Raw genomic sequence first — 143,629 nt, forward strand, 5'->3', positions numbered from 1 at the left:
TATTTGCATGAAGAAGTGGAATAGAGTGGGATTTGAGGTAAGGAGATCAATTAAAGTATTTTTACAATAGCCTAAGAGAGAGATGGACCAAAAAGGATGGCAAAGTAAGAGGAATTGTTTACTTCTCTCCTGTGAATACTCCAATGAAGACTTAAGAGGAGTGCAAGATTGAGTAGTAATTGGAAAATATAAGGAGAAACCACAATAGTTCTTTTTTCAAACACAGGTTTGTGAATTCAACCCACAAGCAAGTGACCAGGACATTAACTGTGGAACAAGAATGGAACTTGAGTTCTTTTGCTCTGATTTTGGAGCTATGACCAAAAAAAATCATATATTTTAAGAATTCATAAAAGAAAAATTTCCATATCTCTTAGAACCAGAAGGCAAAGTAAAAATAAAATTTTCAAGACATCTCTCCAACTGTTATATTTTCTTCTTTCTTCTTTAAGCCTCCAAATTTCACAAGCTTTATACCAGTGACCTTCTGCCCACACTCAAGACCATATTAAAGAGTATTTAAGAGGCCTTACTCTCCTGAAATACTATATTAAGAAAACTTCAATATGCTTCAATTTACTCTCTTTTCCTCCATAACTTTCTCATTAATTGCTTTACTGCCCAAAGGACATTGTCCTAGAAGACTCAAGTACCCTTCCCCTACCTTCCTTCATTCAATCCAGTTTATCACCATTTCCCCACATTCAGATTCTAAAACCAAGAACAATGACCAAATCAACTTTGCCTTTGTTTCTGAATAGGATATAGCAGTTTATTCCCCTATTTTCCTACTCTCTATCGTTATTATTTTTCAGACCAAAGTGCTTTCCTGTTCACCACTTATTTTCAGTTTTACCTTCTTTATTATAATATAAAATCCTTCAGAACTGTAATGTCCAGACTAGCTTTCTGGAGGGCCTCAGGATCAGTCAGAATCAGGATCAAAGTCCTTGATCTTTAGGAGGGGAAGTGAAGGAGGCCGGCCATGTGGCTCATCAAAGATGGAGCCTGGACTCTCGAGTCTGGAGCCTGAAGTCTTTCTTGCTACTACAGCAGAGAGACTCTGACTCTCTCCCTCAGCACTCCAATCTTTCCCTATGATTATCTTACTACAACATATTCAGCAAGCCAATCATGAGGAGAACCATCACATCATCATATCATCTAAGTATATGTTTATAGAATCATTATCTCACTTGAGTAGATAGTCTTAAGTATACTCTGCTGTTCTGGATTCAAGTATATCTTTTCAGAGTTCCAGCCCTCTACACAGAATAATGGCAATCTTTGTATTCATATTTGTATTCCCCAGCTTAAGACAGTATTTAATACATAACAAGAACATAAATGCTTTTTCATTCATTACTTCACTTATTCATTTATTTCTTTAAACATTGTGTATATATAATTAAGCTTCCACCAAACTTGTTTTTGGTTTGTTTTGCATATATTGCTGGTATACAGAAGGAAAAGAAATTCTGGATTGTTGGCAAGAAGGCTGAGCACAAAACTATGTATCTGCTTAAGGAATTTATTAAGTCAATTGCAGAGTTTCTTCAAGGACAGACAGGCATAAAAGACATGCCATATGGAAATGAAATACTTGGAAATAGCAGACATGCATGGAAGTCAGCTGCATAATATCTCTAGATTGATTTGAAATACTAAAGGCTACTAGAATAGACCTCCACTGTGTGAGATGTTATCTCATGGTTTTAGTTGTCTCTTTTCACTCTTAGCCCCCCCCAAAAAAAATTACTTTTATATAATTTTGGTCTATTTCACTATTTTACTTGTGTTTTTTCTTTTGATTTGGGTTTTTTTGGGCAGGCAATTGGGGTTAAGTGACTTGACCAGGGTCACACAGCTAAAAAGTGTTGTGTCAGAAGCCAGATTTGACTTTAAGTTCTCCTACTAGCTACCCCTACTATTTTACTTGTAAAAATAAGTGGGAATTATAGTCTCCTTTGGAGGGAGGTAGACCGATTTCCACATTCATATACATACATCCACATCCACACATATTTGTGCATGTATATACTAAGCCTGATAAGTCCTAATATCCTTCCTCACAAAAAGTGTAGATGGGAAGTTGTGAGGGGGAAAAAAGGCCTAGCCAAAGGTGGAAGGCATCTCAGTATATATCAGATTGAAGCATTCCAAACAAAATCAAAAGGGAAAATCCACTGTTGTATCATAACCCAAAACCCTGAATTTTATGTGCTCTTGCTCTTACCTGTTGCTCTCAATTTAGTATCAACAACAAGTGGTTGTTGATTTAATGGAGGTTTTATTTAAGAATGTATCATTTCTCTGTTACTGTGGCACAAAACAATAGAATGTTCTAAAGGAAATATTCTGGAAATATGATGTAATATGAGGACCATCTCTAATAGAACTTATACCAACATTGTTATCTGAAGAACAAGGATTGTGTGTTGCTTTCAATGTTATCCTGGAAGAGACACAGACATCATTCTGTAGCAACAGGCATGATTTAACCATCTCTACGACTGAATCCATGGTATACTATAGCAATTTTAATTATCCTGCTATTTTACTGTATTGTTCTTGGTTAGAAAGGTCCTGGTAAAATCTTATGAAGGCATAAATCTAAATAGACCAAATAGTAATTTAATATTGCAGAAAAGAACATCCCTGAACTAGAGGACCAGTGGATAAGTGGGAAAACAAGAAATGACAAGTCATCTGTGAGTCATCCTAGTTCTGAGCTAATGAAAAGGGAATAGAAGAAAATCAATAAGAATGAGATTGTCTTCCTTCACAATTAGTAATGCTTATGCACTATTCTATGGATATGTTCAAAGCAAAGTAAAAACAACTCATTTCTTCACTTCCTTCTTTTACAAATGTTTGCAAAGGTAATAGTTTAGGTTTGAAATTTTGCTTTATAACAATATAACATTCATCAAAGACAATCAAGTTATACAACCTAGTGATATGTTAGACTTAGGGTCAGCTAGATAGCCTAGTGGTATGTGTTAGACATAGGGTAAAGAAAATTTAGGTACGAGTCCCAGACTTTTTAGCTAAATGATCCTAGCCTAGTTATTTTGCTTCAGTGTCAGCTTCTTCATATGGCAAATAGGAACAACAACAATAATAATAAAAGCTATAATGCCTATCATACAGGGTTGTTATGAGACTCAAGTTCAGTGCTATATGTCAGGCATTTTGCAAACTTTAAAGTGTTACCTAAATGTCATATTCTGCTTAATTAAAAAAAATTGCCCTGACTATCAAAGTGTTTCTGGCAGAGATTCATGGAGCTGGGAGATAGGAATAAATTCCAAATAACATACTCAGAAAAAATAAGTCCATCTGCTTATCGGAAAATTGTCATCCAAATGATTTAGCTATAAATATTTTATATATAACTGATTCTATAACTTGTTAACACCAAAGGAAGTCAAAGGAAATTTTGGCTTGGGGTAACAACCCCTCTGGCCTACAGTTCTAATCTAACCCTAGAGGAAAATACCAAGAGGTGATTTTGCTTATTCAAAGAACTGTAGAAATTTTAAAAATAAATAACATCACCTTGAAAGTAGTTAGCAGTGAAGATCTGAAAGCCATGAATTGTAGTGGTAATATATAAAGGGATAGCTAGCTGATCTCAGAGTCATGAAGACCTGAATTCTGGTCCTACCTTTTATACACACTGACTGTATGATCCTAAGAAAATCACTTAACTCCTCTGTCTTACATTCTGACTGCATTGGTAGAAGTTCCTCAACAAGGCTTTCCTTATATGAATGAAATCACAGGTCTAGTTCCTATCCCAATTCCACCTCCATAATATTCACGTTTGTATGTATCAATGTCTCTGTCATTTTCCTCCCTATGTTTGCCCTATCTCTTCTCTCTTAACAAGACCTTAACAGGATAGATGGATGTTTCTATATGAGAGTAAGAGTTATAGAATAGAATTTTCAGTTCTCTCTTCTTATTTAGATTTTAAAAGTTAATAAGTAGAATCACATGTTTATCTATTAAGACCAATAAATTACTTTTATATTTATAAAGTGTTTTTTATTCTGTTCATTAGACACTCAATAAAATCTTAATCTATTCCCCCTCTTAGACATTCATTATATATCTGGGATGTAACTAAGAGCCAAATTTTGCTACTCTGAAAGAGTGTCTTTTGTTCTATATCACTGATGATTTAGCTAACATTTTAATGAATATTTATATACTTCACTGTAACTTATCTCATTGAGGAGAGTACTTCTTTATGAAGATTTCAACCTATCCACAACTTCTCTGACATTGATTCACGTTCACCCATAAATCTTCCAAAGAGGGGATTTAAGACTTTCTCTATGCTTCTGTACATTCTAGTGCAGGGATCCTCAAACTATGGGCCAAGGGCCAGATGCAGCAGCTGAAGACGTTCATAGCCCCCAGGGCTATGAAGTTTGTTTTTTTTTTTTAATTTAAAGGCCCACAAAACAAAGTTTTTGTTTTTACTATAATCCAGTCCTCCAACAGTCTGATGGACAGTGAACTGGCCCCCTATTTAAAGTTTGAGGACCCCTGTTCTAATGGATAGTCAACAAGCTATCATATGTGAATTTCCTCTCCCTACGTTTTTTGTCATACATTTCTTCAATTGTTGCCATTTTTTTGTACATGTTATTCTGGGAAATATAACTCAGCCTACTTGAACCTATCACAGATTGCTCCTCTGAGTCATTCCAAACTTTAATTTCTTCTGAGACTATGGTGTTCCAAAATTCATAACCATGTATCATCACTAGAAAAATATTTTGGCTTAAATATAGGTTATTGGATTAGGGAACAGCTTGAAATTATTGAAAGCACAGAGCTATATTCCATGTGGATTCTCTAATTCAATTCTGGGTGCAACTCACTGCCCTTGTATAGTATCTATAGTGAATATTTGAATTGAGGGATAAATTAACATATTAGTCATCCAACAATCTATATTATAGTCTGGACAACAGATATTTTTCATGTATTTGATTTTCTAAATAGATTGCTAGGACAATCTATTATAAGAAATAAGAAAAATGAACTACATCACAGAAGCTAAAATTCTACAAGAAAAGTTGGTCTAGGAAAGATTTCAAGTTCACATGAATGAAATTCTGAAGACATAAAGAAAAATTATTCTGATGGATCAAGGGAAGATGTTACTAGAACAAAACTAAAGTAGATGAAAGGAAATTCAGACTTAGAAATTTTAAAAGATGGAAGCAACTTCAAAAGAAAATGAAATCAAAAGTAGGCAACAGAATAAATACAAAAATGTGACATGATATTTTAGTTATTAATATTATCAAACCCATAGCATTAAAGATGAGATTAGTATAGAAGACCAAAACAAAACAAAAGGATGGCAAAGGAGAGTTATTATAATAGCTGTACTAGGGAAAAGTGGAGGAAAATATGGTTCAGGTTCAAAAAATAAAAGTAGAGGATAAGATCATTGCTCAGAGTGGATAAAATAGAGATAAAATGGAGCTGCTTCAATTCTATTTCTCTTCTGTTTTCTTTGCCAAGGAAATGATCTATGAACTTGAAAGGACTCTTAAAATGAGTAACTGATCTTAATGGATTCAGACACAGATACAGATTAATATCTCAGGGTGCCAAAGTAACTGGCAAATGTGATTTGTGAGCTATTATAAACACCTTTGAAAGATTGGACACCTAGAAAAAAACCAGAGAATGGAATCAAAAAACTACAGCCCAATGAACTTGTCTGATTCCTAAGAAATCCCTAGGATATATTATTAAGTGGTTTGTGAATATTTAGAAAAGGAAGCAACAACTAAAAGGACTAATAAAAGCCTTTATCAAAAATAAAGCACTTAATACAGTATCTGGCACATAGTAAGGACTATATTAAGGTTAGCTATTATTATTATATCACACTAACCTTATTTTCTTTTTTGAGAGGATTACTATGCTGATGGGGAGAATATTGTATATGTAGTTTACCTCCATTATAATCTAATATTTAACAAAGTTTCTGATGACATGCTTTGTGGACAAACTGAAGAAAGGTGAGATAGTCAATAGTATAGTTGAGTGGACTAATAATTAAATAAAACTTCAGAACCAAAGAACTATCATTAAGTATTTTATGTAAATTCTGAAAGGTATCTCTAGCATTTTGCCCCATTTATTTTTTTTGGCTTTCTTATTAATATTTTTTCAATCACAGGCTAAAGGTATAGATGATTTATTTATCAGATTTTCAAATGGCACAAAACTAGAAAGAGTATATTAAGACATTAGGCAACTGTCAGAAGCCCCAAAGATCTTAATAAGCATGCTGATTCAGAAAAGATAAAATTTAATAAAGATAAATTTAAACTCTTATATTTGGTTTTGGAAAAAAAAAAATCAGCTTCACAAGCACAAAATGAAGTGTGGCTAATCACAAAAAAAAAAAAAAAAAAAGCCTGAAGATATTAGTGGAATACAAGTTCAAAATGAAACAATGTACTATGGAAACAAGGGGAGAAAAAGATAATGGAAATATGAGTGTGAAGGTCTGAAACTCTGAGTAGATGCACTGAAATCAGACAACTGAGCACTTAAGGCTAATTACTTATTGGACAATACTCTATTAGCATATGCTTGGAAAATGGCCCTTCCCACTATTCTGTGCTGGCTCCATTTGGAGTATAAAGAGAATTATAGAAGGGATTAGGGGATGGAGTAAGACAAGTCAGGATCACTTTTGCAGTGGATGAGGAGAAGGGAGTTGTGGAGAGCTTGTGTCCATTCCTTTCACTTTTACCCCTAAAGACCAAGAATAAAGACCAAGGACTTTTGTTTATCCTGACTCCGGCTGATTCTAAGGCATCCAGGGAGTTAACTCAATCTTCACATATGAGTAATAGTCAGAATAATGTTCAGGATGATAGGTAATAGTACTATCATACTCTGACCTGATCACATCATATTTTTAATATTATGTACAATTATTGGCATCACATTTTAAGGGCCTGAATAAACTATAGATTGTCAAGAGATTATGCCCATAGGTTGGAAGAATTGAGGATATTAAGCCTAAAGAAGAAAAAATTGGAATAAAAAGTAAAATAATTATCTTCAAGTATATAGGGCTACCACATGGAAGAACATTCAACTAATTCTCCTTGGTCCCAAAAGGAAAAGAGTATAAATTGATAAATTGAAGCGATATAAGAGTATATATAAATAAATAAATATATATATATATACTTGATATAAGTAAATATTTTCTAATATATATACATATGTACATATATATATATATTTGATATAAGCAAATATTTTCTAAAAATTAGAGTTAATAAAAAGTAAAATAGTGAGTTGTCCATGACTAGAAGTATTCAGGCAGAGCTTATAATATCAGGTATGCTTTTAGATGGGACCCTCTGGTACAAGTTAGACAAGTGGCCTATTCAATTAAGCCTAAGAGATACAGCTGGCTTTTTGTTTTTAGGATAGCAGAAAGCTATGCCAACATTCCAATGCTTAGTCATCTGAGCCAAGTTAGTCCCAAAATCAGTTTCAGTACTTTTCAAGGAAAAACTATCCTCTACCATAATCTAATTGCAAATATTGTTTCTGATACATCATGAAAATATATTTATAACATTATAGAATTCATTAAAATCTCACCTCACTGAAGATGATGATCATCAGAAGCACCACCACCCTTTCAGTCTTTTCCTTCTCTTTTTTCTTTTCATGTGATCCTCTTCTAACCTTTTTTGTTTTTCCTATTCCCATGATATATAATAGGCATGAAAATGCCTATTATTCTTTCTATTTTTATTTACTTCTTCTTCCTCTCTTTATATATAATCTTTCTTTTCAAAACTTGAATCAAAATACTTGAACTTGCAAGTAATATGCATGTTTTATATACCCAAATAGAAACAGAGGAAAACAGACAAAAGAAAATGGTAGCTTTCTGTTGACATCCTTTGATTTCACCAGTTAATGCATTTAACTTAGTTAATTTGGTTCCCTAGAAATGTGAATCAAAAGAATGTTAAGTGAAACATTTAGTTTTAGGACATGGGACTTTAATGGGATTGATTCAAGGGATTATCACAAGATTCTTTTCAAAAGAGGTGTCTGGCATCTGCTTTGGTTTAAATATCATGTAGTTAATGAACATTCTTCTGTCCATCTTTCTGTTGCAATGGAAATTTCATGTTTTGCATCAGTTCTACTGATCATAGAAACATGTTTTTTGTAAGAATTTGGGCATTTCTTGTAGTTGTTAACATATTTTTAACCTTATGTTGATTAGAAGTAAAAAAGAGTTTTCTTATAATCAGTACTTAACTTTTTGTGTTATTATATTTATGTATCCATGTACTAGTAACATGTAAACTAATGTCTGTAATCTACTTTCAGGAACAGAATAGTTGCAAACCTCGATTCTTGCAGCTTTTACTCAAGGTAAGGCTTTTACCTTGCTTGCTTGACATTTAAGTTCAAAAAATATTTTCCTAGAAAACCATACTATATATAAAGATAAAGTACATTTTATAACTATATGTGACATTAGTAAAAGAATGTGATAATTTTGATGTGACAAATTTTTACATTTAATAATTCAGACAGAGATGAAATTCAAGATATGTCATCAATGCCTGATTACCCTTGAGTAGGTTAGTGTCTTTCAGGGAAAGCCTATTACATTATTATTTGTTAACCCACAATGGATGTTCTTCCCTATGATTGAATAAGTAATAACTTCATGTATTACTACCCTGGGCAGTCAGGGAGGAAAATTTGGTAAACTATTATATTGCTGCTTCCATATTCCCTTACACATTCCAATGCTTAGTCATCTGAGCCAAGTTAGTCCCAAAATCAGTTCAGTACTTTTCAAGGAAAAACTATCCTCTACCGTAATCTAATTGCAAATATTGTTTCTGACACATCATGAAAATATATTTATAACATTATAGAATTTATTAAAATCTCACCTCTCTGAAGATGATGATCATCAGAAGCACCACCACCCTTTCAGTCTTTTCCCTCTCTTTTTTCTTACATTTCTTACAATTTCCCATCAATTCAATTAATAAACAAGCATGTATTAAGTTTCTCCTATATTCCAGGCACTGTATTGAATTGGGGCTACAAAAAAGACACAAATTTTAAAAATTAAAAATATATTCCCTACTCTCAAAGTACTCACAGTCTCAAAATGGAGATAACATGTAAACAACTATGTATAAACAAGATGCATATAGCCTTAAATGGAAATAATCAAAAGAATATCAGGAAATGTTCCTTGTAAAAGGACAGTCAACAAATATTAAGTGCTCTCTGTGTGTCAGAAATCAAACAAAAGGTTGTCCCTTTTTCCAAGGAACTCCAGTCTAATTGGGAGACAACATACAAACATCTAAGTATAAATAAGATATAGACAGAATAAATTAAAGATAATTCAAAGAGGGAGGGTATTAGAATTAAGTGGAATAAACAATGGTTTCTTATAGAGAGTAGTGTTTAAATGAAAGCTGAAGAAAGCCAGGGAAGCCAGGAGACAAAGATAAGAATGAAGAGAGTTTTAGGGTTGGGAGAGAGTCAGTGAAAATTCTTTAAGTCAGAAGATGGAGTGCCTTATGTGAAGAAAAGCAAGGCAATGGATCTCAGAGTACATAAGGATGGAATCCAGGAAGGAAAATGAGCTAGACTGGGGAGAAATTTGAAGCAGCAAAACCAACCAGAGGGCAATTACAGTAGTCTACTTAAGAGGTAATGAGAATTTATACAAGAATGACAGCACAGTCAAAAAGTTATCAAACTGTGCATACCCTTTGATCCAGTGTTTCTACCTGGCTTATATCTCAAAAATATATTAAAGGAAGGAAAGGGATCCACATGTGCAAAAATGTTTCTGGCAGCACTTTTTTTAGTGACAAGAAACTGAAAACTACATGGATGGCCATCAATTGGAGAATGGCTGAATAAATTATGGTATATGAATGTTAAAAATTTATTGTTCTATAAGAAATGATCAGCAAAATGATTTCAGAGAGGCCTGGAGAGACTTACATTAACTATGATACTAAGTGAAATGAGCAGAACCAGGAGATCATTGTACATGTCAACAAGAAGGTTATATGATGATCAATTCTGATGGAAGTGGCTCTTTCCAACAATGAGATGATTGATGCCAGTTCCAATGATCTTGTGATGAAGAGAGCCATCTACACCCAGAGAGAGGACTGTGGGAACTGAATGTGGATCACATTCTCACTTATTTTGTTATTGTTTGCTTGCATTTCATTTTCTTACTTTTTTTTTCTGAGGCAATTGGGATTAAGTGACTTGCCCAGGGTCACACAGGAGGTGTTAAGTGTCTGACGTCAGATTTGAATTCAGGTCCTCTTGACTTCAGGGCTGGTGCTCTACCCATTGCACCACCTAGTTGCCTCTCTTACTCATTATCTTTCCTTTTTGATCTGATTTTTTGTGTGTGCAGCAAGAGAATTGTATAAATATGATTACACATATTGGATTTAATATATAATTTAACATGTATAACATATATTAGATTGATTGCTATCTAGGAAAGGAAGTAGGGGGAAGGAGGGGAAAATCTGAAACACAAAGCTATGCAGGGGTCAATATTGAAAAATTATCCATGCATATGTTTTGAAAATAAAAAACTTTTTTAAAAAATGAAATGAAGAATGACAGCACAGGCAGAGGGGAAAAAATGTCTGTTACAGACATAACTATAGAAGTCACAAATAGTATCTGTAGTGCCTGGAGCACAAATCACAAATGATGCTTACAAATAACCTTTTTAAAAACAAATTCACTTGGAAATAGCAGGAGCCGGGCCTCAGATATTATGACAGCCTCAGATATTATGACAAAGCCCTTTGGAGAGACCTGAGAATATTTCACTTTAAGAAAGAAACAGAGTTGAAACCCTGAGTCATTTGGGCACCCTGGGACACTATTTCTGGGGGGGAAAACAGAGTAGAGCGCTAGTCTGAGAAAGAACATGTATGGTAAGTTATTATTTAACAAATTATTATTGCTGATTATATGCACAGATTAATTATTTCTACTGGTTGAAAAATGTAAGAGATGTCAACATCACATGATTTCCCATATTTCAGTGCCCTAGTCAATCTGTTATGGATTCTAATTTCTATGGCATGTGTTGTCTAACTCACATAGACACAGGCTTTACTTTAGGAATTTATTTGTTTGTTTGTATTTTTGCTGAGGCAATTAGGGTTAAGTGACTTGCCCAGGATCACACAGCTAGGAAGTGTTAAGTGTCTGAAACCAGATTTCAACTTAAATCCTCCTGACTTCAGGGACTTCAGGGCACCTCTATCCACTGCCCTACCTAGCTGCCCCTACTTTAGGAATTTTTCAGAATTTAACACCTCTGATCTAATTTGCTCTTCTCCCGTCTGCTAATCTTGGTCATGGTGGCCAAAACCATTCATTTTACATAAGCTTCATTTCCTGCCACTTATAACTCAGCATTGATTAAATTCTGATTTTTCTTTTTTCTATTGTGATGTAATAAAAAGTATTGTGTTAGAGATACTGCTAATCAAATCTTTGGGAAGGAGATCTGTAGAATATCCCACATATCTGGTTTGTTCATACGTTTTATTTTTTAACCATTTTATTACTGGGTTAAATAAAGGGTAAATTAAATGCCCATTTCCTATTTGGAGAAGACAGAAATCCTATATAAACACAACTGGCCTTTGGTAGGATAGGCTAGAAAACTGGATAAATCTAATAAGATAAAGTATAATAGAGATAGATAAATGTAGAATCTTACATTTAAGTTCAAAGAATCAATCTCACAAGTACAAGTTGAAAAAAGGCTTAGCTAGATAGCAGTTTTTCTGAACAAAAAAAAAAGATATGGAAGATTTAAACTTGGTACAAGTTAACAGTGTGATATGACAGCCAAGAAAGAAAGAAGATACTGTCTTACCCTGCATTGAGAAAGATACAGGACTAAGAAAGTGATAATCCTGATGAGATCACATCTGAAGAACTGTGTTCTGACCACCACATTTTAAGAATGACATTGATAAAATGCCCAGAGGAAAGCAACCAGAACAGTGCTAAGCCTTGAGAAAACAGAATATGAGAATGGAATAAAAAGTTAGGAATGACAAACCTGGAAACAAAAAGACTTAGAGGGGACATGAAAGTTATCTTCATATATTTTATAGGCTTCTTCACCTGGAACAAGAATTCAACTTATTTTACTAGATTCCAAAAGGCCTAGGAATTTTCAGTGAAAATTTTAGGAACAAATTTAAATTTTAGAGAAGAGAAGACTTTATTTTTCTTTCTTTTTGTCTTTCTTTTCTTCTTTTTTTTTTAGACAAGGTTTATCTTACCCACTTACCTACTCACATGCCCATTCCCACTTCTTAGCTTTAACTGCCACTATTTTTCTGTCTTAAGATGGTTTGCCTAAGTAAATATTTCTAAAAGTTAGAGCTGTCCCAAACCAGATATGGTCATCTTGAGACATAATAAATTTCTCCTAAATGGAGGTTTCTTAAAGCAAATGTCATGTGAATACTTATCTGTTATGCTGCAAAGAAGACTTTTCCTGGTTTTGATATTAAGTTGGACTCAAGGCCATCCAAAAGTCCTTTTAGTTCTTAGATTCTTTAGTTCAGAGGATGGCTTTATACATTATAAAGTTGTATTATTGATTCTGTTATGGTAAAAGTTAGACAACTGAGGAGGTCAGTAAAAAGGTTTATCAGATAAGTTGTTTCTTGGCTATTTTAATCATCTAAACCAAAAACTCTTTTTTTTCCTACACAAGCATGTTAGAGTACATAATTCCACTTACAAACAATACTACATAGTTAACTCTTCTTTATGATAACAAAGGACCCCAAGCCACTGATGCTTGCACACAATCGAGGCTTATTTTTTTTTCTGTTCTGCTGTGCTAAGTACAGTATATTTGAATGTGAGAAGTGATCCAGCCAAAGTGGGAAAAAGTCAGGCAAGCCAGTGACCTTGATGGAGAGAAGGGCAGAATTGAATCACATTTTAAAAGTCCGAATGAAGGTGAATAAATTATAGTTAGATTACAAAGTAAAATTTTAAATTAAATCTCATATTTTATGGCAGTAAGTTGTAAAGCCATGTGGAAAAATCCTAAATCATGGAGTAATTAAATTTATACTTGCTTGAGAATATATATATTTTATGTGAAAACTGATAAGTGGAGAGTATTAAATACACTAAGTATAATCAACTATTGAAAAATTTTGGAAATTATTTTTCAGAAAGTCCAGAAAGGAGATTGTCAGCCTGAGACGATTTCCAAAAAAAAGACCACAAGGTAGGTCCAATTTATAGCCTTAGCAGTAGCTGTGATTTTGCTGCAGATGTGATAAAAATTTCTTTCATTGTGTTATTCGTCTTTGTCTTATATATTTTGTTTTTGTTAGTGTTATTCAGTCATTTTAAGTCATGTCCTACTCTTCATGACTCCAACTGAGATTTTCTTAGCAGAAATACTGGAATAGTTTGCAATTTCCTTCTCCAGCTCATTTTACAAGTGAGGAAATGAGGCAAATAGGACTAAGTGACTTGCCAGGATCACAAACTTAGTAAGTATCTGAGACCACATTTGAATTCAGGAAGATGAGTCTTTCTGACTTTAGGCCCAGCATTCTACCCACTGTTCCACCTAGCTGCCCTGTATTTGCCCCGTTATTGCTCCATTTCAGGAATGTGATTACAATAGACAAAATGTGTGGTCTCTACATTTGAGGAAATTTTCCCAAATACACACTCAAGATTTATGGTAGGACCCAATCTACTAGTCTCTGGTGGCCACTAATTTGAGAAGATTGAATTACCTAATTTTCCAAAGTGAAACTGATCTTTGCCTTTGGCAAAACATGTTTTAAAATGTTAGAATGATTTTTCCATTTATATTTACATCTTTCTCCTTTATAGTTTGAAAAGTCTCATTAAGTTAGAAGGAAAAACATAGAAAACCCATAGAGCTGAGCAGGCAAATTTCCCAAATGACAGTGGTTTGCTTTTGGTTCTTTTCTCTGTTCAGTCTTTTCCTTTTCATTCAGAGTCTGAAACTACTATGCTTGCCAACTGGTAACAGAATCTACTTTATTCAGCGCTTCTACTGCTCACACCCAGAACAAAATTCTATGAATCTGTAATAGAGCCCAACTGTATCTTTACATTGATGGAAATTGGTACAAAATGTCAGAGCTACTTGTGGTGCATACCAACTGGGTTTTATTACTACAAACAGAACAGAATGTCCCTTCACTGAGAAAGTATGTGCTTTCTGTGGCAGGCATCTTATTTCATGAGTTCCTAGCTTCCTGATATTTAATGAAATGACACAATGTCACACCAAAGTCAGAGTTAAGGTACAACTGAAAAATATTTTCTGTGAAATAGGGTAGTTGATAACAGTTAACCCTTTAGCACTAGATGACTTTGCCATTGTGCATAAGAAGCAATTTGGTGTGGATGTACTCATTTCTTTCACTCTTATGTCTATGCCATTCCTTGTGGATAAGGTGACATTATATATATTTTTGTAGGCTAAGTAATAAGCCTATATTTCTTACAATTTATGAAATTATGAAAGACAGATTTATAGTAGTACATGGATATCCAGTCAACTTCTACCAAATGATACTCATTAGTTATGTGACCATGGACCAATCATTTAACCTCTTAGTGTTTCAGGCTCTTACATCAACATAATGAATAACTTCAGTACCTGTGGCATCTAAGTAGCTAATGAATAGAGGATAAGACCTGAAATGAGAAAAACCTCAATTCAAAGCCAGGCTCAGACATTTTCTATCTATGTGACTCTCAACAAATAATTTAATCTCTGTCTGCCTCAGTTTTTTCAGTTGTAAAACAGTGAAAATAATACCCCTTAACTCTTAGGGTTGTTGTAAGGATTAAATGAGATAAATGCCACTTGCATTAATAGGTACTTAATGCCTATTAATAGCACTTAGTAGGTAATTAATGCCTATTTCCTTCCTTCATTTTATAGATTTCACTTATCTGGGGAAAAATAATATAGTTTTGTTCATATGATATTTAGAAGGGGCCTAAGAGATAATCTAGGGATTATTTAATCTATTTCATATCATGTGGACAAGAAAAATGCAATATGTTTCTATACATATATAAGAATATACATATTTCTATACACATATATGAAGAATGAATGAAAATCATTTATCATGTTTTCTACATATTAAACATTATACAAAAAACTGGGGATACAAATTTAAAAGCAAAATTGGTCCCTGCCTTTGAGAGAGAGAGAGAGAGGAGAGAAATTAATAGGAAAGACAATATGTAGAGAGTAGCTATGATCAAAGAGTGTAATTTTAGTGTAGACATTTAAAGATTTGAGAAATGAATACTAAGGAGGGAATAGATAGGCACACCTTTTTAGAAATAGTACAAGAGTTGACTTAGTATACTCAATGAAATTGACCCATGGCACTGTGAGGAGAAATACAAAGAGTGTCACAAACCTGAACTAGACACCCCAAGTACTAGATATAGTCAGTGATTATAAGTTCAAGAAGTTCAGGAACCAAAATGTGTCTATAGACACACATTATGCATAGATATATTACTTATGATTATAGATATTGTATGTTTGGATATATAAACTCTATTATAGTAGATACTATACATAATCTAATATGTCTGTCTACATAGTTAACAACCTAGACTCCTAACCAGCTGTCATATTACATGGTCCAGAAACTATAGTCCTGGAGACTTAACTTTTTTTTTTCTTACATAAGAACTCCTATCCTGAAATCCCTAGTTGATTCTGTAATCTAACCATGATTTACTTTGCTCTCTGGATTACTTCTCATTTCCTGCCATCACACTAGACGTACCAAATTAGCACTCTTATAATTCTTAAAAAGGATATATAAATCTATACCCTTATAACTCTACTTACCATTTCTACAAATTATATATACATATATAAATACACATACTGTATATACATATATGTAATATGTGTCCATAGATGTGTTTTATGTATACATATGTATGTACGTGTATATATGTGTACATGCAAATTAACATAAGGTATCTAGGGAGCAAAAAATTATACATATAATACACATGCATATATGTGTATATATACATATATATACTTGTATATTGCATTTTTTTCTAAGTATAAACATATAAAAGTAGGCCCATTGGCTGTGAACAAAATTCTGTTAATTTTTCACATTAAATGAAATCAACAAAAAAGAAAAAGAAGACAAGATATAATTTATTTTATTACATAGTAGCCTTTTACCTATCTATTAATGTTGGGAGTTTTTATGATACAAATTGTATTCTTCTCCATTGTTGCCAACACTTCTACATTCTTATCTTGGTTCAATTTCTGCTGTCTTCCAAGACAACTTATTTATTCCTGACCTTAAGCCTAGCATTTAAGGTGCAAAGAATACATCTTGAACATAAGAAATAAAATCACCCAGGAGAAGAGTCTGTTGTTGGCATGAACTTATTTTGAAATCTATCATGGTCCTATTATCACATCATCCAATTCCAATCATGAATCGTAATGTTACAAAAACAGTATTACTCAAATTCCATTATTGAAATGTCATAATATTCCAAATTCCTATTTAATGAAGATTTATAAATCCTAGCTAGTAGCCAGCTTTCTTTAAATTTAATTTGCATCAGAATCTATATATTAATAACAAATAATTTGTCTAGTACCTTGACCTTTGTTGTAAAGATTATTGAACCTGTAGCTAATGTCGTGACATTTCTCTGACTATATGCACTTGATAACAGACTAAGATCCTGGACCTTAAGCCATTAATTTCCTGTTTCATGTATTACTCAAGTATTGTGGTTTTGCTAGTCTCTTTCCTAACATAGAAGCACAAGCCTCAAGAAAAGAATGGAGCCAATTGTACATTCCATTAAATAAAAGACATTCTGTTCTGAGTTCCCTCTTCCCTTATTTGTGGACCTGACTTCTGGTCTCTGGTAAATATTTATTAATATTAGCAGCTCTTCTTACAAGTCAAACAGTATTGGGAGACAGGCTTATTTATTAGGATAGCTCATCTTCTTTGAATTGATGACAGTGTTAAGTAGGGCAAACCAAAATGACAAAATTCCACAATATTCATCATATTTGTAATATCTTCTAATAGTTTCTGGACACAGTGTCAGGGCTTTCAAAAAGTTCATGATGATTGTAAAGGTCTCCCACTGATATGTCAAGAAAGGAAATAGCTTCTTCACTCAGACTTTCACATTCAGTTATAAAGATGCTTTATGAAATTGTGAACCACAGTTTAAGAATCCAGAATCTAATTCATTCTTTGTCTTCTAGAAGGAATTAATCTTTAAAAAAAAAAAAAACTCCATTGATAGAAAAATGTATACATGATCATTTCAAGCATTTCTGTATAGTCATTCCTAGTAATGGAGATCAATAGAGTTAGGAATTCTACCTTCTAATCCATTTAAACTAAGAGAGACTGAAATTTCACATAATTGCCTATTTTAGAATACAACTATCTTTAGTAACAAAAAAGTCTTTTCTGGATTTCCTAAACAAGGGGTTCCCTCAATATGTTGGGTTTTTCCTGTATTGAACTTTGGGCAATACATAAACATTGTTTCCAATCTATCTTTCCAGAATGTAATTCTCACCATTTATGTTGTACATTCTAGCCTAAATAATCTACTTACTATTCTCCATACAAAATATTCTATCTAGCATCTCCATGCCTTTTTATAGACTGTATATTGCTTGTGTTGCCAGCAAATCACCGAATCTGTCTGGACTTCGGTTTCCTTATTGTTAAAATGAAAAGATTAGACCAGATGACTTAAAATGTACCTTTTGCATCTAGATTTAAGATCCTCTAATCTGAGCAGAGAAATGACCTGATCCATACTTACGCTAAAGAAACATTACTCTGATAACTGTAAGAAAGGAGAATATTATTGTTATTATTATCAAAGAGTACCAGAATATAAAGTAAACGAGAAGACCTATTTAAAGGCTATTATGTTAGTGAAAGTGGATAAAAATGTTGAAGTGAATTATTAACCAAACGAGAGAGAGAAGTAATTATAAAGGAAAAAATACATAAATTTGATTAAAATGGGACATTGAAAAGTTTTTGCATAAACAAAATTAATAAATCCATAATAAAGACAATGGTAAACAGGATTAAAATTTTATATCATATATCTGATAAGAGTATGATATCTAAAATATCTAAATAATTGATAGAAATATAGAAGGCCAGAAGCCACTATCACCACCACCCAGTAGAAACACAATTGCTATCTTTACATACTTAAGGGACTGTCATTTGAAAAAGAGTACACTTCCTCTATGCTGCTCTAGAAAACAGAAGTATTAACAGTGAGTGGAAGTCACAGGAAGGTAGATTTCAGTTCCTTGTAAAGAATAATTATCTAACTATAAGAGCAAACAATGAAACCATCTACTTTTCAAAGAAATAGCTTTCCCCCACTACTAGAAGAATCTTTTTAGGAATGCCATAGGGATTCTTATCTTGGGAGATTGAATTAAATGACTCCTAAAGTTATTTCTCCTTTAAAAGAATGAAAATTTAATTCAATTTAATTAAGGCATATGCATGTACTAAGTGCAAAACACTGTGCAAGGCACACACACACACACACACACACACACACACACACACACAGTTCCAAAATGCTTTACTGTGACCCTGGAGCAGCAGGAAAAGTCTTGTTAACTGAGATGTTATTTTTCCAGCTCCTATCCTCTGCAGCTGTTCTTTTCTAAGGAAGGGGGGAAAAAAATCCCTCTCTCCCCACTCCCCAAACACAGACCATCTTGTTATTTACACCAACAACAAACAATTCCTTGTTTGTTCCACTCTGAAAGAACATAGTAAAATGTCTCCACATTTCCCAGGAGGGGCATTTCTGTGCATGTTTTCCAAGGCTGAAAGTTGCTTCCCAGAATCCTCTGCAAATATCTTCAATATGTGAATGTGGTCTTTTGCAAAAACTTAGATTTCTGGCTCTGATACAACCAACAGAAATACTCTTCTCTAAGAAAGCACCAAGGTAGGTTTTCAAAGGGTGCCATCTTCTGGTCTGATTTTTAAAAACCAACTCAGGGTGCTGGATTTGTTTCTTTTAGTGAATGTAGCTTTTCCTCTGATCTAAAACAACCATTAAAAAACAACAACAACAAATTCCTGTTACTCCCTTAAAGCCATTCAGGTGGCTTTATATATTTCAGTCTATCTCAGACTTCTACTTTAGCAGGTGCAGTCTTGAATTGCATCCTAGTTACAAAACTCTGTAAAAGTTCAATGTCTATTTACTCAAAGTCCTTCTTTTATCATAGCACTGACATGATAAAAGCTGGACTGATTACTTTCCCCTTCAAGAAATGCTTTATTGTCCCCCTTGTTAGACATGCATAAGCCAAATGGTTTTTAGCCTGTGAACATACTCAGTTACCTTACTCCTAAGATGTTCAACTTTCTCTAACCTAAAATTCTTTTTAATATTTCTATAATGTATGGTAGTATTGAACGAATTATAATTACAAATAAAGATATCCCTCTTCAAAGAAAAGGTTTTTAACCTAAAGTCCAAGGAACTCCCCAGCAAACACACACACATACACACACACATACACACAAAATCTAGAAATAGATTCCAGGAAGTCTGTAAACCTAGATGGGGAAAATTATTTGCATCTTTATTTTCACTAACTTTTGGTTTTCTTTGTAATCTTATTTTATGCATTTAAAATAATCTTCTGAGAAGGGGTATATAGATTTTGCAGGCTAAAAAAAACAATACAAAATATTTTTCAAGGTGTTAGTTATGCTAAAAGATTCCATTCCTGTAATTTCCTCCTTTCTTGCCTTTCCCCCTCATTAAGAAGACAATTAATATAGGTTATATATGAGCACTCAAGATAAATGAAAGAAACAAACAAACAAAGATGGAAAGAAGAAAAGAAAGGAGAAAGAAAAAAAGAGGATAGGAAGGGAAAGGGAAGAGAAAGGAAGGGAAAGGGAAGGGAAAGGAAAACGGAGAGGAGAGGAGAGGAGAAGAGAGGAGAGGAGAGGAGAGGAGAGGAGAGGAGAGGAGAGGAGAGAAAAGGAGAGGAGAGGAGAGGAGAAGAGAGGAGAGGAGAGGAGAGGAGAGGAGAGGAGAGGGGAGGAGAGGGGAGGAGAGGGGAGGAGAGGGGAGGGGAGAGGGAAGGAAGGAAAAAGGAAGGAAGAAAGAAAGAAAGAGAGAATAGAAAGATGAAAAGAGAGAGAAATAGAAAGATGGAAAGAGAGAGAATAGAAAGATGGAAAGAGAGACATAGAAAGATAGAAAGAAGGAGGAAAAAATGGAAAGAAAGAGAGAGAGAAAGATGGAAAGATGGAAAGATGGAAAGAAGAAAAGATGGAAAGATGGAAAGAAGAAAAGATGGAACAAAAGAAGAGAGATGGAAAGAAAGAAAGAGAGATAGAAAGATGGAAAGAGAGATATAGAAACATGGAAAGAGAAAGATAGAAAGATGGAAAGAGAGAGATAGAAAGATGGAAAGAAGGAGGAAAAGATGGAAAGAAAGAGAGATAGAAAGATGGAAAGAGAGAGATAGAAAGATGGAAAGAAGGAAGAAAGAAAGAGGAACACAGGGAGGAAGGAGAGAAAGAGATGGAAAGATGATGGGAAAAATGGAAAGAAGGAAGAAAAGATGGAAAGAATGAAGAAAAGATAGAAAGAAAAAGAAAGAAAGAGAGGGAGGGAGAGAGGGAAGGAAGGAAAGAAAAAAGGAAGGAAGGGAGAAAAGGAGGGAGGGAGGAAAGGGAAGGGAAAGGAAGAGGGAGGAAAGGGTAGAGGGAGAGATGGAAGGAAGGGAGGGAGGGAGGGAGAGAGGGAGAAGAGAAAAATAAAAAGATGGAAAGGTCATGGAAAAATGGAAAGAAGAAAAGAAAGAAAAGAAAGAAAGAAAGAAAGAAAGAAAATAGAAAGTAAGAATGCTCTAAAGTGTTTTACTTCTATTGTCTCTACCAAACTTCCTTTCCTTCTTTTAGCCCACCTACCTTCTCTTATCCTTTACCCCCTTCTGCTTCCCTGTAGAGGAAGCTAGATTTCTATACCCATTTGAATGTGTATGAACCAACTTCAATGAGAATAAAGTTCAAGTGCTCTCTTCTCCACATCCTCTACCTTCCTCTCCATTATAAAAACTCTTTATTGTGTTGCACTTTTACATGGGATAATTTACCCCATTCTATCTCTCCTTTCCCCTTTTTTCTATTGCATTCCTTTCTCACCCCCTTCATTTTCATTTTTCGATATCATCCCATCATATTCAATTCATAGCCCTGGCCCTCTATGTATACTCCTTCCAAGTGCACTAATAATAATGAAATTCTTAGGAGTTAACACTTAGCCTCTTTCCACATATAAATTTAAATAGTTTAATTTAGTTGAATCATTTTTCTATTTACCTTTTTCTTCATCTCTTGAGTTTTGTATTTGAAAGTCAAATTTCCTATTCAGCTCCAGTCTTTTCTTTTTTAAAAAAAATTTTCCCCAAGTAAATATTAAACAATTTTTACATCTGCCCCATCTCCTTCCCATTGAGAAAGCACATGGGAAGTTATGCAAAACATTTCCATAAAAATCATGTTATAAAAAATAAAAAAGATTCTCCCCACCTTCCCAACAAAAGCCTTGAGAAAAAAATAATGCTTTAATTTTTATTTAGACACAATCAGTTCCTTCTAGGGATATGGATAGGATTTTTTCATCATAAGCTCTTCAGAGTTGTCTTGGATCATTGTATTGCTAAGAATAGCAAAGTAATTCACAGCTGGTCATGTCACAACATTGTTGTTACTTTGCACCCAATACATTTCATTTTGCTTGAATTCAAGGAATACTTTAAAACATCCTGCTCACCATTTCTTAAAGAATAATAACATTCCATCATAAGAACATATCACAATTTATTCAGCTATTCCCTAAATTGCTGAGCATCCCTTCAATTTTCAATTCTTTGCCCTGAGAAAAGAATTGTTATAAATATTTTTGTACCTATAGGTCCTTTCCCCTTTTTCCCGTAAAATTCCTTTGGGATTCATGCCTACTAGTGGTACTGTTAGATCACAGGATATGCATGATTTTATAGCCCTTTGGGCATATTTCATATCTTTTGATCATTTATCATTTGGGGAATGGCTCTTATTTTTCATAAATTTGACTCAGCTCCCCATATACTTGAGAAATGTGATACTCATCAGAGAAATCTGCTTCAAAATTCTTTTAGCAATTATTATTGTTACCAATATTTCCTGTCCATTTATTCTATTCTTTCTTTCTGCCTTTCCATCTTGCATCCTGCCTTTCCTCAAAAGTGTTTTATTTTTGATAACCCCTCCCCAAAAAGTTCTCTTTTTTATCAATCACTTTCCCCTTTCTCTTATTCTCTTTCCCTCTTACTTTTCTGCAGGGCAAGATAAATTTCTATTCCCATATTTAATGTGTATATTATTTCCTCTTTGAGCCAATTCTGATGAGAGTAAGGTTCATTCAATTCCTCTTCCCCTCCACTATTAAAGCTTTTTCCGCCTGTTTTATGGCAAGTAATTTCTATCATTCCTTTCCCTGTCTCTCAGTATATTCCACTCTCACCCCTTAACTTTATTCTTTTAGCTATTATCCCTTCATATTTAAAGGGATGTACCCTCTGTCTATATATACTCCTCCTAACTGCCACAATAATCAGAAATTCTTATGAGTAGCAAGAACCATTCTCCCATATAGAAATTAAAACAAATAAACTTTATTAAGTCCTTTATAATTTCCCTTTCTTGATTACCTCCTTAAGCTTCTCCTGAATCCTATATTTGAAAATAAAATTTCTATTCAGCTTTGATATTTTCATATTTAAATCACAAAACCTTTAAAATTCTCTATTTCATTGAAAATCCACCTTATCTTCTGTAGGATTATACTCCATTTTGCTGGATAGGTCATTCTTGATTGTAATCCTAGTTCCATTGCTATTTCAAATTTCATATTCCAAGCTCTCTGGTCCTTTAAGGTAGAAACTGCTAAATCTTGTGTTATTTTGACTATGACTACTTGAATTTTGATCTTCCTTATCATCATAGTAATTTTCTGTGGTTAGAAAATGTTTCTGTTGTTTGCTCATTTTCCCACCTATTACTTGGCTTTTAATTCTTTGTTAAAGAAGGATTCTTTTAATTCAAGCCATTCTCCAATTGATAAATGGTCAAGGGATATGAACAAACAATTTTCAGATGAATAAAATGAAACTATTTGTAGTCATATGAAAAGGTGCTCTAAATCACTATTGATCAGAGAAATGCAAATTAAGACAACTCTTAGATACCATTACATACCTCTAAGTTTGGTTAAAATGACAGGAAAAGATAAAAACAAATGTTGAAGGGAATGTGGGAAAATGGGATGGAACATTGTTGGTGGAACTGTGAACAGATCCAACCATTCTGGAGAGCAATCTAGAACTATGCTCAAAAAGCTTTCAAATTATGCATATCTTTTGACACAGCAGTGTTTCTACTGGGCCTATAACCTAAAGAGATCTTAAAAAAAGAGAAAGGGACACACCTGTGCAAAAATGTTTGTGACAGTCCTTTTTTGTACTGGCAAGAAACTGGAAAAGGAATGGATGCCTCTCAATTAGAGAGTGGCTGAATAAATTGTGGTATATGAATGTTATGGAATATTATTGTTCTGTAAGAAATGATCAACGGGATGATTTCAGAGAGGGCTGGAGAGACTTACATGAACTGATGCTAAGTGAAATGAGCAGAACCAGGAATATACACGGCAACAACAAGATCATCCAACATCTGTTAGATGTGACTCTCTTCACCAATGATATGATTCAAACCAATTCCAATTGTTCAGTGATGAAGAGAGCTATCTATACTCAAAGAGAGGACCTTGAGAGCTGAGCATGTACAACAACATAACATTCTCACTCTTTCTATTGTTTGCTTGCATTTTGTTTTCTTTCCCAGTTCTTTCCTTCTTGATCCATTTTTTCTTGTGCAGCAAAATAACTGTATAAATATGTATACATTTATTGGATTTAACATGTATTTTAATATATTTAACATGTATTGGACTACCTGCCATCTAGGGGATGGGATTGGGGAAAGAAGGGGATAATTTGGAACAGAAGGCTTTGCAAGGGTCTGAATGTTGAAAAATTACCCATGCATATGTTTTGTAAATAAAAAGGTTTAAAAAAATATATTGGCTTCTTTTCCAGGTTGAAGGGTGTAATGTTTTAAGTTTCAGGCTTTTTGTAGCTGTTTTCAGAGATATTTCTAGTTACTTGTAAGTTTTCAATCCTTCCAAGGTGTTATGATCCAAGGACAATTATGTTTAAAAGATTACAAATATTTTTGTTTGCCCTGGAACTGTGAGAAGGGCTGCTGCTCGACTGTGGCTGTAAGTTCTAGTGTCCTAAAGCAACAGAGTACTTCCTCAGTGTCAGTAAAGAGACTTCCTTTCTTTTGTGGGTTAAGATTTCCAGAAGCTGCTGCCACTGCCACTGCTACCACCACTGTTGCCACTGCCTATTCATTTACTCCCAAGGCCCGCTCCTCGGTTGTTGGTTTCCCAAGACCTTCTCACCCTGATGAGACAAACCTTTCCTGACAACCTTCAAAACCTTTATCTTTAGTATTTCTGGAATGAGAAGTCTGGAGACTGCCAGTGCTGCCATAGATTTAGATGCCCCAAGGCCCATTCCTGGTTTGCTGGATCTGTTACTGTGCTGGCATGGCTTGTACTGGGGCTATTCTGCTATCCCACCCTGGTGTAGCTGACCTTTCCTACTGATCTTGTAAGTTGTCTTTGGTTGGAAATGGTTCAACTCCATCTTTTTTGTGAGTTCTAATGCTCTAAGATTTGTTTAGAGTTATTATTTAGAGGAATTTGGACAGGTTTTGGAGACAGTTCAGGGTATCCCTCAGCCATATTGGCTCTGCCTTCCCAACTCTAGTCTTTTCATCAAGAAATGCTTGAAAGCCCTCTATTTCATTAATTTTCCATTTTCCCCCGAAGAATTATACTCAATTTTTCTAAATAGGCTATTCTTAATTGTAATTCTGGCTCTTTTGTTCCCCCATAATATCAAAGTCCAAGTCATCTGATCCTTTAAAATGAAAGCTGGTAAATTTTGTGTGATCCTAACTTGTATGATATTTAAATTATTTCTTTCTGGCTGCTTGAAATATTTTCTCCTTGACCTTGGAGCTCCTTGATTGTAATATTTTGGGAGTTTTCAATTAGGTTTTCTTTCAGTGAATTCTTTCACTTTTTATTTTACCTTCTGGTTCTAGGATATATATATTCTTGGATAATTTCTCAAAAGATTGTTTTAAACAGTCTATCTCTCTTTTCTAGATCATTTGTTTTTTTCCAATGAGATCCACTTTTTTCCACTTTGTTTTATTGTTTCCTGATATCCTATGCAGTCATTGGTTTTCACTTACTCAATTCTAATTTTTAAGATATGACTTTCTTGAATGAGTTTTTATAACTCCTTTTCCACTTGGCCAATTGTACTTTTTAAGGAATTATTTAGTATCTCATTCCAGAAATACTAAAGATTAAGGAATTATTTTCTTCAGCATTTTTGTGCTCACTTACCAAGCTGGTGCATTTTCCTTCATAATTGTCTTGTACCATTCTCATTTATTTTCCAATTTTTTTCCACTCCCCATCTTATTTGACTTTTAATAGCCCTTTTGAACTCTTCTAGAAATTCTTTTTGGACTTAACATTAATTAACATTTTTTCTTTAAGGTTTTGGATCTACATCCAGTTTTGACTTTGTTTATTTATTTATTTTTTCTCTATCCCAGAATCTGAGTCCAACGTTAACATAAAGTTCAAAGTCAGGAAATAGGCTAGAAAAAATGAGCAAACAACATAAAGGGAACATGACCAAAAAAAATTACTAAAGTTACAGGGAAGATCAAAATACAAACTGAGAAAATAACAAAGTAAAAATCTACAACTGTAGACAAAATTGTTGTCTGTGGAGATTAGGGTCAAGTGGAAAGGAACTAAAGCCAGTTTGTAATTAAGTATACTCAGAAGGCAGAGAAAAATTTTCTTTTGTTCCCTCCCTGCAGATGTACTTGATCTTTGCAGTTTGTAGAAAAGCAGAGATAGCTTATTGCAATAGTCCAGAATTGAAACATTTGTTGGGACAGGTGAATAGAAAAACACCAAAGAAATCTAAGATTCTTTAGTAATAACTGACATTCTCATAGCCCTTTAATATTTATTAAGAATCTTGTCTGAGTCTTTCAACAACCCTTTTCTCCAATCTTCCCTGGGCATACACAAGACAGTAATTTTACTCCTTCCTGACCAATTCTAATGTATTCTACACAGTGGCTGTTCCAAACTCTCTCTTTTTCAGTGACCTATATCCTACTTCCACATACCTTCTCAGCAGAGGATCATGCCAATAATCTACAAAGAAGAAACAAAACACAACAATCCCCCTCCCCCAATAAACAACCTCCCTAAGGTTATCCATTTGATTTCCCTTTCCCTATTAGTTCCATCCTTAAATTATTTAAGCATCATATTTCATTCACTCCTTTTTTGTCTTAATCTCAGAGAATAATAGTTTTCCTTAATAATACCCAGTATTCCACTTGTGCCACAGGCACCATCTCATCACTTCTGTGGCAGTTTTCCCTTTTTATTATTCCCTCACTCTATAATTTTTACTTTTATCTACTGGTTCTTGTCTTGGTTCCTACAAACAAATTTTTCCTATCTGGAATAACTTCCCATGACTCAATTATTCCTTGAAGCTCTTGTCTTATAACTTCCTTCCTCTTTATTATTTAACTTCTGTCTTTATTTATTGCTTAAACTTTCTCATCTCTTGACCCCTTTGTAAAATGGCTTTTGTGCCCACCATTGAAAGTGCTCTAAAGTCATCTTTGCTTTTTTTGCTTCTAAAGCCAAGTCTTTTCTCATTTCTTCTTTGTTGTGATGTTTCTGTAGCATATGATAAAGTTGATCATCTTTTTCTTCTGAATACTTTCTCTTCCTTGGATTTCTATGACATTGCTCCATTATGATATGGTTTGTTAATTTATCATTCATATTCCATTTCCTATGTACAGATGTAACATAAGTTCTCTCCAGGGCCCTCTATTATTGTCTCTCTTCGTTGACTTTGAGCTCTCACAAGTTCCCATTGGTTCAGCTATCTTCTTTATGTACAAGATGACCAATCTATATAAACATTTCTCATCACTCCTATGAACTTCAGTCCTATTATTCTAACACTCTTTTGGACATCTTAATTAGAATATTTCATAGGCCTATTAAACTCAGCAAATCCAAAATAGAACTTATTATCTCTTCTCAACCACTTGATCTTCATTCTAATATTCCTTTTTTTTTTTTTTTTGGAAAAGTTTATTTACTTTCAAAACCAAGGAAAGATTTTTAATCCTTTATTCTCAGTGACCTCTTGTATCTGATCAACTGCAAATTCTTGTCTGTTTGCTTCTTCAGTGTCTCTTACATACATTCCCTTCTCTTTACTCACAACATAACCACAAAAATCCAGGGACCATTCATCTTGTATCTAGACTAATAAAAGTCTCCAAATTTACATCCATTCTTTAAACAGCTATCCAATTTATATTCATAAAGCACAGGTATAATTTTGTCAGAAATTTTCTCAAGGAACTTTATTGACACTTTGTTGCTTTAGTAATAATAAATAGACTATGGAATTTAAAATTCTTTATAATATAACTCCAGTTAGGAGTCACATTTAGCTGAAAATGACTTACTAGAGTAATTATACACTAATAACCTATTTACACTTTAATCTGCAGTTAAATCTATTTGCTTATTGTTCCATATGGAGGGTGATGAAGGCTTTTAAAAATAGCTTAAAAAAAGAAAAAAAATGAAGAAATTAGAGTAGGCAACAAACGAACAAAAATTTTTTTGCAGATATATGATGGTATTTTCAGACAATCAACTAAAAAACTACTAGAAGCAATTGACAACTCTAGTAAAGTTGCAGAATATAAAATAAATGCACATACATTATCAACATTTCTGTGTTACCATCAAAGCTTAGCTGAAAGAGATAGGGAAATCCATTAAAAATAATTGTATACAATATAAAATATCTGTGAGTCTATCTGCCAAGACAAAATCAGGAGATGTGTAAATACAATTACAAAACACTTATACAATGAAGTTAGATTTACAATTGGAAAAATATCAATTGTTCATGGATATGTTGAGCTAATATAATTAAAATGACAATTCTACCTAAATTGGTCTACTAGTTCAGTGCCATACTTATCAAAGTACCAAAAAAAAATTACTTCATAGGGTTAGAAAAAATCATAACAAAATTTATCTAGATGAATAAAGGATCAAGAATATTAAGGAAATTAATGAAAAAAATGCAAAGGGAAGTGGCCTAGCTATACCAGACCTAACACTATTATAAAGTAGTAGTCATAAAAATCATTTGGTACTGAATAACAAGGAGAATAGTGGATCAGTGGAATAGGTTAGGTGCACAAGACACAATAGTCAAATACTATAGGAATCTAGTGTTTGATAAATTTAAGGACTCCAACTTCTGAAATGAAAACTCACTATTTGACAAAAACTTCAAGGAAAACAGGAAAATAGTATGGCAAAAGTAGGCATTGATAAACATCTCACACTCTATATAAAGATAAGGTCCAAATAAGTTCATAATTTAGACATAAAAGATGATAATATAAGCAAATTAGGAAAGCAATGGATTGTCTACCTGTCAGATCTGAGGAAAAGGGAGGAATTTATAATCAAAGAAAGGCTAGAGAACATTATGAAATGCAAAATGGATAATCTTGATTACATTAAATTAAAAAGGGTTTTCACAAACAAAATCAATACAGCCAAAATTAGAAGGGAAGTAGAAAGCTGGGGAAAACCTTATAGCCAATGTTTATGATAAAGAACTCATTTCTAAAATAGAGAACTGAGTAAAATTCATAAGAAAAGAAATAATTTTTCAATTGATAGTCAAAAGACAATTTTTAGACAATTAATGTCATTTGGTAGTCAAATGAAAAACTTCTATAAATCACTATTGACTAGAGAAATGTAAATTAAGACAACTCTATGGTACCACTTCACATCTCTCAGATTGGCTAAGATGATAGGAAAAAAAATGGTGATAAATGTTGGAGGGGATGTAGGAAAACTGAGACACTAATGCATTGTTGGTGAAGTTGTGAACTGATCCAACCATTCTGGACAGCAATTTGGAACTTTGTCCAAAGGGCTATCAACTGTGCATACTCTTGATCCATCAGTATTTCTATTGGTCTATATCTCAAAGAGGGAAAAGGACCCACATATGCAAAATTCTTGGCAGTGGCAAGGAAGTGGAAATTCATTGTATGGGAATCAGTTTGGGAATGGCTGAACAAGTTATGATACATGGATATAATGGAATATTACTCCTTAAGAAATGATGAGCAGGCTGATTTCAGAAAAGCCTGGAAAGATTTGCAGAAACTGATGCTGAGTGAAATGAGAAGAACCAGGAGAACATTGTACAAAGTAACAGCAAGATTATGTGATAATCAACTGTGATAGAATCATAGCAATATGACTGAAGACAATTCTAGTAGACTTGGATTGGAAAATGCCATCTACATCCAGAGAGAGAACAATGGAAACTGAATGTGAATCAAAATATAGCATTCTCACCTTTTTTTGTCTGTTTAGTTGTTTGCTTTTTTTTCTTTCTCATGATTTTTCCTTTTTGGTCTGATTTTTCTTGTACAACATGACAAATGTGAAAATATATTCAAAAAATTGTACATAATTAACTTATATCAGATTGCTTGATATCTTGGGAATGGGGAGTACAGTGAGGAGGGAGAAAATTTTAGAACACAAATTCTTTAAAAAATGAATGTTGATGTAAAGGATTGCTTGCCATCTGGGGGAGGGGGTGGAGGGAGGGAGGGGAAAAATTGGAACAGAAGTGAATGCAAGGGATAATGTTGTAAAAAAATTACCCTGGCATGAGTTCTATCAATAAAAAGTTATTTTTAAAAAAAATGAATCTTGACAACTATCTTTACATGTATTTGGGAAAGTAAAATATTATGGAGGAAAAAAAATAGCTAAAAAATGGCACCAAGTAATTAGGTTTTGATATTAACATATATGTATTATAAAGACAGGAATATAACCTAGGTGAATGGAAACCACTGAAGGCCTTCATTTTCCATCTAACTACCTTTGCATAGGCTGGCCCTATACATGGAAAGTTCTTTATCTTTACTCTAACTCCTACCAAGTTCAGCTCAAGAGTCACATTATTCAGGGGATCTCTTACAATTCCTCCAGTATCTCTGTTGTGTGTTTTTTGTGTGTCCCATATTTACTTATGTGTGACTCTTATTATTTTTCCTTGTTAAAGTGAAAGTTTCTTGAGGCTAGGTGCTATGCACCTTTTTATTCATTCATTTATTTATTTATTTACTCATTTATTTACTTATTTGTTCTATTCACCTGTGACAACAAATGTTTCAATTCTGGACTATTGCAATAAGCTATCTCTGCTTTTCTACAAACTGCAAAGATCAAGTACATCTGCAGGGAGGGAACAAAGAAAAATTTTCCCTACCTTCTAAGTATACTTAATTACAAACTGGCTTTAGTTTCTTTCCACTTGACCCTAATCTCCCATAGACAACAATTTTGTCTACAGTTGTAGATTTTTTTCTTGAAGCATAATGAAACTGTAAATCTGGAAACGTACTCCTATCTTTAGGAGAGTCTTATTTAAGTATGTGACTATACACTGAAAGTTATCACTGTTACCTGAACTCAGAATCTTTAGTACCATTTGAAAATTGGAAGCCTTCTTTTATATGAGTGTTTGAATTCATCTTTGCTACCTTGTACCTCAGTCATAATGAGGATATGATTACCAGCACTGTCTTTATTTTCATTCTAGAATGAAATTCCAGTCCAGGTTCTTCCCAAATCCTTTTTGATTCTATTATGGAAAAATGCAAATGAGTAAAGAGAAAAAAATGTATGCAAGAGACACTAAGAAGGCAAAATAGACAAAAATTGTCGACACCAGCAGAAAGGAATCCAATAGTCATTTCTATGGCATGTCAATTCTATGACATGTCAAACAGTAAACCTTACTGTTACAAAGAGAGATAAAAGCTTGTTGGTTGAATGAATAAATGGCCAGAAACCAAAACTTGAGGCTAAAATCTGAATTTATACAACTCAGTCATGAGTGCATATAGCTTAAAAATCAAAGAAATCAGAAGAAAAGGAAAAGAGCCAAGAAATAATAAAAAAGAAAAAACTCTGTATCACATCTTGGATTTTATATTTAAAAAAATCAGCAGCAATGTTATAACATAGTAAATCAACTCTTTGTGACCCCATTTGGGGTTTTTTTGGCAACGATTTTGGAATAGTTTACCATTTTCTTCTCCAGCTCAATTTTCAGATAAGGAAATGAGGCAGGTAAGATTAAATGACTTGTCCAGAGTCACACAGGTAGTAGGTGTGTAAGGTCAGAATTGAACTCATGAAAATAAGTTTTCCTGACTTCAAGACCAGCATTCTATCCACTGTGCCACTAGTGCTCTGGTAAGTTTTCTTTTTTCTTCTTTTTACTTGAAAATAGTTTTGGGAGGTTATTTTATTTTATTTTTGATTATGAACTTGATAAGCATCAGAAAAATGAACATTTTTATAATACAAAAATGAACAGAAAGGGGAAATTGTGTATTACATTGAGATTGACATTGTGCCTATTATATACAGCTTTTAAAAATAAACATTGATTATTTACACAATAGTTCTAATAATATTGTCTCCTGATGTTTTGTTTTCTACTGTTCATTTTTAAATGGTTCATTGCTAATTTATCCCTTCTTTATTTTTTGATATTATTAGAACTATACTCCAGCTATCACAATAATTCTCCTCACCTAAAATAATGAAAGCTCTCCCTTACAAGAAATAATAAAAATAAATCACACACTGTACCTTTCTGAAACCACCTAACTTAAAATGCATTCAATTTTTCCTGTAAGTTTTATTGTGATTTTTTTTTCTCTTGTAGTGGCTGTTCTTGAGTTTATAAAATATGGTAAAATGCTTGATTTTTTTCTGATGTTGTATACATATTCTGTTCCATTTTGATCAACTTTTCTATTTTTAAACCAGTACCATATAGTTTCAGTGATTTTTTTCATCTAATTTGAGATCTTGTGTTTTTAAATCCTTTTCTTCCTCCTTTTTTCTTTTCTTTTTTTCCTTAAGATTATTCACCTTTTATTACTCCAGATGAGTTTGGTTAATATTGTTTAGTTGTATCAAATAACCCTTTGATAGTCTGATTGGTATGTCATTGAGCCTATCAAATAACATAAATAGTATTGTAGTTTTATGATATTCCAGTCCTAAGCAATTGATATATCTATTTACAACTATATTTTTTTCAACAAAAAATATTCTATAGCTATAGTTTTATAATTCCACTGTGGATCATGTCAGATATTCCTAGATATTCCAGATATTTTATATTTACTTTGGAAGAAAATTTTCCTACTTCTTTTCTACCTGCTACTGTATTGTTTTGGTAAGATACAAAGAAACTGATAGCTTATGTATGTTTATTATATATGTATCCTTATATTTTACTAAAGTTATTTAGTTTTTTTAATTTATTCTCCGAATTTTAATTTGATTCCTAGACAGGCATTAAATAATACATCACATTTATTTTCAAAATATGATCATTTTATTTCCTCTTGACTTATGATTATTTCTTCAATTTCTTTCTCATCATATTGCTACAATTCAGCATTTCTGGAATTATATCAAATATAGTAATGACAATGGGCATCTTTACTTTCCTCTTGATATCATTTGAAAACCAATGGTATGCTAGAAAATGTTAAAAACCAGTTCTCTGAAACAACAAACAAACAAGTATATGACATGCCTTAGTGAAGTTTAATCTTCACTTTTAATTTTTTCCCTCATCACTTTCTTAACTATAGGCAATCAAGAATAGCCTCTGCCTATTCCCAAGATAGAAATGCTTATTTTGAAAGTCTAACAATCAGCTCTTTACTTGTTCACATATAGACAAAATAGTTTGTGAAAATTTCCTCAAAGAAAATGATTAATATGAGATAACATGTCAAAAGCTTTGTTCATTTCTTCTTCATTTCTTATGAATTCTCTTCCTTGGAAATATCCCAAAAGTTTTGGAATATTGCCATGTCATAATTTTCTTTGATTAAATTATAATTGTTTACATGTTTTGTTCTTAGATATATCAATTATTTAGCATTAAATTATTCTACATTTACATTTTGAATTCTTCCTTTTTTTGCATGCACCAATTATCATTTTTATTGCTATAACTAGAAAAGGATGAATTTTGTTTTTTTGTTCTTCTGAATTTGTTTAAGGTTTTTAGACCTAGTACATGGTGGATTTTTATAGTGGTACCATCATGTTGTAGATGACAGATAGATAACATTGATATATACACAAGTTTATTCCTTTTATTCTCAATGAGTAGTCACAAGAAAGCTTTTGTATCTAATTCTTCTAAAAATTCCTTTCAGGTAATTAATTTCTTTTTTCTTTATCTTTTTGTTAAAATTGTCTAATTCTGAAAGGGGCACAAAGAGATCCACAAGTATTGAAGTTTTGCTGTCTTCTTTCTTTTTTGTAATTCAATTAACTTTTTTTTAAAGTACTTAGATGCTACAACATTCAGTGAATATTTTATATATATATTATATATACATATACATATTTATATAGAGAAAGCACTGTTACTTCATTGTATCAGCTCTTTTGAATATGATGTAATTTCCCAGTTTATCCCTTTTATCTATATCTATTTTAATAGATTGAGATTATGATTGCCTTGTCTGAGATTATGATTGCCACCCTCTGCTACTTTAAAGTTGCATGAGACACAGAAAATTCTTCCCTGGCCTCTCATAAATCTATGTATTTCAAATATTTTTCCTATAAACAATATAATTTTGAATTGTTTTCTAATCCATTCTGCTACTCTCTATTTTATGAGTGAGTTAAGGCTATTTATGTTTACAATTGTGATTGTCAATTTCATACTTTTCATCACAATATGAATCTATAACTAAAATAAATGATCCGTTCCTATACCTCTGCCCCTCCTCTCTTTACTCAGGCCTCAGTCTTTGACTATTCTTTATCTTTTAATCCCTCTTTTATAATCCATTCTCCAAATATTTGCTCATCTTGTTTCTATTCTTTCCATGACTCTGATCTTAAAAATCACCTCTTCCTTCTCCCTATATATGTCTATTTCCCTGAATGGATTGTAAGGTATGTTCAAGAAAGGCTATCATTAATTAGGCAAGGACCCACACTTAACACCACATACCAAGATAAGATCAAAATGGGTCCATGACCTAGGCATAAAGAACGAGATTATAAATAAATTAGAGGAACATAGGATAGTTTATCTCTCAGACTTGTGGAGGAGAAAGAAATTTGTGACCAAAGATGAACTAGAGACCATTACCAATCACAAAATAGAAAATTTTGATTATATCAAATTAAAAAGCCTTTGTACAAACAGAATGAATGCAAACAAGATTAGTAGGGAAGTAACAAACTGGGAAAACATCTTTACAATTAAAGGTTCTGATAAAGGCCTCATTTCCAAAATATATAGAGAACTGACTCAAATTTATAAAAAATCAAGCCATTCTTCAATTGATAAATGGTCAAAGGATATGAACAGACAATTTTCAGATGAAGAAATTGAAACTATTACCACTCACATGAAAGAGTGTTCCAAATCACTATTGATCAGAGAAACGCAAATTAAGACAACTCTGAGATATCACTACACACCTGTCAGATTGGCTAAGATGACAGGAAAAAATAATGATGAATGTTGGAGGGGATGCGGGAAAACGGGGACACTGATGCATTGTTGGTGGAGTTGTGAACGAATCCAGCCATTCTGGAGAGCGATCTGGAATTATGCCCAAAAAGTTATCAAACTGTGCATACCCTTTGATCCAGCAGTGTTTCTATTGGGCTTATACCCCAAAGAGATACTAAAAAAGGGAAGGGGACCTGTTTGTGCCAAAATGTTTGTGACAGCCCTGTTTGTAGTGGCTAGAAACTGGAAAATGAATGGATGCCCATCAATTGGAGAATGGCTGGGTAAATTGTGGTATATGAATGTTATGGAATATTATTGCTCTGTAAGGAATGACCAGCAGGATGAATACAGAGAGGCTTGGAGAGACCTACATGGACTGATGCTAAGTGAGATGAGCAGAACCAGGAGATCATTATACACTTCGACAACGATATTGTATGAGGATGTATTCTGATGGAAGTGGATTTCTCTGACAAAGAGACTTAACTGAGTTTCATTGGAGAAATGATGGACAGAAACAGCTACACCCAAAGAAGGAATACTGGGAAATGAATGTGAACTATTTGCATTTTTGATTTTCTTCCCGAGTTATTTTTACCTTCTGAATCCAATTCTCCCTGTGCAACAAGAGAACTGTTCGGTTCTGCAAATATGTATTGTATCTAGGATATACTGCAACATATTTAACATATATAGGACTGCTTGCCATCCTGGGGGGGGGGGGGAGGAGGGAGGGAGGGGAAAAAACGAAACATAAGTGATTGCAAGGGATAATGTCGTGTAAAAATTATCCTGGCATGGATTCTGTCAATACAAAGTTATTATTAAATAAAATAAAATTTAAAAAAAAAAAAAAGAAAAAAAAAAAAGAAAGGCTATCATTTTTGTTGTGAGGGCTGCCAAGCCTTTTTCAAGGCTGCTTTCCATCTTCAGGATTTACCTGATTCACCCAATTCTCATTGTGACTCCAAGAGGCTGCAGGATGCATAGCTGGCACAGTAAGGCATAGTAAGCTATTTTGGCAAAGGAACTAACAGGTTAAGGGTAACTGAAAGATCTCAGACCCTTTGATGAGTCAAAGGAGTATCTATCCCAAGTATGTGAAGACTTCCTCCAGCAGGACAGACAGATGGGAACAATTCTTCCAATAGCCATAGAGGCTGTTAAAAGTCTACTAAAGCAGGCATTGTCAAGCATTTAAATTTTAGAGTTTGGTTAGATATTGAAGATACCAAGGTCATCCACTGCATCTTTTTTTTTTTTCTGGGGCAACTGAGATTAAATGACTTGTCAGGATCACACAGCTAGGAAATGTTCAGTGTCTGGGACCAGACCTCACTCCAGAGCCAGTGCTCTATCCACTGTGCCATCTAGCTGTTCTCATCCATTGAATCCTAAGCCATCATGAGTAATCACGACTTTGTCTTATCAGTGGACTTTGAGGACTCTGGAAGAGAAAATGATGACAATGATTTTAAGCAACTTTGCCTCACTTAAATCCAATTTATGCATGAATCAAAAGACAACACCCATACCATTTTGCCATTTTTATTTATCTCAAAGTTTTGTGACAACATTCAAGTGATGAAACATCATGTAGAGATAAACTGGGAGCTATAGTCAAAACCCTGCACATAGGCAACCCAGACTATAAAGTCATATTTTCACTGGAAACAACTGTGAGATATAGTAGCCCCATGGGTGTCACAGCAGCCTTTTTAAAGGACCACACTGTTTACCTCCTGGTATGAGAAAGGGAACTGAGAAGGTGCCTTAAACATTGTCTACTTCACTCAACTCTGGTCTGCTTACTGCAGCAGGAAGACATCTCACTCTGTGGTCAAAAGGCACAGACAAAAAAAATCTTAAAAAAAAAAAAAACTTTTTGCAATGATAATTTGACTCAGTATATGGAATGTGCACAAATTTATGGACAACAATAAACATGAAAGACAAAGAGCTCTTGTTGCAAGGGAACTCAGAAAGTATCATTTCCAAATAGCATCCCTGAGTGAAACAAGGCTGGCAAATAAAATCCACCTTATTGAAGTTTCTGGAGTGGTCACAATAAAAAGACAAAGGTTTTGCTATCAAAATTAATCTAGTTAACAAGCTTCTATGGCTACTAAAAACAGTAAATGATAGGCTCGTGACAATATGATTGCCCACTCTCAGGAAAGCATCATGCCCCCATTATCATTGCATGTGCTCCCACTATGATAAACCCTGATGAAGTCAAATAAAAATTTTATAAAGACTTGGAGTCTTTATAACCCTTATCACAAATGTACCTAAAGAAGACAAGCTTGTAATTCTGGGTGATTTTGATGCAAAAATAGTCAGACTACCAGATATGACAGGGAGTCCTTGGAAGAAATGTAGTTGGAAACAGCAAGACTAATGGTCATTTTTTTACTAAAAACTTGTGCATCTCATGGCTTTCTTATCTTAATGTTCATGAATATATCATGTCAGGAAAAATTGGCATTTAATAAACTACATCACAGAAAAGAGAAGAGACAAGAAGTGAGAATAACAAAGGCAATGTGTGGCACAGAGTGCTGGACTGATAAACTTATCCTCTCAAAGCTTAACATTCTTGTTCAGTAAAAGCAGTTGCTTCAAGATAAGATGACTAAGATACAACTTAATTCCAATAGACTAGAGTACTTCTTTGAGCAGGAACAATTTGTTGCTAACTTGAAGGGAAAGCTGAGCCAACACACAATTTACAACAGTGGAATAGAAAAGGAATGGACAGCTTTCTGAGATTTGGTGTGTAGCATTGCATTTTTGCTCATCTGGGTCAGAATACTCACAAACATCAAGACCAGTTTGACAATGATGATAGGGAAATTTAGAACCTGCTAAATAAAAAACCAGGAATTCCATAGTATTTACCAGCAGGATAGCTCACCTGTCTCTAAGAAGGCAACATTTAGCTCAATCAAAAATAAAGTGTAAGTGAAGCTTAGAGAGTTACAGAATTATTGACTCAGTAAGAAGGCAAATGAAATTCAGTATTATGATGATAGTAACAATCCAAAGCATTTTTATGATGCCCAGAAGGCTATTTATGGATCAAAGACCTATAGTTCATCCAAATATTCAGTGCTGATGGAGCAACATTCAGTAGGGAAAAGGAGAACATTTCCATAGTGTTCTGAACAGATCTTTATCAATCAATGTTAAAGCCACTGACCATATACTTCAGACTGAAGTAAATTCCTCTCTAGCTCAAATTCCAGCTGAAGAAGAAGATTCGATTACCATTAGGCTACTTCTGTGTGGCAAAGTGCCTGGTGCTGAGATTTACAAGGCAGGGAGTCTATTGCTCATAAAAAAGCTGCCTGAAATTTTCTGGGTTACATTGCAAAAGAAGATTATCCTCCAAGAGTTCAAGGATACCTACATTGTCCATCCCTATAAAGGTAAAGGAAATTAATTGTTCTGTGACAAGATTTTTGTCAGAGTTATCCTTAATAGAATGATCCTTCACCTGGAAGATGGTCATGTACCTGAGAGCTTGTGTGGCTTCAAAAAGGCTGAAGAATGATCTATATGGTGTTTTCTGCTCAAAAATTCCAGAAGAAATGCCAGGAGCAGAACATAGGTCTGTACACAATATTGTTGATCTGAGCAAGGCCTTTAATACTGTCATTTGTGAGGGTTTGTGGAAAATTGTGTAAAAATTGGCTGCCTAGAGAATCCATTAGTATTGCCAATCAATTTCATGATAACATGCTTTTCTGGATTCTGAATACTAGATAATACTCTGGTACTTTCCCTCTCACTAATTGAGTAGTGCAAAGTTCTGTACTTGCTCCCATGTTCTCTAGCATGATTTTTTAATATCAGACTTCTTCAACAAGGACAAGAACAGCATTAAGGTCTGCTATCATACTGATGGTAAATTATTTAATTTGAAAAGTCTACAAGGCAAAACTAAAATTGAGGGAGATTTGGTGCATGATTTTTTTTTGTTCACAGATGATTATACACTCAATGCAGCCTCTAAAGATGAAGTACAACAAAGTATGAATCTTGTGCTAATTTGTACCTAACAATTAACAAGAAAACGCAGTTTCTCCACCAACCAACATCACATCATTTATAAGCAAAATGGAGAAATGTTGAACATCGTGGATAGATTCATTTAAATAATCAGGATATTTATCAGGGATGTACACATAAATGGTGATGTTGTTGCATGTTTTACCAGAGTTAGCTCAGTGTTTGGGAGGCTCTGAAAGATGTTGTTTGCTTCTGTTTTGTTTTCTTGAATTATCACTCCATATTTGCACTTCATTTTAAATCCCTATCTAGGTTTCTCTTAACTCCTCTATATTTTAAAGTATCAGGAATACTTAAAAATTCTCTATTCTAATAATGGTTCATTTTTTCCTATACATGATTATACTCAGTTTTATAGGAATAACTTTATCTTCATTGTATCTTTTGCCTTTTGGAATATTGCATCCCAAGATTTTCTTCCCTTTTTAAAACTTGAAGCATAATTTTATATGGATCCAACTGTGAATCTTTTGTGCTTGAAGTCTTTCTGGATGTGCTTGCAGTATCTTTTAATTTGGAAATTCTGACTTTTAATGACAATATTCCTGCATGTGTTCAAACTTGTAGTTTATTTCAGGAGGTGATCAGTGCATTCTTTATATTTAGACATTACATCCTAGTTTTAACAGCTCTAAAAACTTTTGCTTTGTGTTATTATGACTAGATTATAGACAGACAGACAGACAGATAAACAGAAAGACAGAGAGAGAGAGACAGAGACAGAGAGAGAGAGATACAGAGACAGAGAGAGACAGAGACAGAGAGACAAAGACAGAGAGAGAGAGAGAGAGAGAGAGAGAGAGAGAGAGAGAGAGAGAGAGAGAAGACAGAGACAGAGACAGAGACAGAGAAAGACACAGAGACACAGAGAGAGAGACGTAGAGTAGGTTTTGGGATTGATCATGATTTTCAGGAAGTTCGACAATTCTTGAATTATCTCTCCAAAACCTATTTCCCTAGGTGACTTCTTTTGAACTGTTTTGTTTTTAATAACAAATATCTAACACTTTCCTCTTTAAAAAAAACCTTTTGACTTTGTAGTATTTTGGCACATTAAATACTGATTGTATTTTTCACAGATTATATCTCTTCTTAAAGGTTTTTTTAACTTTCTTTTCTAAAATATTTCTTTTCCTTCTATTTTTTTTCCTCCAAAGTTCTTTAACTCCTATTTTTTTTTTCATCTCTTGCTTCACAACTTCAACCCATTTTTGTGTTTCTTGCCACTTATTCATTCTTTCTCTTAGGATCTGTTTATAATTTATGGAATTATAATTAGGTCTCAATATGAATAATAAATCCTCTCAAGTGGTTACATTTTTCAGATTCATACTGCATATTTCCATTGGACTAGAAACAGTGACCATATTTTACATAATTAAAATTTCAAACTGTGAATTTGAATACATGCAGACAATTCAAGGGATTCATTATTTGTATTAATTAGGACCTATCTGAGTGTATCTTTTTTTAACCCATAATACATCTTTTTTTTATATTCCACATTCTTTTATGCTTCCACATATTTTCTATTATGTAGTCTCTCTTTTAGCTTCTACAAGCTGTAAGTCCATTTATCAGGGCTTGTGCTCACTTCCCTGATATGTTCTTCTCTCAGCTTCAATCAACTTTTAACCTTCTTATTCAGTTTCTGGACTTGATGGATTTACTTTTGTCTCTTTTCAGTTTCCATTATCTTTGTTCTATCTATTGTCCTTTTCAAGATATGCCCTAAGATATGCATAGAAAAATTGGGATCCTCAGATATCTTTCACATGTCCATCTTGACCAAAAATGTGGAGATGAATTGTATTGTCAACAGAATATACACACACACATACACATACACACACACACACACACGCGCGCGCGCGTGTGCTAACGTTATGTGACAAAGGTAAGCAGTACTGACTCTTAATTATCTTAGTTGCACCTCCAAAATTGGTGAGTTTGGGTTATGTAATATAGAGAGAGACATTGAATGAGAGGTCTCTTGGGCCTAAGCCCATTGATATTTTCTCTGGTCTGGGTGGAGGTCAGGGAACAGAAAAGATTATATAGCCCCTTTGTGAAATCTCTGAATTAAGTGAAATATAGGTCAAAAAAATATAAGAGAAAGTGTATAGTATGTTTAATTGCTTCTCCAATCCCTTCCCTAAGGTTTATAACAGTTTCACTGCATTAGCCCAAGGCAATACACAGTTTGGGTTTCCACTCAACTTTGTGGAATTCTTCTACACTGTTCAGAGTTGATTTATTTGTTTTTTAACTTCTTCCTTTCTAACTCAAGAGGAAACATGTCATGGAAGCAAAGTACTAGAAACACAGTCAGGAAATGTGGGTTCTAAATTTTGTCTAGATACTAACTGTATAACTCTTGGCAGTTAAATAAATCTTTCAATCTATTCCCTCATCCATAAAAAGGGGATGATAATGGCTGTAATACTTATCTCTTATGATATTTTGGTGAGGATCAAACTAGGTAATGCATGTAAAGTATTATTATATTAGTATCAGTTATTATTATTATTAGCCCTCAACAGAGTGAAGAAAACTGTCTGGAAGATAAGCTACACCTAAGTCATCTGAAACGCTTGGAGCAACTCTTTACAGCTCCAAATAGGGAAGGCACAGAAGAAGTTGAGTGGAATCCTGATTGCACTTTACTCTCCAAAAAGGAGACATCCTATCCCTCAGGAAGTTTGACTCTCCAGGATTTCAAGAATGCTCTGACTGAGCTGCTGGGTTCAGAATACTGGAATGGACAAACAGAGCTACTTTTCAACAAGGTATCCTTTTTCAGACTTTAAAGCTATCACTATTGACTGACAACTAGGAATTGAGCATTTCTTCAGAACAGGGGAAGGGGAAAAATATTTCTGCATTTTGCAATTTTCTGGATGGAGAAATAGAGTAGTAGCTCCTAGAAATTGTATATAGTGGTCCAGCTTACCCTAAGAATATCATCTGCTCTACATACAAATTTCCATTTTCTTCTTCCACTTCTTTTACCTTCTTCTCTCCCACCACTGTTCCTCCCATTTATCTATCTAGAAACTGGATTTGGGCCTCTACCTAAGTAGCCAAAGGTTCTAACTCCAATGACTGTCAACTGAGTTGTCAATAAAATTTCTGTCAAAAAGGAGTTTGTGGATAACAGAGAATGCAATGGTCTACCTTCCTAACTCCTGCCCTTAATGGGTTTAACAAGCCTCAAATGGAAATAAAATATCCTTCTCTATGGGCCCATGGGTCTTAAGAACTCCCAAGATTATATTTGACCTCTGGGGGGAGGGACATTTTATAATATCATCCATTTATATAAGTGAGGGCAAAATGACTATAGATGTTTTTTTCATAGACGTGTGTTTTTTTTGTTTTGTTTTTGAAGATTCACACAGCCCGTGACAATATTGTCGACTGGAGTGAGTTCTGTACACATTTGCTACTACAATACAGTAATAGAGATCATTCAGAAAGATCCAAGGACATTTTCTTTCAGGGCAAGCCCTTAATCCGACAATGTTCACAGAACCGGGTGAGCATGAACCTACATTAACAAGTCAAAAGTTAGATTAGCTCCCCAAGGCCTACCAGCAAAAGCCAGGTCAGGTACGATTAAAAATGGGAAAGAATTAAGCCTACTGCCAATATTCCAGAAAGAACGGAGTAAAAAAGAGTTTCCATCCCTTCTGGTTTCCTCCAGGTTGTTTGGAAGTGGTTTTAGTTAACTAGAACATTTGTGAAATAGGCTATTATAGTTAAATAAAATCTTCCTTAACCAGCCTTTGTAGGATATAGGGCTTTGGAATGTCTACACAGGACAAGTAATTGGTAACGTCTCAATATAATTTGGAAGACATCTTACAAAAAGGCAGTTTTAAATGAAAATATTAGATAAGCAGACTAAACCTAGAAGAAAAACTTTTTCTTAAAAATTAGGCTACCAGAAAGAACCCTAGACTAAGAGCTGAAAGGCCTGGTTGGCATATGTCTTAGCGTGATGTGTTATTTTAAACAAGTCATTTAACTTCTGTAGGCCTAAGTTTTTTCATCTATTAAAGGATTAGATAAGATAGATAACCTTTGAAATAATAATAGCTAACATTTATATAATACCTACTGTATACCAACTCTTATTAAACTTTATCTTATATGATCCTCACAACAATCTTATGAGGTGAGTGCTAGTATTATCCATATATAAAAAAACTTAAGCAAAATAGATTAAGTAATTTGGCTGGAGTCACACAGCTAATAAAGGTTGTGAGGATAGATTTTACCTTGTCATGTATACAGCTAAATAACAAAAAGATTCAGAAATCCTTGGGAAGACAAAATAAAACAAAATATTAAAGCAATTGAAAAGCCTTCAATGTAATCAATGACAAAATCGCATGGTATATATCTTGGGAGAATAATCCTAGACTGATACTGTCTTAAATATCTTTTCCTTTAAATAGAGGGTCTTACTGAGGTCCATGAACTTTCAAAAAATGTTTCAATATTTGCATTTAAATATACTTGGTTTTCCTTTTTTCTTTAATTTTTTTTCTTTAATTCTATGTGACATTCACTTTAAAAAATTATTCTCATAAAAGATCTAGGTTTTACCTTTTTCTAGGGCAAATAATTGGCTATATCAATGCTAAGATAATGTGCTAAAGAGATCTGTGACAAAAAAAAAGGTTAGAACTCTTGCTTACATATTAGAAAGATAGAGAGCCTCAGAAATTATTGAAAAATTTGAAGTTCAATAGGTTAAGAATGTGTTATAGTGGGAACTTGCTATCTCTAGAATTACAGGACCCAAGTTCACATCTCACTTCTGGTACTTAACAATCTTCATGACTTTATGTAAGTTATGTAAGGGCTTCTCCCCAGCTCTATCTTTCCTATAAAATGAGATTAGATTGGCTTTTAAGGGCACTAATGAAACTAGAACCACAATCCCATAATACTACTTTCCATAACCTTTAGTCTCCCAATAAGAGACTATAAGAGACAATAAGAGAAATAAGTTTCCCAATAAGAAACATTTTTACACTTCTTTGTAGGATTCCAACTAAACATTAGGTTAAACTAGAGAACTAGATTTGAAATGAGCCATTTGAGGAGTCAAAAAGACTATATAATAAAAATATCAGAATAAATAATAATAAATTGAATATGGATAAACTGAAGATAATCTCAGAAGAAAGGCATTAACATTAAGAACAATCTAGCCATATGAGCCATATTGCAAAGACATAAACATCAAAAGAATCTGGTACTGGCTAATAGAATGGGGGATTGGGTTGAATAGATTGGGTACACAAAACAAGAAAATGATCATAGCAATCTAGTGTTTGACACATGCAAAGATCCCAGCTCTTGGGACAAAAAATCAACTTTTGACTAAAACTACTGGGAAAACAAGAAAGCAGTACAGAAGAATTTAGGTATAGAGCAACATCTCACACTTTATACAAGATAAGGTCAAAATGGTATTTGTTTTCATTAAAAGCATGATACCAAAAGTAAATTAGGAAAGTTTGGAATAGTTTACCTGTCAGATCTGTGGATAAGAAAAGAATTTATGAACAAATAAAAGATAGGAATTATTGTGAGATATAAAATGGATAATTTTCATTACATTATATTGAAAAAATTTGCACAATGTAGCAAACTCAAGAAGTAAAGCAGAAAATGGAGGGAAATCTTTTATAGCAATTTTCTCTGATCAAGGCCTTGTTTCTCAAATAGATAGAGAACTGAGTCAAATTTATATGAATGTGAATCATTTTTCACATTAATGGTGAAAGGATATAAACATGCAGTTTTTAGATAAAACAATCCGAATTACAATCATTTGAAAAAATGTTTTAAATCACTGTTGATTATAGAAATGTGTAGAGTACGAGCTAGTTCTCTGGAGGGCTTCAGGGTCAGCCAGAGTCGAAACAAATTAAAGTCCTTGGTCTTTAGCGGGAGAAGTGAAGGAGGTAGGCAAACTGCCACACGGCTTGTCAAAGATGCCTCCTTGATTCTGCATTCCTGAGTCACCAGCTTCTCTCCTATTCATCCTGCCACCAAGGGCCCTCTCTCCTTCCACCTTCCAATCCTTGTCTCTGATTATCTCAACACCAAACATTCAGCAAGCAACAACAGTGAGAAGAGCCATTTATCCAAATATATGCTAATAGAGTCATTGCCCGTCACATCGAATAGGTAATTAGCTTTAAGTGCTCTGGTGTCTGATTCAAGCACACCTTTTTGAAGTTTCAGCCCTCCACAGAAATGTACATTGGAACAGCTGTGAAGTATCACTTCATACCTACCAGATTAGCTAATATGGCATAAAAGAAAAATGACAATAATTGGAGGGGATGTGGGAAAACTGGGACACTAAAGCACTTTTGATACAATTGTTAACTAATCCAATGATTCTGTACAGCAATTTGGAACTGGACTCAAAGGGCAATAAAATTGTGCAGACCCTTTAAATAAATAATTGCCAGAAATACATTATATTTTCTTTTTCTCTTGCTAATGTCAAGTCTAGAACATGGGTCTTTGTAGTCATAATCCAAACATCACAACTTCCTTAGTGACAACTCTGGAAATGGCCTCTGGAGAATTATCCTTAAGAACCATTTTTGTATCTTTCAGAAAAATAACAATCATGGCATACTAGTCATAAAACAGACTTTAAGGATGTAGTTCAGCCTCACCTTCATTGGTAGCATCACATTTCAATTCAGTATTGTGTAACTTAAATGGTACATGGAATTTCTTGCATGGAAACTCTGCTAACTTCAATTAGCCACACATCTGCAATTCATCATCTTAGAGAATTGCCTGAGAGGTTAAGTTACTGTAAGTGAATGACTTTTCCATGATTTCATAGCCTGGATATGTCATGAGCAAGACTTGAACCAGATCTTTAAAACTCCAATATCAGTTCTCTATCCTTTTTGAGAGGAGTGGGAGAAGACATTCAAGATTAAATGACTTGTCCAGGATCACACAGCTTCTGTGTCTGAGGTCAGATTAAAATTCAGTTTCTCTGAACTTCAGGAGTGATGTTTTATCCTTTGAGCTACCTATCTGTCCACCTCTACCTTTTCACCGCATTGTCTCTCTTAATACATCACTTTTAAAAAAATGACCAAAAAGATATGGCCTATTTTCACCTTTTTGTTTGTTTGTTTTGCTTTTTCTCTCTCATGGTTTTTTTTTCCCTTTTGTTCTGATTTTTTTTTACACAACATGACAAATATGAAAATATATTTAAAAGAATTGCACATTTTTAACCTATATCAAATGCTTGCTGTGTTGGGGACAGGAGAAGTAAAAGAGAAAGAAAGAAAAAATTTGGAAAACAAAGTCTTACAAAAATGAATATTGGAAATTATCTTTCAGTGTACTTGAAAAAATAAAATCCTATTGAGAAAAAATAAATTTAAAAAAGTTTTTAAAATAGAATAATAATAATAGAAAATAGAAATAGAAAAATAAAAGATATGGTCTAAAATGACTAGGTATGGTTTTAAACTATATCTGGTAATTGGCATAGTGAACTGACATTAAGGAAACTTTCTACTATTGTAAATAGGAACGTGGTCAGCAATTTAAAGTTTTCACAAATTCCCTAGGGTTCTGAAAGTTTAAGTAATGACCAACATAAAAAAGCCAGTAAATGTCAATGGTGGTTATTTGAACCCAGGTTTTCCTGACTCAAGACCAATTCTTTGCCTCTGATTCTTCTCAAATATTGCATAATACTAACTAAATAATATTCTGTTGATTTGACTTCTTCAACTAAATATTTGCAAGATAATAGATTCCAAAGTAACCTTAAAAGTTGTCAACACTCTCAACATATGTAAAGACTGACCTGTAGATTGTTTCCAAAATAAACACATGATCCCGTCTTAACATGATCCTCTTTTCTTTCCTTTTTTCTCAGCAAGAGCCAACCACTCGGATCTTAACCATCTTTTCTTCTAATTCCCACTCATTTGTCACAGTCAGCAAAGGAGGAATTCTCAGTTTCTGGGACAATAACTTACAGCTTCAGAAGACATATGAGGTGATGATCCCAATGGGAGAGCTGCAGGGGTGCAAAATCATGTGTAGGATATACATTCCAAAAGAGGATATCTGATGCCTCTTGTAGTAATGAAAATAAAAATTTGAAAGCATTAGGTTTCAGTGGCCAACAGTCCATCCACAGGAAAGAACAGGTTTGATGATTGTTCTTTCCCAGGCATTTTGATTACTTGGGAAAGCAATTCATTTGTTACAAAACATAATACTAACATATTTTATAGTGTTGAGGGGAAAAGGAAGGGAATGAGCATTTATTGAGTACCTATTTTGTACTAAGTACTATATTTAGTAATTTTGATTCTCACAACAATCTTGTGAAATAGGTACTATAATTATCCCCATTTTACAGTTATAAAACTTAACTGAGGTAAACAGAAATTAAATGACTTGCCCAGAGTAATATAGCTAGTGAATGTTTGAGGTTGGTTTTGAACTCAAGACTTCCTAATTCCAGGCTCACTGCTCTATCTCCTGCAGCTGTACCGCCTGGTTGACTAAAAACATAAAATAGAATAGTTTTAAGTATTGTTGGAAGATTAAGACTACATAAGTTTTTTCTCTATTTAGTTTATATGTTTTAAAGGTCATGATTTGACTTCTGATGTAGCTAAACTTACATAATGTTGAAGCAAATTACATTAAAATTCTGTGTATCTAATATATAAAGAATTGTTCCTTTCCAAAGACACATAGCACAGGACCTACTTTCTAAATTTACTCTTTTCACTCCCATTCTATGATCTTCCTTCTGGTGAAGGAAAAGGGAATTTTATTCCAAGAGGCATTTTTCCATTTAATTTGAGGAAATGCCTTCCAATAATTAGGGTTAGCCAGAAGTGAGATGAGCCTCTTCAAGAGGTATTTGGATCCACTTTATCAGAGGTCTTCAAAGTGAAGCTGAATGACTTCTCAGAGATGTTTATGAAGGGCAGGAGGGGTTTCTTCTCAAGAAACAGATTTGTCCTAAAAACCCCATGAGTTGAATCCCAGCACTAACATTCTTTGGTTCTGAATAAATTGCATTAGAGGATAGACTCTGGTCCTGGAATTGCTTCTGAGGAGCTCAGGGTGGCACCAGAGCCCCACTTTTGAGACCTCTATCTCCCAGCTTTGTTTTCTAACAGATGTCAGCAGATGCTGTTGAGGCTTCAACAGTAAAGAAGAAGATTAAAATTTGGACAACAGATGCTGTCTACATGCCTAACATTCATAAAATTGCTGTTGCTACAACCGGCAGAAAAATATACTTTTTTGAAGTGTCTCTGGGCCCCATCTTTGAAGATTTCCATCTATTTGGTAGGATTAACAACCCTGAACAGTCTACATTTACAATTTGCATTTACATAACTATTATGTTTATTTAATGCTTTATAGTTCATAGTACAATAACTTTATGAGGTAAATATCATAAATATATGTAGAATTATAAGGTATTTAAAGTGAGAAATAAGTCATTGGATTCAATTTCATTTTTTATGAAGAAAAGAATGAGGTCTAGAGAGTAAGTGATAGAAATGAGTCAACTTAAAACTTCTGATTATGAATCTTTATTAATCCCATTTAAGAGATAAAAAACTGAAGTTCAAGGATATAGTTACATGACAATATAGTCACATGGCTAGAAGGTGAAAGAGCTAAAACACAAAGCCAAGTCCCTTAACAAATAATCATTTGCCACACAATCCGAAGAATGAGTTTACTATAAACAAATTGAAAAGAACATCATTGTCATTGAAGAGGTCTGATGAATTTTGGGGTTTTACTTATATCTAATTATCTTTCCACTTTGAATTTTTTTAGCTATGTGACCCTAGGCAAGTCATTTAATTTCTGTCAATTTCAGTTTCCTTATCTGTAAAATGGGGGTAATTATAACAATACCTCCCAGAGTTGCTATGAGATTAAATTAATATAATAATTGTAAAATGCTTTGCAAACTTTAAAGCACTATATAAATAGTATGTATTTTATATTCAGACAGCTAAGTGATATAGTAGATAGAACCCTCGGCCTGGAGTCAGGAAGAGCTGAGTGAAAATTCAACCTCAGTTATTTCTTAGCTATGTGACCCTAGACACATCACTTAACCATGAAGTCTCAATTTCAATCTCAAGTCTCAATGAAATTGTCTCAATTTCCTCAGCTGTGAAATGAGCTGGAAAAGGAAATTAGAAACTTCTCCAGTGTCTTTACCAAGAAAACACCAAATGGAAGCATAAAGAATCAATCAAAAATAAAAAACAACAAATTATTTCTTTGTTTTCTTTAAGCATTGATAGAATTTTCATTTAAGTCAGCCTTCTCCATTTTTACAAATATACAACCATATCTTGGGTTAGTAGAGTCAATCACAATAATAAGATTTAAGGAAGCCAGTTAAATAATCATATGTGTATTTATTAACATTGTTAACCAATGTTAATAATATTTAATAGTATTCAAGAATAAACATGGACAACCTGATAACAAGCTTGTCTTAATAAAACCAGTCCTTTGATTACTGTTGCCAAGCTTATATATTTCTAGTTTGTTAGCACATGGCAGGGCATATATTCCAATGTAATAATGAAGAAAAACACCATGATGACATATTGGGAAAGTACTTTACTAATAAATCATCTACTTTATAGATGGGAAAATGTGATCTAGGCTTTATATTATGAGAAAAGATTTAGACTACAAGTTGAGAAATTAATTAGTCTTGTCTCTGATGCTAATGTTCTCTATAGCTTTGGATAAGTCACTTGTTTGAATTTCAGTCTCCCCAACTATAAAATGAGGGATTAAGTATGATGACCATTCTTTGAACTTTCTTATTCATTTACCCAGTATTGGACCCAAAGACCTTTTGTCCATCATCGTTAACTTCAAGCCTATACTACTCTTTCCCTGCATGGACAGTGTTATCTATGCAAAGAGGTCATTTTTTTTTTAACTTTTAACCTTTATTTAGCTATCTATCTACATGTAGATACACACACACACACACACACACACACACACACACACACACATGATTATATAGGTATAGAATTATAAATATACATGTGATATAATGTATATGTATATTTGAGTGTGTGTATATGTATATATACACATAACTTTTTTCTCTGTTTCTACAGCCCTGAACTACATTCCAACATCAATGTTCTACTGGTACAACACAGAAGTAAGTATAAAAAATATCTGCTATATAAATTGGATTAGGATGTAATTATGTTGCATCATCTTTTGTAGTAGTATCTATATATGTTTCAGTATGAAAATATTTACTACAAAATTTGTCTGAAGCTTTCAAGGTTATCTTCTGGCTATATATATATGTTATATATATATACTATTCAGGACTAAAAAGATTTCAACTGTGAGTGATAGGTTTTTTTGAATCTGTAATATTCAACATAATATGTAATATTCAATATAATATAATAATTCAATAATTCAATATAATAAGATCTACAATAATAATAAGATCTACAAATTTCTTTTAACATTGTAACCCTAAGAAGACTATGTAATAGTAAAATAACTAGACTCTTCAGAATAGAAACTAAAATAACTGGAAGCTGAGTGGATGTCCATCAGTTGGAGAATGGCTGAATAAGTTATGGTATATGAATGTTATGGAATATTATTGTTCTATAAGAAACTATCAGCAGGATGATTTCAGAGAAGACTGGAGACACTTACATGAATTGATGCTGAGTGAAATGAGCAGAATCAGGAGATCATTATACATGGCAACAAGAAGATTATATGATGATCAATTCTGAAGGACATGGCTCTTCTCAACAATGAGATGATTCAAGCCAGTTCCAATGATCTTGTGATAAAGAGAGCCATCTACACCCAGAGAGATGGGTGTACTGAGTGTGGACGACAGCATAGCATTTTCACTCTTTTTGTTTTTGTTTGCTTGCATTTTATTTTCTTTCTCATTTTTTCCTTTTTGATTTGATTTTTCTTGTGCAGCAAGATAATTGTATAAATATGTATACATATATTGGATTTAACATATATATTTTTACCATGTTTAACATATATTGAATTACTTGCCATCTGAGGAGAGGGTGGGGGAAAGTAGGGGAATTGGAACATAAAGTTTTGCAAGAGTTAATGTTCAAAAATTATCCATACATGTGTTTTGAAAATAAAAAGCTTTAATAAAAAAATTTTTGAATATAACTAGGACAATAGTGAAAGTCCCTGCCAATGATCAAATGGTGAATGAACAAATCAAGGAGAAATCTCTGGTCCTGAGATTCCCAAATGATGAGGTATTGACTTTCTGAGAAGCTTGGCCATAGTAAGAACAAACTTAGAGGAAACCAATTATTCCCTGGTGCAAACAACTGAGGAATGCTTTTAATACAAAAAATGAATTTTATTCCTTGAACTTCTGGATTTTCTTTGGGAGTTGCATACATGAGAATGGTAAAACCAAACTCTCAGTTTATATTCCTGGGTAGATCTCCTTATGCACCAAGAAAGTCTTGGGTTTTTGGGTCTGAGCCTAGAACAGGTATTATACCTAGAGGGCAATTGTTTTTAAATTCATTTAATTTACTTCTTTTATCAATGAAAATGCATGAATCTTCAGACCATCTGGACCTTCTACAAAAGCCTGCTGTAGTGGGAAATATGGTATGAGGTGACCCTAGGGTCCCAAAAGCTATGTCAGTGGCACATAAAGTCTGTCAGGTTTTACCATGCTATAAAGCTTTTTTTTTTTTTTTAATTTTTTATTTAATAATTACTTTATATTGACACTCGTTTCTGTTCCGATTTTTTTTCCCCTCCCTCCCTCCACCCCCTCCCCTAGATGGCAAGCAGTCCTTTATATGTTGGATATGTTGCAGTATATCCTAGATACAATATATGTTTGCAGAACCGAACAGTTCTCTGTTGCATAGGGAGAATTGGATTCAGAAGGTATAAATAACCCTGGAAGAAAAACAAAAATGCAGATAGTTCACATTCGTTTCCCAGTGTTCTTTCTTTGGGTGTAGCTGCTTTTGTCCGTCATTTATCAATTGAAACTCAGGTCTCTTTGTCAAAGAAATCCACTTCCATCAAAATATGTCCTCATACAATATCGTTGTCGAAGTGTATAATGATCTCCTGGTTCTGCTCATTTCACTTAGCATCAGTTCATGTAAGTCTCGCCAGTCCTCTCTGTATTCATCCTGCTGGTCATTTCTTACAGAACAATAATATTCCATAACATTCGTATACCACAATTTACCCAGCCATTCTCCAATTGATGGGCATCCATTCATTTTCCAGTTTCTGGCCACTACAAACAGGGCTGCTACAAACATTTTGGCACATACAGGTCCGTTTCCCTTCTTTAGTATTTCTTTGGGATATAAGCCCAATAGAAACACTGCTGGATCAAAGGGTATGCACAATTTGATAATTTTTTGGGCATAATTCCAGATTGCTCTCCAGAATGGTTGGATTCGTTCACAACTCCACCAACAATGCATTAGTGTCCCAGTTTTCCCACATCCCCTCCAACATTCATCATTATTTTTTCCTGTCATCTTAGCCAATCTGACAGGTGTATAGTGGTATCTCAGAGTTGTCTTAATTTGCATTTCTCTGATCAATAATGATTTGGAACACTCTTTCATATGAGTGGTAATAGTTTCAATTTCATCCTCTGAAAATTGTCTGTTCATATCCTTTGACCATTTATCAATTGGAGAATGGCTTGATTTCTTATAAATTTGAGTCAGTTCTCTATATATTTTGGAAATGAGGCCTTTATCAGGACCTTTAACTGTGAAAATGTTTTCCCAGTTTGTTGCTTCCCTTCTAATCTTGTTTGCATTAGTTTTATTTGTACAAAGGCTTTTTAATTTGATGTAATCGAAATTTTCTATTTTGTGATCAGTAATGGTCTCTAGTTCATCTTTGGTCACAAATTTCTTTCTCCTCCACAAGTCTGAGAGATAAACTATTCTATGTTCCTCTAATTTATTTATAATCTCGTTGTTTATGCCTAGGTCATAGACCCATTTTGATCTTATCTTGGTATATGGTGTTAAGTGTGGGTCCATGCCTAATTTCTGCCATACTAATTTCCAATTATCCCAGCAGTTTTTATCAAATAATGAATTCTTTTCCCAGAAGTTAGGGGCTTTGGGTTTGTCAAACACTAGATTGCTATAATTGACTATTCTGTCTTGTGAGCCTAGCCTTTTCCACTGATCCACTAATCTATTTCTTAGCCAATACCAAATGGTTTTGGTGACTGCTGCTTTATAATATAATTTTAGATCAGGTACAGCTAGGCCACCTTCATTTGATTTTTTTTTTCATTAATTCCCTTGAGATTCTCGACTTTTTATTGTTCCATATGAATTTTGTTGTTATTTTTTCTAGATCAATAAAATATTTTCTTGGAAGTCTGATTGGTATAGCACTAAATAAATAGATTAGTTTAGGGAGTATTGTCATCTTTATTATGTTCGCTCGGCCGATCCAAGAGCACTTAATATTTTTCCAATTATTTAAGTCTGACTTTATTTGTGTGGAGACTTTTTTATAATTTTGCTCATATAATTCCTGACTTTCCTTTGGTAGATAGATTCCCAAATATTTTATGGTATCAACAGTTATTCTGAATGGAATTTCTCTTTGTATCTCTTGCTGTTGGGTTTTGTTGGTGATGTATAAAAATGCTGAGGATTTATGGGGATTTATTTTGTATCCAGCTACTTTGCTAAAATTATGAATTATTTCCAATAGCTTTTTGGTAGAATCTCTGGGGTTCTCTAGGTATACCATCATATCATCTGCAAAGAGTGATAGTTTGGTTTCCTCATTGCCTACTCTAATTCCTTTAATATCTTTCTCGACTCTTATTGCCGAGGCTAGTGTTTCTAATACGATATTAAATAATAATGGTGATAGTGGGCAACCTTGCTTCACTCCAGATCTTACTGGGAAAGGTTCCAGTTTTTCCCCATTGCATATGATGCTTACTGATGGTTTGAAATATATGCTCCTGACTATTTTAAGGAAAAGTCCATTTATTCCTATGCTCTCAAGTGTTTTTATTAGGAATGGATGTTGGATTTTATCAAATGCTTTTTCTGCATCTATTGAGATGATCATGTGGTTTTTGTTTGTTTGGTTATTGATATAGTCAATTATGCTAATAGTTTTCCTAATATTGAACTAGCCCTGCATTCCTGGTATAAATCCTACTTGGTCATAGTGTATTATCCTGGTGACGATTTTCTGTAATCTTTTTGCTAATATTTTATTTAAGATTTTAGCATCAATATTCATTAGGGAGATTGGTCTATAATTTTCTTTCTCTGTTTTCAGCCTACCTGGTTTAGGTATCAGTACCATGTCTGTGTCATAAAAGGAGTTTGGTAGGACTCCTTCAATCCCTATTTTTTCAAATAGTTTATATAACATTGGAGTTAATTGTTCTTTAAATGTTTGGTAGAATTCACATGTAAATCCATCTGGTCCTGGGGATTTTTTCTTAGGGAGTTGATTGATAGTTTGTTCTATTTCTTTTTCTGAGATGGGACTGTTTAGGATATTTACTTCTTCCTCTGTTAGTTTGGGCAAGCTGTATTTTTGGAGGTATTTTTCTATTTCATTTAAGTTGTCGAATTTATTGGCATAAAGTTGGGCAAAGTAACTCCTAATTATTGCTCTAATTTCCTCTTCGTTAGTGGTGAGTTCTCCCTTTTCATTTTTAAGACTAACAATTTGATTTTCCTCTTTCCTTTTTTAAATCAGATTTACTAAGGGTTTGTCTATTTTGTTGGTTTTTTCATAGAACCAACTCTTAGTTTTATTAATCAATTCAATAGTTTTTTTACTTTCAATTTTATTGATCTCACCTTTTATTTTTAGAATTTCAAGTTTAGTGTTTAACTGGGGGTTTTTAATTTGTTCCTTTTCTAGCATTTTTAATTGCAAACCCAATTCATTGACCTTCTCTTTCTCTATTTTATACAAATAGGCCTCTAGAGATATGAAATTTCCCCTTATTACCGCTTTGGCTGCATCCCATACATTTTGGTATGATGTCTCATTATTATCGTTTTCTTGGGTGAAGTTATTAATTATGTCTATGATTTGCTGTTTCACCCAATCATTCTTTAGTATGAGATTATTTAGTTTCCAATTATTTTTTGGTCTACTTCCCCCTGCTTTTTTGTTGAATGTAATTTTCATTGCATCGTGGTCTGAAAAGGATGCATTTACTATTTCTGCCTTACTACATTTGAGTTTGAGGTTTTTATGTCCTAATATATGGTCAATTTTTGTATAGGTTCCATGAACTGCTGAAAAGAAAGTGTATTCCTTTCTGTCTCCATTACATTTTCTCCAGAGATCTATCATATCTAACTTTTCTAGTATTCTATTTACCTCTTTGACTTCTTTCTTATTTATTTTGTGGTTTGATTTATCTAATTCTGAGAGTGCAAGGTTAAGATCTCCCACTATTATAGTTTTACTGTCTATTTCTTCTTGCAGCTCTCTTAGTTTCTCTTTTAAGAATTTAGATGCTACCCCACTTGGTGCATATATGTTTAATATAGATAGTGCTTCATTATCCATGCTACCCTTTAGCAAGATATAGTGCCCTTCCTTATCTCTTTTAATTAGATCAATTTTTGCTTTAGCTTGATCTGAGATCAGGATGGCTACCCCTGCTTTTTTGACTTCACCTGAAGCATAGTAGATTTTGCTCCAACCTTTTACCTTTAACCTGCATGTATCTCCCCGCTTCAGGTGTGTTTCCTGTAAACAACATATTGTAGGATTCTGGCTTTTAATCCATTCTGCTAACCGCTTCCTCTTTATGGGGGAGTTTACCCCGTTCACATTTATGGTTAGAATGACCAATTCTGTATTACTTGCCATCTTGTTAACCCGGTTTATGCTTTTCTCCCTTCTTTCCCCTTTCCCCCCCTTCCCAGTATTAAGCTTGTGAGCACCACTTGCTTCTCACAGCCCTCCCTTTTTAGTATCCCTCCCCCCGCCTTAGAGTTCCTCCCCCTATCTTACCCCTTTCCCTCCCAGTTCCCGTATTCCCTTCCGCTTAGCTTATTCCTTCCCTTTTCACTTTTCCCTTCTCACTTTTCAATGAGATGGGAGAAGTTTCACCATAGATTGAATATGTCTTAAGATTTTTCACTTAAAGCCAATTCTGAAGGCAGTAAGATACCCACTATATTCATCCCCCTCCATTCTTTCTCTCAGATATAATAGGTTTCCTATGCCTCTTCATGAGATGTACTACCCCCACTTTACCCTTTTTCTGGTACAATGTCCTTTCCACATCAATTTCTAGAACAAGGTATACATGTATTCTTTATACATCTATATAGTCAAAATATAGTTCCCAAGATTAATCTTTACCTTTTTAGATTTCTCTTGAGTTCTATATTTGTAGATCAAACTTTTTGTTAAGTTCTGGCTTTTTCATCAGAAATAGATGAAATTCGCTTACTTCGTTGAATGTCCATCTTCTTCCCTGGAAAAAGATGCTCATTCTCGCTGGGTAAGTTATTTTTGGTTGCATACCAAGTTCCTTAGCCTTTCGGAATATCATATTCCAGGCCCTTCGATCTTTTAATGTGGATGCTGCCAGATCCTGGGTGATCCTTATTGTGGCTCCTTGATACTTGAATTGGGTTTTTCTAGCCGCTTGCAATATTTTTTCCTTCATCTGAGGGTTCTGGCATTTGGCCACTATATTCCTTGGTGTTTTGATTTTAGGATCCCTTTCAGTGGGTGATCGATGAATCCTTTCAATGTTTATTTTTTCCTCTGTTCCTATGACTTCTGGGCAGTTCTCTTTGATAATTTCCTGGAAAATAGTGTCCAGGCTCTTTTTTTCATCATGTTTTTCTGGGAGTCCAATGATTCTCAGATTGTCTCTCCTGGATCTGTTTTCCAGGTCTGTTGTCTTCCCCAGAAGGTATTTCACATTTTTCTCCATTGTTTGATTTTTTTGGATTTGCTTGACTGATTCTTCTTGTCTCCTCGAGTCATTCAATTCCACTTGTTCAATTCTGATTTTCAGTGAAGTATTCTCTTCACTCACTTTTTTAAAATCTTTTTCTAATTGTCCAATTGAGTTCTTTTGTTCTGTGGAATTTTTTTCCATTTCGCCAATTTTGTTTTTTAGAGAGCTGTTTTCTGTTTCCAGTTCACTAATCCTATTTTTCAAGGATTTTACTTCTTTATCCACTCTCTCTTTAACTGACTTCTCCAGGCTCTTTTGCCAAGCCTCCCATTTTTCTTCTAGCTCCCTTGTGAGAGCCTTTTTAATCACTTCTATGAGGTTCATCTGTGCTGAGGAACAGATGATCTCCTCCTTTGGGGATTCACCTGGGGACTGCCTGTTTTTAGTCTCCTCAGGATTTAGAGTCTGCTCTCTATATGTATAGAAGCTGTCAAGGGTTAAAGTCCTCTTCAGCTTCTTGCTCATTCTGTCTAATAATCAGAGACTGGCTAGCAAAGAAAAACAGAAAAAACTGGAGTCTTTCTTTGGGGGGGGGCTGGGTGTGTTATCGCGCTTCCTCTACAGACTGCAGGGGGCAGCAGTGAGGCACTAGCAGGACTGTGTGCGCCTGCGCTCTGAGATCCCAAAGCGTGCTGAGTCACTGTGGGGGGGGAAGGGGGGGGCGGCCAGGTCCTGAGAGACTCCAGCTGTTTGGGGTTGTATTCTTCAGCCCCGGTGTTTTTAGCTTCTCTGCTGGGCTGCTGACTTGCTGCCGGAGCAAAGTATCCAAACCTGTAGCGAAGCTCTCCCCGCAGAGACAGCTGCGATCACTCCCCACCCCCTCTCCAGTCTGCTCCCGTGCTCTCACTGCCGCTGCCCGCTGCCTGCGCCCGATCTAAAACCGTCCCAGCCCTCCAGTAGAGACAGACCTTTCTTGGCGGATCTCAAGGATGGCTTCTCTTGGTAACTATTTGTGGGTTTTTTCAGTCAAGCATTGATTCAGAGGCTTGTAATGAAGTGGATAGTGAGAGAAAGCGTGGAGCTTATGCAGCTGTGAGCCTCCTCTCCGCCATCTTAACCGGAAGACGCTATAAAGCTTTAAGAATAACCCCAAGAATAGACTGGCTCTGTTAGCTATGCTGGACTAGTAGAATAGTGACATGGAGATTTTTTTCTGGCCATAGCACTCTAAAACAAAAAAATGCAAAGTGAGCATCAGTTCTGTGTGCCTCCCCCCACGTCTGCTATGATAATGGAAGAGTGAGGTTGGGGACAGGACAGAGACTTTTAAACTTTGTGGACTGAAGTACTCTTAAAATATAGAGAATAAGAATAAATCAAATAATAATAAAAAAGTAATGGGAATAAAATGAGGCCTCTTCCATATTCCTTATATGCTGTCTACTGCTGGAGTTATCCCAAAGAGGCTACATCTCTTTTTTTCTCCCCCTCTCTCTTTTTTTTTTTACTTGACCTATGATTTTTTCAGCATAAGGAACTCCCAGAAAATAACTCAATCAATGAAGTTAGGCACCTTTTTGGAAACTTGTAGTTTTAGAAAATTGCCTGGGGACATTGAAAGATTTAAGAGGTTGGCCCAAGGCAAGTCAGTCAGGGCAGATCAGAGTAGAGACTTCAAACTCATGTCTTTCAGACTCTGGGGTCAACTCTCCACCTCACCATGCTACTACTTAACCCCAATATTCTTAGTAAATTACAGAAAACAATTATTTTATCCCCTTGCCAAATATTAAACCTCCTAAAAATACTAGTTGGAAAAAGATTTTTCCTAAAACAATTTCCATCTGTCTTTCACTGATATCAAATAAAAGATGAGAACAAGAATAATAATTTTTTCGTTGTAGTAAGTTTTTTTAATCTTTATTTTTAATACACATTGCTTTATGAATGATGTTAGGAGAGAAAAATCAAATCAAAATGGAAAAACCATGGGAGAGAGAAAAAAACAGATTAAAAAGAAGTGAACATAGCATGTCTTGATTTACATTCAGTCTCCTTAGATCTTTTTTTGGATGCAGATGGCATTTTTTGTTCAAAGTCTATTGCGGGGGCAGCTAGGTGGCGCAGTGGATAGAGCACCAGCCCTGAAGTCAGGAGGACCTGAGTTCAAATCTGGTCTCAGACACAGTCTAGCTGTGTGACCCTGGGCAAGTCACTTAACCCCAATTGCCTCAGCAAAAAAAAAAAAAAAAAAACGTCTATTGGGATAGCTTTAGATTACACAACTGCTGAGAAGAGCCAAGTCTTTCATAGTTGATCAACACACATTCTTGCTATTACTGAGTATGATGTTTTGCTGGTTCTGCTTGTTGCAATCAGCATTAGTTCATGTAAATCTTTCCAGGCCTTTCTATAATCATCTTCATTACTTCAATTCATTACTCCAATTACTTCAATACTGTTCATTATTTTTTAAAGAGCAATAATATTCCATTATATTTATGTATCATAGCTTGTTCAGCAATTCCCCAATTGATGGGCATCCACTCCATTTCCAATTCTTTGCTACCACAAAAAGAGATGCTACAAACATATTTGTATATGTGGGTCCTTTTCTCTTCTTTATGATTTCCTTGAGATACAGATCTAGGAATGGCACTGGTGGAACAAAGAGCACGCACAGTTTTATAGCCCTTGGGGCATAATTCCAGATTGCTTTCCAAATTGTTCTCCAAAATGGTTGAATCACTTCACAATTCCGCCAACAATGCATTAGTGTCCCAAATTTTTCCATATCCTCTTCAACATTTATCATTATCTTTTCCTGTCATCTCAGCCAATCTGAGAGATATGAGGTGGTACCTCAGAGCTGTTTTAATTTGCATTTCTCTAATTAGTAGTGATTTAGAGCATTTTTTCATATAACTATAAATGGTTTTAATTTCATCATCTGAAAATTGTCTGTTCATATTCTTTGACCATTTAGCAATTGAGGCATGACTTGTATTATTATAAATTTGATGCATTTTTAATATAATTTAGAAATGAGACCTTTATCAGAAATAATGACTGTAAAGATTTTTTCCCCAGCTTTGTATTTCCCTTTTAATCTTGTTTCTGTTGGTTTTGTTTGTGCAAAACCTTAATATAATCACAGTTGTCCATTTTGCCTTTCATAATGTTCTCTAGTTCTTTTTTGGTCATAAATTCTTTCCTTCTCCAAAGATCTGATAGGTAAATAATCCCTTGTTCTCCTATTCTGCTTCTGGTATCATCCTTTATGCCCAAATCATTTTGACCTTATTTTGTTATGGGATATGAGATTAGGTTTATGCCAATTTTCTGACACATTATTTTCTAGTTTTCCCAGCAATTTTTGTCAAATTAAAAAATATTAATAATATCATTACTAATCATATTACTTTGTACTTAAATGGTAGTTTGAAATTCACAATGATCTTAAGCATACATTTTCTAATTTAATCCTCACAACAATGCTTTGAGGTGAATGATATTATTATCCCTACTTTCTAGATAAGTCAACTGAGACTGAGGAGTTATTTATTGGGTCACACAGACAATAAGCCTCTGATGAAGGATTTGATTCTATTCCAACTACAGCATTTTATTCACTACACCATACTACCTCTGAAGTAACTTGCCCAGAGTCACATATGTAGAAAGTGGTAACACCATTATTTGAACCCAGGTCCTTTTATTTCAAATTTAGAACAATTTCTGCTTCTTATTGTCACTTTCAGTAAATTATTTAATTTCTCAGGCCCTCAGTTTCCTCATTTACAAGATAAGAAGATTGAACTAGATGGCCTATGACATCCCTTCTAGCTCCATATTATAAAAATGGACTTAACAAAAGACACACAGCTGATAAGACTCATGAGCAGAATTTGAATCCAGGTATAACACTCCTATCATGCTTCTGGGATGCATGTCCTCTTCTGCCTACCCAGATGAATGCTGCCTTTTCTTATCTGGTCTTTCTAAATACTCAGAAAACCCTCCAGCCATCAGATTGACTTTGTTTCCAAATACAATTTGAGGTTCAAATACCATGATAAGTTTAGGATTCTCTTTAGGGATATTTTAAAGAAGAAGATAAGCTATCTGTCAGGAAATTTATATGCAATCCTACCTCAGACTCAGAGAGATGGATTGTAATTCCTCCAAATCCCCTCGAACCTCACAATCCTGTGGTTTCTAACACTTGTTGGTCTCTTTTCTCTTCTGCCAGTCTGACGAGAGCTGTTCTGTATTACTATGGGGTGATGATCATGGAGGAGTGAGTATTCTCAAGTTCCTCCATCCCAGCAAAAGCTTATATGAAAAGTCCTTATTTGATCAATCTGGGTTCTCTGGAATCTATTTGCAGGTAGGGTATTATACTTGCATGTGTCATTATAGAAATAATGATCAACCTCAAATAAAATATTCAAGGTCAGTGCACAGGTTGAAGGAAAAGAGGAAAGGAAACACAATCAGCACTTGGATAGACTTTGAAAAGAGATATTGAAGAAGATAAAAGTCTTTAATTTGAGTGATACTGTAGTCACTAAAGTTAAATCCTATTATAAACATAGCAATGAGAAATTTCCCAATATAAAACTTTATAGAAAATAGCACTATGACCCTGAAATTCAGAGGAAAATAGTTAGTTTATGATTTTTCAAATGTACATTTGAAAGCAAGTCACAAAATTGACTGAGTGTACAATCCACCCATAGAGACTATACTCATTTAATACTCTGCTGAAAATCTGGTTTAAGACAACAGTATGAATTTCTTCTTGACATCTTAATACAACAAAGCTTGCACGGAGGTCTTATTAGGAGTGAGTGAATAATCATATGGGGAAACAACCCAAATTCATCATGATCATCACAGTACTCTACACACACCAAGTACTTAATATTTGTCATATTAAATTGTTGCACTTACAGAAGCAAACTCAATTCATCTTTCCATAGTACCCTGAAGTTTATAAATTGTTTCCCTCAGAGGTACCATGTAAGGTAATTCAAGTGATTGGTGTAAACAGTTCCCAATGTGGAGAAACTCTTCATCAATGCAAGTCAGCAATTTGAATGTAATGTAGAATCTTAAAGATCTTTGCCTGAGGCACTAAAATGTTAAATGATTTGCACATGGTCTCACAGTTTAAAAATCTCTGACTTCCAAGCCAATAAGTGTCTATCTAATATATCACACTGTCTCTCAATATAAGCATTATAATCTTCATTTATAGAGGAGAAAAAGGAGGCTCAAAAGAAATTACTTGCCTAGCCACACAAATAGTCAGTGCTAACTGTGTCTGTCACTGAGACTCTCCTTTCCATGAAGGTTCAATGTCCCATTTAAAATAAAGCTTTTTTCAAAGCAATAATTCATGATGAGTAGCACAAAGATTATCCCTGTTATCACTTATCTGGTGATTAGATAAGTGAAGTGACTTATCTTTGATCATAACATATAGCTTCAGATCCAGGATCCTGAGTAAATTCAGAACTTAACACACTACAACCACACTGTCACTCCAAATTATAAATTAAAAAAATTAATCCAAATGAATTTTGTATTTTAGTTTTAGGAAAATGATTGTGATATATTTTGTGTTAATGTGACACTGCTTGTCACCACAGTTTGGAATAAACCTGTATATATTCCTGTTGTATCATATATCATTCTAGTCTTGAAAATAATCATTTATTTAATCAAGTCAAGCCAAGTCATGCCAAAAAGTATTTATTAAGTATTTACTATGTACCAGTTACTGTGTTAAACTCAGTGATACAAAGAGAGGCAAGAATAGATCTTTCATTCAAAGGGCTTACAATCCAAAAGAAGAAACAGCATGAAAAAACAGCTCTGTACAAACAAGATGTATAAAAAGAAATCGGAGGTAGTTTACAGAGGAAAGGTACTAGCATGAAGGGGGATTGGACCAGAGCAATAACTTATGTTCATATTTTCAGAAAGGACAGTGACAGGATTATTTGCTATCTTCCTGAAGTGGATATATATTATTTGGGAAATCAGAGAAACTGTTTTTTTAAAACTAGAGTAATAAAGCAACATGATTTAAAGTAGGAACTTAAAAAAAATTATAGTGTGTGCATTGAAGTTAATTTAAATATAAAGTTCTTTTAATATATATATATATATATAAATTAAGTGTGTACACATATATTTTATTTGCAAGATTTGAGTATCCATAATATAGAATACATTAATTTCTAAGTGCGACTCTGAAAGAAACCTTAATGCATTTTTAGCTTTTGGATGCCACATTAGGAGAGCTAGATTTATGCTCTGTATCTATTGCTATTTCCCACCAGGATATTGGAAATCACTGTCAATTTATAAGTTATAATTATATCCATCGCATACACCAAGATTCAATTTTCCAAATCCAATATGTCCCAGAAGACCTTTGCATTACATGCGCAGGGAACTCTCAAGCCTCATTGGTAATCATGGATATGGACCAAAAGAGAAAAGCATACACATGGAAGATTAAGAGGGTGAGAGCTTTTTGTCTTCCTTCCCAAGGCAACCTCAAAGTGCCTACCTTAGACTCTGTGGTTCCGGTTTTTTCTCATCTTTGCAAACTAATTTCTCTGTTGCTTACTCTCCAGGGAATAAAATGCTTTGATTTTTCCAAGTCTCTGAATCTCTTGATAAGTGGTGGAGTTGACTGTTGTGTCCGGGTGTGGAATCGATTTGTCCCAAGCCTCCCAACAGCCATACTCCGGGGACATTCCTTGCCCATCCTGGGTCTGGCCATCCAAGAAAAAAATGGACAGATATTCAGCTACTCTAAGGATACAGTGAGTTGGCTTTGCATTGGTTGTCTCTACTCCCAAACCTACATAATGATCAGGAATGAATGGGATTAAAGGAGAGTAAAAAAAGATTCAGCCAGGTACTTATTCTTAGCAAAGATAACTCTATCTCAGTTCACCAAAGACCTGGAGGCTTAAAGTTATCTAAAATAATAGATTAGAGAATTTTATAGCAAGAAGGGACCTTAAAGAGTATATATCTCATTTCCTAAAGAAGGAAACAGAATCAAAGAGATTAATTGCTTTGTCTAAAGTATTTACTTGTTGCAGAACTGAAATTAGAACCTAATTCAATTTTATTTCCACAATGCTATTTGGACAAGAATTTAGAGAAGCTGTAGAAGAAATGTGAAACCAAAACTACAGGATTCATTGTTCATAGCACATCACAATACGTATCTAGTTAACTTTGATGATTTGAACATAGTATTAATGGTAGTCATAGGTTTAATTTCTATTGGTACCACTTAAGTGCTTTTCATTCTGTAGGCTACCTCCTCCCACTCCTATCAACAATTGTAAAACATTGATCATAACGGGAACCATGGTGGGAATTAATTCATTCAAATCAAAGTGATTCTGCTATTGACAGGGGTTTTGGTGGCAACTTCTTTACATAGTAAACAATATCTAAAGAATCAGACTCAGAGTCAAAAAGACCTAGGTTCAAGTTCTGCCTTTGACACATTTGATCCTAGATAAATTATTTAAATTCTCAAATCACCAACAAACTCTCTAATGCTATAAGTGGTGGAAAAGTTAGTTTGCTTTGGTAAAGGGAATTTCCTCATCAAAAGCTCCCCAAAGAGGTGAAATTATACATAAGTAGCTATCATTTGCCTTTTACTTCAGGGATTGCAAAATGTTTTTCATGCATTATCTCAGGTGATTCTGGAAAAGAACCCTGAAAGGCAAATAAATATTGTTATTGTTGTTATTATTGTTGTTCTTTTACAAGTGAGAAAAAATGATTTAGAAAGGTTAATTGAATTGACCAGTCATACAGAGAGAGTAAGAGTATGAGGTGGGATAAAGAAAAGATAGTAGAAAGTATCAAGAAAAAATAGCAGAGTTGATATCAGAACATAGTTTCTCTGACTACACATCCAGTGCCTTTTCCCCCATTCTTTGTCCCATAGATTTACCCTGGGTTTTAATTGCAGTTATTGAGTGAGTTATTCTTTGGAACAGATCATAGTACAAATGCTGTATTTGACAGTCCAATTGCTGCTTATAGTTCTGATATTAAAGTGCTTTGAGATTTTTAGATAACCAAAATCAGTGATTGAGACAAAAGCAAAAATGACAGAAATGAGTAAACAGAGCTTCTGACAGTAGAGTCTTTCTTTTCTTTTTTCTGTTTAGTGTAAGAATAAAGTAAGTAAAACCACTTAAGGAAATGGATTTCTCAAGAGAACAATTTCTACTTTCTATTTTTCTCAGGTGCTAAAGATCTGGGACATGAATTACCACACTTGTCTCTATACTGTGGCACTGAAGTTCCCTCATTCTCAACCTGAGCATGTGTTGGAACAAGGAAGTTTCCCCTTTCTATTTCTCCAGAAGCCTATCCCTCTGATCCTCATCTCCTATACCGACTACATCGGCATGCTGAGATTACCCATGCCTACACATTCAGAGCCGAACCACACAGCACCCCACAAGGCTCCATTGTGTGGGGCTGTGTACAATTCCTTCTTCCATCAGGTCAGACATACTCTGAAAGAACTACTAATGATTTCAGATCAAAGGGCTGGGCCCAATAGAAAAAATGTGGAAGGACAGATATGACCACCATCTAAGTGTTTTTTGTCTTAATTGATGGTCTTTGGTAGAAATGAGTAGTAAGTGTTTGAGTGGATGAAAGATAAAAGAAATCCTATCAAAAAGTACTACTGCCACTTTGAGAAAACTTAAACACAACTTACTTTATATAAGTATCAGGACCCCCCAAAAAGCATATTCAATTCAACAAATATTTATTATTATATATTAAGTACCTACCATTTTAAGTATCATTATTGATTAAGCATCTGCTTTCACTTAGAAGGAACATAATAAGTGCTAGGAATATATACAATAATTGATAGTTTGGAGTGGGAGGGAAGAAAAAAAAATATATATATATATATAAATATACTCAAGGCCAGGAATTAAAGAACAAAGGAAAAATCAAAAGGAATACTCTGGGAAGATAATGTCATATCAATATCGAGGGAGATCTTTAGAGGAGAATCTCAGGAATCTATATTTGATCCAGTGCTGTTTAACATATTTATCAAGGCATAGATAGCATACTCACTAATTTGAAGAGGAATATGCAAAATTATCTTGACAGATCAAGGCATTGAGCTAAATCTATTAAGATGAAATCCATTAGGAACAAATGTAATCTTGCACTTGGTACAAAAAAATCAACTTCATAAGTATAAGATGGAGGAAGCATGATTAGACTACAATTATTCTGAATAAAATTTGGAGCTTTTAATGGATTATAAACTCAATATTTAAGTTAATATAATCTTGGACTACATTAAAAGGAGAATAGGGAAGTGATGGACATTGGTTAAGAAGGAAATTGATAAACTGGATAATGAAAAAAGAAAACTACAAGCACGGTGAAGGGACCTGAATCCATGACATATGAGAGGTGATTAAAGAAACTAGCCATTTTCAGACAGAAGAAAAGAAGATTCAGGGAGGATATGGTAACTTCAAGAATTTGAAGAAGTGAGGAAGAGCAATTAGATATCTATCTGGTCTCAGAGGGAATAACTCAGTGAAAGGATGGAAACTACCAAAAAAAAAAAAAAAGCCAATTTAAAATTAGTGTCAGAAAAACAAACAATACCTTTCAAACAATTAGAACTATCTAAAATCAGAATGGGCAACCTCAAGAGTTAAAAGGTTATCCTTCCTTGGAGGTTTTCAAGCAGAAGCTGGGAAAAACATTTATTGAGCATGTTATAGTGGGACTTTTTCTGTATGGTTTGGACTAAAAGATTTCTTAAGTTCCTTCCAACTCTCATATATTGTGATTCTGTAAAAAGAATAGGCTCAAGTTCTAATTTTCTAGGAATCTATTAAATTTTTCCTGCCTCTTTATCTTATAGCCCCTTAACATCAAGGGAGCTGATGGGAAGTGATTTTTTTAGTCTGAGAGGAGGACTAAAGCAGCATGGGAGGCAGAAATAATTTGGAATGGAGGAAGCTGGGAAATTATGAACTTTTAGGAAAGACCTAATGAATACAGAGGAACTTCATCAAAAACCAGTTTCAAGCAAAGGATACTGCTACCCTAAAATGAGTGTAATCAAAAGGAATTGTAGTCTTTTCTTACTCTTTGACCTGATTAAAGAATAATATGAATGACTACAATTTTGCTCTTCCCCTGACTGTTCCTGCCTCACCATTGCTGTGTCCTGTGAATTAATTCATTCCTTACTTCCTCTCCTTTGCCTATTGAACTGATGTTAAAATTTCTACTCTTTACACTTATTTATTTGTGAGTTATACTTTGAGAATGGGTTTTGTCTTCAGATAAAAATAAACTGCTTTTTATTGCATAGTGTTTGCTACAAATGAGTGGACCACATAAGTAGAAAGAGAAAAGTCCTATTTTTTTAAAAGAGGAGCTTAATATGGTACAAGTTATGGAATTGAAATTGTATATGTAAGTTAGCATATCAGTCCTTATATATACCAGTACTTTCATTTCCAAAGGCATTTTGGTGGAATGAACATTTACTCCAGTGATGATGGCATTGTTCAAAAATATGCTTGGAATTTCTATTTGGAAATTGCTTTCTTAGGCTGAGTTATATTACTTAGAATAATAGTAATTCACATTTATACAATGCTTTTTTAAAAAACAGGCTTGTGATTTCATCAGTATAGGTAGGTCTTAGTAAGTAATTCATTTACTAATATAAATTGGCAATTTGCTTTGTGGCTTATAGTATCAGAGAGTTATCTGAGGTATTGAAAGGTGAAATTTCTTGTTCAAGGTCACACAACCACTACTTGTCAGAGATGGGACTGGAATCCAAATTATCTTGATCCTTAGGTCATCTGTGTCATGCTTTTCTTATCACATATCTGTTAAGGAGGTAGTTTAAGGAGTAATGTTCCCATTTTCCCCATAAGGAAACTGAAGATGATGGTAAAGGACTTAAAAGCACATTAGTTAAAAATAAAAATAAGAGCCAGAGTCTAAATCCAGATTTATTTGTTTTTTTTTTTTTTCTGACTCTATAGCCTTAATTAGTGGCAAATCTCCATATTTTGAAAGCAGATTTGATTTTTGGAAATAGTCCAAAGTCATTCAGTTTTATGTTTGATTAAATGAATGATCAATAATATTATTTTGGTTGAGTTTTTTGGTTTATTTTCTTAAAAGCTGCTTCATTACAATGAAACATATATATGGTATGTTAGTAAAAATAATTTGGGCAGTTAGGTTGGCACAATAGGTAGAGTATCAGTCCTGGAGTTAGGAATACTCATCATCTTAAGTTCAAATCTGGCCTTACTAGTTGTATGATTCCTGAGCAGGTCACTTAACTCTACCTCAATTTTCTCATTTGTAAAGCAAGCTGGAAAAAGAAATGGCAAACTAGTTCAGAATCTCTTCCAAGAAAACTCAAAAATGGAGTCATGAAGAGTTGGACATGACTTAAAAAGACTAAATAATAATAGTATGGGCCAATAAAGGCAGAATCATAGGGGAAAAAACACTACACCAAGAATCAAAAAAGACCTGAATATCACCTTTAATAGTCACTATCCATATGATTCTGGACAAATGACAACTACCTTTGAGTTTGGGCTTCCTTAACAGAGTTTTTGTAAATAAGTCATTCTGGAAATTTTTTTGTGGAAGTGAATAAATGTGAGATATTGCTATTATGATATATAACTTATGGAAGCAGAAGACAAATAATCACAAATGGAATACTACCTTCAGTGAAGAATTTGCCACTACAGGATCTTTGAGAAAGATAATGGTAAATAGTCTCTTGAGATGACTATTTGAATATGATAATAATGATTTGAATACATAAATTCTGAGAGTTTTCTGAGGGGAAGAAAAAAATAAGAGGAAGGAGTCTGGACCAAGTTTCATCAACATAGAGAACTCCAAATATAGAAACTAACTTCACAGAAATATCAACTATATATAAAGGATTGCCTGGAGGACATTAAAAGATTAAGTGTTCACCCATAGAAGCAGAGCTAGTAGGTTGGAGAAAAGATTTGACTCCAACACTTCTCTTCTACTCCAGGTTATATAGACTTCTAGTCTTGATGAGGGCAAGTGTACCAAAGAAGAGGTTAGGCAGGAATGGGGGAGGTTTCCTTGTTCTCCAAGGCATGAGTTCGCAGTGAAGGAATTGTGCTAAACTCAAAGGATGTAGTAAAAAGTTTTTATTGTTAAAGAGACACCGAGAGAAAGACTTCCTTGGCAGGCAATATCATTCTCAAGAGAGAAGTAATCGGCAAAGACACATTTTCTGAAGATCCATTTCACACGAGTCTAAGAATTGACATCCTATATGCAAGACCATTTAGGTTTGTATATGAAAGGAGACATTTTCTGAAGATAAATTTTATGCAGGAGTCTAAGAGAATCCTGTCTCCAGAGGAGGCAAGACTATTTGGGTTTGTATAACTTTTTGTTGGTGTTTTTACATAACTTTACAGGGTGTCTCAGGTCAAACAGAGTTTTACTCTCATTAGTCTGACTTGCTGGAGTTTTCCCAAATATACTAGTAATCTTCTACCTTTTGGGCACTGTGGTAGCATTTAGGACTTGGAAGTCCTAAACTTCATCAGTCCTTAAGTTAATCAGCAAACAGAGTAGCTGTATGACTTTGAGCAAATCCCTTAAGCTCTCTGAGATTTTCTATTTTAGCAAATACTTCTCTTGCCTTACTATCTCAAAATCAGGCCAACTATATTATCACCTCAAGGATCAAGGAGTACTCCTGAGAATTGAAGTGTTTCTTCTCTAAGAGCTCAAGATCCTTTTAAAATGTGAGCCACCAAAAAAAAAAAAAAAAGTAATTTAACATCAATTAGAATATACAAAGAGGATAGTTATTTTGGAAAAATTGAAGAAGTAAGCATGGAAGTACAAATATTTTCCCCAAAATTTTCAGTTTACACTCTCCCCTATAATTCCTTGATCCTTGGAGAAACTACACAGACTTAACACAGTTTTTATTTAATGTGCTAATCATGTGTTGCATTGATGCAAGATGATTGCCTCCTCATCAAGTCTCATCAACAAGCATTTATTAAGCACTATTCTATGCTAATCATCTCAGCTTAAATGAAAAAAAGGATTGAAAAGTCTGATTGCTGGAGTCCGAAACTTCAAGTGACTCTTGATCTTTCAAAATTCCCAAGATTCTTGCCTTCAATCCAAAACAAAATAAAACACTTTAGGTCAAAGAACTGAGCTTGCATTCATGGGGTCATGTGATAGCCTCAGAAGGAGAGAGACAAAAGTCTTCTCCTTAGAGTAGTCAAGAGGTAACGGGGGATACCAGCAAGAACCTATACCAAGAGAGAAGGTATCTCTTGGTACTTAATTGGTATCTTTTGAATGCACCCCCAGTCACATAAAAGGTTCCTCCTTATTATGTAATTAACAGACTGGAATGTCTACACATGCTCCAAAATCTCTCTAAGGCACTTTTGTTAGACATCATTGCAAGTGTTCTAGAAGCTTCTTCCATGTGGGGAATTACTGTAAAATATTGAGATGATGTTCAGTGTAATTGAAAAAGGCCTGGATTTGGATTTGAAGACCTTACTTCAAAGTCTAATACTACTATTCACTGCCTGTATGATCTGGACAACCTCCTAGAATCTCAGCTTCCTCATCTGGAAAAATAGAGATTGGACTAAATGATCTATGAAATAAAAGACATTATTTAGCTTAATATGTTTCATATATAGCACAAGATGCTACATTGATGCCAGATGTCAAATAACTAAATACTGCTAAAGACCAACTCTGAGTTCAGAGTCCTATGTCTGGAGTTGGGGAGATACTAGTTCAAATCTGTCCTAAAGCACATGCTAATCATGTTACCTGGCTAAATCATTTAATTTCGGTGGTTCCTTAATCCACTAGAGAAGGAAATGACAAACCATTATAATATCTTCTCCAAGGAAATCCCATGGACAATATTGATGTGCTATGATCCATAGGATCATGAAGAGTTGGACATAACTGAAACACTGAATAACAACATATAGTCCAGCAAATGCCAAAGGCATAGCTAGGATCTCTTATACGATACTCTGAAAAATCTTACTTGGTTGGCCTTAGTATCTAAAAAGTAGTAAAGGCTGTTATTTGCAAGAAACGGGTTTTATGGGAATTAGAGCTTTAAGGAAATTTATAGCTAATCTTTTCTGATCTCTTTATTTTTATAGATAGGTAAGTTGAGGTCTAGAGAAAGGAAGGAATGTTAAACAGGTAATGAGTAAACAACAGCAGAATTCAAACCTCCTGACTACAAATCTCTCTTTCTACAACATTCAAAATTTTCAGTGGAATTGGTTCTTTAGTTTTTGTTTTTGTTGCCAAAGTTAGTAGTCAACCAGGTGATACAATTAGCTAAAACAAATATGTTTACTGAAATGCCATAGTTAAAAAAAAAAAAAAAACACACAACCTTGTGGTTCACTCCTCTTTAAATACTTAATGCTAATTAGTATAAAAAGTAAACAAAATAGGACTCCTAAATGGAGAGGCACACATGTACAGAGCAGGTATGGCCGTGGCACATAGTGGCAGCTAGGAAGAGTCAGGAAGACCTCAGTTCAAATCCTGGTTCAGATACATATTAGCTGTATGACTCTCGGCAAGCCACTTAAACTCTTTCAGCCTCAGTTTTCTTACCTACAAAATAGGTATAATAACTCCTGTCTCCCAAGGTTGTGTGAGAAGAAATGAAATATTTATAAAGCACTTTGCAAATCTTAAAGCACATAACAAATGCTAACTGTGATTGTTATTGTTATTGCTACGTGTGCAAGGAGGAGCCACTTCCACACCTAATGGTGGCTGCTCTTTACTGAATATTGAGTATCTTCTGGGTGAGTCACTTCACCTGACCTTCATCTTTTTTTTTTTTTTAATTTTTATTGATAGAACCCATGCCAGGGTAATTTTTTACAACATTATCCCTTGCACTCACTTCTGTTCCTATTTTTCCCCTCTCTCCCTCCACCCCCTCCCCCAGATAGCAAGCAGTCCTATACATGTTAAATATGTCACAATATATCCTAAATACAATATATGTGTGCAGAACTGAACAGTTCTCTTGTTGCACAGGGAGAATTGGATTCAGAAGGTATAAATAACCCGGGAAGAAAAACAAAAATGCAAACAGTTTACATTCATTTCCCAGTGTTCTTTCTTTGGGTGTAGCTGCTTCTGTCCATCCTTGATCAATTGAAACTGAATTAGCTCTCTTAATCGAAGAGATCCACTTCCATCAGAATACATCCTCAAACAGTATCATTGTTGAGGTATATAATGATCTCCTGGTTCTGCTCATTTCACATAGCATCAGTTCATGTAAGTCTCGCCAGTCCTCTCTGTATTCTTCCTGCTGGTCATTTCTTACTGATCTTCATTTTATAAAGTCCTTCTTTAAAGTTTTCAGAAGCTTTTATCACTGGACATGAAATCTCTGCCACTTGGCCATAGTCTCTATTGTTTCAAGATATGGGCTCATTTGAAATCCTGCTCTTTAATATTGCTATGTTCTTTCAGAAGGAACAGGTATCTATAACTTAGGACCAATAAGAGTTTCATATCAGATAAGATGAAAGACTATAGGCTGCAGTTTTAGCATCTATGGATAACAAAGATTCTTAACAGCACGTGATTCTCTATAGAGATGTTTATCAATAGAAATGTAGATATAGATATAAATGCACTCAGACCTTGTATGCATCAGTATATCTGTTTTTTCTCTTAAAGTCTACGAAACTGATCCCTTCTTGTGCCCTGGAGGTGTCCCATTATTGAGAGAAAAGGAACCTAGTCAAAATGAGAGTTTCATTTCATTTTACACTGTGAAGGGTCCTGTACTAATGTAAATAGAGAACAATAAAGGTGCGATTCCAAGTTCCTCACTTTCGTACAGACATTGACAACCTAGAATAATTATAGTGGAACTACAGAATTGTGAAGAACCTCAAATAAATGCCATATTAGTATATATTTTAAAACATGCATACACAAATACACATATATGTACATGAATATATATGTGTGTATGTGTGTAAGCTTATTAAAAGCAATTTTTTAGTAAAACTAAAAATATTAAATATTTTTCTATAAACACCTTTATAGTCACCGGAAAAGCTCCTTGAAAAGAATGACAAAAAAGGCCATTCATAGGGAAATGGCTTAAGGGTAGTAACCAAACTTAACTCTCTTTTTGTTGCCTTTTCCACCCCTAAAAGTTTCATTTACTTACCCAATTAAGAGCAAACTCTGCTTTGTTTTTTTCCCCAGAAGTAATTAATTAGAAACCCCTAAAGAAAAGTGCCCCTGATTCCACTGTAAAGAAGATACTTCTACCTCTAATGGAGAAAGGATTCTTGATAAAGATCCCTGGGGAAAATTAATTAGTTAATAAATTAAAAAGCCAAATTTTTAAAAAAATCCCTGGAAAGAGTTCCATTAGTCTATGGAGGGGACAGATCCTGGAAGAAATGGAATAGTGATTTAGTTACAATTCTAAATGTTCTGAATTTTAAAATGTTAATTCAAACTGAATTTTAGTATGTTATGACTTTCTTCTAGATTCCTATGGTACCTACAACTGTCTTGAAGCAGAATGGGCATGGGGAATATTAATAATACAAATAATACAGATCAAAAAATACAAACATGCCATTGAAACAGATTTATCCTCCTTCGCTTTGAAAGAGCTAATCAGTAGAAATTATAGTGAGGTAACTTTCATTTCAACACAGGGACATAGGCTGACCAAAGTGAAATGGGCTATTGCAGGAGGTAGGCAGAAGTGTTTTTAGTTGATCTCGAATAGTCATTTGGGGGAAAGAAATAGGATTCTTGCTTTAAGTAAGGACTAGACTAGAAAACTTTGAAGCTCACTTCTGCCCTTAGAGATACTATAAAATATTTCTTTCTCCTAGAAATCTTTCTAGACTACTCTAACCCATGATGATCTCCTTTAACCCAACTCCTATAGCATCTTTTGCCCAGACATTCATATAATGTATTTACATATAACACTGCATAGTGAACTAACCAACTATAACCATAACATTTCTTGTATCATCCAACTTTTCACATATTTGTAACTTGGTTTTTCAACTATAATAAAGTTTCTTGAAAACAGGAACTGCTTTAAACATTTCTGTAGTTCTCATAGCTTTTTAAATAGTAACTAATCCCAGTTCCTAATTTTACAGATAAGGAAACTAAAGCTCAGAATTAACTTGCCCAGGGTCATACAGCTAAGGAAGTAGAAAAGAATGGATTGAAAGTCTGGAGCTCTTATATATAAATTCTATGCTTTTACCATCACACCACACTGCCCCATGGCAGTGCTTAACTGTGCTGCTTAGAAGATGGTAGATATTTAAAGAATGCTTGGTCATAAAATGTTTAAGAGATGAATCAAAACCTATATTAAGCAAGAGAAAAGAGATATGTTTTACTTGTATCATTTGGGAACTTTTGTTAGCCTGGTTTTAAAACAGACAGAATTTAACGGGAATTTGAAACCAAATTATCTTATGGCAGGTTGTGACAGGATGTCACAACTCCACCATTGCAGTGTGGGATGTCGAGACTGGCATGAAACAATTCATTTTAAACAGCATCCACGGTGAGGAGGAATTAACCTGCATGGCTCTAGATGCTTCAGGTAGAAGACTTATCACAGCTGCTAGAAATGGCACTGTTAAGGTATGTATAAAAACAAATCAGGATTCTGGCACAACCAAGTAACACCTTTTGACTTCATAGTTTCCATTTGTTTTTGAGTGTAGAAATGCTACTGAAGTATTCTATAAAACTTAGAATACTATATCAATACTAGTTATTATTATGGTTATTAATTTTTATGATCATTGGACCAATGTTAGTAAGACATTGTCAATGTCTTATAATTGTCAAAGTAAGGTATCGCCCAGTGTGAGTTATTCTTAGTTGTCCAGGGCATTGAGAGGTTAGGTTTCTTAATCATAGTCACACAGCTAACATGGCTCCATGGTCATAATTGAATTCAGGTTTCCTCATGCCAAGGTACATCTACTAAGCACTATACCATGCCATTTTCCTATTCACTGGGGGGGAGAGGGGGGAAGAGTGAATATTATGTAACTAGCTCCCAGAAAAAACACTGGAATAATCCATCCAGCAATGGCCATGGAGATGGGAGAAAATGGATCTTAAAACTTACATCCCTTACTCTTACATAAACAGGTCTGGGATATTCAGAGAGGTCACATCTTGCACAAACTAGAGATGGTAGAAGATACAGAAGTGACAGGGGTAGTTGCAGTTCGAAAACATATATTCTTAACAGTGGGATGGAATCGGAAAATCATCCTTTATGATTGCTCAAAATCTGAGGTAAGTTAGCCTAAAGATAAGGGAAGATAGATTGCCCTTGTTCCAAATCATTATTTGGCTGTGGAACTAATCAGATGATAATATATCTTATTAAATGAGAAGTCCTAGATTCTCTTAGTTTCATTTATTCACTTAAAGCTCAGTGGTAGAGACAAAACACAAAGAAAAAATAACTATCTTCTAAGGAATATGAAGATTAATGAAAGTAATAGAGAACATATAAAATATATAAAAATGACAATTACACTTATATGTACAAATAAGTTCAAATCAATATGCTAACAACAAAATGATAATTATTCCTATATTTCCTACATTCCTGCATTCCTAAATGAAGGAAATACTAATTCATAGTATTGAGTCCCCTCTCTAAATTCCTATAGCATCCCTAGTCTGAACCATTCATATGATGTATCCTATTCCTTATTTCCTTGGCATCATCCCTTGAAATCAACCAATAATACCACTGTGACATACTTATGACTTGAATCTGTGACTAGTTTAAAGCTTCCTAAAATCAAAATCTATATATTATTTATTTCTTATTCCCCCACAACTTTTCAACAGTTTAGAGCAATATTTTTAATTAGCAAGCATTTTTTCTACACCTCCCCCCGCCACTACCCTTCAGAAAACAAGAAAACCCTTTGTTTTAAAAATGCATAGTCAAACCAAAAAAAAAAAAAATTCTATGTGATTATAACCAAAAATGTCTCTCTTTCTGCATCTTGAACAGAATCAAAGTTGGGTCATTTTATTAATCAGAGTTCTCAAGTTATTCCAAGTTGCTTTTCTTTAGAATGTTATTTTATGAATCTTTCTCCTGATTCTGCTCATCTCACAATACATCAATTCATACAAACATATGGCTTTTTTTTAAGATAATCCAATCTTCACCCCTTTTATAAATGAGAAACAGCATAAAAATTCTGAGGTTTTGAAGTAGGATAACATTTTGAGAAATGCTCTGTAAACATTCATCAAGTTCCCACAGAGTACAAAGTCATTTAGAATATATCCACGGTATATAGAGAGTGAAGAGGTCCATACTTGTCCTTTGAAGGCAAAACAAATATATAATCAGCATAAACATGTTGAGAGAAATATAGTAATTTCAAGAGTCAGCTGAGGGGGAGGAATGAATAAGTGAGGTGGGAGAAATAAACCACTAGATTGCTAAAGGGAAATAAAGTTGATAGTTATACCACTGGTTTGTCTAATTACTAGTAGTTAGATACACTCTAACTATCCCCAGAGGACACTCACTCGTTATCAAAGGTGGTCTATTGAATAAGTTATGCTATTAGCATTGGAGAGGGGGTACACCAACAGTCTTGTGAGTCCCGCAGTTAGCTTATATTAATAGAATTCTTTGATTCTCTCTAGACTTCATATATTCCTGCAGACATGTCTTGGAAAGGGGGGCAACTACATAAAGAAGATATTTTAGCAGTGGATTACTGTCCTCCTCTTGACCTCCTAGCTACTGCCAGTTTTGATGGAGAAATTATTCTGTGGAATGTGGAAACTCAGCGTCCCCATCACTATATCAGAAAGGTATCACGTGAAAGGTAAAGATGTTATTTTCAGAGGCAAAAATTGGATGAATAATAAAAATAACTAACATTTACCTAATGCTTTACTATTTGCCAAATACATTACATAAAGTAATAATAATAATAAATAGGTAGCATATGGTGTTTTAAGATTTGTAAAGGACTTTATAAATATTCTCATTTTATCCTCACAACAACCCATTTTCCATTGTATAAATGAGGTAACTAAGGCAGAGAAGTTAAGTGACCTGCCCAGGTTCACAAAACTTGCTAGTCAATGTCTAAGGCAAGTTTAAAATTAAGTCCTCATAACTCCAGATCAAGTATTCTATATTCGTGGGATCATCTAGTTGCTGCTCATGTTATTTCATATGACACACTAATTTTGTGAGATAAGTAATAATAATAGCACTTTAAAGTTTAAAAGCATTTCCATGGCAACAACCCTGTGAGATAGGTGCTTAAATATTATTCTTCAGTTTTATCCATGAGAAAACTAAAATTCAGAAAGATAAAGTACCCAAGAGTCACATAGTTGGTAGGTAAATGACAAAGGTGGATTTCAAATTCACCTCTTCTGAGGACAAATACAAACTGCTTTGGAATCTAAGAGGATAGGGTCAGCTATATAAATGGTTTTTTTCCAAGTTAAATTATTTGGTGACCAGTGAAATGGAGACCTTATTATTAATAGATTATCTTTTTCATAGTCATTTATTTTTACATAAATCTCAGAAAATGTTGCCTTATACTAAAAATTTATATTAAGTTCTTCTTAAAATATCTTCATAATGGAGGGGATATCCTGTGAGGTTGTTTTTCCCCCACAGTTTGTCGTCCTAAAACTTTGAAGGTGGGGTGGGGAAGGGAGAAGGTGAGAGAGGAAGAGAGATAGAGAGGGAAAGAAGGAGAAAGGGGAGAGAGGGAGAAATGGAGAGACAGAAGATCAGAGAGATATTATTATGCTAGGCAAAAAAAAAAAAAGGCCATGGTCCCTTACATTTCAGTAAAGGAAATTAATTCATAAAGACAAGGTGGAAAGTAGTTGAGATGGAGCATAACTATATTAGGGCTAGGAGAAAAGAGAGACTGGAGTTGGATCCTATCAGTGAGTAAGTTGGAAAGGAAAAGAGCAGTTTGGTTGGAATTTCTGATGATATGAAAGTTCTAGGTAAAGATTCACCAATCATCATGTCAGCTCCTATGTGGTATCATCCTGGCTATAGAAGCAGGGATCCAGTAGAAGGCAATAGTTCAGAAGGTAAGAAAAACCAGAAAGAAATAAGAGAAAATGACTACAATTTGTGATTTGAGGGACCTGCCAATATAGACCAACAAAATGGAAGAGTAGTAATCATCCTTTTTAAAGAGCTGAGCTAGCAGGACAAAGTAGCAAGAGTGCTGTACTTGAGGTCAGAGACCTCAGAGAAAATATTGGCTTCAACACTTACTAGCTATGTGATCATGGAAGCCACTTAATCTCTCTGTGTCTATTTCTTCCTTTATAAAGCTGGAATAATAATACTGGCACTACTTATTCCATAGAGATGCTGTGAAGAAGGAACTTTATAAAATTTAAACCACTACAAAAATATGAGCTACCACAGTTACTTACCTGGTAAATAATTTTGCCAAGCAAGTAGTTAAGTACTATCTGTAGTATCTTCCTGAAAGAAAGAAGATTTCTACCCCCAGATGACAGGTAGACCAACACGAGTTAAATATGTTAAAGTATAAGTTAAATACAATATATGTATACATGTCCATACAGTTATTTTGCTGCACAAGAAGAATCAGAGTTTGAAATAGTGTACAATTAACCTGTGAAGAAAATCAAAAATGCAGGCAGGCAAAAATAGAGGGATTGGGAATTCTATGTAGTGGTTCATAGTCATCTCCCAGAATTCTTTCACTGGGTATAGCTGGTTCTATTCCTTATTGAACAAATGGAACTTATTTGGTTCATCTCATTGTTGAAGATGGCCAGATCCATCGGAATTGATCATCATATAGTATTGTTGTTGAAGTATATAATGATCTCCTGGTCTTGCTCATTTCACTTAGCATCAGTTCATGTCAGTCTCTCCAGGTCTCTCTGAAATCCTCCTGTTGGTCATTTCTTACAGAGCAATAATATTCCATAACATTCATATACCATAATTTATTTAGCTATTCTCCAGTTGATGGGCATCCACTCAATTTCCATTTTTTGGCCACTACAAAGAGGCCAGCAGCATTTCTTAAAACCAAAGCAAAATAATTAATGATGTTACTTTACTTGACTCAGTCTTCTCCTGCCTACTTTCCATTTTTATGGAGGAGATGCTCAGAATGCTTACGTGCTGAAGGGATAATGTGTTCACAACACAACAAACAGGAAACATCTCAACCTCAGGTGTGACCACAGCAATGAGGCATGATCTATTTAGTCTTCATTTCACTTGGGAGCTAATAAAATAAGTTCAGTAGTAGTTCTATTTGTAAATTTTAGCTAGAAATGTCCAGAAAGTATTCAATTAAGTAGCAAAGATTCAAATAAGGAAGAAGAATCCAGAGTTAGAGAGATCCATGAAAATACGGAGCTGCAGGTGACGCATTGGATAAGAGCACCAGCCCTGAAGTCAAGAGGACCTAAGTTCAAATCTTGTCTCAGACACTTAACACTTCCTAGCTGTGTGACCCTAGAAGAGTCACTTAACCCCAATTGCCTCAACATGATAATAATAATAAAAAGGAGCTGTAACAGGTAAGTAACTGCTAGACAAACTAAATCAAAGTTCTATTTTTCCTCCTATAATCATCACTCTAATGTTTCTAAAACTTTTTTAAATTTATTTTTAATTTATTGAATAAAACAAGCATTTCTAAAACATAGTATCAAAAATGTTTGCACATGAAAATGCAACTCTACTTTTAATGAATGACTTGCTAATCCTTTTAAGTACACAACAATTATCATATGAATTTTTTCCTTTTTTTCTCCCTCCCACCTTAGAAATGGTTACCATTAGACATAAGTAGGTATATGTATATGTTTGTGTTATATATGTAAAATTATTCTATATATATTTTCATATATATATAAGATATTTTATTTTGACAGAAACTTTTTTCTGTGACTTACTGTTTTTGTTATATGATTTTTATGTTTATGGCTTTCTTAATATTATACCAATATAAGATCTCTGAAATAACTTCAATCTGGTCTTAATTTGTAACTTTTTAAAATATGTTCTTTTAATATTCTTTGCTAATATTTTTGCAATATTGTGCATCTTTACTTTTATTTCTTATTTTGTCACTTCCTTGTTTAGGTATCAGGACCATATTTGACTCATAGGAGCTTCTTTCCCCATTTTTGCAATTTATTTATGTAATATTAGGAATATTCATTGGATATTTGATAAAAATTCACTTCTAAATCTATCTGGTTCTTTTTTTTTATTTTTTTAGTGTAGAATTAGAGGATTTTTAGACTTTTTTATTTTTAAAAATAATTATACTTCATTTTAACATTCATTTTTTTTTTATTTTGAGTTCTCAATTCTCTCACTTCCTCCAGCCCTTTCCATCCTCATTGAAAAGGCAAGTAATATGATATTATCCTGTGAAGTCATGTAAAACATATCTCTACATTAATCACATTGCAAAAAAATTTTAAAAAATTAAGTGGTGCTGTAAGAAATGATGATCAGGTTGATTTTAGAAAAACATGAAAAAACTTGCATGAAATGAGCAGAAAAGAATGTGCTGCATACAGTATTGTTCAAAGCTTATTGTGCAAAGAATAACCGCGAATGACAAATCTATTCTTAGTAAATGAACATTAAAATCAATGACTAACAACTTATGAAGGAAAATGCTATCTACTTCCAGAGGAAAAAAAAATTGATATGTGGAAGTATGTATTGAATGCTTCCACACATATATCTATACCAAATGTTGGCCCTCTCAAAGGTAGTGTTGAAGTAGAAGAAGGAAAACAAAGTGAAATAACCTTTGATACAAATGTATCCTTTTCTTTTTTCTTTAATTTCTTTGAAAAACAGATAGAGTAGATATACCTGGGTTAAAAGATATAAACAATTTTATATTCCTTTGGGCTTTCTGTTCTTCAGTTCACTATTCCATCAATAGTTCATTAATATCTCTATTTTCCACATCAGTTAAAAAAAGTACTTTTTTTTTCTCTCACATTAGTTAATCTGATAGCTGTGAGGTGGGAGTAAGAATTGCTTCAGTTTGCATTTCTATGATCAATTTTGATTTAAAGCATATTTTTCATATTATTTGTTGATAGCTTTGATTTCTTCTTCTGAAAATTGTTCACATACTTTGATCATTCATGAATTAGAAAATGGCTTTTTTTTATAAATGTCATAAATTTGTCTCAATTCTCTACATATTTGAGAAATTAAGCCTTTATCAGGAGCTTCTTATTTATTCCCCAATTTCTTGCTTAATTTCTCAAATAGACTTAATTTCTCAAATATTAAGCCTTTATCAGGAGCTTCTTATTTATTCCCCAATTTCTTCCTTTCCTTTCAATTTTGACTACATTGGTTATATTTGTGAAAAAAAATTAATTTTATCTAATCAAAATTATCATTTTAAATTCCCATGATGATCTTTATCTTCTTGAATAAAACAACCAAAAATCAACAAAACTTTTTCAATAAGGGCATGACTTAGACATGTGCTTTAGAAATATCAATTTTTCTGACAATGTAGAAGATGAATTGAAAAAAGGAAGTTGTAGAGAATCCAGTTAAGAAAGTCTTGTGATAGTTCTGGCAAGAGATAATGGTGACTTGGACAAGAGTAATTGTAACATGAATAAAAGGGGATGGGTGCAAGAAATGCTGGGGGATTAAAAAGACAAGTTTTGATCATTATGAGATAAGTAGGAGTGAGGAGTAAAGATGAATCCTATATTAAAAGCTTGGGTAACTATTGAAAGTGATATCTTCAACCAAAGTAGCGAAATTAAAAAATTTATGGGGAAAACAATGAGTTCTAACTTGAAGTTCAAGATATTATAGATCATTTTGGTGGAGATTCCCAGAGGTCACTTAGAGATATGGGACTGGAACTCAGGAACGTGACAAAGGGTGGTTATGAGGATCTAAACACAAAGATGCTGATTTGAATACATGGAAATTGATGAAATCCCCAAGAGTAAGATGGAAAGAGAGAAAAGGGGAAGACCAAGGAAAGATACCTGATGTACACACACACATACACAGCAAGAGAGAATATAAATGGTGATCCTGCAAAAAATATAAATGATGATTCTGAGAAAGGTTTTTTCTAATACGTAGGAAGAGAACCATGACAATGTAATGCAAAAACTCATGGAAGAAAAAGCATCCAGAAGGTAGGATTAGTCAACAGTGCTAAATGATGCACAGAGGTCAACAATAATAAGAAAAGGAAAAGTCCATTATATTTAGCAATATAGAAATCATGAGTCACTTTAAAAAGAACAATTTCAGTAAAGTAGCTGGAAGGAAACTAGATTATAAGGAGTTGGGAAACAATGAAAGCAGAGTATATGTTATTTTTTCTTCAGAGTTTAAATGTTAAAAGGGCAAAGAGATATAATGCTGTAGTTTGAGGGCATGATAGTGGCAAATGAAGGGTTTTTTTTTTTTTTTAAGATGAAAGAGCTCTAAGAAAGTTCAAAGGCACCAAGGAATGGATAAATAGATAACTAAGCATTGCCCAGAAGTACTTGGGGAATTGCTTTGATGAATTAATGGTTTGTAATAGGCATATTTATCACCTTATATATATTCTTTAAAATCTTTTCTCCTGAATTAGTTAAATATTCTCTTTGTAATCATACTTTTAATTGATTTTCTAGATTTTTTAAAGACAACATAAAAGTAAACTTCAATCCATCTTCTATTCAAAATAGCACAAACTCTGAGATGATAAAACACAACTGGGAGTGATATATTATCTAACTATACTCCCTAACCCTTACTATACTCTCTATGCTAAAATTTAAAACCATTCGATTCCTTTGGATAGAGAAAATAGCTGAAGAGGAACTTCTTATTTGAAAAAATATTAAAACAATAATTATTAAAAGTTAAGAAATTACAGGGTTTTTTTTTTCATCTTTCCTCAGAGATTTTACTTTATCCATTTTAGTTCATTAGGTCCTGTGAATAAGCTATTTTTCCTACAGCATCGTTGCATAAATCATTCGCTAAAGAAATCTGCAGTTCTTATAAGTGCTGAGACAGGAACCCTCCACTGGTGGAGTATCTTTGGGAAAAGAATGGAATATGGTAAGAAACAGATTATGACTGTCTCATAGCTTCAGAGACTTTGAGCTTAAAGTATGGTACAGAAGAAACCTGATAAGGAGAGTTGGATTCCAGTCTTAGAGCTGTCATAACTATGTAAAGTTCCCTAATAATTTTGAATCTCAGTTGCTATTATCTATAAAATTAGATGTTTTCTGAAAGGTGCCTCCATCTCTCAAATTATATTATTCTACTTTTAATTAGCTGGTTTTACTATGTGTTCTAGTTCCACAAAGTCCATTGCTGCCCTTCTGTATTCCAGCCAAATTCTTGTTGTTCCCTAAGCATATCTAGTTCTTTTCCATTCCAATAATCATTGCTCACACTTCTTCCTTTACCTAAAATATGTTTCCTAAAATATCTATAAAAAATACTTGCTGTTGTTCAGTTCTTTACTTATGGATGACTTTATGATACTATGGACTACAGTACCAATATTGCTCACAGAGTTTTCTTGGCAAAAATATTACAGTAGTATATCATTTCATTTTCAGTAGATTAAGGTAAACAGAGTTAAGTGACTTTCCCAGGGTTCTATAACATAAGTGTCTGAAGTTAGAGTTGAACTCAGGTGTTTTTTGACTCGAGGCACAGTGTTCTATTCATTAAAAAATCTAGAGGCAAATTAGCTTCTCCATGAATCCCATCTACCCTGATTTGCCACCTTGATTCATCATCCCTCTAACCAGAATTAATCTTCTCTATTTCAAGCATTGTGCTTGTACTTTTCCTGAGACACTAATCCCATCTCATTATCCTTTTTTACATATTTATTGCCTTACCTCTTCAATCAGACAATAAGCTTCTTGTGACCATTGCTCACACTTCCAATCTTTTATCTAAAGCATGTTTCTTGAGATCAAAAATTCTGTTAATTTATCTTTATACAAGCACACCCATATATTCAGGTAGACAGACAGATAGATGAATATAGAAATAAGTAAATATACACACACATGTCTCCTCCCCACAATGTTTGTTAAATGAATGATGATATAGCAAAAATAAAAAACAAAAAAAACTCTTCCTGCATCCTAGAACCTCCTTGCTGCTGCAAAAACTGGCCTATAACCAGCACACTAATTAAATTCTCAGGATGCCTAAACAAAATTTCCCAGGACTCAATCTGTACTCAATCAAGTAGGAACTGTTGTTCCTATTCCTCCTCTTTGTAAATTTCAAAAAGTATATTGCCTATTATGCAAAAATGTCAGTGCTACTTTGGTCCATCAGTAGTGATTTTCTCTGTTTTGAACTTTTCTTATTGTTTTGTTACATTTCTCTCTCTCTCTCTCTCTCTCTCTCTCTCTCTCTCTCTCTCTCTCTCTCTCTCTCTCTCAGCTGAGGCAATTGGGATTAAATTACTTGCCCAAGGTCACACAACTAGGAAATGTTAAGTATCTGAGACCAGATTTTAACTCAGTCCTCATGACTTCAGGGCTGGTGCTCTAGCCATTGTGCCACCTGTCCCTGTTTTGTTACATTTCAACAGATAAAGGCTGAGATTATTTCTATAATGTAGTGAGTCCAGAGTTACTTTGGTAACTGGTGGATACTATTATATTGAAGACCTATTCCTATTGACTGTTTTACTGACACCATCATTACCAGTAGCCTCTTCCCAATCAACATACACATAAAGACTGTGAAGAGCAGACATTAATAATAGATAACTCTTAAAGTGTAATGGGCTGAGGCTTGAGTTGATGCACTGAGGTCCCAAGCACATGAGGCTAAATAGTAATTGGACCATACTCTATTAATATATAAGCTTGGAGAAAGAATGGCCCCCACCCACTCTTTGTGCAAGTCCTGATGTGTTGTATAGGAAATGACGATTTTGGTGGGTGGAGGCAGGGGAGTGGAAAAGGAAGGGGAGAGGAGAGCTCAGATTAAAGAATCCATTTTAGTTGAGAAAAGCCTTCAAAGTCATAGGGATAAGCTCTGAACTGAGGGTCTCACTAGTTGGATATGACTCCCCCTTGGTTGTCACAAATTTACAGAATGAGTTAAAATAAAATTAAGTCTTTTTCATTCTCTTAAAACATCTCTTGCTACTTGATGATATAATTGAATGGATCTTCAAAATAAATAAAATATTTATGACCAGATCCATTTACAGCTTCTCTACACACACACACACACACACACACACACACACACACACACACACACGAGTCCCTTCTTTCTCTCTCTTTTTGAGATATTTACTTTAGAATGCTATTTAATTGCTTTCAATCACCTCCAACTCTTTATGTCCCCTTATGGAGTTTTCTTGGCAAAGATACTAGAGTAATTTGGCATTTCCTTTTCCAATTAATTTCACAGATGAAGAAATTGAGGCATACAGGGTTAAATGACTTGCCCAAGATCATATAATTAATAAGTATCTGAGGAGATGTGAACTCACATTTTTATGACTCCAGGCCTGATGCTCTGTGTACTGCACCACCTAGCTGTCCTTGAATCAGCCAAATTGGAAAGACCTTCAGCATGGTTCAACACCAGACTGAGTTGGACCAACCCAGCTAAGAGTAGAGGGACTTATTACCAATAGGTTGGTCTTTAAATAATAAATTCCTTTGCTGGACTAACCAATGAAAAAAAGAAAAAGAAAATAGTTCTCAGTTCACAAACCACTTTGGCTTTCTCAATGAGAATGGCATAATTATGTAAAAGAGGGAAAAGGTGCTCAATCTCATAATTTTACTTATAAACAATTTTTTAGTGCTCTAGATTTGAGATCTTTGTCTAAGGATCAATAAATCATACTGTTATAAAAACTAAATCACATCAATATTTTAAAACTCATAATTAATGAAATTAGACAAAAAAAGCAAAATGCAGCTAAATTGAAGGATAGATTACAAATTCACCTTATATATTCAAATATGGAATTCATAGGCTCAGAGGAATTAGTGATTTTGTTTCATCAAATACCCAAAGAAAATGAATCTCATTTCATAGAAGAATTGATTATCTACTTTGCCATGTTCATGATGAGTATAAAAAAAGAGGGTATAATGATGATAGTTGTAGTTTTTGCACTAAAATCCAGAACCTTATGCTTCTGGTATAATGATAACTATCTTTTCCTGTCATGTGAGAGACTGAGGTTCAATTCCTTGATGTGGAGGATACCTCTTTTTTCTTTGAGGTAGAGGGATGGGGAAAGAATAAGCAACCATCAAGCATCTACTATGTGCCAAGCATTTTACAAATATTATCTCACAATAATCCCATGAGGAAGGTACTGTTATTATCCTCATTTTCTAGATGAGCAATCTAAGGCAGAAGTTAAGTATGCAGAGATGCAGAGGAATAAAGAGGAGATTTAGTTTCTTAAAAAACTTAAATTTAGCCCTAGGATACTATTTCTGGGAGCCAAGGTGGCAGAATAAAAAGTGAATTACTGTAACTCTTCCATATTCACCTCTGGGCAACCATAAAATAGCAACCCATGACAGATCTTGAAACAGGGAAGCTAGGTAGACTCCAGCTCTTTAGCCAATGAAAAAGAAAGTACAAAGCTAATTGAGGAAAAAATATCTTAAAAATTAATGATAATACTAATAACTCCATGAGATTTCAAAAATTAATTAAACAAATGTAAAAGATTTTTAAAATTTAGGAAAATATAAAATTCCTCATGGGAAACACAATTGACTGAGAAATAGGTCCAGGAGAGACAATATCAGAATTCTTGAACTACCTGAAAACCAAAATCAAAAGGAAGTTGTGATTATCAAGAGATTTGCAAGGAAAATTGCTTTAATATCCTGGAACCAGAGGGCAAAATAAACATTAGAAATCTACCAATCATCTCAGGAAGTAGATCCCAAAATAAAAATTTCAAGGAACAGTATAGCCAAATTTCAAAACTATCAGATCAAGATAAAAATAACACAAATGATCAGAAAGAATTCAAACATCTGGAAGTCACAATCAGGATCATATAGGATTTGGCAGCTCTGCCATCAAATTTTAGTCCTGCCATTTATCTGCCTATGTAACTATGGTCATATTACTTAATTTTTACAGAAATCAATTTCTTTATAAGATCAAAGGATCTTGACCTGGAGATTGTGGTAAGGAATCTATGGATAGATTTCAGGAGATCTATGAATATGAATGAGGAAGAAAAATCATATTTTTATTTTCACTAACTTCTAACTGAAATTTTAGCATCCTTCAATTATGAGTTTTAAAAAATGTTATGTTAAAAAGGGATTCTCAGATCCCACCAGATTGCCAAAGAAGTCCATTACACCAAAAACAAACAAAAATTTAGAATCACTAACTAGACTAGATGATCTCTAAAAATTCAACTATAAATTTATAATCCTATGAATTAATACTAAACACGTGCTACCTCAACTCAACTCAAATTTCTCAGAATTATTCACCTATACTTTTCTTCCTACAATGAAATATATCCCTAAATCCCACTGAGTCTAATCCCTTATCCAAGAGTTTACTATAGAATTTATTTACCACATTCTCATATTTTTTTTCTATTGTTCCTTTCCCATTCCCTCCTCCTCACCTATATACATACCTACTCCACTTTAATCAATCCTATTAAGACCTTTTTAGTCCTTGTATCTCCACTCTGTTGTCTCCATCTTTCTCCTCATGGTTAAACTTATCTGAAAAGTGGTATTTGCCTGATACTTGTATTTCCTCACTACCTGTCCATCAATTAGGAACCATTCATCAAGTGCCAAATATGGCTCAGGCTCTGTACTAACTACTAGAGATACAAAAAGAGACCAAAGTCAGTCCCTTTTCTCAAATAGAACCATCTTGTTTCCACTCTCACAATTTTAAAATTCCTTCTGCCACTAATGCAACATTCTGCTTACCAAATCTAAAGAATGGCTTTTCTCCAATCCCCTATAAATCTGAAACATTTGGCTATGTAAATCTACTCCCTATTACAATACAGTAGTACCTTGTCACCTTCTGGGCTTCCACAACAATTTTATCTCTTACTTACATGAACTGATACTAAGTGAAATGAGCAGAACCAGGAGATCATTATATACCTCAACAACGATACTGTTTGAGGACATATTCTGACGGAAGTGGATCTCTTCGATAAAGAAAGCTTTAATTGATCAAAGATGGACAGAAGCAGCTACACCCAGAGAAAGAACACTGGGAAATGAATATAAACTGCTTGCATTTTTGTTTTTCTTCCCGGGTTATTTATACCTTCTGAATTCAATTCTCCCTGTGCAACAAGAAAACTGTTCTGTTCTGCACACATATATTGTATCTAGGATATACTGTAACCCATTCAACATGTAAAGAACTGCTTGCCATCTGGGGGAAGGGGTAGAGGGAGGGAGGGGGAAAATCGGAACAGAAGTGAATGCAAGGGATAATGCTGTAAAAAATTACCCTGGCATGGATTCTATCAATAAAGTTATTAAAAAAAAAACAATTTTATCTCTTGGTTCTTTTCCTACAGCTTTTTCTCATTCTTTTTCTGGCCTTATGTCTATAAGATCTAAATGGTGTCCTTAACCTTGTTGTCTCTTCTCACTTCATGTTTCCCTTTTGGAAATCTCATTCACTTTCAAATCTGTATCATTATCACTAAACTCTGTTCCAAGTTTAGTTCCTACATTTCTAACTGCCTAAAAAACACGTTCTAGGATGTCCCACTGGTACTTCAAACTCAATGTGACTAAATTTTGTTTAGTATCTTTCACACTAAAAATGTTCTTCCTTCTTTCTTTTCCATTTCTGTCAATAGTACCACTGTTTAGTTAGTGTCCTATGCTTATAATACTGCCTTATTTTTCATTTTCATGTTGTTCAATTCTCATAACCAGTCACCATGTACTATGGATTTCATCCCTACAAAATATCTTTCACCCTTCATTGCTCTCTATCCCAATGTCGACACCCAGGTATATGTTCTCATTACCACCTCCAGTACTATTACAGTGGCCTCCAAATATCTTCCTGCCTTCCTTCTTTGTCCCCTGTAATCCAGCCTTCATTCTGCTATCAAATAAGCTTTCTAATACAAGATCTGTTAATGTCACTCCTCTACTCAAAAATCCTTAAGGGTTTCCCATTGTCTCCTGAATAAAGTCCGGATTCTTTCCCTTGATACTCAAGCAAAGCCTTCAACAATTTGACATCACCATTCTTTCCATCTTTCTTTCATATTATCCTCAACTAGATATTTTACTTCAGCTCAACCAGGCTACTTTGTTCCCTGAACAGATTCTTTGTTCTCAAGTTTTGACTTCTACCAATCATTTAAACTTCATCTAAAATGACATCTAATAACCCAAGTCAATGACCTTTTTTCCATAGGACATTGTATAGCATTTTGTTTTGTAATTCTCTAATGTCTTTATCATATAATATGATAAACTATATTAATCTATATTTGTATCAGATTTTGCCCCCTAACATTGGTAGTAGGTTTAATGAAAACAAGGATTAGTTTTAGCAAAAACTTTGAATCTCTCCCAGCATATAGTATATGCTTAATTGATGGTATGTAATTAATTAATATTTGCTAATGATTACTGAATGAATAGTTCAGATTATATTATGACAGAACAGAGCAACTTTGTAGACACTGATTATCTGGGTTTTCTTGTATTAATGGATTTATTTTCCTCCATAAAATGTGTGCCCCTGGGAAAAGTCTAATGCACTGAGTACAATTGCAAGCTAATTCAGATTTTGTGCACAGGATATGTCAAAGCACCAGGCAGTTAGTGATGACTCAGTGTTATAAGATCTGTAATATTTGCATCTTTGAGAGTACCTTCTGAGCTCTTCCTAATTCTCTTGGGAAAAAAATCCTCTTAATTCCTCTGATGGAGGACAGCAGTCCTTTTCTGGGATCTAAAATACTTAAAATGAATGTTTTAAATCAATTCAGCAAATTAGATGCTGTTGTAATGATATTAGGTACATAGAATGGAAGGGAATCACTGATAGTATGTATTAATTAATTCCTCCAAATAAAAATTATCTGGAGCTAGAAGGAGGAAGTGTCAATGACAAGTTTCAGGACAATTTTCAAACTACTTCTCTCCACGTATCCTGGAAGAGCTAATGGACATGTTTTAAAATTTAATGACAGGGAAGATCAGATGAGGAGGTAAGTTCAGTACTGAGATTAGTGGGGAAGGCAGATAAATAGGTCAGAAAATTCTGGGACTATGCTTTCGATAGAGAGACAGACTTACATGTCCCAACTATCTGACAATTCTCACCTCACTTCAACTGTAAATCAGAACAGTGTCCTTTATATTCCATAAGAGCATGTGATTATAGATTCAGACCTGGAAAGGATCTTAGAGGTCAATTAGCCTAACTGAGACCCCAAAACATGTGTTCCATAGAGCCACATGGGTTCCAGCTCAGAGCTGAAGAAGGGAGTTCAAATCTCCATTTCCCTATAAACTTCTGCTCCATTGAAGATACACTCCAAAATCAATCTCAGAATGAGTCAACTATGCCCCCAGCTATAGTCAAGGGATAAAGGGAAAGCAAGTGCTTTCTGGGGTTACCTATAGAGTGACTTCAGCAAGAGAATCCTGGGGTCTCTTTCACCAAATAGGTAATCTCCTAATGAGAGGAGGGTGATAGTGAGGAAAGCAAATATCACGTATAGGACTACAAAATCTTTTAAGATCTTAAGAATAGAATAAACTAAAAGGTTGAATAATGATTGATTTATGTCAAAAAATCAGCAATGGATTGCACCCTTAACAATATATTCTGGTGTCTTTTTTCTCTTTCTGGGACATACCTATATCAAAGTTCTGAACTCTAACAAATTAATGTCTATAAGACCCTGAAAGAGAGGAAGGATCAATAGAATAGAGAAATTCAGGTGACTAAAAGGGAAAGAATTCAAATTGTGAATGTAAGAAATAGGTATTAGTCATTGCTCAGTCACAGACATTAAATTACTCAGCCAAAGAGTGGAAATAGTAGCTGAAGATTTAAAGTTACAAAAGTCTCCCTATCTTAGGAGCACCACTTCAATAGCTTTAGTGAATCAAATAATTCAGGGGAACATACAAAGCATCTGACAATGTATTTTTTCCAGGTAAGGTCCTTTTGAAATTGCTCTAAGAATAATACAGCTTTATAAGAACTGGCTTACTTAGAATGAGGTCTTCTAGATAGAATGACATGTCTTTTCCATTTCACACAGGCAAATTTTATGCTCCTTTAAAAGATGATATTTCTATAACTGGGCTGTCATCCAACAGAGATAACCACCTCCTGGTCACTGGAGATACCAGTGGCTTTATCCAGGTGTGGGATATTTCAAACTATGCAACAACCCTTTCTTCTGTGGTAAGTTCTTCATGAGGTAATAAGAAATTAAAATGCAACTTCCACTATTTTTCTTTTTTTCCACTCAATTATGTGTGTTAGGACTTCTATCTGAGAAGGAAAGAGGAAGAAACAGCTCCAGCCACCCTCTTGGCAGCAATGATAATTGTCTTTACATGACAGCAAACCAATTTGCTGGCCTAGTTAATTCTAAGATTGAGCCTCAAGTTTCTAGTTGATTCTTCTGCTTCAAGTTTCTTTCTTTAGGGAATAAGTTCCCTAAACAGAATTTATTTTTAATTTTCTGACATCACAAACACTGAGAAAAAAAGATATTTATTTTTCCTTATGAAAGAGAATATTGTATTGTGAAGTAAATACTTTTCTAGAAGAGATCCTATTAATCCCTTTTGGGGAGACTCTAGACTTGGTTAAGAGATTCCCCCAGAATTCCCTGGGAAAATGAGGGAAGAGCTAGGTTCCACAATTATTAGCCTTTTGGGGAAAGGAAGGGGAGAGGGACTCTCTCTCACACTTTCCTTAATACTATTCCCAATGGAAAAAAAAAAAAAAAAGCAAAGAAAAATATAATTCCTAACCAAATTCCTCTTGGACTTTTATCTAGGTTCCACTTATCTTTTATCAAGGAACCCACAAGAAAGATCCAAGACGCATATGTCATGAGAAGGATCCAGCTCCAGGAATAGCACATATATCACTAGTAGGGATTCAAGGATCTAGAGCATTTGTGGCATTGGAAAAAAATCCATTTTCACAAATACTCCCCAGAAGGAATGGCCACTGTTAATAAGCAATTTGTTCCCTCTTTTCATTACATTCATTTCGATGCTAACAAATATTTCATTTTATCTGTAGGTCATTTATCTATTATTAGATAAAAAAAAAAAAAGATTCAGAAACCTGATCTTTAGGAATAAGTCCAATTGACACATTTTTTCTTAATTTTTATTTTGTCAAAAAAAAGAAAAGAAATACAAAACAAAATAAAACAGAATAGAACAAAACATTGTCATATGCCCAGCAGAACAGTAAGGAGGATTCAAAATATATAACAATAAATTACCAATTTGAGAAAAGATATATAATAGTAGAAGAAATTATATCCATAAGTGTCCATCTTTTCTTTTCTTCCTAATAAATTGTGCTTTTGTTCTCTGCTGTGCATCTTTTTTACTTTATTTGTTTTTCCTCCTTTTCATGCCTCCACCTCCCCCAAGTAGGCTATAGTTAAGCAAGGATATATTTACATATATATATATATATACACACACATACAAACACACATACACACACACACACACACATGTTCTCCCCCATACATGCTAACTCTCTGCTTTAATTCTGCCCCTTAATTCATCTTACTTTCCCATGGATCCTTTCCTTGTCTTTTTCCCCTATCCTGTCTTCTTCCTTCCCTCACCCTTCCCCCATTATTTCTTTATAGATTTTATAGGGTGCTATATCCTTCATGGTATATATGTAGTGTTGTCTACTTAACCCATTTCCATGAGGGTTTTCAGAACTACTAGCCCTTCTTTCCCCTCTAATGGTTCTGTCTATTCCCCCTCTATATCTCATTTGTATAACCTAATTACTATTTTTACATTAACTTTGCCCTAATCTTTCTTTTGAGCTACCCTATTGCTGATGTCCATCTTAAACATATGATATACATTTTCCATGTTAAAAAAAATTATCCATGTTAAGTTCCTTGAAATTGATCTTTGCATATTGGCTCAGAATATGATATGCTTATTTTGTTCATGTCACCAGCTCTTATGACCAATTGTTTGTGTCTTTCTTGCATTTTTAATTCTTTAGAATTCGCCCAACAATCCCCTCCTGCTTCGAGGCTGGAAAGCCCACAGTTGCACAGTCGTGAGTGTGGAGTACTTTTCCTATAGTTCGGATTCCTTCATCATCAGTTGTTCTTCAGATGGGACTTCTGGGTTGTGGACTTCAGAGGGAACATTTGTGGGACTATTTGGGCAAGAGAAAAAATGGAACCTGAAAGTGCCAGCTACCTTTTCTTCCCACAAAAATGCTTTCCAGACAACAATGCCAGTCTTGAATTCCAAACTGGAATATTCTACTATTGGAAATGACAGGTTAGGAAACCTCTGGGGTTTTGTCGTTGTTGTTGGGGAAATGTCCATTGCCTTAGGGTCTATATGTTCTTTAAGGGCAAAGATTATCTTCTTTTTTGCTTCTATTTGTGACCTTAATAATTAGTACAGTGCCTTGCTCATAGTAAGTGCTTAATAAATCCCTATTGGTTGGCTTAAAAAAAAAAAATCACACTAAAACAGAAGTGCAGTGGTAAATAGAATTTGGTCAGATGAGATTTTCCTGAATAATGTCTGGGACTGAGGGTAAAGGAGAGGAGGGGTATACAGTAACTACTTCTATGAACTCCTAGCAAAATTAAGTTTCAGAATCTACTAGAACATAACTTCAATATTCTCTTAGGACCATCACAATTTTCCTAAAATATTAATGAAGGCCAGGGCCTCAGTGGCAGAGTTCAATGGATAGAAAGCAAGAATAAAGAGAAATACTCGTAGAAATTGTTATAGGCTAAAGCAAGGGAGTGGAAAATAGAATGAGATCCTTACCAAAAAAAAATTCTGAAGAGGACCAGATTATGTCCTTTTTAATTTTTTTTGTCCTTTTACTGTTAATGGAGAGTTCTTTATCTCAGTAGAAGCAAGACTACCTGTGACTTATAATTTAACTCATTGCTCTTCCTTTCCTTGACTTGGGAAAAACTCAAGATAACCTTTCCTAGACTAGCAAGTTATACATATTGATTAGCCATATAGAAAACTGCTTACCAACTCACAAAGTGCATTTTTAACTGACCTTACCTATTCTTTCCAAGAATCATAAAGATAAGGAGATGTTCTTAATGGAGGGCATTATAAGCAAACATGTATTGATTGCTGACAGCATGTCCAAGCAGTCAGATGATGTATGAACCTTGACAAATTTCTTGCTCCCAATTCAGTTGTTCTTAGGCCTCTTTGTAATTTATTTCAAGCCTTAGATAGATAGAACTGTGTTACTTTGCAAAATTTCATGAAGAAATCTCACCTGAATCTTAGCTCTCCTCTTAGAGAATTTGCAAATCTAAAGTATCTCTAATACTTATTGTGAGAAGTTGCTTGACTTTGAATGAAATGCATGACTCTCAATGTCAAAATGATGTCTATTTATGCTATGACACATTTGTAACTTTTCAAATAATATCCTTCTCCAAAAAATTCCAAAAATTTATTATGTTTTGGTTTGTTTATCTGAACTTGTGATGTCAGTTTTATAATGATCTCCTAATGATAAAACTTCCCCAGACAACAAAAATAACCAATTTCTCTATAGTTAAAGAGCCCATAAGATATTTTAAAATTCGCTTAGGTTCATAATGACATCAGGAGTCAAAACTCACATCTTTTTGGTACTGAAGTCAGATCTCTATCTACCACACCATACCAGTGCTCCAAAGATATAAGTATAGAAATTAACAATACTTTGGTACTTATCATCTTCACTTCTGAATTAGAGAACTAGTAGCAATGGGTTTTTTAGTGGCTCATTTATTGACTATTCACTTGAAGCTTCCTAGAAAATTACATTTGCTAGAACAGTGGATCTCAAAGTGTGAGCCAGACAATCTTGAGAATCTCTAAAATTCTTTCAGAAGATCTACAAATTCAAAATCAATTGTTATTTCTAATATAGTTAATATCTGCAAATATAACCCAAATAAACAAATTTGGATAGAGCTTCAATAATTTTTAATAGTATAAAGATTCTGAGAACAAAAATTTGAGAACCACTGTACTAGAACATCAAACAGAATTGTAGATGCACTGCAATGTTCTCAATCAAAAAATAAAAGGGGGAGGGGGGAATGTTAAGTGACTACCTATTGAATTAAATAAAAAAATACTACAGAAATCTAGATTGCAGGATCTAGATATAAAGCTCAAAGAAGCCATTATTTAGAAATGAAAGTTCAGACATGGAAGAGACTTTAGACATTGAATCCAATCTGTACTGACCTGGAAATTACCAGCCAATACCTAGCCTTAGCATGGCACTCTCTAATGAAGGGAATCCATCTGTGTCCCAAGTTAGCTCATTCCATTTTTAGACAGTTTCATTTGTTAAGAACTATCCTTTATTTGTATATATTATTTGATATCCCTTTGGACTACATTCTGACAACTCACTTAAGACTGAGTCCCTCAAGGAACAACTACCCCAAGCTGAAGCAACTTTATAGGTTCACAGTCCTAAAATTACTTAGCCAACAACCCCCCAAAATGTAAAGGGGTGCAATTAGCTCAGAGCAAAAAGGTATTTATTGAAATGCCAAATAAAAAAATATAGCAATAAAAAATCTTTTCCATAAATTTAGACTCATCATCCCATAAATATACATGACATCAATGGAAATGACAAATGTTCATAACAGACACAAGTAGAAAAGAATACAATTAAGAAAGATACTGGCAGAGGCAACATATATGCTGCTGGGCCCATCATACTCAGCATTGTACCCATCTTCTATGAATCCCTTATGGTGCATAACGAATAACATCTCTTCTCAGTGAGTCACTCTGTAGGGCCAGAACCTGAGGCTGGGTATGGTTCCAATACTTGGATGTAGATTTTACCATCTCCAGCTTCAGGCTCACCTGAATTCCTGACTGATATTATTTCTAGGCATTTTTGAAAGGGCTCAAAACCCATAAACTAAGACTAGCAGTAATCTTAGATCTGGGGCATACTATTCCAGCTCCAGATGCCAGATTCTTATCAACTCTACTTGAATATGTATCTGAACTCTGTTCCACTGTACCCTGTCATGTGATTCTGCTGCAAGATGTCATGGGATGGGGAATAAAGAACTCCTCCATTTCCACCCTTGTTGCACTATCTAAAAGGTACAAGGAAAAACAAATGAATAAACTCCTTCCTCAGGACAGACCCCTGATCAAAAAGTTGACTTATTTGAGCCAAATGAATTCTAACTTCAAAATTCTTTTCAATTTTCCTTATAGTACTTTTTGACTCTAAAAGATTTTTAGTGTTTTAGAAATATTAGTCACTCTGGGCTTCATTCCCAACCAAACAAGAAGATCCAATCCCAGAGTATGAGGGACCTTTGCTAACATAAAAATTCAATAGCAAGAATAAACTAAAAGCTACCAGATGCCATGCTTCCTCCTTTTGGTACCTGACCATCAACTGAGCTCCTCCCTGATCCAGGTTTTCCTAGTTCTGTTCTGTTCCTCTCTTAGGAGCAGCCATGCAGACTCTTTGTCTCCCCACCATGGGATTGTGTCTAAGCTTTCTTCTCCTATCAGTTGATGCACCAAGATCTATTTCTACCAACCCTGACATAGTTGATATAGGTATACTTTCAAGGGTCTCTTTCCCCCAAATCATTGTGTACAGATTTGAATCTCCTGGATGTGACTGGTTAATTCTTTATTTACTTATGTATCTTAAGAAGGATAGGAACTTGATGACAGAGTGGGTTCTAGCTCTCTTTGTCTATCTCTATTTCTGTCTCTGTCTCTCAGTCTCTCTCTCTCTCTCTCTCTCTCTCTCTCTCTCTCTCTCTCTCTTCTCTCTCTCTCTCTCTCTCTCTTTCTCTCTCTCTCTCTTTCTCTCTGTATGTGTATTTTTTTTCTCATTAGAGTCTTTCTTATTTGCTATGCCTATTATCAGCAGAGAAGTCACTGTGAGTTCTCATTTTATATTTTTCCAAGTCAAGAATAAGACCTAAACATATAGTAAAGCCCTAAATTAAAAAAAAAAAAAAAACCAGTGATTTCTCTACGTTGGGGTCTTTGATACTCATTATAGATTTATCTTCAGCCCCTCTTGAATTACCATTTATTCTTCAATATTTTTCATGTCTTCATATCCATTGTACTTCGTCAAGATTATTATTATTCCTTATTATCCTCATTATTCTTTTATCATTATAAATTATTATAAATGCTCAAGGTCTGCATTTTAAGGAATATTCCCTTAACCAAATACTTGTCTTCAGCTCTGCAGATCTATCCACAGCCAATGCTACTGGTCTATAAGTAGGATAAATGCATAATGTCATAGTCAGTGTAAAAATATAACGTATATAAAAAAAGTTATCCAAATAAACTTTTTAGAATGCGCTACCATCACATAGAAATTGTCACACTGTTAATAATCTTTATTCCATTTGGACTCTGAGCTAAACATTTTCCATGACAGTGACAGACATCTATGTTGAGGATATATTTACTATCTGTAGTCTGGCTTTTGATAAGGCATTGAATGAAATTATGTGTATTATTATGCTACAATAAATCATGTATGATTTTAACATATACATGGGAGACTTCTTGTTGGAGAAAAACTTTTTTATTATAGCTTTTTATTTACAAGATATAAGCATGGGTAATTTTTCATCATTGACAATTGCAAAACCTTTTGTTCCAATTTTTCCCTTCCTTCTCCCCACTCTCTCCCCGAGATGGCAGGTTGACCAAAACATGTTAAACATGTTAAAACGTAAGTTAAATACAATATATGTATACATGTCCATACAGTTATTTTGCTGTACAAAAAGAATCAGACTTTGAAATAGTGAACAATTAACCTGTGGAGGAAATCAAAAATGCAGGAGGGAAAAAATAGAGGGATTAGGAATTCTATGTAGTGGTTCTTGTCATCTCCCAAAATTCTTTCGCTGGGTGTAGCTAGTTCAATTCATTATTGCTCTATTGGAATCGATTTGTTTCATTTCACTGTTGAAGATGGCCACATCTATCAGAATCGATCATCAGATAGTATTGTTGTTGAAGCATATAATGATCTCCTGGTCCTGCTCATTTCACTCAGCATCAGTTCATTTAAGTCTCTCCAGGCCTTTCTGCAATCATCCCACTGGTCATTTCTTACAGAACAATAATATTTCATAACATTCATATACCACAGTTTATTCAGCCATTCTCCAATTGAGGCGCATCCACTCTGTTTCCAGTTTCTGGCCACTACAAAGAGGGCTGCCACAAACATTCTTGCACATATAGATCCCTTTCCCTTCTTTAAGAGGAAAAAACTTTTAAGGTCGACATTACCAAATCAAATGCTTATTTATAATCAAAAAACAATAAACTCAATGGGATCCTGTTCTCTCTGCCCCTTTAAGTCAATGATGTGATTGTAAAGATGTAGTCTAATGTGGAATATCATTTTGCAAAAGTTTACTATTATAATCTTTATCAAGTATAACTTCAATTTTTGTAGAAATTCTCCATATTAAAACATAAAAAAGCCAATCCATGTGCACCACAGTGTTGCATTTTTCCCTCAGTATTTGAATTGCACTTAGGCCATATTTCCATCTTTTAGGTAGGCAGAAACAGATATTTCTGGAAGAACCATCATGATGGCTACTCAAAAAGAACTCCAACTTCAGTTCTAACTCAGTGACAAATAATATTTTTCAAACTTCATTTGACTAGTAAATTTGAGAAGTATATAGCTACCTTTTCCTATTAAAATCCCTCCCTCTGTGTTCCATACTAACAGAAGCATTATTAAATTCAATGTATGGGATATAGCTTACAAAAAGAAAATTGGTAATCTGAGAGATAATCATTATATTCAAGTTCAGTATGTCATTATAATGTGTTATATAATATTGAGTGCCTTGTAAAATTTTATACAACTAGCATAGAGATCTAGTAAGAAAGTATGAAAATATCTTTATAATCCTGTCTAGCAGAAAAGTGCTTAATAAAGACCAAAAAATTAAGGTAAAACCCATTGTCTTCCAAAGTAAGATTTACTAATAGTATGAAATTTCAGACAAAACTGACCATAGCTTTGAAAAATCCTTTCTTTGACTTGTTAGAAAACATACAGAAGGCCTAATTTGGAGTTCTTTGCTGTGCCTAATTTATTCTAGACAGTCTCATAGATGAAGAATTGGCAACATGTTATGAGAAGCATGTAAAAATTGCTGACAGCTACAGTCCTTGAGGAAAATTCTTTAAGAACTCAAGCTAAAATCTAACTTTTCAGGTCTGGCTTTATAGGCATCTGTCCTGTGATGTCAATGGTATAGAGCATTGCCACTTTATTATATATCTAAACATAACATTTGTTTTATCTTTGGGATTCTAAGAGAAATAAATGGACTTCAGAATGAAAGAGGCATTTTAAAAAATATATAACTCATATTTTAGACATGAGAATGTAGCTGTTTTGGACCACAATTACATCCTCCTTGAGTTTCAAACTGCAAGATTGCTGCAATCACATAACAGTGTTCAGTGATGACTCTTGCTTACTATGTGATTTCCACTCCTTTTTCATTTAGATTATAATAACATTTCAAAGATGGAAAAATAATGTACTTTTTGGTAACTTTTTTTTTTTTAATAATAAGGTCTATGACTTTTTAAAAGCAAAAACTATGTATTTACAGGAAGAAAAAGTTGTTATTTTTGAAAATGTGTTCTCAGGATCATGAAGAATCCTTTCTAGCTGATTATGCTGAACTGGAGGAAATGGATGGAAAGAATAAACATAGTTAATTTAAAACAGATGGAAGCCTTTACAGAATCCACTGTGGATTTAACTTGGGGATTTTAAAAACTGTATTAAAAACAAAATTTTATTAATATTGTTTTTAAAGTGCCAGAAAATTACAATTATAGAGACATCTCAAAATCCCCAGTGACTAGTTGCTTAATGGAATGGCTCATCTAGAACACACCTGGTCCTTAATTAGATTCTCTCCGATTCCTGCTTGATTTTTTTTTTTCATGGCTGTCCAAATACCATAGATAACAAAGCTCACAGGCAACTGAATCTAATGAAGTAGCATATTAATTAAGCCCTTCAAAATTCTTATATTAGGGTCTAAAATGTAATAAATTCATTGAACTTTGGTTTTGTTAACTCTCCCCATTATATTTTGATCATTTTCAGTCTGGTGTTACAAATTTGATTCCAGGAAAATCTAGGAAATTGTGTGGTTCGTTAATGAGCAGACATTTTTATAAGCTTAAGACTTTTATCTTCTGAAAAAAAACCAATACTTTTCTAGAGACTAGCAACTATGCAACTAATGGATTAAGTTAAAACTTGTAGAAAGAATAATAGAGATTTCAAAAACTGCTGATTTTCCATTGTCTCCTCTGTTGAACTCATAAATGAAAAAATGGTACAGCTTTTCATTTTCAGATATTGAGAATATTTGGGCTGAAACACTGTCAGTACAAATCCAATGTAGAGCACTCACTCACTACCTACTAGCATCTAAATAAGGCCTTTGGTGATAACTCTCCTGTTCTTAAGTCTTTAATTATTTTCAGCTGATTGGTACCTGTAGCATTGTAGTTTATAAATCAAGTTTTTTGACTTTCAGAAAGATTTTTTAAACAAACTAATGATGTTCCTCATTTAGAGTTTCTTCGGATAGACTAACCACAAAATACTCAAGTGAAGCCATAATCGCCCCTTGTATATTTTATGCTGTGACCAGGAATTCCTAACTAATCCCAGACATTACCATAGCAGAATGGTCTGCAGATCTTCTGCTTTTAACTAGTTAAAACCATTATATTTGACTAAGCTCTTCTCCCTTCAGGGGTTCAGTTCATATATATGTGAGAATCCTGTCTTCACCCCTTCTCCCTCATTACCCATCTTTTATGCTGTTTTCTTTGAAAAAAAACTATAATAATATATGAATTGGTTATTCTCAGAGCATTCCTCTTTCCTGCCCAATATTAGTCCTTAAGTGCCAGTTTGCTGATGATCCCTATTAAGACTGTTCCCTATGATCTTAATGAATTTTACAGAAATAATTATTGGTAATTAGGGTTAGAACCCACAGGGTAGAGGTATTCTTATTCTTCCTGCCATGAACCTCTCACCCAAAAAATGCCTGACTAGGCCTCCAGATTTCTTTTACAAGTGAAATCTTTATGTATTTTATGGTTCAGATTAAGTATTTTACTATTGGCATATATGGCCTTGGCCATATCTTGGATACATTTGGATATAATTGAATCACTCTGAATATCATGCTCCCCTGGAACTCTTTATGTTTAGAGATTACCTTGGCAAATGGAATGATAACAGGAAGGGAAAGGATGTGACTGAATGCTACTCATTAATTGGTCAAAAGGGGGATCATATGCTGGCCACTGAAGGAACCCCAAAGGCTGCAGGTGACTCAGAAACTCAGACAGAAGGAATTTACACCAACAGAACTGAACCAAGAAAAGACTTGAAGGGTAAGGTCATTTCCATAGAGAGAGATTTTCTATGAATGAGGATATGAATGTGGGGTTATATAAGTGAGGGATGGTAAACTTAAAACTAAAATTGTGTTTTAAAATAATTGTGACTTTTTTTTACATTTAATACATGATGTCATATGATTTATAATACACATATCTTATTTGATAGTTAAGGCAGACTTTTTTCTATATTTTATAATGAATAAGCTGACTCAGAGAGGTTACATAATTTCCCCAAAGTCACAAGGAAGTAGCAAAGTTGGGATTCAAACCTAGAACCTCTGATTTCAAAACTTTTGACTCTATCTTATCACTATTAGTCATGAGCCACACATCTGAACATAATGTTCATGCTCACATACTACTGACAAAAACAAACAGATTCTTTTCATTGAGTGCATCTTCTAAGCTAAATATGAGAACCTGTCCAAGTACTACCATATGAGAAGATAGTCCAGAAGGAAGATTGACCACCTGTGTGACATAGTACTAATATTAGCTGAAATCATTGTCGGTATATGGCTTAGTGAAACTGAAATTAGAATGCCTGGATTTGATTTCCATATATAGGATGGACTTTCTTTGTAATTGTGGGCAGGTCACATTGTCTATCTGAGCCTTATTTTCCTCATCTATAAAATGGATATTATAGGAAGTATTACATTATTTGCTAAAAATAGTTGTTGAAAGGAAATAACATAAACTGTAAAACGTTTTATATGTATATTGACATTATATTATTGTTATTTTCATCTTTCTGGAAAGCACAAGGCCAATTTCAAACTATTACTATTTTTTCTTTTCCTTCTCTTTGTCTTTTATATTTCCTACTACCTTCTTATAAGTTTTTGCTAACTTCTTTTTTTCTCTTTCTGTTCTTTTTCCTCATTTACTCCCAGGATCATCTACTGATACCCACAGACATTACTAAAATAATATTCTGGGCCAAAAATTGTTACTGGCCTTTAAATTTGATACATAAACTTAGTCATTCAACAAGCATTTGTTAAGTACTTGCTATGTACCAAGCACAGTACTAAATTCTGGAGACACAAAGAAAGGTTAAAAACAGTCCCTACTTACAAGGAATTCACATTCTAATGGGGAAGACAATATGTTAATAACCAAATAGACACAAGATATATACAGGAAGGTAATCTCAAAAGGTAAGGAAATAATAGCAACTAGGGAAAAACTGGAGAGGAAATGGGACTTGGACTAGATTTTGTTTTTAAATTTTTTACATTTTAATAATATTTTATTTTTCCAATACATGCAAAGATATTTTTCAACATTCATCTTTGCAAATCCTTGTGTTCCAAATTTTTCTCCCTCTCTTCTCCCCTCCCCCTTTCCTTAGACAGCAAGCAATGCAATATAAGTGAAACGTGCAATTCTTCTAAACATATTTCCATATTTATTCATGCTACACAAGAAAAATCAGATCAAAAGGAGGGAAAAACACATGAGAAAAAAACAAGCAAACAAACAACAACAACAAAAAGGTGTAAATGCAATTCTTTGATCCACATTCAGTCTCCATAGTTCTCTTTGGATGTGGATGGTTCTTTCCATCACAAGTCTGTTGGAATTGAACAAGTCTGTTGGAGTCATTGTTGAAAAGAGCTAAGTTCATCACAGTTGATTATCAAATAATCTTGTTGCTTTGTACAGTGTTCTCTTGGTTCTGCTTACTTCACTTAGTATCAGTTCATATAAGTCTCTCCAGGCCTTTCTGAAATCATCCTGCTCATTATTTCTTACAAAATAATCACATTCCATTACATTCATATACTATAACTTATTCAGCCATTCCTCAATTGAGGGCATCCACTCAATTTCAAGTTTCTTGCTACTACAAAAAGGGCTGTTACAAACATTTTTGCACATGTTTTACAAACATTTCCTTTTTCCTTTATTATGATCTCTTTGGGATACAGATTGAGCTGAGTTTAAAAAAAAAAAAAAAGCAAAGCAAACTACAACATGAAAGTGAGACAGACAGAGACAGAGAGACAGAGAATATGCTAAGTATGGAGATTAATCAGTGCAAAGACAAAGAACCAGGCAAAAAAATGTCATATGCAAGGAACAGTAAGTAGTATGGTGTAAAGAGATCATAGTGTTTCTACAGGAGGAATAAAAGTTAAAATTAATTTGTTTGCCTAGATGATTTTACTGGAATGGGACTTGTGGGACAGTCTCTTGGAATCACAGATGATAGTTGGGTGAAAAGTAGACACCAAACATGCATGAGTAGCCCTGGTAAGGTACTAAAGGTACTAGTCCTCCCAACATCTCTCAAACACATTGGTGAGTCAGAAAGAGGTATACCGCAAGCATGTGAAAATATTCCCTTTGTAAAATGGTAAATAAGAACATTTTTTTCCAATAATCATGAAAATAGCTGAAGCAGACTATGGAGTGCTTAAAGCTTGGTCAAACATCAAAGACACCAAAGTTACACATTGTATTTGGGACCATCACAAGTCATCCTCCTTTTTGTCTTACCACTGGACTTGAGTGACTATGGAAAAGAGAGTAAGATTGACAACTTTCTGCAACTTTGCCTTGCTTAAATCCAATTCATGTATGAGTCAAAATATCATCCCATGATGTCACTGGTCCGCTTTCAAAACAAAGGAACAACAACAGGGTATAAGATGATCAAAAGGGTAAGACTCTCTCTACAATCTATTAAAACTAAGAGATTTTTCTTATGACACAGAATGACCAAAAATTCATAGATTTAGAGCTAACAGGGAAATTAAAGAACAAATATTCCAACCTCATCATTTTATAGTTGAAAAAATGAAGTGTACAGAAGAATTCATCCAAATTTGCACAAAGCAAAAGAATTTCAATTCATCTTCTATCTTTAAGTCCAGTATTCTTTCTACTGCCTTCCTCCAAACTTTGTAAAAGTAGAAAGCTAATTTACTTTTATCTTCCAATTAAGGACTTTAAAAGTTTCTTGTGATAAAAAAAAGTATATCCCCATTTTGCCTTGGTAATGAATTGGAAGTGGTAGTAATCCAGTTGTGCAAGAGAAATCTTGAGCATTAATAAACAGAAAAATGTTACTTTAGCACTTTTCAAAATGAAGAACTAAAAGTAAAAGAGGAGAATAATAAATTCAATAAAGAGGTATTAGTTCATCTCTTAAAGTGTCTTTAAGAGGAATAATGGAGTTATAATTTTTATTTATTCAAATGTCACATTTATCATTTTTAAAAAAACAGTCCTTAAGATGCCAAAAACTTTCTTGTTCTTAATCACCCATGGTCTCACTCAGCTAAATAGATGAGATCTGAAAAGATGTGAAAAAATTATAGACCATGGAAAAGTTTGTAAAGTGTCTCACTCTGCCATACTGAAACAAATAATTAAAGGGGAAAGGGAAGCAGAAAAAGGAAAAGGGAGAGCAATAGGAGATGTCATCTTCTTTGTCTTGGAATAGAGAACTATAGACAAATTGCTAACAACAACAATTATGATTATTATTGTTATTGTTGAGTCATTGAGTCAGCTGTGCCTGACTCTTCATGATTCCATTTAGGATTTTCTCTTTTTTCGTGTGTTTTTTATTAAAGCTTTTGATTTTCAAAACATATGCATGGATAATTTTTCAACATTGACACTTGCAAAACCTTATGTTCCAAATTTTCCTCTTCTTCCCCCAACCACTACCCCTGGATGGCAAGTAATCCAATATATGTTAAACATATTTTTAAAATATGTTGAATCCAATATATGGATACATATTTATACAATTATGTTTCTGCACAAGAAAAATCAGATCAAAAAGGGAAAAAATGAGAAATAAAACAAAAATGTAAGCAAACAACAAAAAGAGTGAAAATGATATATTGTGATCCACACTCAGTTCCCACAGTCCTCTCTCTGGATGTAGATGGCTCTCTTCATCACAAGATCATTGAAAATGACCTGTGTTGAAAAGACCCACATCCATCAGAATTGATCATCATGTAATCTTCTTGTTGTCATATACAATGATGTCTTGGTTCTGCTAATTTCACTTAGCATCAGTTTATGCAAGTCTCTTCAGGCTTCTTTGAAATCATCCTGCTGATCATTTCTTATAGAACGGGATTTTCTTTACAAAGATACTGGAGTGATTGGCCATTTCCTTCTCCAGCTCATTTTTCAGATGAAGAAATTGGGGCAAACAGGTTAAGTTACTTCCCAGAGTCTCATAATTAGTAAGTATCTGAGATCAATTTGAAATCAAGTCTTCCTGTTTCTGGGACCAGTGCTCCAACAAATTTCTACCACTTTCTTTTGGAACATAGAAAAGTTCCTGATGCTTCTAGTCAGCCAGAAAAACTCAGAAGCCACTAAAGTGAAATTATTGATTAATATGTTGTAGGTTTGTGTCCCAGTCCTGGGGCTATATAGTGTTAACCAACTTGCTGCTTCTTAGTTCTCAGTTTCCCTCTCTGTAAAGTGAGAACATTGGATTTGATCATCTTTAAATTTCCATGAAAAACTCCCATTTCATGATTTGGATTTTATGATATTGCCATGCTAGTTCTCCAATAATATCCTCTTCCTCTAGTGCTGAAGCAGTCTACACAGGATCAGAGATTGTAGAGTTGGAAGGGATCACAGAGAATATCGAGTCCAAACCTTTCATTTTACTGATAAGAAAAGTGAGGCGTAGGAAAGTTTAGTTACTCAAGGACTGGAAAGTAGTAAACGTTGGAGATAGGATGTGAGTTGGGGTCCTCTTGAGTCCAGAGACAAAGCAAATATACCTATAAACCCTCTGAGCTTCTAAAGTGAAAGTCAGTGAACCCTCCAAATAGTGCATCAAACCATCTAGTTCAATGTTAATCTTAATTAGCTCCTCATTTTCTATTTTGAGATCACTACCAATTTCTTCCACTTGACCTCTATCCTATATCTGTCTTTTTATATCTGTCCCTCACTTTTACAGAATCAGAGATAAAATGTTGTGGGGGAAAATTATTTGAGCTCGACTAATCCAATTCAATAAACATGTATTAATGCTTACAATAAATCAAGAACAGTACTAGCTTAGGCACAGAGCTTCAAAGACAAAAATAAAAATTAGCATACTCTCTGCCCTAAGGGGACTTAACAGCCTGCTTCCAGTCATCTGATAAAGTCTTCCTTCTCTTTCCTTCCTAATTGCTCCAAATTAAAGCAAAGGAGCTAATTACATCTTGACTTATATTAGTGATCATTTCATCCTTCAAAATGTCAAAGAATCAAAAAGAAGAAATTCTATTCTATACCTGATTCTTACTGGGAATGATCAATGGCTGGAGTGGAGTTAAAATGATGGGACTGCTGGCAAGAAATGTTCATCCATTTCCAGAATTTTAAGATAAAGGAGAAAAAATCCAGAAAGACATTTACATCCATCTAAACTTGGGTTGAGAAGAAAGACAGGGAGGATCCTATGAAATAAAATTCTGTAGAAGGCATCATCCCAGGAGAGATGGGACAAGCTCAAGAATGAAATTCTCAAAATGCATAGGTAAACAATTCCAACTGAAGAGGAAATATGGAATTTGTATAAAGAGACTGATATGGCCACATGAATAAGTCATTCAACAATTTAGATTCTTTTAAATGAAACTTTCACAATATAGAAGCAAGACCACATAACAGAAAATGAATATGACCATGGTATGGTGCTTTTTAAAAAAAAAATGGAATCAGGAATGATGAAGCTTAGAATGAGCTGAGACTATCAAATGAAGTTTTACAAAGGGAAAAAAAAAGTGGTTATTGGGTTGTTGTTGTTTTTTTTTTTTTTTTGTTTGTTTTTTTTTTTTTTTTTTTTTTTTTTTAGCTATATGGATTGAAAAGAGATGATCAAAAGAAGAGATAAAGACTCTTGGTGAAGTGGATGAAAAGATAACTGACAAAAGAGATAAGAAAAAATTTTCTCAATTCTTAAATTTTGTTTTCTCTGCCAAGGAGAATGATCTATGTACTAGAGATGACAGAATAAAAATGACAACTAAAAAGATGATACCCAAGAAAAGTAGAGATAATAAGAGAGCACCTAACTTCATGGGATGAATTCACATCACCTAGCCCAGATATACTACATTTTATAGATATGGAAAGAACTGGAAGATATGATTTCTGAACTGTCAGAATTGAAAGATCTTGAAAATAAGGGGAAAAATGGAGAAAGGAAAAAGTTTCCATTTTTTAAAAAAAAGAATAGAGTCTCCAACCAAAATCAATGACTTTGATTTTCATTAACAATAAAATTTTAGAACTAATCAATAAAAAAAGATGGTTGATGAAAATCTAGAAAAAGAAGCCTTGATTATAAAGACTTCATCAAGCATAGACCATACCAGATTAGCATGATATCCTTTTTTGGCAAGATTACTAAATTAGTACATGAGGGAGATGGTGTGAATCTAGAATAGAGAAATCAAATTTTGTGACTCCCATATTCAATTATAAGAACCCATATTGTGAATCACAGTTTAAGAAGCTGAGGATTAGATGATAATGTAATTAGGTAGATTTGGCGCAGGTAGATTGATCAGATTGAAAAATTAATTTTTAATGATTTCATGGTAAATCCATATAAAGTTCCTCCAAGGTCCTTAGGCCTGTGCTAATTGACATTTTGATTAATGACTTGAATAAAGGCGTAGATGGCATAATCATCACATTTGTAAATGAAATCAAACTGGGAGCAATAACTAACATACTGGTTGAGAGATTTGGGATTTTAAAGGATCAATGGATTAGAGGATTGAGCTGAATAGGAATGTAGATGGGTCAAAGACACTCCTGGTTCCAATCCTGCTTCTGTCCTTAAAATTAGAAGGAAATTTAGAGACCCCACAAATCTCCCAATGAACATATGGAGAATCTCTTTTACAGTATCCCTAGAAGATACTAATAATCTTGAATACTTTCAGTAAAAGGCAACCCTTTAACTAATAAAACAACACATTCCATTCCTGGATAGCTTCAACTGTTCTTTTGTGTCTAATAACAAGTTAAGGGGAAAATACAAAGTATCATAATGAAAATAACACAGCACTAGTAGTCAGAAGATAGTGATTCTGAAAACTGGTTCTGGTCCTACTTTGCCATCAACTCACTATGTCAACTTGAGCAAATTATTTCATTTCTCTGAGTTTCAAATTCCTTACCTGTAAAATGAAGAAGCTGGATTAAATTATCGTAAGGTCCTTTTAGGCATTCTACATTTTTATATTATTAAGAATCTGCCTCTCTATAACTTTTTTCTCTTGGTCCTGGCTCTGCCTTCTAGAGTTAAAATAAAAACTACTCTCTCTTCCACTTGATAATCTTTCAAATATTTGATAAATATTCATCATATTCACACAAAGTCGTCTCTTCTCCAGGTTTAACATTCCCAGTTTTTTCAGACATTCTTCATATGCACTACGTTAGTGATCTTTTAGAAAGCATGACTTCATTTTTGTATTTGTGGCACTGGTGACTAGCACAATGCCTGTTAGTATTCAGTACTTTCAGTCATGTACAACTCTTCATTTGGGTTTTCGGGTTTTTTGATGAAGATGTTGGAGTGGTTTGCCATTTCTTTCTCTAACTAATTTTACAGATGAGGAATTGAAGCAAGCAGTGTTAAGTGATTTGCTCATTGTCACACAACTAGTAAGTTTCTGAGGCCAAATCTGAACTCAGAAAGATGAGTCTTTCTGATTCCAGAGTGTTATTCTATCCCCTGCATCACCTAGTTGCCCCCAATGCCTAATAGAAGCTTAATAAATTTTTATTAATTAGTTGACATGCTCTGGTTTATCAATGTACCTCCTAGAACAGGATTAGAATCTGTGTGATTTGACAGTGATTAAGTACAGTTGGACCACTGTCTCCCATGATTCAAATACTTTTATCTTTTTCTCTCTACCCTTTGTCCTACCTCTTTCTCCCTCATCAGGAGGGATGCTCCCATCTAAGGGAGCATGGTCTCAGCACCTTATGAAAAAAGACAGCCTCTCTGTGGATTAAGTGGGATTTAGGGGAAAGACTTTCATTACTACCTGCTGCAAGGTCATTAACTTTAACTTGACAAATTGCCAGCTGCTTCAGGAAATGGAATCTCATTAGTATAATTGAGGCTTTGGCAAGCCTGAGGTGCTCAATTTCTAATTTTAGAAAGTGTTGAGAAATAAAATGACAACTGTTTAAGAGACATTGATATTTGCTGTTATATTCTGAAATCAAGAAAAAAAAAAAAACTAGTTTAGTTGGGAGTATCACTTGCTTCTGAAATATCAGGAATTTATTAGACCTAAAGTAAAATTTAAAATTAAATTTAGGGTTGGAATATCTAAATCTAAACAAACAGAATAATATAGTTCATTTGCTCATTTGCCAAATAGTTATTGAGTGCCTACTATATGTAAGGATGCTAATTTTGGCAAGAATCTTCCCCTCACCTTCCTGTACCTCACTACCCTCCCAAATTTCCCCACTCCTAGAAAGATACATTACCATATTTGCACCATTTTCCATTTTCAAACTCTGAGAAGTTATATAATGGGAAAAGAGAGCTAAGGTTGGTCCTACTTTGCTGAATTATTTAAGAGTTAACTCCCTGACCGTCTGTGACATCAGATACCATCCAAGGAAAATGAAAGTAAAGAGATTTTTAACAATAAAAAAGAAAAGTATATATGCTTTTCTCTCTGCCTTCTGCTTTCTCCAATTTTTAGTCTAGATACAAGAGCAAAACACCACCAACAACAAAATTAATGAGTCTAAATAGCAACATGAAGCAATTAATTTAAAAATAAGCTAGTATTTTCTGATACACAAAAAGTATGGGCAACACTGGAATAGGTTAATGAAAAAAAAAGATGTAGAATCATCCTTTTTGGACATTTTAAAAAGAGGAGAGAATTTCATTTGTATGGGTTATTTTACCTGCTGTCACTTCTGAAGATATGGATTGAATGCTCTCTCAAGATCCTTTCTAACCACAAGATTATGACTAATCTGACAAATTTTTTGAGATTGTTTGGGATAAACTGGGGGTGCTCGTTATCACTCTATGACATAAGAGCTAAATGTACTCCTTTCAAAAGATGGTCTTTACACTGGGGTATAAGAGGTGTCAAGAGTAAAGTAATTATCCTATAAAATGCAAATGATAGAATGGGACAAATAATTTTTCTCTTAATTAGTCAATTGAATTTGACTACATTGGGGAGATTATGCTCCTTATAAGCTCTTTTTAATTATATTCCTAATACAAGGAGCAGGAGCTGACTGATTGCCCATTTATATTAGTATCACAAAAAGCAGTAAAACATTAGTTGGTAGAAAATCAAATCATGACAAAAAATAAAAGTGATTTATCTTCTAACAATAATATGGTCCTTGGCTCGTTTAAGGAGACCTACTTTCTGCTTAGTAGCACAGCCTTTTTTATAGTTATACTACTGGATCAACAATAAAGAATTCATACTTAATCCTTGTGTTGGTAAAAAAGAGAATACTCTATCTGTGTATCTTGAATTAACTTTCTGGGTCTCCTTTTTTTTTCTTAAAACAGATTGGAAATTACCACTCCAGTTGGGAACTACACATTCGCAACTGATCTCTTTAAATTCAGACTCCCAAAGGAATGGAGGACAAAATTGGGAACTGCCTCCCCGATTAGTAAACAATTTCAGAATACATGAGGTGAGTCTCAAAGATATTCACTATTATCACTGACCCTTTACTGATGGAGAACTGACCAACACTCTATATTTAGTCTGGAATCATTCATATGCATAATGAATAAGGTAAGATGGCTGTCATTTACTATAGTAGAGAAATTGAAAGAAATGAGGCAATTATTTCTCTACTAATTCACTACCAATGTCCAATAAAATGGACAATATGCATACTGATCACTTACTGAAATAAATCACAAAATGAAAACTCCCAGGAATATTATAAATTTCAAAGCTCCCAGGGAAAAAAAGATAATATCTCAAATAGTTGGAAAACCAAAAAAAAATTTAAATATCATGGAGCCACAATCAGGATCACATAAGATTTAGCAGCTATCCCTTTAAAAGGAGTAGAGGCTTGTTATATGATATTCTGGAAGGTAAAGAGATAAGATTATAACAAGAATAACCTGCCTACCAAACTTGAGTCTAATTCTTCAAGAAAAAAAAAATTTAATAAAATATAAAGTTTTCAAACATTCCTGATTTTTAAAAAGTACTAAAGATAAACAAAAAAATTGACTTTCAACTACAAGACTTCCAGAGAAGCAAAGAGTAGGACTTTAAAAGATACCAAATTAGGAAGTTGAGAGGATGTTCATCACTTGGGAATTAGCTGAATAAGTTGTGCTATATAATTGTGATGAAATACTTTGTGCTATAAAAAATGAAGAAGCCTTTCATAGGCCCCATGCCCTGGGATATGTATCACTTGCTTCTGAAATATCTGGGAAGATTTGTATGAATTAAGACAAATTGAAGTGAGCAGAACCAAGGAAACACTGTACACATTTACATCAATATTGTAAGAATAATCAACTATAGAAAAACTTATTTACTATAATCAAGATAATGATCCAAAACAATTCCAAAACACCCATAATAAAAAGTGTTCTCTATACACCTTCAAAGAGAGAATTAATGAACTTTGAGTACAGATTGAAGCATATTTTTTAAAGCTTCTTTAATTTTTCTTGTTTGTATGTGTTTTCTTTTGCAATATGGCTTATATAAACTGTTTTGCATGACTTCATTATGTATAATCAATATTATATTGTCTTCTCAAAGGATAGGGAAGAGGTAAAAGGAAAGAAGAGAATTTGTAACTAAATAATTTTTTAAATGAATGTTTAAAAATTTTATATTTAATTTACAAATGCAATGGAGTAAATGTTAAAGTAATTAAAAATAAAAGATCAGTTTAGGCTTAGTGGCTTCAAAATCTTCTTAATGATCCAAGTTTGCCTATTAAATGGACTCCCTAAAGAGGTGGTAAGTTTCCATTCCTTAGAAATCTTCAGGCAGACTCAAGATATATATCATAAGTATCATAATTAGAGTACCTTTTGTTTATCAGTTGGTCACTAAAATCCCTTTTGACTCTCCAATCCTATAACTTTGCTCATCTCTGAAACCAGAATAAAAAGGACTACAAAGATACAGAAAGACCATTTCTACTTTCTTCACTCCATAGATGCATTTGTAAATTATGATGAATTCTATTCTTGTCCACTGGGACTCTAGATAGTTTGGTCCAATTGTATATCATGGTATGATTGGATAAAAGTGACCTTAAAGGACCAATCTCATTTTACATATGAAGGAATTGAGACTCAGAGAGACAAAGTGATTTTTATAAGATGATACAATTTGAAAAATAACAAGGCTGAGATTTGAAACCAGGCCTTCAGACTTTAAATCCAATACCTACTATGTCATGTCCCCAACTTGCATTGCAGAGGACTTTATCAGGAAGATTCTGTGTATCTTGTGATAGTTTAGTTAGAAGGAATAGTGGATTTAAAATCATAAGAACAAGATTCTTCCACTTTTCTAGTACCTCAGTGATACAATTTTGGATACTTCTCCACTAATACATAGGACAATCCCTGTACAACATGGTAAATGGTTCATAGAATCATAACTTTCAAACAAAAAGAGACTTTAGAAGTAATATAGTATTCAATTTTAACAAACATAAATGAACAGGTTTGTTTCAAAGAGCAGGATCAACTACAGGGACAGGTTTCTGGCACCATTTGCCACTATCCTTATCCATGGTACTCTGGAGGGGTATTATTGAGCCAGGAGAAATTGAAGGAACTATCCTGGGTTTCTTTGCCTATAGAAACAAAGTAGGAATATTTAGCAACTTGTTCTTCATGTAAGTAGTGAGAAAAGACATGAGGCCTTTAAATTGACTAATTATAATAATTCATCTTTACACAACACATTAAAATTTGCAAAGCCAGACCATCTCTTCCCCTCCTCACAGGCAGGACACATTTCAGATTTATCTTCTCTCCTATTCACAGAGTCAGAGCATGTCAGAGCAAATTGAGATCTTAAAGACTTTCTAGTTCAACTCCCTTTTTCCATTTCATAGATGAGGAAAATTGAAGTCTAAAGAGATGAAATAACTTCTACAAGATCGCATGATAAATTAATGGCTTCAAAATCTTCTTTGAAATTATAATTCTGGTCTCAGGCTTGCTATTAACTTATACCATGGTCCTATTTGTAAAATGGGGCATGGTGTCTTAATCAACTACTTCTAGATACTAGGAAAATCAGGCACAGGGGCATGGGACCTATGAAAGGCCTCATGAATAGAGTTTGTCTGTCAAAACATTTTTTCTGTCAGTGTGTTAAAACTGCATGAATGTTTGTTCATTTTTCTTCTGCTTCACGTGACAGGGTCCTTTTAAACACTATATGGACTCAAAGCTGGGAAAGAGACTAGCAGGGAGGAAAGAACGCCGGTGTCGATTTGGAGATATTAACGTTCACAAGTGCTGTCAATTTGGAAAAATCTGTTCTCCCTTCCAGGCCCTGGCCACTCCAGTGAGCATACTTTTTTCTTTCTTTGAATGGATGGGCACAATATCATATTTCATTTTTTAAAAGGTAATCAGGGTTAAGTGGATTGCCCAGTGTAACACAGCTGGTAAGTATCTGAGGTCAAATTTGAACTCAGGTTTCACTAATTCCAGAGCCGGTTCTCTATCTACTGAATTATTTAGCTTCCTCCAATCACTTTTTAAAGGGATGAAATAAACAAGTATGTATTAACATTCCCTGGAGCCTAAGAATAAAAAAAAAAAAAAAAAAAAAACAATCAATATGCATTTATTGAATAACTTCTATATACGAGGTAGACTCTACATGTAACATAACATATAGCATAACATAACACAGCAAAATAAGTCCTTTCCCCAAAAGAACTTATGGGGAATATAATACATGCTATGTAGAGGAACATAAGAGGAAATAAAGCCTTAACAACAAGGGAAATGAAGAAAGATTTCCCCTAGGAGATGGTATATGAAAGAAAATAAGGAATGATTTCAAGATATGAAGGTGAAGAAAGAATACATTCCAAGTCTTTCCATAGGCATAGAAGCAAGAGAAATTCTAATTTGGTAAATAGTAAGTAGGCTAGTCTTCCTACATTATAGAATACATTCTTGGATAGCTGTGTGACATATGTCTACAAAGATAGTTTGTAACTTATACCCTGTAATAGGTACTTGTAAAGGAATTGTCAGGAGTAGTGTTAAGAAGTATGAAGAGAGGAGGGGGTGGTTAATAGTATCAAAAAGTTTAAAGAGATCAGAAAGACTGAGGAATGATCATCTGATTTAGCAAATGGAAGATGGTTGGTGAGCTTGGAGGGAACAATTTCATTCTAGTGATGAATTTTGAAGCCAAATCAAAAGATATTGTGAAGTGAGTGAGAAGTGGAAGCATTAAGGGTAGATAGCTTTTTCTGTTGTTAGGGTTTTGTTTTTTTTTAACTTTTATAAAAGGGAAAAGAAATTTATTATAATAGCTTACGAGTATAGCAAGTAAAGATTCTTTATATCTGGCCATGTTTGTAGACAACAGGAAAGAAGACAATAGATAAAGAGACATTTAACATGAGAAAAGATAATTCCTTCTCAGTCCCTTTTGATAATTATTCGTATTCTATTATTGTGTAGTTTTGTCCTCAGGCTTACTCCTGGGATGTGTTCTATTCTGTCTCTATACTCTCTTTCATCAAAACCTCATCAGCTTCCAATGTGACTCTGGTACTAATCTTTCTTCCCAAGCTATTTTTCTCTCAAATCCATCCTTCTTCTGAATTTCCCTATATGTATCAAGGACACTCCTCTTCTTCCAATCACCTACGTTTAAAACTTCAGACTTATCATTAATTCTTTTCCATCACTCTACAAGTTTGGTTGCCAAGTATGGTTAATTTTTCTCCATTCACACTCCAATATGGCTAACACCCTAGTTTAGGTATGAATCACATCTTAACTATAATATTGCCACATTTTCCTCCTTGGTTGTTCTGCCTTGTCTATCCCCTCTCTAATTCAAGATGTATCCATGACCCTTACTCAGTAAACTAAATTGGTTCCCAATTTCTTCAAACTCCTCTATTTGTCATTTTATGCACTTTGCAATCCAACTTCAACCTGCCTTTTCAGGATTATTATACATTATTTTCAGGCACTATGAGATCCATTTAAATTGGCTTTCTTGTTCTTTATATACAATATTTCATTTCCCTTCATGTCCATGTCTTTACACAGGCTTTTCCTCATTCCTGGAATGTACTTAACTGATTAGAATTCGAGATTTTCTTTAAAATTGAAGAGCACCTCTTACCTGAGACTTGCCCTGATTCCCCAAATGCTAGTGTCTCCCACAAAAAAAATACCAAATGTTTTTTGGTTTATATTTTCTGTGTCTTTATAAGAATAGATTTCTTCCTCAAAAGAACATAAGCTTTTTAAGGTTAGAGACTATTTCATTTTGTTTTTGTGGCCCTCATCACTTAGTTCAGGTCCTGATTTACAGTCAGAATTTAATAAGTAATTGATTAATAGGAGGGGAGGGGATCAAGAGCACAAAGCAGAGGCACTGGCCTTAACAAGGAAAAATGCCATAAGAGACTGGAGCAAAGGTAGAGAGAATGATATAAAGACCAAGAGCATCCAACCAGCAGGTTGGTTTCTGAAGGGAATGGGAGAAAAATAATGTTGCCCAAAATGTTTAGTGGAAAAATGAGTCAAAATAATGTTCCTAAGGGAAAAAAGAGAAAAGGACAGACTATCCAAAGTTCTTGCCATTTGCTAGTTTAATTCCATTCACCTTGACATGTCACTAATATTATGAGCTAGATAGTGCTGCTCAGTCTTTAATCACTAGGTAATCCCTAGGTAAGACCAATCTCTAATCTTCTCATTACATTCAAGCAATTGCCTACTATCCTCTATCAAAATCTGGTTCACTATTATATTAATCATCCAGACATTCTATTCTTTAAATTAACTTGCCCTTGAAGGCAGGGAGAATGTTGCCCCTATGCTGACAAGCTACATATCCCAACTTGTAGCAACAAATGGTCTGTATTTAATATATATTTCAACTATATCTGTTTCAAGCCAATATTTCATAGGATTTCAGTCTCAAAAGGCCTTGAACCAATCCCCTTATTTAAAAGGTGAAATGAAGATTGAGAGGACCTTTTCCAAGGTCACCCAGGAAATAAGTAGCAAAGCTGGATTCTAACCAATTGTTGGGTTAAGAACCAAGAAAACTCCAATTAAATGAAGAACTTGGACTGTGTTCCATTTTAACATGATCTTACTGGGTATTCAAAGCTTCTTAACCCATACTGTTATAGACCTGAATACAAATATGCAAGCCTTTCAAATGCGGATATGTGAATTTTAATAGACAATAAAACTTGAGCCAGTTGGCTTGTGGCTTTGTATTTTCCTCAGGTACAGAATCCCTATCAGCAATCACATTCACAGTATTCCTGGGGAGAGGCTGCCTGAACCTTTCCTGGTTCATTGTTAAAGCCAAAGAATCATGACCATTTTCTCCTTTCTAGGAGATGCGAAGATTGATGATGCCTCGGGACCTGATCATAAATAACCAGAAGGAATACCTGAGACTCTCCTCCCTTCTAGACTCAGGACCCCAAGAATTTCACTTACCTTCCGAAGATTTTAGTGCTGAAGAAGACAGTAACAACAAAAAAGAGAAAACAGTGACCCAAATGAAAACACCTTTATTTCCCCCAATAGTTAAAACAGTAAGATCTAGTGACATGAAATGATTAAAAGAAATCTCAAAATCGGATTCCCTGCCATATGTCCACTAGTATTTCTTTAAAACACCAATTCTAAAAAAGCTTTTCAATCTTTTTTTTTTTTTAAAGATTCAAGTCTATAAAGAAAAGGATACCATGAAACTGATGGGCATTCAGAAATCAAGAGAAGGGTAATTGATATATCCGAACCCTAAATTGAAGAAAACCTTAACATTAAAAATACAAATATATAAAGCAAATAATTATTTCAAAAAGAAGAATTCTAGGATTCCTTTAAGTAAACAGTCCTCTAACTTGTATAAGTACAGAATCATAGAGGCTTAAGAGTTGTAAGAAATTTGGAAGCCAACTTAATCAACCTACTTCTGGCACTATCCACTTAAAGATATCCAAAGATTGGGAACTCATGAGACAGTTGATTTCACTTTTGGAAAGTTTCTCTTATTAGGAAGTATCTTTTTCCTCCTAGTATTAAACATAAATCTACTTCTCATTTTCACTCATTGATCTAGTTATGCCTTAGGGAATCAAGCAGAATTACCATATATTAGTCTTAAAATATTTCATCATTTCCCCTCTCCCTACCCAGGCTTTGTTTCTGTTATTTACCATTCTGACAATTCTTTCCAGCTGTGTGTCTTTTTCAAATTAATAAATATTCTATCCATTCAACATGTAAATTGTTTTCAGAATGCCAACAGATTAACAAAGAAGATAATCTACTAATGGGCTGCATTGTAGACAGATTCCCCAAAACCTGAAGTCAGGAAAGCTCATCTTCCCGAGTTCAAATCTGACCTCAGAGATGTATGCTGTATGACTCTGGGCAAGTCATTCAACCTGTTTTATTCAGTTTCCTCATGGAAATGGCAATTCACTCCAGTATTTTTGCCAAAAAAATTTCAAATGGGTGTTATCATTAAGATAACATGATTGAAACAACAAAAAGTAAGGAAGCAATGCTGCTATTGATTTGGAGATATTAATATTCATAAATGCTGCTACTTCAGACAGATCTATACTCCCTTCCAGATCTGGTCAGTCCAATGAACAAGCTTTTTATCTTTTCCTTTTTATTTTTAATGATTTCTGTAATTTCCCAAATCTGAGATTGGTTTCATCCCCTTCTATGGAACTGCTTGAGTGAGATATTGGAGATAATGTTAATCTCAAACTTCTTGAACCCTGATATTGCCACCCAAGTGCTAAATCAGCTTTACCTTCTCCTGAAATTCCCAATGCTCTGAATACGTCTCTCGGTTCTATATCTTTGTGCAACGATCTGTGATGCTGGTTCTATCCCTCTATTTTTACAGATCGAGGCCACACACTGGAACTTAGGTCTCATTACTAGAGCTTCCACTGGTTTGCAGCCCCCTTGTTCAGAGTGCTGATTTTAGGCTTCTTTATACTTGTATTAGCTTCTCTGGTTCACCCTCCCTAGCTCTGCTTTCTGGCCAGTTACCAAGGTTCATACTAGCTTCCATGAAATCCTTCTCTTTGCCTCCCTTTCCATCTTCCCAATTTCTTTAAGCTTCCAACTGCTTCTTCAACACCACCTGTTGATACAACCTGTCCAGCTTCTCTTTTTTATGCAATTCTGAATTGGCTAGAGAAACTCACTTTTTCTTTCATGGCTTTCTTTTTTATTTGCCTTTTCTGGGGTCTCCAGGTATTTCTTGAGCTTCTCTATGTTCTTTCACATCATCTTAATTGTGAGTCCATCATATTTATGGTTAAAGAGGAGTTTTCTGGAAATAGTATTTTTATCCAAAGGAAGGTTTCTTCTAATGCTTAAAAATTTCAAACTCTGGTGGTAGCTAGACAGAAATTGTCTTTTGACCACACACTTCTAGGTGTCTCTATCACCAAATAGTACCTCAGTAGAATCTCAGTAGAAAAGACAATAAAATCAAGGAAACAAGAAGAAAAGGGAAGATCATTAAATTGGATTTTCAAACAATCTATGAAATTTAAGGATCATAAAACTACTTGCATCTGGTAGGCATTTAATGTTTGTTGAATTTGGCATTTTGCTAAAGTTTTTAAATGACTGACTCAGTTTCTCTTAGAGAGTTCAGGGAAAAAAATATTCCTTAATTCAATAACTTAATTAGTATTTATCATGATACAAGTACTGGAGACACAAAGGTGAAAACAAAAACTGCCAAATAAAATCAACAAGCATTTGTTAAAAGCTGGATGACTACTTCACTGTGCTAAATGCTTGAGACACAAAAAGGAAGAAAAAAATACAGCCTTTGCTCTCAACTTCCTCACACTCTAACTAGGGAAAGAAAAAGTCCAACAAAAATGCACAAACAAAAGTTTCAAAAAATTTTCATTCTCCTTGATAAACTCCCTCAGTTGCCTTAGGAAGTTGTCAACCAGAAGTCCCATTTCTAACACCAATTTAACTTTTGACTAGAAATCACAAATTCATGAAACATTCATGAAAACTGAGAGAAAGGCACATGCATATAAGAACTCATATCAAGGAAGTGCAGAGAAAGCCTTGGGCTTTTAAGTTACAGGAGAAAAGGGTAGTCATGGGAAGGGGGAAAAGACTAATTTTCTCCTGAAGGGGAGAAGAGGATGGCAAAAGCAGCATTCTTTCCCCTTGGGAACTGCTAGACCATGAAAATAAGACTGTTGTTTGCTTAGCATCTACATACAGGAGTCCTCAAACTACGGCCCGCAGGCCAGATGCAGCAACTGAGGATGTTTATCCCCCTCACCCAGGGCTATGAAGTTTATTTAAAGGCCCACAAAACAAAGTTTTTGTTTTTACTATAGTCCGGCCCTCCAACAGTCTGAAGGACAGTGAACTGGCCCCCTATTTAAAAAGTTTGAGGATCCCTGATACAAGGTCCCCAACTATATATACAATTTCTCATTCTGGTGCAAACCAACTGGCACCCCTCTTAAATACTAAGGATACACAAGGAGTTTAGGATACAAATAACAAATTATGTCAACTTGAGGAAAAAGGTGAACTTTATCTTTGACACATTTAAAGCCTCCTGCATAGTCCAGGTCCAATGTGTCTGGAAAATATAGCAATTTAAGAAGATAAGTTCAGGGGTCACCTTAGTACAGGAAGTGTTTGTCCTGTCACCTTTATATCAAATCCCTGAACAACTGCAAATAAGGGGAAAGGAGATGATTTTGTTCCTTCAACAGAAATCTGAGGTCCTACATACCCATCCACTTTCCAGAGAAACAAGTTTGTTTTTAATCAAATCTTTATACATTTATTTCTTGCTGCCTAGAACGATATAATATCAGATGCTCAGAAAAAGTCCAGAGTTTGAGTTTGTTTTTGCATATGTATCAAATAAAGTTCTGGAACTTTAAGTATAATTACAATATAATCTAAGTTTCACAGGCAGCTTGTTGGCACAGTGGATAAAGTGCTGGGTTTCAAAGTCAAGAATACCTGAGTTCAAATTCAGTCTCAGATATTAATAGTTTTGTGAACCTGAGAAAGTCCCTTAACTTCTAGCTGCTTGGTTTTTCTTACTTTTAAAATTTGCATGATAATAGTACCTATTTCCTGGGATTGTTGTGAAGATAAAATAAAACAATATTTGTAAACCTCTTTGTACACTCAATATAAATGCTAGCTGCTATTAGTATGTGATACAGTAAATAGATTCTGAGCCTGGGGTAAGAAAGATTCATTTTTGTGAGTTCAAATCTGACCTCAGACATTAACAGTTTGACTCTGGACAAATCACTTAACCCTGTTTGCCTCAGTTTCCTCATCTGCAAAATGAGCTGAAAAAGGAAATGGCATCTGGGGGAGGGAGTGAAGGGAAGGAGGGGAAAAGTCGGAACAGAAGTGAGTGCAAGAGATAATGTTGTAAAAAAAAATTACCCAGGCATGGATTCTGTCAATTAAAAGTTATAATAAATAAATAAATTAGTTAATTAATTAATTGATTGATTAAAAGGGAAATGGCAAACCACTACAGTATTTTTGCTAAGAAAACCCCAAATGGGATCACTGAAGCAGTGGAAACAATTAAACATTTATGGTAATTGCCAGGAACTAATCCTTGGATGATAAGTTTTGGGGACTTCTGCTCCCCACCGTCCTCCTAAAGATCTATGCGTGTTCTTCCCAGTAACAGGAAAATTGGTTGAATCTCAGATCCCAGTGGTCTGTTTGATACATACATATTAGAGTAAAATCTAAGAATCAGCTTCTTTTCCAGGTTTGCTCCACTAATATCCTTCTCCAATATCTCACCAAGGAAGAGGAAGATAAGTAACTGTGGCTTCTTGAAGACCAAATAAGTGAAATGCAAACTCCAAGAATTTGAGTTTATTAAAAAGTTAGTTTGGTTCTTAGTCCAGGAGTTTTTCAATCAAGTCCTATCTCTTATACATACTGACACTGGTGACCCTGGGCAAATTATTTAACTTCTCAATACCCTAAACAACTCCATAAGATTCTAAATTGCAGAAAATGTGCTAAGTTAGCAAAAGTTTCCTCATCTGGTAGTTCTCTATAGAAATAGAAATACAGGCTTAGTCCCTTTCCCTATACCTGCCACATTTTTGGCTTATGTCTAAAGTCTCACCAAAACGTGGGCAACAAAATCCTTTCTAGAAAAGGTATTTAGTATACAACGTGGGCAGCAAATATAGGACCTCAGCTAACCTCCACCACCACAGAAAATGCTGATGACACAAAAGACTAAAAGACAAGCGCAAACAAACACAGAAAACATTTCAACATCTCCAATTGCTCATTATACTTTTTATCCTCTCCACAGATGATAAAAACAACTTTGTGGGACTTGGAAAAAAATGTTTCATTTTCATCTCAGACCTGCACCATTGAAGTAATTCCCAACAGGTAGGATTCTGGCCACTCATCCTGGACATTAGCTCTCTATAGTCTTTCAACTCCAAAAACCTGATAAAGGTCATTTCCTCTAAGAGGGTTATCATGGAGATCATGTCCTGGGACAGCTGAACACCCAATCCAGGAACTCTTAAATTCACAAGATAGCTACTTAAGCTAGCAAAATCAATTTCTCAAAATTGTTAGCTAGTCATTGGTCTACATTATGTCAAGTCAACAACAATTTTTTAAATGTTCATCATGTGCCAGGCACTATGATAACTGTGGGAAATACAAATGCAAGCAGAAAGATAAAATGTGAAAAGTAGCAGGGAGAAGAGAGAAGAAACATATAAGACAGAAGCATAGCTCTTCATTTAGCATCAGCTATTTTTTTGGTTTTTGGTTTTTCCCCACTCAAGAACATATCTCCTCCAGAATAAGCTCATAACCTGAACACTCATCATGGAAATTGATTCAGCTTTTATTCTCAGCACCATCTCAGGACCTTGGTTTTTATCTTTGCCTCTATCACTATTTAGCCTTAATCACTGAATGAGTACAACTTCAGTCAAACTGAGACCTTTGCTTAAAAAGACCAAGATCTTCCACTGCATCCAGGGCCATCTCCAATCACCTGATCTATATCTGGCCACTAGACCCAGATGGCTCTGGAGGGGAAAATGGGGCAGGTGACTTTGCCCAGCCCTCCCTCTCTTAAATCCAATTCACATGCATTTCATGTAATCACCACCACCCTGATGTCATGAAAGAAGGATATACAACAAGCTCTGTCTGGAGCCAACTGAAGGATGGAACAATAAACTCCTCCCAAAGCCCCCAGTATAGAAAGCTCAGCATTTTCCAGCTTACCTAATTTCTTATCAGTTAATTTTCCCCTATGCTAGGTACACTCTAGACCATTTCCCTCCCTCATCCACTCCCCCCAACACTTCTCCATGCTTTTTAGCTTCCTTTTGTATATTGTCTGCACCTATTCAATTGTAGGCTCATTGAGGATAAGGATTGTTTTTCTTATTTCTATTCCCCTTACCGATCTCAGTGCGTGGCACATAGTAGGCATTTAAGAAATATTTATGTTCAGAGATTCATGAGTGCAACCTCAAGACACATGAAGACAAAGCCTTAGAGTTCACTACATAAAGTTCTAGGAAGAACCAGCCAATCAAAGAGGATTTAGGGTCAAAAAGTACTTCTAATGATTGACCTTCAGGTACAAAGAGGACTTCTTTAAAAAGAGGTTTAAATGGGATGGCAGAGAAAGTCTAGAGAATCAGGAATACATCCTAGAGAGGAATGAAGCTATGGCTGGCCTGGGTAATGTTCTTAAAATGAAAGTTCTGGGAGAAAGCAGACAATCAAAAAAGAAGCCACAGGAGCAAAGGGTACTTTTGAAGAGAGAAGCAAGAAAAAAAAAAAAAAAAAAAAAGGTATTTAAAGACTTAGTAAGAACTAGACAGACACACTTTTTCCTTATCATGTATTTATTTATAGCTGCTATGGCCACTGGGGGGAGAATTTCCCTTCATTAAGGGTTCTAAGAGAAAGCATTGGAAGAGAATCATAGTATGGATTTAGAGGTAGAAGGAACTAGAAATTATATAGAAATTTCTTAAACTGTGAATCACAACAAGGTCTCAAAAATTAATGGGAGGTCATGAAATAATGATTTATTATCAGTAAATGTTTGGTTTGTATAATTTTATATACCTGTATATCTGAACCATTTAAAAATTTCTCAGGCAAAAAAAAAAAAAGGGTCATGAGTGGAAAAAGTTTAAAAAGTCCTGATCTAGACCAACCTCCTCATTTTATAAAAGATACTGAAAACCAGAGAAATTTGTCCACTATCAGCCAAGTGACAGAAGGTAACATTTAAACTTTTTAAATTTAGCATACTTTTCAGTGAACCATGCACACATAAACACACACACACACACACACACACACACACACACACACCTTTTTTCTGAAAACTACTGAGAGAAAGATCTCTGTCCAAGTGTCCATGTTCTTAAAACTCAATAACCTCTTTAAAAGCAGCATGGAAGGAACCAGTAATGGATGTAGAATACTAAAAAGAGAGAATTGAGAATTAAAGAGAGAGAATCTGAGGAAAGGTGAAATCAAGAACTGGGTTCAGCTTCCAAAAGAAATGCCCTGGTATATAACCAATATCCAGATGGGAAGTACTTTATCTAACTGATGGAGTAAGTATTGGTCTAAGAATAAGAGGCATAGGTCTCAGTCCTCTCCTCATTTGAGTAAAGTCCCTCTACATCCATGAGCTAAAATGACTTGAAGTTTTCTGGTCTCTAAGATGGGTCTAATAATTAGCAAATTTACTTTGTTGTGAGTCTTAAATAATAGCCAGCATCTATGTAACACTTAACATGGTACAGTGAATAATTGAGTTCCAAGTCAGGTGTCAGAAAGACTCATATTTCATAAGTTGAAGTCTGGCCTTTGACACTAACTGTGGGACTCTGAACAAGTCTCTTAGCCTTGTTTGCCTTAGTTGCCTCATCTGTAAAACAAACTGATGATGGAAATGGCTAACTCCTTCAGTGTCTTTGCTGAGAAAATCCCAAATGAAATCACAAAGAAAAAATTACCAAACAATAACAAATATAGAGCATTTAAGGCTTCCAATTAGTTTATAAATATCATCTCATTTGCTCCTCACAACAACCCTAAGATGTAGGTGCTGTTATTAATCTCATTTTACAGAGAAGAAAACAGGTACTCAAAAGTTAGAATGATTTGCCCAACTAGTAAGTGCCTGAAGCTACATTTGAACACAAATCTCTAACTCCAAGTCCAGTGCTCTCTCTACTACACAGTCTACTTGTCACAAATTTCAAATAAGGTAATGTATAGAAATCCCTCTATTAATATAACTTTGCTATCCATTCCCTTTGTAGAATAATCAATCAATAAGTATCTATATACTTACTATGTTCTAGGCATATAGACAAAAATTGTTTCCTTGGGGATCTTACATTCAGAAAGCCTCCCCACCATCGTTTTATACAGTGCTATGCAAATATAAGCTATCTTCTTCATCATCATCAATATGAGCACTGTAGGGGGAGCTAAGTGGCACAATGGAGAGCACCAGTCCTGAAGTCAGGAGGACCTGAGTTCAAACCAGACATTTAACACTTCCTGGCTATGTGACCTTGAACAAGTCACTTAACCCCAATTGCCTCAAGGGGAAAAAATTATAGCACTATGATATGGTGATAAGAACTAGTATTAGAATCAGAAGAGATGCAAATTCAAATCTCATTTCCAACACTTGCCATTTGTGTTAAAGAGTCACTTCATTCTCTATAACCTTATCTGTAATATGGCAATAAGAATATCTACAATTCCTACCTTACAGAGTTGTGAAAGCAAAGAAGTGTTTTAAAAGAATACATTGCAAACCTTTAAGTTTTTATATATCATTTCCCAATAATCTTGTGGTAGTTTTAAGCTATTATAGTCTAAAACTTTCCTAAGACTTTTGGGAAACCAGATATAAATCCCAACTATTACTCTTTTCCTCATCTTAGTTTTCCATGGAATTCCACTAGGCAACATCCAAATCTATCTTCATGAGGATATATGAAAACAGGAAAAGTTATGATATAGTTCTCCATATTCTGCCATGTAATCCTTCAGACACCTAGAACTCTCCTGATTTCTTAGAGTTTGTAACCGCCCACTTCCATCTTCACCACTTCAGCTCCCTCCAGGCTAGGACATCGTACCCAAATTCACTGCCCAATGAAAATGTGCCTCTTCCAAATCTCTTTCCCTGGGGATCCTACTCTTACCTAAGTAATAATAAATGGTGTTGATTGAATCAGAAAAAAATATCCTATTGTATAATACACTAGCCAGTAAGCTGGAGCTGGCGGGCACTTCAGAAATATTCTAGTCCATGGGCTTATACCCCAAAGAGATACTAAAGAAAGGAAAGGGACCTGTATGTGCCAAAATATTTGTGGCAGCCCTGTTTGTAGTGGCTAGAAGCTGGAAAATGAAAGGATGTCCATCAATTGGAGAATGGTTGAGTAAACTGTGGTATATGAACGTTATGGAATATTATTATTCTGTAAGGAACGACCAGCAGGATGAATACAGAGAGGACTGGCGAGACTTACATGAACTGATGCTGAGTGAAATGAGCAGAACCAGGAGATCATTATATACCTCAACAATGATACTGTTTGAGGATGTATTCTGATGGAAGTGGACCTCTTTGATAAAGAGAGCCTTAATTGATCAAAGATGGACAGAAGCAGCTACACCCAGAGAAAGAACACTGGAAATGAATATAAACTGCTTGCATTTATGTTTTTCCTCCCGGGTTATTTATACCTTCTGAATTCAATTCTCCCTGTACAACAAGAAAACTGTTTGGTTCTGCACACATATATTGTATCTAGGATATACTGCAACCCATTCAACATGTAAAGGACTCTTGCCATCTGGGGGAAGGGGTGGAGGGAGGGAGGGGAAAAATCGGAACAGAAATGAATGCAAGGGATAATGCTGTAAAAAATTACCCTGGCATGCGTTCTATCAATAAAAAATTATTAAAAAAAAAAAAGAAAAGAAAAGAAATATTCTAGTCCAATTCCTGAATTTTACAGAAGAGAAAAGTGAGGTTCATTGAGAGAAATGATTTACCTACATTCATAAGACCAGTTGATTAACAAGGCCAAGTATAGAATCCAAAGCTCCTGATTCCCTACATGATGCTCTTTTCCTTATAATATACTGTCTCAAAAAAAAACTTTGGCCCAAATAAAATGTTTTGTTTTATTTTTAAGGAATACTGTGAATGGTAGGAATTTCTAGCCCTGGAACAAGTTAATAGTGAAGATATTTTTGCTTGGAGAATTGGGGAAGGAAGGGTTCTCTATCATTCCCATTTCATCCCACATAGATTGCTCCCCTACTCCACCTACACTTAGGACTTTCCTATCTAGAAGTACTCAGTTTCCAGTAATCAGGCCCTTTACTTTGGCCTCAGCAGTGCAGTTATAAGCTTCCCCCAAATCTCTGAAACATGTTAAAAACTTTAGCTTTAAAAAGCCAAAGTCCCCCACTGCATTCAGGGCCATCCCCAGTCATTCTGATCTATGTCTTGCCACCTGACCCAGATGGCTCTAGAGGAGGAAATAAGGCTGTTGACCTTGCACGACCCTCCCTCACTTAAATCCAATTTACTTACATGTCATGGTATTACCTCCCTGATGTCAGGGACCTCTTTGAGAAAGGACAAACAACATCTGGAAGTACTAGCCATTGGTTACTTCTGAGAAATCAAAATGAAACCCAAATGAGAAACCATATGTATTTTATTTTGCCATAATTCAGTCAACTCCCACATGTTCACTGTGTATTCCCTTTTGTTGAATATTTTAAAATGTAATAAGAAATAGTTATCCATCTCTTGCTCTTCTTCCTCTCTCCTTCTAGTGAGCAATAAAAGAGAAACAGAAATAGATTTCAGAGATTAACATGAAGCATTGGGATGAGAGAGAAGATACAGCTGCAAAAAACAGGCCATTTTCTACCCCATTCTTCATCACCTTCCCAAGGACGCTCTTCAGGAAGATGCACACAGGAAAAGTATATAGAAATATAGAGAAAGAGAAATATATATATATAGAGAGAGATATAACCTTCAATAAAATGTTCTAAAAATTGATTAAATGTGATAAGTTGGAATGAGATACAGCCAGAAACAATGTTCTGTAATAGTATTTTGTGAGCCCATAATGGGGAATAATGAAATGTCTTATTAAACTGATTAAATGTGATAAATTGGAATGAATGAAGCCAGAAACAATATTCTGTGATAGTATTTTGTGAGACCATGGGTGAGAATATGTGATTATCTCTAAAAACTAATAATAATAATAACAATATACATACTTGGGACTATTACTAGAATTTACTCCTAGTTACTCACCTTGAGTGGATTCATTCTGCCAGTGATTTTTCCTCCCTGACCAGAAGTAGAAGCCCAAGCATGTATCCCTAATTTGACTCCTCCCTTAGGTTTTATCTGAATTACTATCATTTTCCTTAGTCTCCCATAATGATGCCCCTAACTAGTCTAAAATTTCTCCAAGATAAAGTGTCTTTAATGATGATCTTGATCCAAAAGGTGTAATTTGACCAAATTATAATGAAACACTTAACCATCTCCAGTGTGGCAGCAACACTACTCACACTGAACTCTCTTTGCCTTTTCCTTCATGATCCCCTCATTTCATTGCTTTCTTTCTCCAACATGCACTATATATACTACCACAATATCTCCTGATACTTGGTTCTATCTTTGTACATTCTTTCTTTTTGCTAACAAAACAGTGATCTTGAAGATGCAGAAAATAAAAATCTCTTAAGGATCTCAAGGTTGGGGAAAGTATTTGAGTAGTAATAAGTTATAAGTCAGTAAATCAATAAATATTTAAGTGCCTACTATGTCCCAGGTACTATATTAAACATTGTATATAATGTTGGCTAGAATAAGCAAGAATTGAAAATTCTGGCTTTTTCTTGAAATAGTTTATTCAAAAATGAAGCTAGAAGAATTTAAGAATTCCTCATAAAAATCTCCATACAGCAAACCCTCAGCATTCCCAGAGAGTTCTAAAACAGACACCAATGTAATTATTTCTTAGATGTTCTTAAGTGCTGAAAATACTGACAAAAAATACTCTGCAACATAATCTATTTTACTACATACCTAATGCTGGTCCCACCCTACAAAGTAGAATGTGAGATTTAGAGATAACAGAGAGGTGAGTTCAAATCATACCTCTGATCTATTCTAGCTCTGTATTTTTGGGGAAATTTCTTTGGGCCTTCTTAATCTATAAAATTATAGCTGACATATAGCTAATTATGTTTTGCCAAGACCTTTACATACAATGTCACATTTCATCCTCATAATAACTATGAAGTTGGCACTCCAATATTATTAAACTTGTTTCATAAAGGAAAAAAAAAGGTTCATGGAGATAATGTGAGCAAAGTGCAATATACATTTCAGATATCATTGTCATCATCATGATCATCTGCCAATGGATACAGGACTAGTAGCAACTGTGTGATGTTTTGCTGGCTCTAAATTCAGTGATTTTTTCACTGCTTCCAATACTGCCTCTCCAAAAATGGGAATAGTAATTCCTAAAATCATATATTTAGATCTGGAAGGGACTTCATCTAGTTCAGTGTTTCTCAAACTGTACTACAAGCAACCCTGAACAGCTCAATTTTTGCAATATACCTAAAGGCATTAAAGTTAAGATGTAAAATAACTGAAATATAAATTAATAGATGATTAAATTAAAATAATAATTTTAGAGAATTTGAATACAAATGTTTTTATCTAGACCATACTTGGAGTCCTTTTCTCATAAGGTGGTTGTGGGGTTTAAATGAAATAATTTGCACAAAAAATGCTTAATGTGCTATATCAATGAGCCAAGGTCATTTCTTATTTCCTTTGCCTGATAGAGAAAAACAGGGACAGATAAGAGTTCAAAGGAAGATAAATTAACTTTTCTGAGAAGCAACAAGGTCAACAATACAAAAAAAAAAAAATTACAAAGTAGGCAAAGTTTATTTTTTGAAGCCCTCCCCACCTTCTTTCTTTCTACCTTCCTGGAACCCTCTTTCTCCTCCCCTAAAACATTTCTGTGCCCTTTTTGTTTTTACTACCAAATATATACCACGCTGGCTTTTCCCTCCCTCAAAAAGACATCTTCCAAAATGACTTGTAGCTTCTTCCTCTTCTCCCTCATCAATTTCTGACAAATTCCCACCTGGGCCATCCTTAGGAACTATTGTATCAGTCACTATTCTGCCAAAGTTAAGTAGTAGCTAAGCAATATCTCAGGAAGACTCCAGACCAAAAAAGGAAAAAAAAAAAAAAGAAAAAAAAAATGGAATGAGAATTATTTGTTCTTAGTTTTAATATATGTTTAACACATTGGTAAAATACTGTAAAATGGAGGGTTTTTTTTTAAGTTTCCTAGGAATAGTTGAGCAAGATTAAATAATTTAACAGTTAACTGTTAAGTAGAACCACCTATATATAGTGACTATTCAAATCTCTTCAAATCCCCATTGCTATACCACCCTTCCTCTCTCTAACTAGAAAACTTCACTTCCTACTTTGTTGAGATTATTGAAACCCTCTATAATGAAATATTTTATCTCTCATCTTCTTCTACTTTCTCCTCCTTGACAAGATTAATTCTTCTGAGTGCCCAATCCCCTTTCCATCTGTTTTAAGACCTTATTCCATCCCTTCTTGCTTATCCTTTCTCTTTCTCTTTCTCTACACCAACTCTAGAAAAAAAAAATGTATCTCCTAACCTTCCCATATCGTAAAAAATAAAAATCCCATCAATCCCATTATTTTTTAAAATAATTATAACTTTTTATTGACAGAACCCATGCCTGGGTAATTTTTTACATTATCCCTTGCACTCACTTCTGTTCCGACTTTTCCCTTCCCTCCCTCCACCCCGTCTCCCAGATGGCAAGCAGTCCTATATAAGTTAAATATGTCACAGTATATCCTAGATACAATATATGTGTGCAGAACTGAACTGTTCTTTTGTTGCACAGGAAGAATTGGATTCAGAAGGTAAAAATAACCTGGAAAGAAAAAAAAAATGCAAAGTTTGCATTCATTTCCCAGTGTTCTTTCTTTGGATGTAGCTGCTTCTGTCCATCCTTGATCAATTGGAACTGAATTAGATCTTCTCTTTGTTGAAGAAATCCACTTCCATTAGAATACATCCTCATACAGTATCGTTGTTAAAGTGTATAATGATCTCCTGGTTCTGCTCATTTCATTCAGCATCAGTTCATGTAAGTCTCTCCAAGCCTCTCTGTATTCATCCTGCTGGTCGTTTCTTACAGAACTATAATAATATTCCATAACATTCATATACCACAATTTACCCAACCATTCTCCAATTGATGGGTATCCATTCATTTTCCAATTTCTAGCCACTACAAACAGGGCTGCCACAAACATTTTGGGCAGGTCCTTTTCCCTTCTTTAGTATCTCTTTGGGATATAGGCCCAGTAGTAGCACTGCTGGATCAAAGGGTATGGACAGTTTGATAACTTTTTGAATCCCATTATTTTTATTTAATCTTTAATTACTTTTTATTTTACTATTACTTAATCCCCCTATTCCATCAAACTATTATTTCTTTCTTTTTCCCTTCACTGCTAAATTTCTATTTTAAAAAAAAGTAGTTTCCATTATTTATGGATATATAGACTTAGAAAGAATTTGGTGGTCATCTAGTCAAATTTCCTCATTTTATAAATGAAGAAACTAAATCATAGAGAACAGTAGTGACTTGTCCAATTGAATTCAGCTTCGATTAGTCTGATTTTCATCTCACTTCTCTAGTGAAACTGCTTTTTCCAAAATCATAAATAAATTCTTAATTGCCAAATCAAAAAACTTCTTATTCTTCCCTGATCTTTCTGTGGCACTTAATGGCCTCTTTAATAGATAACATCTTATCTCCCCATTCTCCTCTTAACAGGCTAGCTATTCATTCTTAGGCTTATTAAATGGTTCATCACCTTCTCTAGATCCTTAAGTATGAGTATTTGCTTAAATTTTGTTTCCTACTCTCTTCCCTCTCTGTACTCTTGATCTTGATAATATCATTCCTTTTTTATGACTTATTTATCTCCTCTAGATGATATGTATGTAGGATGATTTCAGGGCAGTGCAATCTGGGACTAAAAGTCAGGAGGTAGACAGAGACAGATAGAAAGATATCAAGAGAAAAATCCTTTTTCAACAGGTGCCCCATCTCAGTTTTCCAAATGACTGTGAAGTATCTTCAATGTTTTTCTATGATCTGAGGTTCAAAATGTAAAAAAGACATTACAGACAGACAGAGACAGACAAACATAGAGAGTCCCTTGTCATCATGTGTTGCTGTCTCTTCTTTACAACTAACTACTGGGTATTTCCACTTAGATGTCCTACTGACACCTCGGACTCAACTCAACAGACTCAACTCAACATGTCTAAAATACTTCATTATCTTATCTCCCACCAAAAAAAAGAAAAAAAAAAAAAAAGGAAAATAAAAGCCTGCCCCACCTTCCAATTTACCAATTTATCTGGATGATACTACTATCTTTTGAATTACCATGATCAAAGCTTCAGAACCATGTTTGATTCTTTCCTCTTGTGGAGGAAGTTACATAGTTAAGTAACACAGAAGCAGGTAGGTAGTTCTGTGGATAAGGGCTGGGACACAGAATCAGCAAATCAGAATTCAAATTTAGCCCTGGACACATGCTAGCTGTGTGCCCCTGAGCAAGTTACTTAAACTCAGTTTCCTCATCTATAATAATATTTACTTCTCATTGTTGTAGTGAGGATCAAATGAGGTAATAAAATTATAAAGTACTTAACACAGTGCCTGTCACTTACTGTTTAATAAATACTTGTTTTCTTAGAAATGGGTCTTGAAGTAAATGTCCTTCTTTTAATCCATAGAGGAGACATATACTCTTCAACTGTTCTTGTACTTTAAAAAAAAATACCTTTCTACCCTTGTTCCTGCCACTAACCTAATAAAAGAGATAGTTCTATTTAAAAATACAGATTAGCCTACCCACATGACCAATGGAAATAGAAACTAGTCTTTGTTCCTAAATACTTCTTCAAGTCTTAAAAAAGGGAAGATTTCTTTCATCCTGGCTCCTGAAGCCATCACTGAGGGAGGAATCATCCCTACAACTACCAATGCCAACTGCCAATCCACTGACAGCTAGGTAAGCCCAAGAGTTTCAGGGATAACAGTGATTCCCCAGATCACTGGGAAGAGCTCCCACAGCCCTCATCCAAGAAAAAGAGTCAAATATGACCAAGTAATTCCCTCTGCAGGTGATTTGAGCTCCACCTTCTTAGTAGCCACAAATTCTGAAAAGCCAGACAAATCTTAATACAAAAAATAATAATAATAATACTCAGCACTTTCCCATGCTTCAGCATCATGAACAAATGTAATTTTATCACTGGAAATGACACTAAAGCAGCTACATTTCCATTTGCTTTGCTGCTGTTCCCTAAAGACCTTTCCATCTTACTTGCTTCTGAAATGATTTATATACATTGTCTCCCTCATCAGAATTTAAGCTCCTTGGGAATATGAAGTATTATATATTCCCTGCACTTAGTAGGATACTTTTGTCCACAGTCAGTAATTTTTCATTCATTCACTTATAATAGGAAACTGGGACAATTAGTCTAGTATGATACTACACAGAATGCTAAGCTAATGCAATTTCCCATGGGGAAAAGACTGGAGATCCTGTCATGATGACACAAAACAAAAGTGCTTTGGAGAGATTGTAGAGCTTGTATAGAAATATTCTACAATTACTTCTGATCAGTTATTTGATGAATAGGAGTTTGAATATTTGTGAAGGCATTCCAAAAGGCACTGATTGTCTTGACTGAACTTTTCTTGATTGGATCCCTTCTCTTGAGCTGACATCTTTCTGGTAATGGTTTAATCAACCGTTTTTCCATATAGTGACAAAGACTTAGAGAAAGGTCACATCAGCTAACCAAGTTAGTTGTACAAAACAAAATAATGAGCTGTTGGATTGATAAATTGATAAAAAAAAAAAAACCCACCCAAAACAAGAAGTGAAAGGTAACTGCAAGCACATACATGCTCACTGAGTTAATTAATATTAACTTCTCCCCAAAGGAGGGCTTTTCTGCCATTCTTGAACATGGATTGTATTATGAGGGAGGGAGAACATGTCTAAGAGGAATATACAGTGGGAGGACCAAGAAGTCTGTGAACTTCATCCCCAGTCAATTGAGGCAACGAGGGAGGGACCAGTACTTTTGGATAGGAAACAAAAGGCTCATTCCCTGGACTATAATCATGGACCTACCTAAGGACTGCTCCTGGGTGGATCGCCTGTTTCTTACAAGAACTGTAAATAAACCAACTTACTTTATAAGCACCTGAATCCTTTTTATCTTTGTAGGATATTTCTACCAAGACATCCTGTGAGAGATTTTTGTAAGAGGATTAAGTCTCATACTTCCATATCTAAAGTCAATATGTAACTCTTGAATATGGGCTTTGATTCTTTGTCTTTCTTTGCATTTATTCTTTCGTTTTTGGCAAAAGATGAACATAGGAATTTTAAAAAGTCAGGAAAATGAACTCCCAGAAGTCCAGGACTGTGGGAGTCCAGAATATAAGAGTCTGGGAGTCCAATCTATAATACATTTTGCGTCCAGTCTAATATTAATGCGCCAGAGGTGAAGTAGAGAAAATTGGAACCCAGCCCAGCAGTAGTTGAGACAAGGATTCATCTAATGTGAACTTGGTATGACCAATGTCATGTAGAAACTTCTAATTCTGAATCTATTCTCTACACAGATCAAGGTAGTATTGAGCAGAGTTCCTTAAATTTTTTCCATTCATGACCCCTTTTCATTTAAAAAATGTTTACATCACCCTGGGTATATAAATATATAAAATAAATATACAAATCAAATATTTATTACTAATAAATCATAATTTTGTGACCCCAAATTTTTGTCCCCCCCAATTTTGACCTCTAAAGCAGAGTAGACACAGGTGTTGGGGAAAGAAGAGGGGAGAAAAGTTTTTATTTTATATTTATATACATACTCCCGACTCTTACTAGCTTTGTGACCCTGGCTAATCTCAACTTCTGTCTGCTTCATGTAAAATGGAGGTAATAATATCACCTACTTCTCAGGATTGTTATGAAAATCAAATGAGACAATATTTATCAAGTATTTGGCACAGTATCTAGCACACTACAGGCATTTAATAAATGCTTGTTTCCTTCTCTAGAACCCTGAGGGAGATGATGTAGCTAGTCTGACTCTAAGCTAGTAAACTCAGAAAGCATACTCACTGCAAATTAAAGAAATCTTCCTTTGAACATGAGTATGTCTATGTCTTCTGCCTTCCTTTGGTATACTTTTACGAGGTTGCTATAAGCAACAAGTGGTCTTTTTTACCAAAACAGTTATTGTGTAATTTGGCCAGAAAAGCCAACATATAACTCTGGGCAAGGAAGCTGACAAGATTGTTTTCCTTCAAGGTCCAAGACCCTAGGGATGAAACTGAGATAAAGTCTTTTGATACATCAGAGCCCATAGCTGCCAAACCATCATTGGAAATATCTACATTCCCCCCTCCCCCTCCTCTCCCCCCCCCCCCCCCCCCCCCACCCCCCCCCCCCCCCCCCCAGTCCCTCTAATTAAGCAGTTGTTCCAGTGCTGGTTTATCCCTATTTCCCCCTGAGCTGGCTGGTTCCTGAGAAGTGGAGCTCTTGTTTTGCTTCTCCTTCATGCAGATTTCTCATGTGGAATCCAGGAGAAAAAAATCTCTCTAATCATTTCCTTTGCTTGTGGGAGGGTTTCTCGATTTAAATCTGTATTGTCTGAATGTACCCTAAGAGTCTGTAAAATCTGAAGCATGATTCCTACTATTGCTAATAAAAAGACATTGTCAGACTCCTTTCAATTAACAATGTCTTAGACTGGATAGAAGTATAGCCCCAGCAGACAGTCTCATACACCAAGCATCTTTTGGGTAAAGTGACCTGCAGACTTAGGAGAATTTTGACACCCACCCCTACCCAAAGTGTCTGAAAAAGTAAGCCCCACCCTAACACACCCATCTCTGTCTCTAGTTTCTAATCTCCACCAGGATTTGACCCAGCCCAAGTAAAAGTCTTGCTGGATGTAATTAAAGTGGTTTTTAGTGTCTTGGAATCCTTTTATGTAGCCTCTCCTTTTCTTTTGGGTGGATCGCTGAAGTAGACTGGTCTTTTTAAGTTCTAGAAAAAAGGAAGAAAGAAAGAATAGAAGGAGAAAAAGGATAGAAAAGAGAGAGAGAGAGAGAGAGAGAGAGAGAGAGAGAGAGAGAGAAAAAGGAAGGAAGGAAGGAAGGAAGGAAGGAAGGAAGGAAGGAAGGAAGGAAGGAAGGAAGGAAGGAAGGAAGGAAGGAAGGAAGGAAGGAAGGAAGAAGATTACATAAGATTATAGACAATATGGGAAAGATATATATATATTTTTTTTTATTTAATGAGTTTTATATTTAAGATGTGTTCAGTTGAGAGTGATCAGTCCTAATGGGTTGAGCCCTAGGAAGGCAGAGTACCTTTAAGTTTTTTATTGCCTGGGTTTTTGCTCTCTGACTATCTAACCACCACTTTGTGTGTTCCTCTTTGAAAAAATATTTTGATAAAATTATAAAATATAAAACAAAACTATAAAAATTATAAAACTAGAGTTAGAATGGACTTTGGAGTCCACTGAATCCAATCCTTTCATTTTACAAATGAGAAAAATTAAAGAGATAAAATGACTTTCTAATAATAAAAAATCAAAGAACTGAAGTAGGATTAGAACCCAGGTCTTCTTGATCCCAAAACCAGTGTTGCAGGGCCCAGTTCACTATATTTCAAAAACTGAAAACTGTTTTGTATTTGAAAAAGAAAATGTAAACTTTGTAATTTAAAGATTTTTGTTTTTGTTTTTGTTTTTTGCTGTTTCTTTAAGAACATGAACCACATGTGTAGTTTGAAAAAAATATTGAATGTTATAGTTTTGAAATGTTTAGGTTGTGATTTTAAATTGAAAGGAAGGCAGCTTTAACTAAAAAAAATAAAAAGACCCTTGAGTCAATCCCTGCCTAAAAAAAGTCTATAAAAGTTTTCTATAAAAGAAAAAAAAGTGTGTGTGTATGAATATACACATATGTACACATATATAAACTTCTATAGAAATATATGTGAAATATGAAAAAAGTTATGAAATAAAACTTTCATGAAAAATATGCAATATAACTAAAAATTGATTTAAAATTGTAAAAATCTACATGTATTTCATCCTGTTCAAAATGTCTGTATTTCAAATTCAGCACACTTGTTGAGCTCCAAGGTAGAAGACAATTAAGCCCAAGAAAGAAACCTAAATATTATCATTAAAGACCTGGATCCCCCAGAGCTAACCTCAATGAAAACCAAAACAGAGGGATCCCTTAATGGAGAAGAGATTGGATATAATGCTCCAGCTTCCTGGGCACAGCAATGATTATTAATATTGGGATTGTAAACATTACTCCTACATAGATAAAACGTGACCACATTTTGAATTTCATTTACTTAAAAGGTTATGTTGAATTTTAAATAGAGATAAGATCAACTCATATATAAAACTTAAAAAAAAAAAAAAACACAAGATGAAAAAAACAGGAACCATTTTTGGGAAATCATGTTGGGAAAGTAGTTTGCCTGCAATAACATATATTTGAAGGATGTGCCCTTTTCAAGAAATGCTCTCTCTTCAAACCTCACCAAACTAAAAGTACCCATAATTTATACAAAATTTACAAAGCAATTTGATCTTATGAGGATGATGGACAGGATTTTAGATCTTGGCTTGCTTCTGTTTTTAGGGTTCTTTGGTTTTATTTGTGATTCTTTATTTCTCTATTACACATGTAATTCTTATGGACTTACCAGACTTATCAAAATCTGCATATTAATCACAGTTATACAGTGTGGTCTTCTTCCCCAAAGGAAGAAAATGGCACATTACTTTGGTATTACAATTATTCAAAGTAAAGAATGTAAGGAAATATAATAGGAAATTTGATGTATTAATTAGGCTGTGAGCTACTCCAGAACAGGGACTGGTCTTTTTCTTTATATCCCCCACTGCTCAGCACAATATCTGGCACATAGTAGACCTTTAGTTAATGTAGATTAATTGACTAATTGAGACATGTTGAAATTTGAAACATAACATCACTTTTTAAAATCCTGTAATATTTGTAACATCAAACATCTAATTAAAGATCTTATGTAACCAGCTATTTGCTCATATGCTTTACTGAATACATGACCAATGAGAAGAGTTATAGATTTTAGGTTATGAATTATTATCAATAATCTGATTGCAATACTAACAATATATTATTATTAAATTTTAATAGATAGATAAGTATGTTATTAATCAATTAATTATGTTAATTGTTATTTGACAATTTATTGATATATTTAGCGGATGATTATTGCCCTTAAACAGAACCATAAATTTAAAATAATTAGCATGCTCCAAAGCCTCTTATTTGCTCCATCTTTTGGTTATACAATGTGGAGAAAAAGGGCAATATAACAAAATATTAGGCTACTTCCATACCTTTGTTTTTGTCAATTGCTATAAGATAAAGATGTCTGTTAATTACTGTAAGATAATGATATTGTTATTTGTCAATTGCTATAAGATAAAGATGTTGTTTGTCAATTGCAGTAAGATAATAATTTTGTTGTGTTTAAGATTTTCATTCCCAGACTTAGAAAATCTACTGCAGGTTTTCAAGGAGAATAATTTCTCTGGGGTTTGCTTGAGACTAAGCCAAGTACTTCAGATCAATAGCACTACTGTAAGAAACATCACAGTCCTTATTTTAGATGTCTCTTTTCCCTATGTAGTAAAGGTTATTAACTTAGAGTCTATTAACTTGTTTAAACAAATAGATAATTTCAATATAGTTGACTTCTTTTATATTTATTCATATTTTATTTTTTAAATTATTATTTTGAGAAGGTATCCATAAGTTTCAGCAGCCTACCAAAGTTATCCTTGACACAAAAAAAGAACTCTAGAGATTATTCTAGAATTAAATATTAAAATATTTCTGCTCTAGAAATTAACATTAAGCTGGAGAGACAGAGTGAATGTGCTAGCAACTGGAATCAGAAACAGGGTAGTTCCTATAGCTCGGGGAAATTTTATGGTGCAGCAGATAGTCACTGCTACTGGAGTTAGGAAGACCTGAACTCAAATCTGGATTCAGAAATTTGTTAGTCGTGTGACCTTAGGCAAATCATTTAACTTCCCTTTGCCCCACTTTCCCTGCAAAATGGAGATATTAATAGCATCTATTTTGTAAAATTGTGAAGATCAAGTGAAATAATAATTGTAAAGCACTTAAAAACTATACAAATGTTGGATATTATTATTTTAAACTCAGAATATTTTTTAAAGCTATTTTGCTAAACTTAACAAGTACCTTTCTAATATGAAGTAAACCCTTTTGGAGTGACTCTTTGTAAAAATCTACCAAGTCATTGTTTTATTTTTGTGATTGTTTTACATTTACAATTTCAGCTTCCTTTGAAATGTATTTTGAAGGATATGTTGTATACAATATAAATGCAAGATAGTGTCAATGGCACTGAAAGAAAATATAAGGCACATAAGTGTTTTCAATGTCATAGTATCATGTGTTGTATTATAGCTATAAAATAATTCAAGGGCCTTGTGTTGTTACTGTCTGGTATAGCTTCTATATCTTTTTTTAAAGTTGTAAACAATAGACCTTATTATGATAGGCAGGATTTGTTGGAACTAAATTTTACTTAAGATCTGTATTCTGACCCTGATCTCTGTTAAAGGACCTATGAAAACATGCCATCAATGCATATAAGGGAAAAAGCCAGCAACTCCTACAATATGTATTGCCTAGCACTTCCAGGTACTGAATCAAATTCAAGTATAGATTCCTGGGAAAATTGAAAATATGGCTTTACAAATAAAATGCCAGGATTATGCTGACTTGTTTTTTCTGTTATTATGTTTCCCCTTTGAATGGCTAGAAGTGAAAAAAGATACTTCTTTGGCTTCCTTTTTTTTCTTCTTTAGAACAGCAGGAGTATAATGGGGACGGGAAGGGAAGAATAAGAGACCCCACTGCTACAGCCACAGTGCAACAAAAATTGGAAACACTCTTGGAGAACCATGGTACCAATGCAAAACCCTAAAGCAGAAGTGTCCAACACATGGCCTTCCTGTGTGGCTCCCACAATACTAAAATATCATTGGGAAATATTTTTAAATGAATAAAATTGCAACAAAACAGATAATATTATGTGATTTTCCAAGTCAATATGGAGCCCACAGGAATCCTTATGTTTGATTTTAGTGAACCTCATTTTTATTTGAGTTTGACACCACTAATCAAGAACATTGTAAGCATAGAACAGCTACGAACAGACAGAAATGAATAACATATGAAGGTGGACTCAAGACCAGGTAGCTGGGTGTGCCCAGCCCCATTGAAGTTTGTCAACCTCCAGCAATGTTCCCTTCTTCTATTCCCTCAAAGTGTTTACAGGCAAACCTGAATGAGTTCCAAAACTTTAGAAAACTCTCCCTTTATTTTCTCAGAACAACTTTGTTGATGAAATCTCAGCAAGTTCTAAAACTGAATAAACACTTTCCTTATTTTTTTCCCCCACTCCTACTACTGAGTAGAAGGAGGTTTGTGGGGGAATTAATCATGTTCAGTAGTTTTATTGCAGCTTACTATTTGAACACTTCTTTATAATTTAGTTTGCTTGGCTACCATTGGATATATCCTATTGTTTTTATTAAATCACATGACTGGGAGGAGGGGGAGAGAAGTAAATTGTCAAATCCTAAGAATGAAGCAACATGAATAAGAAAGAATGCTTCCCAAAGCAGCAAGTGGAACTTAAGAACATAAATAAGAGATTTTCATTAAAAAAATTTTTTTTCTAAGTCTATTCCAAGTCATACTCCTAGATTTATAAAGAACCTGGGACCACCTGCATATTCCAAAAGGATTTATCATCCTAATGGGTTGAGAAAAAAAGGAAGATTAGTTGAATACAACTGGATGTTAGTTAATTTAATGTGACTGTCCCTTGCTTGTGCAGACTGAAGACATCTGCAGAAGGAGCCAATTGTAGTACCTACCTTCTATGTCATCTGACCCATTATAAATAGTCTCACTATTAAATCATTAATAGTGCGTGCAGAAAACCTCCTGTAAATAGACCAATTCTGGTTCAAGAACAAATTCAATCCAACCAAATATTTATTATTATGTAAAGCTCTAGGGCAGGAGAACCTTATTTCTACCAAGGGCCATGTAAATATTTATAATATCATTTGTGAGCCATACAAAATTATCAACTTAAAAATTCAAACACTGGGAGGTTGTTGAACCTAGCTTTCAGCTCATCATGTCTGTAGTTGCCTTGGCAAGATCAGACCAAATGAATCCTCAGGCCTTATACTGCCCATGGGCTAGATGTTCCCCATCCCTGCTCTAGGAGAAATATAAAATTTAACTGAAAAGTTTCTGACCTCATGGAGTTTACAATCTACTAGGGAAGTAAGATACCTATATTTCAATACAAATATAGTAAGATATGATATTCATATTAGTATGGTATGGAAAGAAATGAAATGTATGATATATGAATTAGGATGGAATGGGATGGGATGACAAGGCAGAGCAGAATAGAATAGGATAGGGATAAAAGTAAAATACATATAACAATAACTACAATACACAATAAAACACAAGTATAACAAAAGTACTCTATGAAGTCTAAAGAAAAAGGTTGTTACTAATAAGATGAAAAACTTCACAGAGGAAGTCTCATTTGAACTAGTCTATAAAAGATGGCTTGGAATTCAAAAGCAAAAGGGGAAAAAGAATGGTTTTACAATTCTAGGAATGAGTATGAACAAAAACACAGAGTTAGGAAAAGACAGGACACTTGAATGTTGAGATGGGAGTGTAATGGGGCACAAAATACTCCAGGATACAGATTGTAGAGAAAGCTCTGAATGTCCATCAAAGAAGCCTGAACTTGACACGGTAGACAATAGAGAAACTAAGAAACAACTAAATAAAGGAATGACAAAAACAGATATGTTTGTAAGAAAATTAATTCTGTTGGTGGCAAGAAGAATTAACCAAAAAAGGAAGAGTGATGAGAAGAACTGGGAAATTTCAGATGTTGGATTATGAGATCTATGCAAGTGTTAGTATTAGTAAGACTAGAGAAGAGGAAACAGATGGAAAATATGTACCAGATATAGAACAGATAGCATTTAATAATTAATTGGAATTGGAAAATGTGAGAAAGGGAAAAGGCAAAGATAACAACAACCAAGGTTTTGAATTTGGAAGGAAGTTCTTAGAACAAGCTAAGGTTTTCTTGAGATGAGACCACACAAATTTCCTAACTTTCAGCAGAAAGAAGAAAAGTGGGGAAAAATGGAAGGAAAATGACTGGTATTGTTCCTCTCCCTGCCAACAAAAGAGGCCATCTAGGTACCACTTCCCACAGCCACATTGTTGTTTACCATCCAATTCCCCAGAAAAAAGGCAAGAAGAGGAAGCAGAATTAAAATGCTTCTCTTCTCTTCTTGCAATTTTAAAGAAAGGAAGACCAGAAGACCTGTCCCTTAGGGCCTCAGCTACTACTTCCAGTAAGGTTAATTATCATGATGATCCTTTTCCTCACCTCTTCCTCTTTAAAGGATGGAAACAATATCCTATTTTCTACTTTTCAAGCTCCACCAAATCTGAAAGTCCATGAAAGTTCCCCTCCTCTTTCAAGGAAGGGGTCAGTTGGAGGTCCTGCCCTCCATAAACAAAAAGAAATCTCTTTTAT

At 34.3% G+C, this 143,629-nt stretch overlaps 1 protein-coding gene across 1 annotated transcript; it reads left to right on the forward strand.

Moving 5' to 3' along the window:
- The first annotated feature begins 2,404 nt into the window (after window positions 1-2,404).
- LOC127560555 (WD repeat-containing protein on Y chromosome-like) lies at window positions 2,405-118,201 on the forward strand. Its single transcript, XM_051995231.1, has 22 exons — window positions 2,405-2,524; window positions 8,416-8,460; window positions 13,323-13,378; window positions 41,760-42,015; window positions 42,618-42,764; window positions 47,178-47,300; window positions 48,445-48,616; window positions 50,443-50,489; window positions 61,525-61,662; window positions 63,626-63,811; window positions 63,926-64,117; window positions 65,576-65,839; window positions 74,940-75,104; window positions 75,624-75,773; window positions 77,160-77,344; window positions 83,489-83,628; window positions 91,850-91,995; window positions 93,817-94,103; window positions 102,124-102,308; window positions 111,892-112,022; window positions 114,755-114,901; window positions 117,951-118,201. Exons 1-22 carry the CDS (start codon window positions 2,522-2,524, stop codon window positions 118,176-118,178), a joined length of 3,393 nt encoding a protein of 1,130 aa, XP_051851191.1. The 5' UTR covers window positions 2,405-2,521; the 3' UTR covers window positions 118,179-118,201.
- Window positions 118,202-143,629: the final 25,428 nt, after the last annotated feature.

This window comes from Antechinus flavipes, chromosome 4, assembly GCF_016432865.1.
Source record: "Antechinus flavipes isolate AdamAnt ecotype Samford, QLD, Australia chromosome 4, AdamAnt_v2, whole genome shotgun sequence".
NCBI lineage: Eukaryota > Metazoa > Chordata > Mammalia > Dasyuromorphia > Dasyuridae > Antechinus > Antechinus flavipes.

Coding starts and splice junctions, on each gene's coding strand:
- LOC127560555 (XM_051995231.1), top strand. Junction 64,118..65,575: donor TCAGCTACTCTAAGGATACA/GTGAGTTGGCTT, acceptor TATTTTTCTCAG/GTGCTAAAGATCTGGGACAT. Junction 102,309..111,891: donor ACCAAGAAAAGACTTGAAGG/GTAAGGTCATTT, acceptor TTCTTAAAACAG/ATTGGAAATTACCACTCCAG.